General features: G+C 46.8%; 3 protein-coding genes across 3 annotated transcripts; 2 read left to right on the top strand and 1 right to left on the bottom strand.

Moving 5' to 3' along the window:
• Positions 1–24305: 24305 nt before the first annotated feature.
• On the top strand, positions 24306–45686 carry BATF (basic leucine zipper ATF-like transcription factor; the record flags this gene model as incomplete). Its single annotated transcript, XM_084239853.1, has 3 exons — positions 24306–24368; positions 26551–26655; positions 45349–45686. 3 exons carry the CDS (start codon positions 24306–24308, stop codon positions 45556–45558), a joined length of 378 nt encoding a protein of 125 aa, XP_084095979.1. The 3' UTR covers positions 45559–45686.
• Positions 45687–82080: 36394 nt separating this feature from the next.
• FLVCR2 (FLVCR choline and putative heme transporter 2) lies at positions 82081–131172 on the top strand (the record flags this gene model as incomplete). Its single annotated transcript, XM_084240308.1, has 10 exons — positions 82081–82797; positions 109678–109819; positions 112360–112500; positions 121057–121124; positions 122601–122704; positions 125430–125540; positions 126346–126451; positions 126595–126706; positions 127214–127269; positions 131089–131172. 10 exons carry the CDS (start codon positions 82081–82083, stop codon positions 131170–131172), a joined length of 1641 nt encoding a protein of 546 aa, XP_084096434.1.
• A 5391-nt stretch (positions 131173–136563) lies between these two features.
• Positions 136564–142624, bottom strand: ERG28 (ergosterol biosynthesis 28 homolog; the record flags this gene model as incomplete). The annotated part of the gene is made up of 4 exons (XM_084240066.1): positions 136564–136643; positions 136769–136887; positions 139585–139675; positions 142492–142624. 4 exons carry the CDS (start codon positions 142622–142624, stop codon positions 136564–136566), a joined length of 423 nt encoding a protein of 140 aa, XP_084096192.1.
• Positions 142625–142896: the final 272 nt, after the last annotated feature.

Genomic DNA, 142896 nt, shown 5'->3' with positions numbered 1-142896 from the left:
GCCGCCTCTTCCTCTCCTGGTTGAGCAAACTTTTAAACTCGATGAGGACTTTTTCTGGTGTAAGTTGTTTTTTTTTTTTTTTTTTTAAGATTTATTTATTTATGCACACAAGAGCTGGGGTACAGGCCAGAGATGCGGGGGGTGAGAGGATCCACCTGACTGAAACCACTGCTGAGGGGAGCAGCGGGGAGACAGGAGAGGTCTGCGGCGCCACGTGGGTAACTTCCTGGCCGGGGATGGAACTCGTGCTGCAGAGGCTGCGGATTGCTTCACAGTGAGGTGCTAACCCCTTGCGCCCCCAGGGAGGCCCTCTGGTGTAAGTTTTTTTAAACTTCTGTGGAAGTGCTCTTCTCGTGAAAACCAACGCCCCGCAGCCCTGGTTTCCCAGCCAGAGGACCCCGTGGCATCCCTGGAGCCGCCCGGGCCAGCTCGCCGGCTGTTTCCTCCCAGCTGCCCGCAGCAGCGCGGGGTTTTGCTCCTGGTTTTGCTCCTGCCCCGCCGCCAGCCCGGCACACCTGCCGCGGGCCGGTGCTTCTCACAGGGCGGCTGTCCCCGGGGCGCCACGTGTCGGGGCTGCTTCTAGGTCCCCCCAGCGGCCGTGAGACTAGAGAGCTTTAACCCAATCGTCTCACCTCTCTGTTCCCTCACTTGTAACGTGGAAATTTCGCCCCGTCTGCCTGGATTTAGAACCTGGTTCTACCACTGAGCAGCTATAAACCTGGGGCATGTCACATACCATCTCGGTTTCTCCATTTACAAAATTGAGGGGAACTGGTGCCTATCGCATAGGGTTATAAAGATGGAATTAATACATGTGAATAATTAGTACCTGGAACATAATTTGTTCCCACAGAATGTCTATTATTATTAGTTACCAGTTATTAAAATATTATTGGTCAGATGTTATTTTAAGAATGCATGTAATTATAAGGGATATAGTTGTAAGAATGCATGGTTAGTTATAAGGGATTTGTTATTTACTAAGCTTTTTATGTCTTAGGGATGATTCTGGGTACTATTTTTTTTTTAATACCTACTGCCACCTTTCAAGGAAGGTGTATTTCAATGGAGGCAGCTAGGATTCAGAGAGGCTAAGTAACTCACCCAAGACCACACAGCTAGGAAATGGGAATTCAGAATCTGATCCTGTTGGTTTGGCTCTGCAGTGTCTTGTGGGCAGTAAGAGGATTCACCAGAGACAGAGCAGGGAGCAGAACAGGCAGACTGACTGAAATACACTGCTGAGGGGAGCAGCGGGTGAGACAGGAGAGGTCTGGTGCACCACATGGGTAGCTCCCTGGCCAGGGCTGGAACTCGTGCTGCAGTGACTATAGACAGCTTCATAGGTTGCATCTTAACCCCTTGCGCCACCAGGGAGACCCCTCCTTCCATCTTGTACTCCTGCTCTCCCCTGGGCCTTTGGAGTCCTCTGCATTGAGCTATTGAGTGAGCAAAGAATGTGGACCAGGCCTGGAAGTGGGGTTGTTCAATTCTGTCCATATTCCATTTGTCTAAAGCTCAGTCACAAGGTCATGTCTGGGCACAAGGGAGGCTGGGAAATGCAGTCTTGCTCTGTGTCCGGGAAGCAAAGGAAACTTGACCTTTGAAACACACCCTGGTTTATGTCTTATACAGCCTTGAGGTCTTGGTTTAAAGTTTAATTCTGAAATCCTTATCTCTCAGGTCTGAATTGGGCCCTCATCCTCTGTTCTTCCTCTCTTGTGCGTTCAGTGCATAGAATTAGAATTCTTTTTTTGGTAAGATTTCTTTTTTTATGCACACAAGAACTGGGGTATAGGCCAGAGGTGGGGGGGGCAGGGAGGAATCACCAGAGAGAGTGGGGAGCAGAACCGGCAGACTAACTGAAATACACTGCTGAGGGGAGCAGCGGGTGAGACAGGAGAGGTCTCCTGTGCCATGTGGGTAGCTCCCCGGCTGGGGATTAAACTCAGGCCGCAATGGCTGGTGATAGCTTGATAGCCCTGAGACTTCAACTCCTGTGCCACCAGAGAGGCCCCCGGAATTATAATTCTTTATGCATCTGTCCCCCTATTATTCTATGGGTTCCACTGGAGCCACTTCAGTAAAAGCTGAATTTCCAGCTTTTACATGGAACCTGGTGCATAGTAAATGCTGCTTAGCTGTGGACCGGAAGATGTGGGAGGTAAATGGCTAAAGGGAAAGAAGAAGGGTTGGGGGTGCTCCCTTCCCTGCCGTCGCTGAGTTCCAGAAACAGGGCTGGAAAGCCCTTTGAGGTTGAGGTTGAGGTATCTGAGCTTCTAAGAGTGGAACGGAAATGCCGATTGCGGTCACAGGTTGTCCTCTGCACCTGGCCCCGTGGAGGACATCTTTGGTCTGTCCCAGCACATGTACCCAGCGGACTTGGCTTTGAACTTGGGAAACAAATGGCTACAGAAACAATGAAATGATGCCGCACATTTATGTCTTATAATTATATCTGTAATTTATGTCTTATCCACTTCCCCCCAAACTCCAGGAACTTCAAAAGTGAACATTGGGGAAAGCAATTTGAATAACAAGGAAAGACTCTGTTATTAGATATTAGATCGTTGAAAGTCTGGCGGCTCCAGATTTACAAGCCAGTCTTTATTTGGGGGCAATGTTTTGTATTTTTTGGTGTTGATGCTTCTTGTCCTCTCCCCTACCACACTGTCCCTGCAACTGCGCTTCATGAATCCTGGCCTGGAGCTGAGGCTGGGGCTGGGAAGGGGACTGTGATCAAGGTCCCTCTTTTTGGGTTCCAAGCCCCTCCAGGGGAAGCTGAGGGAAGGCTCACAGATTTGCCGCTGCCTTCTCCCTTCAGAAGGCACGTGGGCCAGGGATGTACAGGTGACCTCTGGGCCTGGTCCCTGGAGCAGGGAGGCAGGAAGCAGCTTGGAGCCTGGGTGGAAGCAAGCCAGGGGCCTGCCACTTGAGGGCTGGCCGATGCATCCAGGGAAGAGAGAGAGTGTGGCTGAGGAGCCCTAAGGCCTCAGCAAGATTTGTATTCTAAAAGCTTCTCTGGCCCACACAGGCCTGTTCTGTGCTGACTCATAAAAGGGACGGAAAAAAAGAAAAAAAACAAAACCCTAGGTTCCAGAGGAGCAGATTTGCAGTGAATTTAAAAGAGAACTGAAGCCAATCTGAGCTGGAGAAGGGATTTCCCCCAAACTCTCCCTGCACACACTCAGCAATTGACAAAGTTGCTGAGAAGACACTGGGAGGTGGGCCAGGAGGGAAGGGCGGGCGGCCAGCGGGGGAGGATGCTCTTCTTCCCAGGTGTTTATCACCAGGCCCACATCCACAACCTCTCTGCCCTACTTTGTGGGAAACACCCCTGGGAGGAGGGGCAAGGCGGAGGGGGGCGGAGGGAGGTGTTGAACTCACATTCCCTCTCCTGTGGGGCTGTGCACCACTGCACAAGAACAGCAGGAATGTTCTCCAAGGAGGAAGACATTCCCATCATCTTATCACCTGTCACATCAGCTGTTGTCATTTTTCTGGGCTTTCTTCCACCCCAGTCTTCATAGTTCAATCACAGCCCGCCTGCACTTCAGATATCAGCATTTTTCTTTCTTTCTCAACATTATGTGATGTTGTGGCAGGTGTGGGTTCCCTCACCTGGATGACAGCGTGAGTGGCGCGGGCCTGGCAGCAGAGGGTGATGGGAGGCCGTGTGGCACAAAGTAGGTGCTCCCTAAACAACTGAGTGATGATGTCTAGTGGCATTTCTCTGGTTTTCATAGATGTTCTTTTGCACTGTTCAAATTTTTCATCCATTCAATGAATTATTATGATAAGAAAATCAGCACTACCTTTTTTTTTTAAAGGACAGGCTTATTAGGCAAACACTCCTAATTTTTTTTTAAAGATGTATTTATTTATTTATACAAGCACTGGGTACAGTCAGAAGCGTGGGAGGGTGAGAGAATTCACCAGAGCCAGAGCGGGAAGCAGAACAGGCAGACTGATGATACACTGCTGAGGGGAGCAGCGGGAGCAGCAGGAGAGGTCTGCGCGCCATGTGGGACCCTCCCTGGTGGCCGGGGATGGAACTGACACTGCAGAGGCTGCGGGCAGCTTTGCAACCCAGAGCTCAACCGCTGCGCCACCAGGGAGGCCCAACACTACTGATTAAAAAAATAAGTCTGTCTGGTCCCTGCCCAATCTCTCATTTGATTAGCCTTTAAAGATTCCTGGATGCCCTGGGGCGCCCCCTTTTCTGCAGTCCCTGTTTGCTTGTTCTTTTTGCTGAGGGTGGGGGCTCTGGGGGTCTGAGGACCATGGAGGCCTTCTCTGGCCTGAGTGGATAGTGGCCACCATGCTGATGTCAGGGCCCAAGCTGGTGTGCCCTTTCTCCAAATATGAATTTTCAGACCCCAAGTCCTCAGCCCTGTGCCTCCTTCCCAGAGATTCCCCAGAAATCTCAGGTGCATCAGCCCCTCACTCCATGTTCCCGGAGAAGTGAACTTTAATCCTCAGGAGGTGCAGGCCACTTTCTCTGTCCCAACCCACCGTGAGAGGCTGGGCTGGGCCCTGGCTGCTGGGGCTCCTTGCGGTTCTACCGTGTGGCCTCCGTGAGCCTGTCTCCCAGGACTGATGGCGAGCGCAGCTGCATCTGCAGCCCACCTAAGGGTGCATGGGTAACGGGCATGTTGGGAGGCTAATGGAAAAGAGAAAGTAACACAGACATCCATTCAGTCCCTCTCTTCTTGGGGATTCACTCTCTCATCAGTGAAATAAATGCAGTCTACGAAGTGACCAGCTGTGGAGGGATGTCAGTCCTGGCTCTGGGAGAGTCCAGGGGAACTGTGGAGGCCCCTGGGCATTTCTCTCAAGTCTGCTTGCACACATAGCCCCTTCTTCCCCTTAAGTTCTACGGCGGGGCTCTCTCGGGGACCGGGCTGTCTGGTCCAGGGTGTCCTCAATTCGATTCACGAGAAGGAGGCCATGGGCCTGGACTGACCTGGTGCAGCCGTGGACACGGCAATGGACACAGAGTGGACACAGTGGCACCCCGCCCCACCTCCAGGCGCGACTCCACTTGGGAGAAGAGACAGGACTTGCTAGTGGTCGCCTCAGCAAGGCATTGACTGCTGCAGACCGCGCGATCGGTTCCCGTTCCCTCGTGGGCAGGCTGGTCACATCCTCACTGCTCAGGTGAGAAAACTGAGAAGCTCGGCAGGAAATAAGTTCCCCAAAGTCACATAGTTAACAAGAGGTGGAGCTGTGACTTGGTTTGGTCTGTCTGACTCTAGATGGCTGCAAACACGCACACGCGCACACACACATAGACACACACACACACACACCCCTTTTGGGAGTTGTAGGAAAACTTTCTTGATTTCATTTAACACTATTTTCAATCAAGTCTGTGCACGTGGACACAGGGCTTGCTCAAGTCCCAGTGGAAAAGGGTTTCCTCTCATGCTCTCCCTCTGAGGAGTTTTGAGGTCCCTCCAATTGCTGACACCTGGTATTTCACACCTTGAGATTTTATCTACAGGCTCAGAAAGCAGCAACATCATGAGGACACAAGGACCCTGCAGAAGGTTGAGAAAGACTGTGGCAGAGTCCAGTCCTGAGGGGCTGGCTGTGCTTGGTGCTTTGTCTCGCATGTCAGTACCTCGCCTCGCTTTCCTCCTCCTCCTCCTCCTCCTCCTGTCCCCTCCACACCAGCTGCCTCCCCTCCCCCTCCTCCCACCTCCCCTTCCTCATCTATAACATATCAGGTGTTTAGGCTATAAGGGGTGAGGGTTATGGTAGAAAAAAAAAAGTATATCAGTTTTCGGGCTTTCCCTGGTGGCTCAGGCGGTTGAGCGCCACACTGTGAAGCTGTCTGCAGCCTCTGCGGCGTCGGTTCGATCCCGGCCAGCCGGCGAGGGTCCCACAGGGTGCAGCAGACCTCTCCTGCCTCCCCGCTGCTCCCCTCAGTAGTGTATTTCGTCGGTCTGCCTGTTCTGTTCCCCGCTCTGGCTCTGGTAAATCCTCTCACCCTCCCACGCATCTGGCCTGTACCCCAGTTCTTATATAAATAAATAAACAAACAAATAAATATCAGTTTAAAAAAATACCAGTTTTGTAAAAATAATTAGGGCCTCTCATTTCTCTTCATACCTTGAAGGAATGGAAGCTGGCTGGTTTCTGGTCCCACAGCAGTTCGAACTGTGACATATCGTTGATGGGCTTATTTAATGCCATAATTCCAAGTTTGGCAACTATTGTGGTACCATAGAGACCGCAGGCTTGCATTTTCCAGAGTTGGAAACCTTGTTTTAGAATGCCAGGAAACATTCCAGATGTGGCTAGGAAAACATAAGTGTCACTTGGATCATCCACAGCTGATAGGCTCCCAGGTATGCAAAACCACTGGAAGTAGGAGTCCTTCTGCTTTTGTAAAGCCCATGAGACCACAGGAAACAGCCAACCCAGTCCGTTCCAGATTGTTCTGCAAGGAGAAGAGAATGTGCAACATGGACAGGTTGCATCCTCAGACCCCAGGGTCTAACCGGGGTTCCATGCTGCATGTTTCACCTTCAAACAATTCATTGTAAGGGACCTCCCTGGTGGTGCAAGGAGTTAAGATGCAACCTATGAAGCTATCTGCAACCACTGCAGCATGAGTTCGATCCCCAGCCTGCCAGGGAGCAACCCACATGGCTCAGCAGACCTCTCCGACTCACCATTGCTCCCCTCAGCAGTGTAATTCAATCTGCCTGTTCTGTTGCCCACTCTGTCTCTGGTGAATCCTCTTACCCCCCACACCTCTGGCCTGTACCCCAGCTCTTGTATGCATAAATAAATCTTAAACAATTCACTGTAAGACAATTGCAAAAGGAATTGGGTCAGACAGACTTCACATTCTATAAATGTTCCAAGGAGTTAGAGATTTAAAAAATTGTCGGAGACTCTTAAATGGCATAGATCCTTCAAGTTTCCCTAGGATAGGTCCAGCATCCTCAGCCCAGAGATGAGGCACTTGAGTCTGGACAAATGTCACCCTCAACACAGCCACTTGGTGGTGGGGTAGCCCCAGTCCCTGTGGACAGACTCTCAGTTCTGGGCTCTCACTGCCACGCTTTGCACCAACGTAGTGTGAAGAAAGGTTCACTGAGGCGAGTAACTTACTTGGGTCTTGAGGGATACATAGCATTTGGGAGGGCTCAGAGGGGGCTTCCTGATGCCACTTTAGATTCCTTTATGGTTTTCCTAACTCAACCATTAGCTCCTTAAAGATAGGCATCTGTCTCTTCTGCTTTCTTTTTTCTTTTTCTTTTTTTTAAAAAGATTTATTTATTTATGCATACAAGAACCGGGGGATAGGCCAGAGGTGTGTGGGGGGAGAGGATTCACCAGAGGCAGAGTGGGGAACAGAACAGCCAGATTTGCTGAAATACACTGCTGGGGGGAGCAGCGGGTGAGCCAGGAGAGGTCTGCTGCACCATGTGGGTAGTAGCTCCCTGGCCGGGGATTGAACTCATGCTGTGGTGGCTGTGGTTAGCTTCATAGTGCTGACGCTTGACCCCTTGCACCACCAGGGAGGCCCTCTTCTGCTTTCTGATCCACTTTAGGGTCACGACGTGGGGCTAACATAGTGTAGGATGAAAGTATGTTTCTTGTCACCTTTGAGAGGATGTGTCTTGTCACAATCTCTGAGAACTTGCCAGACCCCCCAGCCCCATAGGAGTGGGCCAGGCAGTCGTGTCTGGGAGAGCAGCCCTGACCCCCTGTGGTGGCTGAGTGGCTCAAGGGTGGACTCCTGACTCTAGTGGGACCATTAGAGCCCCCTCTCTAGGGGGCTCTCCCAAAAGGTTTGAACCGAGGCAGTGATAGGTCAGGAACTGGGAGTTCATCTTCAAATGTGTAGAGGTTCAGAGCAGAGAAGGAGGGAGATGAGGCAGGGCTAAAGGGCAGCAAGACAAGCCCCTGGACCCCGGAGAGAAACCCTCAGAAGCCAACCATGCTGCACCTGGGGAGGCTCCTGCCCCGAGGAGCGCGTCACCAGCTGGGAACGCCCCTCCTCCCCTCACACGAGAAGGACAGTGTGCTGCCTGGAACCCTCACCGTACTTTGATGTTATCGAGTTCTGCAGAAGAAACTCGTTCAGCCAGGTCTCTGACAGGGCTGCCAGGGGAAATCCTGGGTTGTGCTCTGTGCTGGAGCAACCACAGTCCCAAAGGGGTCACGGTAGTGAAGGGGAACTTTCTTCTTCTTGAAAGGACACTCTTGGCCTAGGGGTGGTAATTTAACCCAGTTGCATAGGAATGGGGCTCTGGAGGAGATATTAACTTTTTTTCAAAGGTTTTCAGTTAGTGGTCTTTGTGGCCCCATGTTTGGTAGAGAGACTCTGGTGGTCATTTCAGCAGCATCATTGCACTAGGTACTGGGGAACACAGTCAAAATAAGACCTTCCTGCCTCGCAGTGAGCGAGACCAGCATGTGCATAGAATGTCCCAGCAGTGAGATGTAAATGCCACAAGAAAGAAACATACAAGCAGGGGATGGTCCCTAGGAGTGTCCACCCTCGCAGGATCAGAGAATGTTTCCCAGCAGGGATGACTACTGAGCAGAGGCCTACAAGTTGAGTGGGAGTTGACCAGGCCCTAGAGGGTAAGGGACCATCCAGAGGAAGCAGCAAGAATAGAACAGAGCTGAGAAAGAGCGTGGTAACTGCCGAGAAGTACAGTGGTCAAAGCAGAAGTCTCCAGATTTTGACAAGAAAGTTAACAGGAAAGAGTGACTATACCAGGGAATTGGGACTTTGTCCTGCAGACGTGGTATTTCCAAATTGCTTTGCGTGCTCCATCTTTTCTATTCTTTTAAGCATGCAAAAATTGTTTGCGTCTGTATACTTAAAACGTAAATGCCCAGCATGTGTATAATTGTCTACAAAGCAGGCTGCATGTATTTCTTTACAAAATAGGTATTTGCTGGGGCCTCCCCGGTGGTGCAGCAGTTGAGCGCTGGGTTGCGAAGCTGCCCGCAGCCTCTGCAGCACTGGTTCAATCCCCGGCCAGGCCGCCGGATGAGGGTCCCACATGGCGCACAGACCTCTCCTGCTGCCCGCTGCTCCCCTCAGCAATGTACTTTGATCCTTCTGCCTGTTTTGCTCTCCGCTCTGGCTCTGGTGAGTTCTTTCACCCTCCCGCGCTTCTGACTGTACCCAGTGCAGATTTTAAATAAATCTTTAAAAAAAAAAAAAACCATAGTCTTTAAAAAAAAAAAAAATAGGTATTTGCTCTTGTACTAATATGTTGAATATGATTGTAGCTTAATTTCCTTCTTATATGTTTTTGGATGAAAATAAAACCACATAGAGGTTCTCGAATGTTCTCTCCCTTAGCACATATGGAGAGCTGCTGAGTAGATGGGCAGGAGCCCCGGGGGACTCTGGGACCTCATCTCCCGCCTCAGAGTCAGCCAGATGTGCAAGTGTGGCTTGAGCTCTAGCAGCCACAGCTGATGGTCTCCGTGCTGGGTGATTCAGATCAGGAAACCTCAGTAGTAGGCCCAGACGCTGTGCTTTCTCAGACTTCTAGAAACCCCTATGCCTACTGATTCCCAGTCTGTACTTCTGGATGTGCACACCACCGTGGTGGCATTTTTTTTCTTTTTCTTTTCTGTTAGTTAACTGAAGCCTGGACCTCATGGCTTGAAGACTTTCAACAGAAAAAATATATAATTCACCAGGCTACTATCTTCCTGTTGGCCTTTTTTTGGGGCAGAGTGAGCTGAACTTTTTATCCAGGTAATCTCCTGGTCGGGACACAGAAGAACACAGCAGGAAATCATCAAACTTGTCCAGGACCAGGAAAACTCAGCCAATGAGTGGCTGAGGTGTCATGCTGTTCAGGGTACAGTTCTCAGGGGGGCTTGAGCTCTTAATGCTAAGAGCACAATGACATCAACACAACCAGTGTGTATGGAGTGGTGACTACTCCTTGTGCAAGCTCTTTACAGGTGTCATTTCATGTGACTCCCAACAAACCCACAAGTGGCTGCTCTTACCATTTCCATGCTACAAAGACATGAGGCTTGGTGGAGCTTACTTGCTTCGGAGTCTCTGCCAGTAGAGACATGGGGTGTCGGGATTCCCAACTTCCAGTTATTCTCATTGTAGGAAGTGTAGATGAGTGGGCTAGGGGACCTAATCTTCTTTGCTGTACCTTTCATTTTGCTATTCTTTCTGATTCTGCTAACCACTTTTTTCTTTAACCACTTGTATTTAATTTTGTATAAGACATATTAGCAGAAGCAATCAGAGAACAATAAGAAATAAAAGCACTCCAAACTGAAAGAGAAGTAAGATTTTCATTATTTGTAGATAACATGATAATATATGTAGAAGTCCCTAAGGACTCCACCAAATAACTATTGGAAACAACAAATGAGTAAAATGGCAGGCTAAAAATTAGTACACAAAAATCTGTTGCATTCCTATGTGCAAATAATGAGTGAGAAGAAAAACAAATAAAGAAAAAAATTCTATTTACAATCACATGAAAAAGAATTAAATACCTAGGAATAAATTTAACACCTAATGTATAGAGAATAGAAAAATTTAATGAAACCAAAAGCTGGCCTTTTGGAAAGATCAATAGTCGAAAAAAACTTTAGTATAACCAAGGAAAGAGCGAGAGAGGCAGAGAGAGAGAGAAAGAATTCAAATTACTAAAATCAGGAATGAAAGAAGGGGACATTGCAACTGATCTTAGAGAAATAAAAAAGGATGAACAATTGTATACAACTAAATTCGACAACTTAGATGAAATAGAAAAATCCTAGAAACATACAAACTACTGAAACTTAAACAATAAGAAATAGAAAGTTTGAATAGACTGGGGAAAAAAGAGAGACTGCACTAGTAGTTAAGAGCTTACCCCAAAGCAAAACCCAGGACTAAATGGATTCACTGGTGAAATGTGAAGGAAGAATTAATACCAATCCTCAAACTTGTCAAAAATTAGAAAAGGGAAGAATATTTTTCAACTAATTTTTTGAGACCAGTATTACTCTGATGCTGAAGCTAGAGAAAGAAATTAGCCCCCCAAAAAACCTACAAATCCATATCCCTAATGAATATAGACGCAAAAGTCCTCAACAAAATCCAGAAAATTAAACCCAATAACATATAAAATTGATTATACAGTTTGGCCAAAAGAAACTGATTTCAAGAATGAAAGAGTGGTTCAACATATAAACATTAATTAATATAATTCATCATATTAATAGAATAAAGAACAAAACTCACATGATCTCAATAGATACAGATGAAGCATTTGACAAATTCAACAGCTTTTCATGAAGAACTCAACATTATGGAAGTAAAAGAGAACTTCCCCAACATAAAGATGTTTATGAAAAACTCATTGCCAACATTACGCTTAACAGTGAAAGGCTGATTGAAGCTTTCCCACTAAGATCAGAAACAAGAAAGAATATCCCTTATCACCATTTCATTCAACATTGAACTGGAATTTTCAGCCAGAGAAATTTGGCAAGAGAGGCAAATAAAAAAAAATTCAGATTGGAAAGAAAAAAAGTAAAACTATATCTACAGATGACATAATCCTGTATACAGAAAATCCTAAGAAATACACACATGTGAGTGTGGCATACCCGTTAAAGCTAATAAAAAAATATCAAGCAAGGTTGCAGGATACAAGATTGAGATATAAAACTTAATCATTTTTATATACTAGCAATGAAAGGTCCAAAAATGAAATTAAGAGAAAATTCGATTTATAGCAGCCTCAAAAATAATAAAATACTTAGGAGTAATTTCACACACAAAAAATGCAAATCTTATACACCACAAAACTAGAAAATATCATTGAAAGAAAGTAAAGAAGACCCAGACGCATGGGAAGACATCCCTTTGGCTCATTAAGAGGTCAGAACTTTCTAAATTCATCTATAGATTGGAAGCAATCCACATCGTTTTCCAGCTACCATTTTTGCAAAAATTGACAAGCTGATCCTAAACTTCAGTTGGTAGTAGGATTTTAGAGGTCTAAACACTCTTGAAACAAAAGAATAAAGTCAGAGAACTCATTTCCCAATTTCAAAACTTATTGACATTGGCATAAGGACATAAATTAATAGGAGACATTTTATTTTTTTTACAGATTTATTTATTGATGCATACAAGAACTGGGCTATAGGCCAGAGGAGCGGGGGTGAGAGGACTCACCAGAGACAGAGTGGGGAGCAGAACAGGCAGACTGACTGAAATACACAGCCAAAGGGAGCAGCAGGTGAGACAGGAGAGGTCTGCAGGCCTCTTGTGGGTTAGCTCCCCGACCAGGGATCAAATTCATGTTGCAATGGCTGGTGACCAGGGATCAAATTCATGTTGCAATGGCTGGTGATAGCTTAATAGCTCTGTGTCTTTAACCCTTGCACCACCAGGAAGGTCCCCAATAGAAGACATTTTAAAGGCCAGAAATAAGCCCTCACATTTTTTTTTTTTAAGATTTATTTATTTATACAAGAACTGGGATACAGGCCAGAGGTGCAGGAGGGTGAGAGAATTCACCAGGGACAGAGCAGGGAGCAGAACAGGCAGACGACAGAAAACACTGCTGAAACCCTCACATTTTTAGTTAATTGATTTTCTATGGGGAGAGAATGGATTTGCTTTTTTTTAATTAATTTTTTAATTTGTTACATCATTGTTCATTTTTAAACAATATTTGCTTCCCCCCACCCCCTCAGGTGTGGTCCCCATAGTTTCCTTCCCCAAGAACCTGTGCACCATCACCTCAGTCCCCTGTGCTCCTCCCTCCCTCCCTCTGCTCCCTCTCCCACCTCCTCCCCTGCAGGATGGATTTTCAAAAAATGGTGCTGGGACACGTGGATATCAACATGCAAAAGAATGAATTTAGACCCCTGCCACATGCCATTCAAAAGTTAACACAAAATGGAGCAAATATATAAATCTAAAATCTACAACTAGAAAACTCTTAGAAGGTGTAGGTGTAAATCTTTTGGGCCTTGGGTTAGAAATAGTTCCTTAGATGTGGCGCCAAAAGCACACCAACTTAAGGAGGAAAATTACTTTACTCAGACTTCATTAAAACTAAAAACTTGTACTTTTAAAGGGATACTATCAAAAAAAGGTGAAAGGCATTTCAATAAGAAAAAAATCACCAATATCAAGTCAAAATTTAATTTCAGCAAAAGCATAGTAGTAGTTATATAGTAGTTAATAGAAGTTGGAAGAAGAATTCAATTTATCTTCTTACAGATTTGTGGTTAAACACATTTCAGATTTTTGTAAAATCTTATCCTACCCTTCATAAAATAACTATGCCAAGTTCAACAACCCTCAAAAATCTCACTAGAGGGCTTCCCTGGTGGCGCAAGGGGTTGAGCGCAGCGCTATGAAACTGTCCACAGCCTCTGCAGCGTGAGTTCGAGCCAGCCAGGGAGCCACCCACATGGCACAGCAGACCTCTCCTGACTCGCTCCGCTGCTCCCCTCAGCAGTGTATTTCAGTCAGTCTGCCTGTTCTGCTCCCCACTCTGTCTCTGGTGAGTCCTCTCACCTCCCACACCTCTGGCCTGTACCCCAGTTCTTGCAATCATAAATAAACCTTTTTAAAAAAAAAACCTTGCTAGAAAGCCAGTCTAAAATAGGAGACAACAGGCTGAGGCATCTCTGGCTGAGGTGTTTTTATTTGGTTTTGTTTTTTTAAATCATTCATTTACTTCAAAATATTGTGCTTGTTTCAATGGAAATGATATGAAAAACTGAAAAGGTTTATGTGATATGCATCATAGTTAATAAATCAATCTTATAAAAAATCAATGTAATTCATCATCATAATGAAGTAGAGAAATTATGGAATTATGGAATTATGCCAATAGATTCAGAAAAGGCCTATGACACAATGCCACACAGTCAAGACAAGATTCTCAGCGTGGAAAGAGGACCTCAGAACGTATGTGATGTGATTGCCTCTTCTCAATCACATCACATCCCATCTGGGATGGGATGCTGGGGTAAGCAGTGTGATTTGGAAAGCATGGGAACAAAAGGAGCAGCAGTAACAGCTGTAGGCACTAGAGGCTTCCTGGCTGTAACCCCATTTTGTAAATGAGGAAAATGAGGCACAGAGATTTAAGTGTTCTGCCCGAGATCATGTGGTTACTAAGTGGCAGAATCAGAACATCATTGTTTCCGCTGTCTCACCTTTTTTTTTTTTTAAAGATTTTATTATTTATTTATGCATACAAGAGCTGGGGTACAGGTCAGAGGTGTGGGGCGGGGGGTGGGTGAGAGGACTCACCAGAGACAGAGTGGGGAGCAGAACAGGCAGATCTACTGAAATACGCTGCTGAGGGGAGCAGCGGGTGAGACAGGAGAGGTCTGCTGCACCATGTGGGTAGCTCCCTGGCCGGAGATCAAACTCGTGTTGCAGCGGCTGAGGACAGCTTCAGTGTGGATGCTTAACTCCTTGCACCACCAGGGAGGCCCAACCCCCTTTCTCACCTTCTTCCCTGACCACATCTCTCTCCACATTCTCTCTAAGGTGGGTGGGTGGGGAAGGGGTGCAGAAAGGTGATTTGGTGCAGGTCTCCAGTCTCAAAACCCTTATTTCCAAATGAGGTCACATATCTGCCCAGAGAGACACAGCCGGGCCTGAGAGAAGAGGGGTTCACCCAGAGGCAAGATTGCTTCCCACTGCCTGCAACAGAGCCTCAGGGAGGCCCAAGTTACTATTGAAGAATCCTATTGTAAGGTAAGTGAAAAAGCATCAGGCTTTTCTGCCCCTCCCCCCATTAGGATTGCTGATGATCCCTGTGGTCCTACATGCCTGCCTGATGGAGGACACCTGGAGTGGGTGTGAGCATGCATATTGGGCACACCTGGGCTGAGATGGGCCTCATAAGTGCGGCGTCCCAGGACCAGAGAACAGAAGAACGAGAAGGGAACAAGCAAGAGACGGAAAGAGAGCCAGCAGAGAAGCAGAGGCCATGAGAGAAGGCCAGAGAGCCCAGGAAGAGTGGAGATTCTCTGGGGGCTGGGAGGCCTGCCAGCTTCCTGGCCCCCGGCACCCCTGCCTGCCGCTATCTGGTAAACTCAATAAAAGCCTGAAAAAGCCACCAAGGGCTCTGGGACGCCTCCTTCACCCCGTCTGCTCGAATCATAGAGATCCTGCCCTGTGGCCATCCTGCTGCTGCACTATACTTATCTGCCTGGAGGACAGGCGCAGAGCTCTAAAAATACACCTTCATTTTTGTTACCTCATTTTGATAGATCTGGTGAGAAAGCAGAAGATAGAGTGAGTGGCCTCTGTCTTGCCCTTTGAGAGGCCTCTCCCCTACTGCCCCCCCCCCCGGAGCAGGGACGGGGGAGCCCACAGAAGCCACGCCAACGCCCACACTAAGAGTGCCAGTGGTTCTGCTATTGGCATGGCCACACAGGTAAAGTGGGGGAAAGCCCAGGAGCCCAGGTTGCATGGAGCAAAGCACCTCCATCCAGAAGTTTCCTGAGCTTTGAGGTGGGTTGTGAGGAAACCACCAGGTCCAGATTGATCGGCAGAGCAGTTGTTTATGGGTGCAGACGCTTTTAATTCAATGGTTCTCACCTGGAGCAATTTGAGCCCCCTCCCCAGTGGTTGTCTGGCAGTGTCTAGAAGCATTTTTGATCTTCACCACTGGGAGGTTTTACTGTTTTACTGGCGTCTGGTGGATAGAGCCCGGAGATGTTTCTCAACTTCCTATAATGTGCAACGGTGAAGCATGACCCACCCAAATTGTCCAGAGGGCCGGAGTGGAGAAGCTCTGCTGTAACTGGCTCATGTTATACTGGCGGGGCCCCACCCTCCTAAGAAACTTCCTACAAGTTCTTCTCTGGGCTTGAAGCCAGAGAGGGTTGGACCGTAGGCCAGGCAGGGGGAATTTCCCCACCATCACCTGGCCACCCACTCTGGCCCCTTTGCTGGAGAGCTCCGCCCTCAGGTAAATGTTTTCCTTACTTGTTTGGGAAACTTTGAGAAAAATCCCCTTTCGCCATCTTGAAGCAATAAAGATGTACTATACTATGCTTTTTTTCTACCAAAAATAAATTTAAGATGGCTAGGGGATTTTTATTATTTTAGTTCAAATAACAAAGGTGGCAATCTTTAAGATTTCAAATGTGTAATTACAGCTAGTAATTAGTCCTCAAAAGGGCTGTTCAAATGGACCTGGGAGGAAAAAGACTGGCTTGGTATCAATAAATTAATTTAGTGTCAATGAATTCGTGGTTTAGGTGAAGAGGTGGGGAGCAGCCTACTGGGTGGGGGCAGCCTGGCAGGGTGGGGAGCAGCTGCTGGGAAAGGCCTCTCCCTCTTCCCCACACCTCAAGCCCCAAATGAATTCCTTGGGGAGCTGGGGACATTTGCCTGCATTCTTAGAAGACTTTTTTTTCTTCTCCCTGGGTTTTATCTTCACTAACTAGAGAGTAGACTATTAGAGGATGTTAAGTCTTAACATGCTTGGAAAGTGAAAGTGTCTCTCAGAGGAGAAGGCCCAGGGGCCTAGACTCCGCCAGTCCCCAGACAGCGAGGTCATCACCTGCACTGGGGCCTGCCGGGAGAGCTGACGTTGCAGAGAGCAATTGCCACTAAAAGGGGAGGTTCCATGTTTCCTGCCCATCTAATGGAGGGTGGTGCTGAGGGGGAGGAGAAACTGAGGAACGCTTGGCATGACTTGGAGGAGGCAGGTAGAGCAGGAAGACGTGAAGTCCCCCTTGCTTCTCAGCTTTGGGTTTGCACCAGGGGCTGGGAGACATGGGAGGAAACACGTGGAGTCGAGATGTGTAGGGACACTTGAAGAGACATGGGTGAGAGACCCATGGCGAGGCCCACAATGGCAGTCACTGCTTTGATTTGAACTCTGAATTTGTTCCTTTCATCCCAGACTTTCACGGCTCCTTCTGACCCTTTCCACATGGTGCCCTGCCAGAAGGTGCCTTAGACATGTGGCAAACTTTTGAGCTTCACTGGCCCTGCTTTGTGCCAACCCTGTTTGGCTGGGCATATGCCTGTGAGGGGATGGGTAACTTTGGGTGTTTTACTGGAAAACTATTATTCTTTCCTCTCTGTCTGTGCACACTAATCCTATATTAAAGTTCTTTCACATTAACAATATGCTTTGTTTTTATGTGGCCCACAGCGGTACCCACTTAGAATGTGCAAGCTTGGGGGCCCTGGGGGTGCACCTCCATCCGCATTCTAACAATGTCTTCTAACATGTCCTGACCCTAAGTCCCCCCTCAAGGACCCCACTTTTACTTGTCAGCTTTTGGTGGACTGGCCTCTGGGATTAACTCAAATAGGTCAAGCACCAACTCAAGGCGGATGGTGAGAATAGATTTGGAGGGGTTAACCCCAGGACTTTGGAAATGGGTTGATTTTTACGTGTGTGCCCAGGCAGGTGGGAGAGATGGCACAGAGATGAGACTCTTTCTCCCGGGGCCAGGAAGTTGGTCCCTGAGGTCACAAACTGCCCCCTCCAGCAGAAATGGGCTGATGTCCCTGTGTCAAATGGCTGCATGTTAGAGCACCCCCCAAGGGAGCTTTCAGAAAACACCCGTGCTCAGAGGAATCAAATCAGGATATTTGCGGTGGGTCCCAGGTCAGCATTGTCTTTCTTTTTGGCCTTGGGAGATTTTCACCTCTTTCTAGGGAGGGAAGCCCAACTTCTGAAATGACTCTCCTGAAGGAAAAGTACCGAGTTTTGGGCTGGGGGGAAGCGGTTCCCAAGGGGGTGTGCATCATAGACCCCGGCGAGGTTTCTGCTCTGCTTGGCTCCCCATGTTAACCCATTTCCTCAACAGTTTGATCAGAGCATGCCTGCTTTCCTAAAACACGGCTCAATGAGATCTCAAAATCTTGGAAACGAGCTGACGCTGCAGACCTCTGATGGGGGAGTGTGTGTGTCCTGGCCCTGGGACGGGCACAGGGAGAGGGAACTGCGGTGGTGTGAAAACTGCTGCTTTGTGGACTTGCTTCTATTTCCAATTACCTTGGGAAACCCATTTATATAGAGTGCATCCTTGCTCATTTTATTTTTTATTTATTTTTTTAAAGATTTATTTATTTATTTATACAAGCACTGGGTACAGTCAGAAGCGCGGGAGGGTGAGAGAATTCACCAGAGCCAGAGCGGGGAGCAGAGCAGGCAGAAGGACCGAAGTACACTGCTGAGGGGAGCAGCGGGCGGCAGGAGAGGTCTGCGCGCCATGTGGGACCCTCCTCTGGTGGCCGGGGAGCAGCCGGGGATCGAACCGGCACTGCAGAGGCTGGGGACAGCTTCGCAACCCAGCGCTCAACCACTGCGCCACCGGGGAGGCCCATCCTTGCTAATTTTAAACAAGTCCAATCCAATAGGTCCCGGCATTTTGATACCAGCTATTAAGACTATTTACAATAGGTAAAACCTGGAAACAACCCAAATGCCCAAAAGTAGATGACTGGATCAAGAAGATGTGGTGTATATACACAATGGAATATTATTCAGCAATCAAAAAAGATAAACTCATGCCATTCGCAGCAATGTGGATGGAACCAGAAGGAATTATGGTCCGTGAAATAAGCCAGAAGGAGAAAGAAAAATATCAGATGGTTTCACTTATAGCAGGAATATAGGGGAGCCCAATAAGACATCAGTGTCAAAAAAATAACAATATAAAACACAACAAGGCAAAAATGGACAATTATAAACCAGAGACATCCTGCAGGGGAGGAGGAGGGAGAGGGATTGGAGGGAGGGAGGGAGGAGCACAGGGGACTGAGGTGATGGAGCACGGGTGCCTTGGGGAAGGAAACACTGTGGGGACCACACCTGAGGGGGTGGGGTGAGCAAATATTGTTTAAAAATGAACAATGAAGTAAAAAATAAATAAATTAATCCTGCTTAAAAAAAATTTATGTTCCCAAAGTAGACGCCAGCCCTCCTCCTCTCTATCATTCCCTACCCCACAATTTACACCTCGGGAAACTGAGGCCCAGAGACGGAAAGAAGACATCCAGGGTCAGCTGGAGACAGACCAGAAGCAGAGTGCTGCCTCTGGATTTCACATCGGATCACTGACAAATGTCCACATTCTTTAATACTCTTCCCTTCAAGAGCTGGAGCCCCAGTCGCCTCTCCCCAGGCATGGGCTGGACTGAGAGCTTCATTTAGAGAGGAGAATAAAGTGGAAGTGATAGGAGACTAGGTCAGAAAAGGAAGTGGGGCATCCTCTCTCTCTCTTTCTCTGTCCCTCTCTCTCTCTAATTGCTCTGGAAAAGGTCATCTGCCATATGTGATTTTGAAAAAGTTACCCTCAGTTTTCCACATCCATATAATAGGAGGAAAATAGCACTTGTCTCCAGTGATTATTGTGAGAATTCAATGCGTCAGTTCATGTGCTGGCGCAGAGTAAGTGACATATAACAAGGATGTTGGGTAAAGTAGTGCAGATTTTTCACTGTTCAAGAGCCTAATCTTACAAGTCAAATAGGGGATCACCAATCCCTGCCCTTTGGCCTGGTGTTGCCTACTAAGAGATGGCCCTGTTTTGGGTCTCCTTGCTGGCGCAAGGGGTTAAGCACAGCACTGTGAAGCTGCCCACAGCCTCTGCAGCACAAGTTTGATCCCCGGCCGGCCAGGGAGCAACCCACATGGCGCAGCAGACCTCTCCTGTCTTGCCTGCTGCTCCCCTCAGCAGTGTATTTCAGTCAGTCTGCCTGTTCTGTTCCCCACTCTGTCTCTGGTGAATCCTCTCACCCCTGTACCTCTGGCCTGTACCCCAGTTTTTGTATGCATAAATAATAAAAAATAAATCTTAAAAAAAAGAGATGGTCCTGTTTTATAATTTATACTAAGGCCAGGCATAAGCCAACAACTGTCTTAATATGTGTTAGTTGTCAGATAGGGATTTAAGTCCAGATGCTCCCTTAGCATGGTCCTTAGGCTCTGCGCTGATGTTAGCTGAGTTGATGCTGGCTATGTTACAGCTTTTGGTGGTTTTGTGGAGTTCTCCAGCATAAACTCAGTGGGAGGCCTGTATCCTAAGCCTTGCCATGACCATTCAGGTATAGGTAATAAATGTAAAAGTGAAATGTAAAAAAATTGACAATTTAAAAATGTTTAAAGTTCTGTGTGGCAACACCATGTATTGCTTTAGGTATACACACAGATTTGGTTCAAGTGTAAAGGAATGCATAGGAATGCATGTTCTAGAACGGGGTACGTAGGTGGAGAGGGATGGGATCAGAAAAGGGTATATGGGGGCCTTCAATGTAATTCATAACTAATTTATTAAGCTTAATGGTGGATATACAAGTGCTTATTATTCTTTAATCTTAAGTATTTAAACTCATTTATAATTACTACAATTGCAAACAACCATCTTTCTATGAAGAACTAATTTTTACTTCTCATTAGTCTCTGTGAAATATTAAGTCAATGTATTGATTTGAAACCACCGATTTAAGCAATCATTTATTTACATGTATTTGCTATTGAATAAAAGAATGTTCTAATTGTTAAGAAGTTCATATGGGGTCTCCCCTGGTGGCACAGCGGTTGAGCGCTGGGTTGTGAGGCTGCCCCCAGCCTCTGCAGCGCCAGTTCGATCCCCAGCCACCGGCGAGGGTCCCACCAAAAAAAAAAAAGTTCATATGAACATTATAATATTTATAATAAACTGTTTGGTTATTTGACTACTTAGGAGGGCAGGGTCTCTGTCTTATTCATATTTATTATTTCTGTTATATGTAAATATTAATAAATGTTAAATTAAGTTGAATCAAACATAAATAGGGTGGTTTTATCCTCACAGAGCTTTCATATAATATGGGAGGGAAAGGACACAGGACACAAGACACAGGACATGACAGGTATATCATAACTTATGAGCCAGGTTTTATGGAAACTGAATTCATTCATGTATTTATTCACTTCATGAGTAATTATTAGTCATCTACTAGGCAGGGGCTTATAGTTATAAACAAGAGAGACAAGGTCTTTGGTTTTTACATGGTTCCCCTCACCACCTTTATCACTCCTCACTGATTTATGCCACATACATCTTCTACTTGGATAATTGCAATAATCCAATGTTGTAATCCTAACTCATCCTCCTGCTTGTCTCCCTCACAGTAAAATTGATGAGAAAATATATTGAGCAATGAATATAATAAAGATTCCAGCAGAACTTCCAGCCCAGGTGCAATGAACATTCCCATGCAGGCATCATCAACAAGTTTGCTTTCTTACAGCTCCTTCCCTTTCAAGATTCATGGCCAGAGCCTCAGCACTCTTATCTACAAGGTCGGGCAGCCGGCTAACCTTGTCTCTCTCTCTCCGAGGCCATGCCTGAATGCCTGCATCTTTCCCCCCTTGCCTTGCCTCCCTTGTCTGGGGACTTTGCTGCAAATGGTTGTGCCTGCTGAAAAACAATGTTATCAACGTAACAGATATGGACACGGTTGTGTATAAAAGGAGCCCTTGGTCTTTAAACATGTGCTCAGACCTTACAGGGCTACCCGGACCTCATGCATGAGTAATAAAGCTTCTGACCTCACCATTCCTGCAGTACCGCTTGTTCTTCCTCTGCCTGGGTAAAAGGCTAGAATTTATTTCTGCAACAAAATCTCAGCTGTATCCATTAAGGTTCTGCTAAAATCTAAGTTAGAACTTGTCACTCCTTTGAGCTAAAACCTCCAATGGCTTCTCATCTGAGGGATGTTGTAGAAATGGGCATAGTTCTGCAAAATCCTCCTACCAAGAGGTGAAGACTCTTTCTCAACCCAGTGAGTCTGGGCTATGACTCTTTTTGTCTAATAGGATGTGGCAGAAGAAACACCATATGAATTCCGAGTGAATTTGAATGCTTCTGCTCTTACTCTTGGAATCCTGCAACTACCGTGTTGCAGGATTCTCCCCCACGTGGAGGAGAATCCAGGCAGGACCATCTTAGATGAGCCAATTATCAGCCAACCAACCAGCTGTCTGAGGACATGTGATGGAGCCCAGCTAAGATCAGACTAGCCCAGCCTTTATCAGAAGAAACTTCCAGATGACCCACAACTAAACTCACTCGAAATACGTGGTTGTTGTTTCATGTCATTGAGGTTTTTGGCGGTTTGTTAGGCAGCAAAAGCTAACTGATTCATCATCTCGTTCAGAGAAAAAGTCCCATTGCCAACGGAATCTGCAGTATTAGAACATTGCCGGTACAGGGTAGGTGCTCAATAAACTGCTGAGTGAATGAATACATGCATAAAGGGAGCTAATATTCTAATGAGGGAAACAGAAGCCCCTCAAGTAAATAAACCAGTAAAATACCACAGAATTTGGTAACAAGCAGAGGCTGATGTTGAGAATCAGAGTGGAAGTGGGAGAGTGGGTCCTCCAAGGTCTCCCCATTTCTTCTAGAAGAAAACCCCAAATCCATATAGTGGCCTGTAATGCCCTACATGACTCGCCCCTTGATACCTCGTTGACTTCACTCCCTTCCGCTCAAGCCTCTGCTCCAGTGGCTCTGGTTATTTCTCCAACACACCCCACACAAGCGTACGAGGGCCCTTGCTGATTCCCACGCCTGGAACGTTCTTCCTCAGACACACACATCATTCACTTCCTATCATCCTTCAGGTCTCTGCTTAGATGCCCCCTTTCAGGAAGGCCTTCCAGACCACCTTGTAGAAACAGCAACCCATTGACCCCAAATTCCTAACCCCTACCTGCTGTTATTTTTCTCCATAGCACTTGCCACCACCTATGTCTTACATACTAACTGCTGTGTTTACTGTCTGCCTTCTCCACTCAGATATAGCTTCTGTGAGAGAAAGCATTTTGCTTTGCTCAGTTTACCCTTAGGGCAAAATTGTTGTAGGGCAGAAATTCAGCCAGTGGATATAAAATCCTGTAGGGACCCCAATTCCTTCAATCCTGAGAACGAGCAAGGCAAACATTTGGCTTTGTGCCTGGGAATGGATCAAGGCCTTTTTAGAACGCCAGGGTGCCCAGGTGAGTAGTGTTAGGTTGATTACTGAAAGCTCCACACGTGGGCTCGTGGCAAGGTTAGGGGTGTTACAGCGCAGCACGGCAAGGAGGGCAGCACTGCGAGGAAGGGCCATCTGGGGAGCAGAGTTTAGTCTGCCAGGGACATTCTAATACATTATATGTTTCTTGAAACAGGGCAGAGAGTTAGGCAAGGCGGCAGGTTTTATCGCTCTTGCTCTCTGTCTCTCTCAGTCACACACACACACGCACACACACACACGCACACACACACTCTGACACAGGAGCTACCCAAGGCCACAGACTTGGTAGGAGGTAGAGCAGGAATTCAAGTCCCGGTTGGTTTGACTCCAAGTGTAGAGCTCGTTTCATTCTTCTTTTCTGCTTCTCCCTCTAGACTGTGAGGGAAGCCTTCTTGAATCATTAAGATTCAGGGCCTGTCCTGACCTCCTGAGAGGCCCTCCACATAAGAGGCTTCTTTTCTCCAAAGAGAGCCTCCTGCCAAGAGGCACAGGGGCTGCATAAACATTGAGAGCATCAATTCCAGCACCTCCCCTGAGACCCTCAGATCACCACAGCCTGGTCTGTTTGATAGGAAGGGACTGTGCCCTCCAGCCCCGTGGTCCGCAGCCCACCCCAGGGCCGGCTGCCCGGAGGCCGCGAGGAAGACCCATCGTCAGACAAGACCGGCAGCTGCTTTCAGTTGAAAACCAGAAAGAAATCCCAATCTCATGGCTTTATTTTGGTTTAGAAATCAAGTCGAGTGACAATGGAAACTCTTTCCCTGCTGTCCTCTCCTTTCTGCCCATGTTGACAGAAGGACTTGCTAATTCTGGCTGGGGTTTTTCCCTCCCTGGGCTGTTTTTACTCTTTTATCTCCATCAATTGAAGAGAGCTCTTCAGCCTTTCAAACTGTCGGAAGGTATCTGGGGTTTTGTGTATTTTTTTTCTTTCTTTCACATAATTCTGTGGGTCTTTTCCCAGATATGTATTTTTTCTCAAATTAACTTCAAACTTGTTTAAGTTTCCGCCCATGTGACTTCCAGCGTGAGTTACCAGAAACCACAAGAGAGAGAGCGCCAGCCCCAAAGCGAGCGACATGTCCCTGCGGGGAGCAGTGCCTCTGCACCCCAGAGTGAGGAGGACGCAGGGGTCAGAGGTGGCTGCAGGGCTGGTAGAGGAGGGACCCGCAGAGGGGGGCAAGCCGGAGGCCTGGGAGCCGCCACACAGGAAGGCCAGCTGGTGACCAGCGAGCCCAGAGGCATCTGGGGCTGTGAGCAGAGCCGGAAGACTGCAGCCATGCCTCACAGCTCCGACAGCAGTGACTCCAGCTTCAGCCGCTCTCCTCCCCCGGGCAAGCAGGTAGAGTCCTCCTTTTCCGCCCTCCTACCTCCTGATCCCCTGGGCGGCAGGCAGAGGAGCAGGGTCCTTGTCCTGCCCTGGAAGCCGAGGAGCTGAGGAGCGAGGACCCTGGCGTGCTAGGCTGGAGGCAGGAGCACTCTATTTGACTTAGGATGTGGTATTTGCGTTTAAGCTGTGCACATGGGTGGGAGCCCTCATCCTTCACCCATTCTGCCAAAGCCCCTTTTTCACTGTGCTCCCCAGGGGTGCTGATGGCCTCCACCTCCTCTGGGTTCCCACCCCATGAAGCTTTCTAGGAAGCCAAGAGGAGAACGAACATCAAAGAGGTCCAGGCTCTTGGAGGACAGGGCCTGCCTTCTCCCAGGCAGGAGGGGGCTGCTTAGCCCAAGCCCTTGATAAGCCGTTTCCCAGACATCAACATCAGGGCAAGAGAAGAAAGGGATCAGGGAGAAATAAAGAATAAAACACAAGCAAGTTAGAAGGAGGGAGAGCCTGGTCAACACGGAAAGATCTTTTCTTATCGATGGGGCAGTGCCCAGAGCACTGGCACAGCCAGTGGAGAGCATGCTGGAGCCTCTGTCCTCTGTGGCTTCTGGACAGGAAGAAGGAAATAAATCAGGAGGTGGCTTGGAGACTTGGAGACATGCATTCGTAGCTCTCAGTTCAGCTCTGGAGAAACCAGAGATTATGGTAGGGGTTTCTGGGATGGCTTGGAGTTTAGGTTTAAGTCAAAGGTTTTCACTGTGAAGATTGCCTCAAAAGTGGGGCACCCTGCCTCAGAGCTTCTGGGGCTTTCCTTTCACTGCACCGCTTGACATGGGTCTCCATTGGAGGCTGCTTCTTTCTCATCTATCAATGGGTTAAAATTTCTTCTCCACCTGTGTTGATTAAAAATTGCATTCTTAGCATAGATCACCAAAAGGGCTTTCAAAATGCTTTGCAGCCCAAGTAAAAGTATTTAAACATGTAATAGAGCTGCTGCGCTATATACCAGGGGAGCACAGGTTGTAAGAAATCCTGGTGGAGACCACTAGGGGGCAGACAATCCAGTCCTCTGCTCAAGATGGTGTCAGTGTCTCAGACTGCCTGGAAGTCTGCACTCTTCTTAGGAAGGAAATTACTCATGGCTTCCATGGTAACCTGGTTCCCATCCCCCTTAGAGGAAGAACACTTCCTTCCTTTCTAACCCCATGCCCTCCTGTTGCAATGCCTGGGAGTACTGGGTGTGTTGGTGAGATACATGCATGGTGAGCACCGTCCTGCCCTTTCCTGTGGGGATGTGGCGGGTTAGGGAGGGAACTGCTGAAGGGCTTCATCGCAGCCTCTGGGAAAGGCTGGGACTACCCTAGGCCCAAGCAGAAGATATGCCCATCTATGGGGTTTACTCAGAAAATATCCAAAGGTCTCCTTATCCTCCTACGCACCCACTCACTACCTGCATGGCCAGGTAAACTCCTCCTAAGGTCATCCTGATCATTGGTTTGTACCAGACATTGTGCTCAAAGCCTCAGGGAATGTCAAGGTCACTGAGCATAATGAAGGGAATAGGGGAAGAAAGAGGAAGATCTGGGATGGGGAACTTGGCCCAAGCTGAAGATAGAGACATGTGGGGTATAGGCCAGGCAGGTGGTTGTGGTGGTGGGGACTAGGTATCAGACTTATCGTGAGAACATGTAATTCCCAGACTACCGTGAGCTCTCAGGCAAGCTCTTGGAGCCTCAATTTTCTCATGTTTAAAATGGAAGCCATAATATAACTGTGCAGAATCGGGCAATTAAACAAGAAAACTTTGTAAAAGTATTTGCACAGAAGCAGGCATAAAATAGCAAGAAAGTTCTAGTTCAAAAAGTGAGAGTAAGGGTGGGGCAGCCCTGAAAAGGAGAGGCAGTAAAACGCGTTTAATTGCCTTAACCATTTTTTCCCAAATACGGTCCTCTTGAGACCTCAAGATCTTGTGCCCTCTTCCTGTAGGTTTTACAAGAAAGTGACCGAGATCTCAGGAAGCATAATAGACAGTGGGGAAGAGCTCTCTTTGGGGCCTGGGCTTTTGATAAACAGGTGGATGGATGAATAAATGAAAAGATGAAGAAATGGGAGGCTGGATGGACGAAAACCAACCACCTGAGTGCCTCTTAGAAGAGAAGAGCAGACGTGCCTAATTTATATCATCTCTGCTTCCCAGGACTCATCAGATGATGCGAGAAAAGTTCAGAGAAGGGAGAAAAATCGCATCGCTGCCCAGAAGAGCCGGCAGAGGCAGACACAGAAGGCTGACACCCTGCACCTGGTGAGTGTTCAGGCTTCTGTGTCCTCCTGAGCTGGGGTCCTGCCCCACCACTGTGGAACCTGGGCTATATCTTTGAATCTACCTGTTTGGAGAGAGCAAGTGGAGGGGTGAGGGCTGCAGGGTGAAATGGGGTAGGGAGGCTCTTCTGTGAGTGCATTTTTTTCTAAAGATTTATTTATGCATACAAAACTGGGGTACAGGCCAGAGGTGGGGGGGTGGTGAGAGGATTCACCAGAGACAGAGTGGGGAACAGAACAGGCAGATTGACTGAAATACACTGCTGAGGCAAGCAGCGGGCGAGGCAGGAAAGGTCTGCTGCACCATGTGGGTTGCTCCCTGGCCAGGGATCGGGGATCGAACTCGTGCTGCAGTAGCTGCGGATAGCATCATAGGTTGCGTATTAATCCCTTGAGCCACCAGGGAGGCCCACTGTGAGTGTATTGAGAAGACTCAGCATGAGGACTGAGTCAGGAGGCTGAGAAGAGAAATGAGCCTCTCTTGCCTGAGGTCCAGGGTGCACAAGTGGATAAATTGAATGTGGGAAGCCCAGAGGCTGGTGGAAGCAGAACCACCTGCTCAGAGTTGTTGGGGTGGCCTGAGAGAGAGCCCCTTCCTGTAGGAGCCACAGCAAGAAGAAGGCAGGACCTCCTTTAGGAGGAATTTAGAAGAGCTAAGTGCTTTGGGGGAGCTCATTATCCTGAAATGTTAAGATCACACATAGTTCCACCCTGGGAGGCAACTTGGCCACCATCTTGGGCTGCATTTAGGGCAAGGAGACAAGGATGCTCCACCTTACTCCTCTTTTCAGAAAATCATTAAGATTTAATTTTGAAATTTCAATTTTTAAAAAAGATTTATTTATTTATGCATACAACACCTGGGATACAAGCCAGAGATATGGGGGGTGAGAGGATTCACCAGAGACAAAGTGGGGAAAAGAACAGGCAGACTGACTGAAGTACACTGCTGAGGGGAGCAGCAGGCAGGCAAGTCAGGAGAGGTCTGCTGCGCCGTGTGGGTAGCTCCCAGGCCGGCTGGGGATCGAACTCGTGCTGCAGAGGCTGAAGATTGCTTCATAGTGCAGTGCTTAACCCCTTGAGCCACCAGGGAGGCCCCTCAATTTTTTTTTTGAAGATTTATTTATTTATTTATTTTTTTATTTGTATAAGCACTGGGTACAGTCAGAAGCGTGGGAGGGTGAGAGAATTCACTAGAGCCAGAGCAGGGAGCAGAGCAGGCAGACTGACAAAATACACTGCTGAAGGGAGCAGCGGGCGGGGCAGGAGAAGTCTGCTGCCCCATGTGGGACCTTCGCGGGTGGCCAGGGATCAAACCGGCATTGCACAGGCTATGGGCAGTTTTGCAGCCCAATGCTCAACTGCTGCGCCACCAGGGGAGGCCCGGAAATTTCAGTTTTTAATGATATCCCCCCGGGGTCTGTGACAGGTAAGTTTCAAGTATACTTATCAGGGTAGTCATCCTCCAGGCTGAGTTGCCTCCAATGTCAAACTTTGTAGAGAAGGCCCAGGCCCAGCCTACGCAGGGACCTCCGGGGGTGCTGAAATGCGATGCCCACACCCAAGGCTGCAGCATCCTCTCCTAGGTGTGCTGTGCTCTTTCCAGAGTGACATTTTTTTCCTGGTCTCCCAGCCCTTACTGCCTTCCCTCTCTTATCTGCCCCTTCATTTGGTTCTTATTCAACCAGCTTACTTCACTGGCTCCTTCCTCCTCCAGCCTCCCGTCCCTCCTCTAGCAAGTTCACCCTCCTGCCCTTCCTCCTGATCCATTTCCAAATCTCTAGCATCTTAGAAATTTTAATGGTAAAAAAAGCCACTGGCTTTTTTTTAATGGTTAAAAATGAGCAATTGCCTCAAAATATGAATAGGCTTGTATTTATTTGAAAGATTGGCCTGGCATTCCATCAGATAGAACAGTTGCTTTTGTCCACCAGGTACAGGGATGGTATAGTTGTAGAAAAAAGATGCTTCTTTTGGCTTTGCAAGGGAGCCGAGGGCAGGCAGCGGCAACGTGTCTGATGGAACGCCTGTGTTTTATTTGTAATGTATTCAGCATAGTTCATTGCATACTATGTTGCTTTAAATTTGTAAATATTTGTTGAATTGAAAGAAAAATGAATGAGCGCCGTGCCTGTGCATCCCTTTGGGCCCGTGCTGGGCAGCCTAAACATGTTACCATTTGTATGTTCTCATCGTGATTTTGTTTTTTTAAAGATTTATTTATTTATGCACACAAGACCTGGGGTACAGGCCAGAGGTGTGAGGGGTGAGAGGATTCACCAGAGACAGAGTGGGGATCAAAACAGGCAGACTGACTGAAACACACTGCTGAGGGGAGCAGCAGGCGAGACAGGAGAGGTCTGCTGCACCATGTGAGTTGTTCCCTGGCCGCTGGGGATCAAATTCATGCTTCAGTGGCTGGGACAGCTTCACAGTGCTGTGCTTAACCCCTTGTGCCACCAGGGAGGTTCCATAATGGTTATTATTATATGTTATTCCAAGAAGCAAAATAATAACCCCAACTTAAGACACATATGCATTTTCTGCATTATAATAGATAATAAAATTTATTATGCAATAACAATGTATTTAAAGCCTATGTATTGTGGAAACAAAATATTTACTGCACAATTTCAGAACTGAAAGATTTTTTTTTTTTTGATTAAAGATTTATTTATACAAGCACTGGGTATACAGTCAGACACGTGGGAGGGTGAGAGGATTCACCAGAGCCAGAGTGGGGAATAGAACAGGCAGACTGATGAAATACACTGCTAAGGGGAGCAACGGGCGCGGCAAGAGAGGTCTGTGCACCATGTGGGACCCTTGCCGGCAGCCAGGGATCGAACCAGCGCTGCAGAGGCTGCGGGCAGCTTCGCTGCCCAGTGCTCAACTGCTGTGCCACCAGGGGAGGCCTAAAAGATTTCTTAAAGTCTAGAAATTTCAGATATGCTTTTGATGCTTGTGGTGCCCCTAGGCCACTCCTGGGAAATAATCCCCCCTTATACCTGGGGCACTTCTAGTGACAGAGAGCTCCCCCCTCCTAATGTGACTGAGTCAGCTTCCCTAGCTTGCTCCTTTCTCCCTGTAAGTTCAACTCACCAGTCTTCATTCAAGCCCTTGGGAGACATCTGTGAGGATGACGTCTCTGTCTCTTTGCTGTGTCGAGGTTCTCCACTCTGGCTGTCTCTCTCTGTCCAACAGGCGTTGGAACAGATGATTTAGCCCCTCTGAGTATACACGTCATGACTGCGTTGAAATAACTCTGGGGGCCCATGGAACCCCAGTCATGCAATCACCATGTCAACACCCTCGGCCCCAGCCTATCTCTAGAGCATCCCCATTGCCCTCTCCCCACTCCTTTCTTTGGAGCCCTTAGCATTTGTTTTCACCTTTTTTTTTTTTTTTAAAGATTTATTTATTTATGCATACAAGAGCTGGGGTACAGGCCAGAGATGTGGGGGTGTGAGAGGATTCACCAGGGACAGAGTGGGGAACAGAACAGGCAGACTGAGTGAAATACACTGCTGAGGGGAGCAGCAGGCGAGTCAGGAGAGGTCTGCTGTGCCATGTGGGTAACTTCCTGGCCGGCGGGGATTGAACTCGTGCTGCAGAGGCTGCGGATTGCTTCATAGTGCAGTGCTTAACCACTTGTGCTGCCAGGGAGTCCCTGTTTTCATTTTTTGACAGTGAGTGGATCACATCAGTTTGCATAGCCAACTTAGGGATTGCAGTCAGTGCAACTTATGTATCTTGGCTCTGGGTAGAAGTGTTTGGCAACAGCACATAAATCTGCCATCAAACAGAGGGTTTAGCTGTTGTGTGAAATGTCAGTTTCCTCTCAGACTATAATGGGTGCTTTATCCTCTTAATTATGTTTGTGATTCACGTAGAAAATCTTCTGATTTTCTTTATTTTATTTTACTGTTTTAAAGATTTATTTATTTATGCATACAGGAACTGGGGTGTAAGCCAGAGGTGCGGGGGTGGGAGGTGGTGGTGAGAGGATTCACCAGAGAGAGTGGGGAGCAGAGCAGGCAGATCTACTGAAATACGTTGCTGAAAGGAGTAGCGGGCAAGACAGGAGAGGTCTGCCACGCCGTGTGGGTTTCTCCCTGGCTGCTGGGGATCGAACTCATGCTGTAGTAGCTGCGGATAGGTTCATAGCACTGTCTTTAACCCCTGAGCCACCAGGGAGTTCCGAAAATCTTCTGATTTTCAAGCTGCATTTTCAAGCAGCATTCAAGTGCTTTATTTGCACTTAACTCTTTTTCCATCCACGCTTGGCTCAATATGTTGAGGCTCCAGAACCACCCTCTAGGCCTCAGATATAGCCATAGGACTCCTCTGTCCATACTCTGAACACCAGGGCTTAGCAAGTACTGAGAGAACAGTATCAAAGAAGCATCATGGCTGTATTAGTATTCTAGCCTCAATGATGCAGGAGTAACCTCATTTTCTTGTCACCATTATCTCTCTTAAAATATCAAGAGAATTATCTTGTTTCTCCAGTAACCGTGTGGGATACTTCCTCCTTAACATTTCCAGTGTCTGTCCTATAAGTGGTTCACAGCAAAATACTGTGCATTGATTGCTTTTAAAACAGCAGAGTAGGAAAGGAGCCTCTTTTGAAGACTGTGTTTAATCTGAGGCAACGTTAGAACATCTCCAGCACGACCACCCCTCACATAAGCTGGAGCACGTGCTTCTTTTCCTAAGTGTGATATTGACCAACACAGTCCACATTCTGTTTTAATTCTCCTTTGGTTGGACATTTCATACAAGCACCCATCACACTTCCCTCCCACAGACACTGCAGAGGCCATGGGTGTAGTAAAGGCATCGATGATACAGGAGGAAGAAATATCCTGATAATTTTGTTTCTAAACTATATCAGTAGCTGGTAAGTGAATCCAGAGTCATCAGCTGAAAAACTATTAAAAATAGTAAAAGAATCCACTCTGCTTTCAAAATTAACACAAAAAATAAAAACTTTCTAACATGCAACCCATAACCAACTAGAAAAGTTTAATAGGAGGAAAGAGTCTGTTTATAATAGGACAACAAAAGGAGGATTACATCTAACAGAAAATACATAGGACTTAAGATTTTTGAATTTTAATATTATTGTAAGTGATCTTAAAAACACTCAAATAAATCAAAAGATATACCTTATGTAAAGATAGCAATTTTCCTTAATCTGTAGTTTTTGTTTAAGTTAATGTGATGCAAATAAAAACCCAATAAGACTTTCTAGGAATTGGAAAGGCACTGGACTAGCTCCCAATGAAAAATAACTGTGTGGCTATTGCCAGGAAAATTCTACAGAAAAAATGTATTAGAGAAGATGAACTGAACATGGTATTAAAGTGAATTTCATGGGGCCTCCCTGGTGACGCAGGGGTTAAAGTCTCAATGCTATGAAGCTTTTGGCAGCCACTGTAGCATGAGTTCGATCCTCAGCCAGGGAGCTACTCACATGGCACAGCAGACCTCTCCTGTAGCCCGCTGCTCCCCTCAGCAGTGTATTTCAGTCAATCCGCCTGTTCTGCTCCCCACTCCGTCTCTGGTGAATCCTCTCACCCCCCACACCTCTGGGCTACACTCCAGTTCTTATATGCATAAACAAAATAAAAACTAATCTTAAATAAAATAAAGTGAATCACAAATATAGGTGTCAGAACAATGTAGAAAAGGCAACATGACACAGAATGGAATTCAGAAACCAACCCAAAAACAAACTCAACACATATGTCAATTCCCAAAACAAATACAAATGCAAAATGACTAACATGATGTTTCAAACAGTGAGAGAAAGCTGAGTTAGTCAATAACTCGAGCTGGAACAACTGGCTAGACATTTGAGGGGGAAAAAAAGATAGATTCTTCATTTGTAATACAGCACCCACATATTGAATGTACAAAAAACAAACTAAGGAAATTTGAAAAATATGAGCATTAAAACTTAATCTCAGAATTAAGCATTTTCCAGGTAACACATAAAATCCTGAAACTATAAAGAAAAAGATGAATATGCATTATCTTTACACATTAAAAGTTAACACATTCTGTACAGCTTAAAATACTATGTGCAAAATCAAAGGCAAATGACAGACTATGAGAAATATCTGCAACCCATCTGACCAAAAAAGGGCATAGTTACTTAATATTGAGAGCTCTTAGAATAAGAAAATGATTAACAACTCAAAAGAAGAATGAGGGGCCTCCCTGGTGGCTCAGGGGGTTAAGACGCAGCACTATAAAGCTATCCACAGCCACTGCAGCACAAGTTCAATCCCCTGCCAGGGAGGTGATCCACCGGGTGCGGCAGACCTCGCCTGTCCCACCTGCTGCTCCCCCCAGCAGTGTGTTTCAGTTAGTCTGCATGTTCTGGCCCCCACTCTGTCTCTGGTGAGTCCTTTCACCCCCTACACCTCTGGCCTGTATCCTAGTTCTTGTATGCAGGGATAAATAAATCTAAAAAAAATTAAAGAATAAGTAATGATTATGAATAGGCGACTGAGAGAGAAAGAGAGAGAGAGATGTAGAAAGAGAGAGAGAGAGAGAGAGAGAAAGCAAGGGGAAGATGTTAGATTCCATTTAGTTAGAGAAATGACAAGGCAACAGTGAAATTCCCCTGGCTGACAAAGACAAAATAATGTCTCTGACACGATGTTGCTCAGGCGATGGAGAAGCAGGTGCCGTCACACACTATTGGTAGGAGTATACGTCAGTATATTCCAGTGGTGGACAATATTGAATCTGTCCGTCTAAACTGTAAGTGCATATACCCTGTAATTTGGCATTTTTTTTTATCTTGGTGTCTATTTACTAAGGCATCCACAGATTATACAATTATGTAAGTGTAAAGCTAATCGTTGCTGAATTGTTCGTTATAGACTGGAATCAAGCTATAGATTCATCAGTAAGGGGCTAATTAAATAAATTATAGCTTGTCCATTCAGTGGAATACCATGACATTATTAAAATATTGAATTACATCTTTTTGTTTTTCAAGATTTATTTATTTATTTGTACAAGCACTGGGTACAGTCAGAAGTGTGGGAGGGTGAGAGAATTCACCAGAGCCAGTTAACAGAACAGGCAGACTGACCGAAGTATACTGCTGAGGGGAGCAGCGGGCGAGTCAGGAAAGGTCTGCCTCACCATGTGTGTTGCTCCCTGGCCAGCCGGGGATTGAACACGTGCCACGGAGGCTGCAGATTGCTTCATAGTGCAGTGCTTAACAACCCTTGTGCCACCAGGGAGGCCCAATATTTATTTCTTAAAAGTAGGACTTAAGATCTAAAATAGGAGAGAGATTCTTTGCATTTTTCACCCTTTTGGATGATTTTCTCATATGCTTTTATTTTTAAAGTGTAAACATTTAAATTCTCAACATTGATCATGATTACATGTGATTTTTCCAACTTTAATTTTAAACATGGAATAGTCTTCCATTGTGACATTTTATCCCTTGAACATCCTACAAGAATATCTCAGTCCTTTGGAAGAACCAACTGTCGCTTTGTATTTGAGTAATCCTAAGGTCACAGCCCCTCTGAGGGATGGCATATGCTTTCAATTGTGTGGGCATCCTATTGCTTGTAGTGGCTCACTGGTGCCTTGTAGCAGGAAGAATTTTGAGTCAGTGTCTCAGGTCCATGGGAAAGAGAGTTGAGATGAATTGAGAAGACATATTCATGAAAAAGCTAAAAGTAAAGTACAAACAGTAATATTAGCCCTGGACTGTGCATTGACAGGTAAGAGCTGACCTTGGGTGTGGAACTGGGAGCAAAGGAGAGTAATTACCAAGCTTAAAAGCTAGAAGTTGGGGCCTCCCCGGTGGCGCAGCGGTTGAGCGCTGGGTTGCGAATTTGCCCGCAGCCTCTGCGGCGCCGGTTCGATCCCCGGCTGCTCCCAGGCCACCAGAGGAGGGTCCCACATGGTGCGCAGACCTCTCCTGCCGCCCGCTGCGCCCCTCAGCAGTGTCCTTCGGTCCTTCTGCCTGCTCTGCTCCCTGCTCTGGCTCTGGTGAATTCTCTCACCCTCCCGCGCTTCTGACTGTACCCAGTGCAAGTATAAACAAAACAAACAAACAAACCAGCAAACAAATAAATAAAGCATGCCTCTATAAAAAAAAAAAAAAAGCTAGAAGTTGACATGAGGATGGGGACACGTGCTTGCCTAGAGCTGGCTCCTGAAGGAATGTCACACTAACTTAAAAAAAGAGAAAGACTAACAGGTTCCAGGGTATGTCTTTAATGCCAAATAAAAAGGTCATGAGTGTAAATCATGCAATTAGGCACACATGGAGCTTTAACGGCATGCTGTGTGGAGTAATGTACTTACAAAAGGAATGTTCTGACTAGTTCCTCCTAAACTAAATTGGGTGTAAAGTCAGTGAATGATCCACGGAAAAGAGATCTTTCTCTTGGGCCTCCATTGCTCTCAACTCCATTTTATTTTTTATTTATTTTTTGAAAGATTTATTTATTTATGCATACAAGAACTGGGGTACAGGCCAGACATTTGAGGGGTGAGAGGATTTACTAGAGACAGAGTGGGGAGCAGAACAGGCAGATCTACTGAAATACACTGCTGAGGGGAGCAGCAGGAGAGTCAGGAGAGGTCTGCTGTGCCATGTGGGTAGCTCCCTGGCCTGCCGGGGATCAAACTTGTGCTGCAGAGGCTGCATATAGCTTCACAGTGCTGTGCTTAACCCCTTGTGCCACCAGGGGGGCCCTCAACTTCATTTTATTAAAAATGTACTCAATAATCCCAGACTATGAAGCAGGCATTGTGTTAAGTGCTCAACCTGCAGTATTTCATTTAATCTGCACAAAAATCTTATTTTATATAATGTCTGTCTGAGGCTAAGTGGCTTGTCCACAGTCACACAGCTTGTAACTGTTTGACTTTAGAGCTCATCTTCCTAACCACCAACAATGCTAAGAGCCTTTTCCTTTGGACTCTCATGAAAATGAATTCCTCTTTCCGAACTGATATCTCCCTTGACTCTCTTCGTGAATTTGTTCTTCTTATTCTTTAAGAAACACCCTCCAAAATTTACATTTATTTCCTCCATCGTTAACCCTAGTCAAGAAAGTAAAGACATCTCTGTGCAACATAACAATATATCCACTGGGATCATTTTTTGACAAAGCCTTGTAGCAATAAATATTAATGTCCCATATGAGATACACTGTGGCAGCACTACCACTTATAAGAACTTAAAGAAAAAATGATGCACAAAGGTGCTCAATTCATCATTATTTGTGAACAGTAAACATTTTATCAAAACTATAAAATCGGGGAAATGTTCAACAGGGAATTAAGTTTATTATGATACGTTCCTACCATAGAATGTTATATTGGTACTAAAAAGGACTATGGAGATTTGCATTTATCAAAATATAGAGTGATGTCCATGATACAGCATTGCATTGGGGAAAAAAGCAAGTTACAAAAAGTATATAGAATATAATCCTGTTAATATAAAATATGTGGGTTTGGGCCATGTTTGCATGCCTGTCTGAAAGGATCCTCTGTAAAATGCTAATGTTTATTATTTCTGAGTGGTTAAATTTTGAGAAGTTTACTGTCCTCCTAGTATGTTTTTGATATTTTTTTTTCTAACTTAATCATTTTTTTAAGATTTCATTTTATTTATGCATACAAGAACTGGGGTACAGACCAGAGTTGCGGGGGGTGAGAAGATTCACCAGAGACAGAGTGGGGAACAGAACAGGCAGATTAACCAAAATACACTCCTGAGGGGAGCAGCAGGCAAGTCAGGAGAGGTCTGCTGCACCATGTGGGTCACCTCCCTGGACGGGGATTGAACTCATGCTGCAGTGGCTGCGGAAGCCTCATAGGTTGCATCTTAACCCCTTGCACCACCAGGGAGGCCCCTGTTTTTGGTATTTTTTTAAGGACAACTATGTACCATTTTGTAAATCAGAATAAAAAATTAGACAATTTTCAATAGGAAGGAAAAACATATTAAGGCCATCCACCCCTCCTAGCTGCTTGTCCTGAATGGATCAGGGTGGTTAAGTTTGGAGGTATAAAAGGGGTCTGTTCCACACTGGCTTTGACATTATAAAGAATTTCTGTCCAAACTTAATACAGATCACAGGTCACAAGTTGACAGCTGCCCACTCCGAAGACATCTTCATGATCAAATTTGAAAAATGCAGATTTACATTTATACTGTAGGAAGAACATCCTTTTAAAGAAAAACATCAGAATACCTGGAGATAAGTGGGCAGAGACTATGAGTAGAAAGTTTATGCAATATTTTTCCTACCCAAATGAAAATAACCCATTTTCTATTCTGATTGTGAAAATGATACAGAGTAAGGTTTTCTCAACCTTGGTGTTATTGACATTTTGACTTGGATAATTCTTACTGGTGTGTGTTGGGGGGAACGGTGTCTTACTATGTTGTAAAATGTAAATGTTACCCATGAGATAACAGCTACACCACCTCACTGCCCAGTTGTGACAACCAAAAATATCTCCCAACCTTGCTCATCTCCTGGGGGGCAAAATGGCTAACTGAGAATGTTGTAATGGGGAACACAAGCAAAAAATTGTATACTTTCTCCTTAGTAATCAATAACTCATAAAATTAAAATGGAGTTAAGAAAACTTATGTAAGTCCCAGAGCAGTTATATATTTTAGAGCCAAGCAGAGGAATTAAATTCCTAGAATCAAATGCAATTTCTGCAATGGAGCTCTTTGTAACTAAAGTATATTCTGGTTCTTTTCTTTTTTTTTTTTTTTTAAAGAATTTGTTTATTTATACAAGCACTGGGTACAGTCAGAAGTGCAGGAGGGTGAGAGAATTCACCAGAGCCAGAGTGGGGAACAGAACAGGCAGTCAGACGAAGTACACTGCTGAGGGGAGCAGCGGGCGGCAGGAGAGGTCTGCGCGCCATGGGACCCTCGCCCGGAGGCCGGGGATCAAACAGGCGCTGCAGACCAGCACTCAACTGCTGCGCCACCAGGGGAGGCCCATATTCTGGTTCTTAACACATAGAGGAATCTGCCTCATTGCTAAGAGGGTGAGGTGGTACAGAAAATTATAAAAGCCTAGGCCACATTGCCAGTGCAAGAGTAAATGTCAGCAGAAATGATTCTTTCACTGGACAAGTATGTATTAGTCTCCTTGGTGTCAAGTATGGTTTGTTCTAGGCACTGAGAATACAACAGAGATAAGACAGATGAGTCCTTGTTTTCATGGATCTTACATTTAATTGGAGACAGATTGGGGAATAAACAATGTCTAATGGCATGAAGGTGAAGCGTGCTTTTGAAGAGAATCAAAGAAGGCCTTTGTGAGGCCTGACATTTGAGATGAAATCTGAGTCAAAGAGAAAGACTGGGAAGATCTGGGGAAAGGTGCTCTCTGCAGAGCCTTGGGGCCCAGCTGAGTGCTGCAGGTTAAATGGCTGGTTAGTGAGGAGTGAGGAGGGCACGGAATGAAGGTCACTGTGTTACAGAACAGGATTCAGACTGCGGCAGGGTGAAGGGGTCGGGGTGTCAACAAAATGAATTCAAATCCTACCTCGGGAAACTCTATCTGAACCTAAGCTGTAATCTACAAGGTGGGAAGGAATAGCACCTCACTGGACTGTTTGAGGGTTAAATGAGACAGCAAATATAAAAACAGCAACATTACTTTTTTGTTCGTTTTACATTGGGGAGAGGTTGTATGAATTAATTTGTTTAGTGCAGGGAGCCTGACCTTTTTCTAGAAATCAACCAGATGAAGATATCAGATACATGAGCACATGTGAAAACACATACCCTTATTTGCATTTGTTCATAAAAACGCTAAGAACTCACTGGCGTAGCTTTTCACTACAGCTGGTCAAGTTCCCTTTGCTTGGTTTGGATGGGGAAGGTCAAGTCCAAGGTAGAGAAATTACCTGCAGAGCAGAGCTCTTTAAGTGGTATAATCTGCTACCTCACTCCAGAGCTTTAATTCGGGAAACAAATGATTTGCTAAGTAGGGGATGGACCTGGACTTTTTTTTTTTTTTAATTAATCTCTTGCATTCATTTGTAGCTATCTCAGAGTTATAAAGTGGGAGCAGGAAAGTACTTAAATGCTTGCTAAAATACCCACCCTGAATTATCATGGATATCACCTAGTAACTTAGCAGACTCTTCAGGTGCACATCAGATTTTGATAAACAATGGTAGATTCAGTTGACAGTCAAGCAACATGATTTTATTGAACACTTACTACCTGCTGGACAGGGTCTTAGTCATTGAGGACAAAACTGAGGACCATGATAAGCCCTTGCCTCAGGGAGCCCAGAAATCTAAAGAGTAACTAGTTTGACAGTTACCATTACTGAAATTCAAATAGATGCCCTGCCTCTTGCCTTCCCATCATAAGAATGAACTGTTCTGGGCTACTTGAAATTGTTTTCACCAAATATAAAAATAATATAATAGTAAGTCACTCTGCCTTAAACAGGCATTTACTTTTAGAAAAGTTTTTTGACTTTCAAATGTTCTCCCACCTTCCTAAAGTTCTTTATATCACTTATTCTACATAATGTAAAATAAATTTAATAAAACAAAAATATGAAGTTAAATATATAAATAGGTAATAAATTAATGATGTGAAATGTGCTATATTATTATATTATTTTGAAGAGGAACCAGAAATGAACATGAAAAGCTCACCTGAGAAGTATTTTTTAAAATCTTGATGGCTGAGACCCACCCCAGAAGAATTAAATTGGAATTAACTAGAAGTCCAGGAATTAAGATTCTTTTCAAAGCTCTTCAGATGATTTCAGTGTGAAACTAGGGTTGAGAGTTCAGGGAGCTGCCTTCAAGGTCACTCACTGTCAGGTACATGCAGTAGAATATGTGGAGTGAATTTGGAGCAATTATATTGGGTATATAAGCAGACATTCTGTCCAAGGCACCCCACAATTTGAAGAACAAAGAACAAAGTGAACAATTCAAATCTTTGTATTGATGGTAATTATTAGTTGTCTGTTTTTCAGAATTGAACTTGCTATTGATGACCTTTCTAAATTGAAATATCAGTCAGGATTACATTCAGCTACCAGTCACAGAAAAATCATCAGAGGCATCAATACATCAAGGTTTACTTTTCTAAAATACAAGAAATTCAATAGTGGAAACAAATCAGGATGTCATTAAACAGCCAAACTCCTCTTCTTTCTCTGTATGGCCAGGCCTGGTTTGTGACTTTCATCCTCAAGGCTGCAAGATGGCTGCTGAACCTCCAGGCATTAATCTGTGTTAAGGGAGGGTGGCCTTTGTCCTGGTGAGCCTTTGCTTTTTCTGTTGGGAAGGATAATTCTGCATATGCACCCCTGCCCACCAGTACTTCTGCTTACCTCTCATTGGTCAGAATCCATCACATGTTCACCCCTAGCTGCAAGGGAAGCTGGGCATTTAAGGGTATTCTTTTCCCAGCCTCTCTAGAGGAAAGCAAGGGGAAAGTTTGGAATAGAGGCCTGGTGAGTCGATCTTTAGTGTTTGTCACATACAAAGTCAAGGAAATCATAGTCCTGAAGCCAAGGAAAAGACTGTGGGACCCTAGACAGGATCGTGAAGGCATGACTGAGGTGACTAATCATCTGTTGATAATGAGGCCCCTATCCTAGAGCTTCAGCTTTAAGACATGACAGTGATAATTTCTCCAGATTCAGACAAATTATTCATTGCAAAGACATGTGATCTAGTGATTCCTCTTCTGTGGCTAGAAGCTGCAGGGCTGAGAATGGGGCAGCCTCGAGGCAAGACCTGTTCTGCCCCTCATAGGGGGAGGAGTAGGAGTCAGGGTTGATTTCCCCAGGATTGGTGAGAGAGGTAGGCATGGATGTGCTAGAAATTCACATAGTCAACTACCAGACTAGCTTAGGAAGGGTCCTACCTCTCAGTCTCAGACTTCTCCAGGATGGTGGGCTCTACTCTAAGGCAGTATTCGGTGGATAGGGGGTAGAAACTGCTGGAGACTGAGCATATAGCTGGTGTGAGGGGTGAACTTCACATACTACTCTCTTATTTCAATGTGGATGGGAACTAAAAGGTCATCCTCCCAATAAATGATAAGATGTTCTGTTCAGAAGAAAACACACAGGGACTCTTTTTACCCTCTGGAATTTGTGGTTAGAAAATCAAGGAGAAGTTTAAGGCACTAAACAGAAGTGGGAGGGAGGAGGACCAAGCTCTGCTCAGATATCTGGAGAGTCCCTGTCAGAGCTCTGGGCCAGTGCTAGTCCTTGGTCTTGGTCCCAGTTGGCTTCCCTGAGGGTAAGGGACCTGCCTGGGGATTCCCCATCATTCAAGAGTTCTGTGAGTGACCCCCTCCTTGGCCCTCCAGGAGGGAGTTTCCCAGAATGTTCCCACACCCCCATGAAGCCTCCTTAGCTACCCCGAAGTTGCTTGTGGTTCGTGATGGGGTGGTATCAGGTGACCCCACAGGTGAGGGAGAATTGTGAATATTGGCATCTGGATTTGCATGAGGTGGGAAAAGAAGGAAGATGAAATTGGAAAGTCAACAGGGTGGAGGCCTCACAGGAGATAATTACCAAATATCGTAAGATTGAAACAGACTTCAAAGGGAAGAGGGGTTGGTGGGCACAGCCTCTGAAGCCAGACTGCCCCAATTTAAGTACTAGGGCTGCAGTTTACAAGCTGCATGATCTTGAGCAAATGGCTTAACTTCACTGTACCTTAGGTTTTCCTCTTCTGTAAAATGTGAATACTATTATCTATCACATAGCGTTGCTACAAAGATTAAACGTAATGATAACTATAAAATACTTAAAAGAGTGATAGTATGGTAAAATCGTAGCATTTAATGAATGTTATTTGTTAAGTTGAACTAGACTCGTCTCTTAAAAATTTGGTTCCTACTAATCTTTCTTACATAAATTGCATGTACATCTTTCTATCCCCAATACGCACACACCTTCCTTCCAACAGTTAGGGGTTAGAGGCTTTGGTTTGCTAATATACTCAGGTAGCCCATTTGGAATCTGAAATATCTGAGAATTGGAAAGGGCTTAGAGACCATCTAATCCTGTGGCTTTCCACATTCACTCACTGCACATTAGAATCCCCTGGAATTCAGCAACAACCCAGTGCCCAGGCTGCTCCCCCTAATTTATAAATCAGAGCTGGGCCTCCATATTGTTAAGTCTCATGTGTGATCATGGTTGACAATCACTGTCTTGGTCCATGCTTCCTGCTTTAAAGTGAGGCCGCTAGGACTCAGAGAGGAAGTAACAATCCAGCAAGACAGGACCCAGGACCTCAGTCCCCAGTGACTGCAGGTGGGTTCTCCCTTTGTCATATATGCTGACCCACTGTGCACCTAGAGGGGGGCTGGCCTTGAGTTAGCCCCTCACAGAACAGTCAGACAGAAGGTGCCTCCCACCTTTTACTTCCTCCCCCCTCCCACCTCAGTCAGGAGGCAGATGATGGGCTCTGTGACAGGCACAGAGTGACTGGATTGGGAGTCTTGTGTTATTTTGTATCAGACCCCCCCTAGCAAGACCCAGTTTTCTCTTGGGAGCCTAGAGGGCAGCTCAGGGCTTCTCAGCAGCTCTGGGGACCTTTGGTCACTTGAGTGGCTGGTCTTTCAGGGAGAGTAGCTGGGCGTGCTAGAAGCTGCAGGGCTGAGAAAGGGGCAGCCTGGAGGCAAGGCCTGTTCTGCCCCTACATGCTATGGGGTTTTGGCACAATTAACTCAAAGTTTCTGGACCTCTGAGAAAATCAGTGTCTTGAGGTGAGTTCTAAAGCCCTTTCTCCCAGCAGCTGCTGCCCCTCTCTCTCCCTCCCAGAGTCATCTTGGGGGATAGTTTGTCCTAGGGTCTCCGTTGGCCTTATCTGTGAAGTGGGAGTAATGGTAACAGCTGGCCTCCACGCCAACCTGGGAGATTTACTGTGAGGTGCCTGAAGCACTTACATGAATTCCAAAAAGTAGAAAGCAGGTTCTGTGGAAACCGAAATGCAGACCTACCCCTCCCCCTCCCCCACCAGAGCAGAAGCCCTGCATGTTAGAAGCCAAAATTTACTTCCCAAATGTTCCTCCTCCCCCTCACTGAGTTCTAGGCTCAGTGAGGAAGTCAGGGGATATGTCCAATTTTGCCCATTCTACATTCGGGCAAACAACCGTCCCTGTGCCCCAGTGGCCATTGTCTTGTGTGAGCCCTTTCCAAGGCAGGATGTCCCCAGGAGGGCTGGGGTGGACCGGGCAGCGGCAGGTGGGGACTGGAGGGATGAGGCCCCAGATCAGCCATTTCCTCTGCAAGGGAAGTCAAACTCTTCCTCTTGTAAGTGGCTGGCTGGCGGCAGGGCCTCTGGTTTCTCTGGGGCCCTAGCAGGAAGCAGTCTTGCTTCCCAAGGTAAAGATGTTTCTTGTCACAGGTGGTTGCTTTCTGGTTAGAGGTGGCAACAGTTATCACCCCCACTAGAACTCTGGGATCTGCCAGTCAAGGGGGACTGTGAGGGTGGGGGTGGGGCAGGGAGCGGCAAATGAGAAAGCCAGAGAGAGCTCAGCAGAGCTTGCTTAGGGAGGAAGAAGCTGCTGTCACTTCCCGAAAGCTGGGCCTGCCTCTAGGCGGGGAGAAGGTCAGGGCGGTTGGTCCCTGTGGCCCGCCTACCCCACCCCTCCCTTCTGCTTGGGGTTTGCCCAGACTCTCTGGAGCACAGAATTTACAGTAAATGTTGTCACCAGTGGAAACTCTCAGAGGGGGCGAGGAAAGGGCTAGAGAAAGGGGCAGGACTCACAGCCCCCAGTTCCCGTCTTAAAAACATCCCCCAGTCTCATGTGTTGCTTTATCTTATCTTTCGGTAAAGAGGGGATGCCCTCCTGGGATGTGCCTGAAAACAACCAAATGGTAAGCTGAGGGAGCCAGCCGCACCTTGCAGAAGAAGCCCGTACCTCTGACTCCACCACTGGCTCTTGGTATCCCACACCCACCCCATCTTAGAGATGGGGGTTTCCTTTGTACTGACCTAGGCGCATTTTCTAGCTCAGAGCCACATACAGGAAATGCCAGGCTGAAGCTGAGCATGCTCTCCTCTGGCCTTCACAGACGGATGGAAGCGGGCTAGATGGGTAAGGCCAGAGTTGAATCGTATGCTCTTCTACCAAAGAACCCCCAGGTATGTGGGTTAGGGCAACTGGCGGTGTAACAAGCTCTCTCAGAAGCTCTTACTCCTGTTGGGATTTTTTAAGACAAATTTTAAATGTCAAATGATCTTACATCTGCTAACTGTCACCATAGTTTTTGAATTCACTCCTGGTTCAGCAGTTGGATGTTATCAGCCAGCCCATCAGCAAACATTTGAGCTCATTTTATGTGCCAGACAGTCAAATAGGAAAGTGTTGACTAATTGAAACAAATCCGATATCATATTTAGCCTGTGTTTTCAAACCTGACTGATCATTAGAATGACCTAGGGTGTTTAGTAAAAATTCAGATCCCCAGAATTCATGCCAAATTCCAAACCTACTGAGTTCACATCGTTAGACTTCAGGAAGCCTAACACTATATTTTTGATAATATAGAGGCTACCTTGAATTAATTCTAGTGAGATAGCCAAGTTTGGGATATGGTGACATAAATCAAACAGAACTAGAAAAATAAGACCTGGAGTTTAAATATTAAGTCACTTTTTAAAAAACAGAAATATTTATTTGTGTCTCCAGTGATGTTTTCCCTCCTCCTGTGGGCGCCAGTGACTAGCACAGGTGGTATGTTAGTGTTTGATCCAGTCAAGGAATGTGAACCTGAAAGTCACACTGGAAATATGATTCCCTGGGCTTTCTGATGGTGGAACTGTTTCCCAATGATGCTAATTACCAGAGTGTACGTGTTGATTACGTGATGTGATCAGTAATCAAATCTTTTTACGTGGAGTTTTCCTGATCAACATGTATCTAAACAATGGGGGAAAGATGTTTCTGGAAAAAAGAAGGAACACATGTTTGGAACATACCCAAAGTACTGTGAAACAGACCCAGGGGTGAGCAGAATGGAGTGGAATAGAAGACTGTCGTGGATTTTGACTATTTCATATTTAGAAAGACCCTAAATATTTGAGAAACTGGGTGAAGCAGGTAACTCCTGATGGATTCTTACAACAAAGACTTCATGCCAACCCTAGGACCCCTTGAAGAAAACGTGGTGTCATGTAGAGTGGAATAGGGTGAAATTAGTAATTACAAACTGTTCTCATTTTTAAAGCCAACCTAAACGTGCCACTCTTACCCACAAGCATAGTCACAGAGATCCATGTGCCGGTGCACAGGGAGCACACACAAATTCACACACACATTTGCACAGACACGTCTCTTAGGTGGGATTGTATGAAACGGTCTTACAGGTCAAAACAGACAAATAGCAGCAATTACATGTGGTTCAACCTGATATGTAGACATACATGCACATAGATCCATGTGTTTATATAGAGGCTCCTGGGCATGCGTACAACACAGGCAAATATATGTGCACACCGGCATGCACTTGTGTGCAGAAAAATTCTCCAGTGTCCTTCTCTATGGCTGGGCTGATGGAAAGCTAATCAGATGCCTCTTGCTGCCCCCTCATCTTGCTACCTTCCCCAGTATTAATTTCCAATGCCAATCTCTCCCCCATAGGAGAGTGAAGACCTGGAGAAACAGAATGCAGCTCTGCGCAAGGAGATCAAGCAGCTCACAGAGGAGGTGAAGTACTTCTCGTCAGTGCTAAGCAGCCATGAGCCCCTGTGCTCAGTGCTGGCCACCAGCACACCCTCGCCCCCCGAGGTGGTGTACAGTGCCCATGCCTTCCACCAGCCTCACGTCAGCTCCCCGCGCTTCCAGCCCTGAGCTTCCAGAGGTGGACAGAACAGAGCCCCTCCCAGCTGCTCCGGGAGGTTTCGGTGGAGGCACACAGACTGGCGTCAGGCAGCCCTCACCCCTCAGAGCCCTCTCGCCATCTGGAGCCCCGAGGCCGAGGCCTGGACAGGACTGAGCACAGGACTGCAGCAGTTGGAAGTGTGGGTGGCCTTCCAGGAGCGTTTACTCCCTTATACTTGACCGCTTATACTTGACCCCCATGTGGGTAGAGACCCGATCTAGATTGTATGAAATAAAATGCCCACATCCCATAGCACAAAGGGATGAGGGCAGGGGAGGGTTATTTTTCTAAATAAATGTCTAAAAAGAAACCAAGTTGGCCAGGCAGTTTCCTTCTATTACACTGTCCCTTGAAACCCAAATTCTGAGGGGTTGGGACCATCTTTTGTCCTTGGCCCCAAGAGCCCTTTGAACTCTGCAGGCTCTGCTTATTGGAGTTCTTCTTGCACTTGGACTGTTAATCTACTTGGGAAGCGGAGATTTTTCAAGGCATTTTCAGAGCTCCATCGAGCCCCTTGACCTCCCCCCTTCTCTTCCTCATTGCCTTGGTGCTTTCTAAATTGTCACCCAGTGATTCTCTAGTCAGGAAGAAGCACCAGATGCCATTCCGTGTAGTGGTCATTCATGTCAGTCCTCTCACCGCCCATTCCCACAACCACACTTACCCAGCTCCCTCTAGATGGCTGGCCCAGGGCGATGGTGGGTCAGGGCCATGCAAGGCATTCTAGTAAGACACGGGCACCCCTCCTGTGGAAGCCAGTGCTTTCTTCATGTTCTCCTGGGGCAACATGTGGCTTAGGGACACAGGGATTTTCCTGCCAATGGATGCACATGTCCTTCTGAAGAGTCCACTTCCCTTGGAAAGCTGTGATACAGCTGTGCTAACTTTGCCTGTCCCTGGGAAGCTCTGCAGGCCGCCATCTTGAGCAGGGTTTGAGGACAGAAGTGGTTCAGGTGATACAAGGTTGTGCTCAAGTTCACCCATTTGGGCAGAGCCTGCAACCAGAGATCTCTGATCCCCTGCTTCCAGGTGCACCTGCCCTGCAGAGACCCCCAGGCTGAGGGCCCCTAGATGGCATGCTCCAGCCTTGTCCCCATCACTGCTTGGGAGCAGTGGCAGCACCTGCCCACACACATGGCCTCCGCTGAGTGATGAGGACCACCACATGTGAGGAGGACCACCATGCCAGGCATCTACTTCAGCCCCTCAGCAGCCACCCTTAGTGTCACCTTCAGTCACTCCAAGGGATTGCTGCTGCCCACTGCCTCCTACTGGTAGCCTCTTGGGGTGTAGTGACCACAGGGGAAAGAGAGAGCAGGCCTGTTTCTCTACGTCCGCTCCTCTTCGACCTGCCACTGACAGCTCTGGTTGGTTTGAAGTAAGATTTCAACCCTGTGTCTCTCCTCACCTCACCAGGATTAAGCCAGTGTTGGGCTAGAGAGATTACTAAACCCCACAGAAGCCTGGAAAAGCATGTCCTAGCACATGGTCACCTGGCCACAAGGAGGTGACTGTCAGTGGGAGGAGCCCAACTCCACAGCTTCTGAGGGCATCTTGTGACCACTGGGCACCTCACACCCAAAGTCAATGTACGTGGATGCCTGAATGTGGGCACTGGGCTTAGGGCCTGCTCCACTGCCCAGGAGACCCCCCCTCCATGTCAGCATTGCTTCTGATGTAGGACCCTATTTGTGAACCTTAGCTCTCCCAATAGCAGTTGGTCAATAAGACTGCTCTTTCAGTGCTTGGGCTCTGGAAATGGGCGAGAACTTGCTCATCAGCTTCATTCAGGCCAGGCTTTTGGTAGCTCATGCTCTGCGTAGCTCTTTCCCGCTCCTGTGTGAACAGGCAAAGAAGCCAGTGGTCACTTTGTATGTTGGGGGCACTGAATAGGATTTGTTTTTCATTCATGAAGAAGCAGAGTTTGGGGTTCTTCTTCCTCTACAGCCAACTCTGCCAGGACCTGACCTGAGACAGAGGCTGGGACAGGTTTCCCTCCAATCAGAGGTTTCTCTCCCCACCCCTGCCCTAGTGCTATGATTTTCCCCTAGAAACCCCGCAGAAGGCACATGACCTGTGTCGGGCATCTTCTGAGCAGGTTGCAGGGTCAGAACTAGCAATGCAGCGCTCACGTGTCCTGTTCCCATCTCACAGCAAGGACGCCTCTTCCCCTTTCATGCTCCACTTTCTAGTGACCCCCCCCCAGCAGTTTTACTTCTCCTTTCTGATCAGTTTGGTAGAGATCTATCAGAAGGCTGAGCCCAAAGTGAGTGCCAGTGTTGACCTCATCTCCACCAGGGACATTGGAGGGGCAACGATGAATAGAGACTTGAGCTTCCAGAGCTTTGACCCCGGATGTCTCAACTGCCAGGTTGTGTCCCAGCCTCCTACGGATGACAGTGGCTCTGTCATGCTGGTGGGTCATTGAGCACATTCAGATGTCTCAGGCAGACACTGTAAATACAGGAAACTCACTGGATGGAGGACAACTGGGAATGGTGGCGAGTGTGGCAAACTGGGAAGGTGAACTTACCTCCTGAAGCTGGCAGCTGCCCCCAGGTTCAATCTCATGCTGCCATTGTGGGAATTCCAGTCCAGTGCCGCCACGTCTTCTAATCAGTCAAAAGCAGACCAAATCAGAATTTCTACAAGAAATCTCCCAATGCTTAAAGCACTGCAGCTTTAAGGTTGTGGATGTTTGTGGATCAGGTTTGCCTCTAACATTTATAGAGCCTAGGGAAAGAGTACAAACTGGGACCACATACCATCTGTCCATGTGCACATTATAACTCAGGCTGACAAAATATGTTAACTATATTAAACAAAATACGTTCTTTTCTCCTACCTGGATAAATATATCTTCCCAACAACCTGGAAGACAAGGTGTGAATTTAGAATTCTTAGATGCTTCCAAATGTTGCATCAGCACAAAGTCACCCAGGGAGAAACTCCCCCCAATCTGCAGCTAGTCTTCTTGGCATCTCTTCCCTCTGGTCCCTCCTGTAGCACAGCGATATCCTGTTCACGGTGGTGGGCATAGCAGCCTGGGAGACAGAGTTCCAGCCATCCCCTCCTCAACAGCCACTCTCACCCCCAGGGGTGCACATACCAGTATTTTGTCTCTTTGAGAATACATGTCACCTTGAGGGCTGCAGCTCGTGGAAGCCCGTACAGGGCCACTCAGGCGGGGGTTGTATGTCCCAGGTGAGTGAAGGGTCTAGAATGGGGATGAAGGCTCTGGCTAGGTGAGTGCCCTTGGTCCTGAAGACTCTTTGCCCTATGGGAAGGGAGTGTAACAGGAAAGGGCCAGGGCCAGACCCCATAATGCAGGGAATCCAGAGCAGGATCTTCTTTTTTTTTTTTTTTTTTTTTTTTTTTTAATAGAGGCATGCTTTATTTATTTGTTTGCTGGTTTGTTTGTTTGTTTTGTTTATACATGCACTGGGTACAGTCAGAAGCGCGGGAGGGTGAGAGAACTCACCAGAGCCAGAGCGGGGAGCAGAGCAGGCAGAAGGACCGAAGTACACTGCTGAGGGGAGCAGCGGGCGGCAGGAGAGGTCTGCACGCCATGTGGGACCCTCCTCTGGTGGCCGGGGAGCAGCCGGGGATCGAACCGGCGCCGCAGAGGCCGCGCGCAGTTTCGCAACCCACAGAGCAGGATCTTCTTTTGTCCAGCCTCAGGGGTGGCACCCCGGAGCCTGCTAGTTTGTAACTCTCCTCTAGGACAACAGTGTCCTCCTAAAAAGCCCAGGCCGCAGGAAGTCTGCACAAAGCGAGAAATGGGCACTCGATAGTGTCATCATTTTCAATCACTTTGAAGCGACGGTTCCTGGGGAATATTCGTTTCCCCACTTGCCATCGTCAGTGTTTAGCTCTTACCAGCAAAGTCATTCCCTGAGCTGGTGTCAAAGCAAATTACGGGAAAGCCAGAATCGTAGTCTTTGGGCTGAGAAGTGTGGGTGGGGAGAGAGAGGGAGGCATAGTCAGCTTAAAGGTCACAGGGTTGCCAGCTACTGGACCCAAACTTACCAGCAGTGTTTATTAATACCTCCAGCCAATGCCCCAGCTGTGGCGGTGGCTTTACAGTAAAGGAGGTGAGCTGCCACGGTGCCCCACTTCTTTTTGGGACAAGCAAGCCATGTCTCTGCAATATCTGGCTTCCTCCTGCCCCACAGGTTTCAGAGTTCCCAGGCTGCTCAGGAATTCCAGGAAGGAAAAGGGCCAGTGAACTAAGATCAACACTCAGATGGTAAAGATTTAATCACCTTTCATCTCTGTCAGAGGGGATTGGCATTTTATTTTATTTATTTATTTTTTAAAAGATTCATTTATTTATGCATACAAGAACTGGGGTACAGGCCAGAGGTGCGGGAGGTGAGAGGATTCACCAGAGACAAAGTGGGGAGCAGAACAGGCAGATCTACCGAAACACACTGCTGAGGGGAGCAGTGGGCGAGGCAGGAGAGATCTGCTGCGCCATGTGGGTAACTCCCTGGCTGAGGATGGAACTCGTGCTGCAGTGGCTGCAGGTAGCTTCATAGTGCTGCGCCTTAACCCCTTGTGCCACCAGGGAGGCCCCAGATTGGCATTTTAAATGGCACCAAGGAAGGATGATTTTTGACCCAAAGGGATGGACGCCTACTGGTGGCATTTTAGACTGCAGCAAGCGTGTAGAGGAGATATTTAATGGAATTCTTGCCATGTGATGCCTGGTTACTGCAGTGGCCTTGTGTGGGGGGAGTGGGAGATAGTGGTGGGAAGGCAACAGAGATACAGACCTCTTAAACTTTTTTTATTTTATTTCTTGCTATGTGATTTGAGTTAACCTATTTTCAGGAAAATAGAATAAAAATTTATCCTGGTTTGAACAATCTACCAGCAGGCAGAGATAAGGAGTCTCCTCTTAGAGAAACTTGCTTGGGAAATTTGTATACATTCCATTGCTGCCAGGGAAGTGTGTCTGGCTTCTTCTGAGAGATTCTGAGATTCTGTAGTGATTGAGAGATTCTATAGAGAGACTGCTTACCTTGTAATTGTGCCCAGAAACCAAGATTGGGAGAAGTGGCAGAGATGGACAAATGCCCTCTGGGAGAATTCTCCCCCTTTGCCTTACTGCACAGCACTCATTTTATCTCGGATGGCGCTGTGTCCAGCTAAAGAGAGCACATTTCCCATACTCCCTTGAAGCTAAAAAATGGCTTTGTGACACACTCTCGCCAATGAGATATGAGGGAAAATTCCTGGGTAGGGCTGATGGGGAAGTTCTTTAAAAGGTGGCTCCATCTCAGAGGCCTTGGTCCTTTTTCCTTCTTTCCATGTGGAAGCCAGATGCAATGCAGGAGGTAGGGCCACCATTTTAGGACCATGACATTTTAGGACCATGTCTTTGTACAAAGAAGGAAACGAGATTCTAGGTCCTGGTAAAGTGCAGAAATGTGATGATACAGCTCCTGGAAGGCCTACTTCTGGATTTCTTTTAAGTGAAAATGAAAAAGAGTTTACTTGGTTAACCACTGTTAGTCATACTATTAAGGGCAGGTTACCTCATTCTATCTAATACAGGAGCCAAGAGAACAACAACCAAACAAGGCATTTAACCCATTCCCCTAACTTAGTGGTTCTCAACTGGGAGTGACTTTGATCCTCAAGGGACACTGGCGGAGTCTAGAGACATTTTTGATTGTTACAACTTGCGAGGCGTACCATTGATATTTAGTAGATAGAAGCCAGGGATGCTGCTAAACATTCTACAATGCACAAGATAACTCCCACAATAAACAACTATAAAGCCCACAGATGGGCCTCCCTGGTGAGGCAGGGGTTAAAGACAGCTCTATCAAGCTATTGCCAGCCACTGCAGCACTAGTTTCATCCCTGGCCAGGGAAGTGACCCACATGGCACAGCAGACATCTCCTGCCTCGCCCGCTGCTCTCCTCAGCAGTGTATTTCAGTAGATTTGCCTGTTCTGCTTCCCACTCACATTGGTGAATCCTCTCACCCCCTGCACCTCTGGTCTACACCCCAGTTCTTGTATGCATAAATAAATAAATCTTAAAAAGAAAAAAAAAGAGCACAGGTTAAGAAACCCTGCATCTTGCCCCAGTGTTTCCAGAGCACTAATCTTTAGCCCACTAACCTACCCTGGCACCCTTGTCTATCTCTCCTGTACTGGAAATAAACCCTGTGACTAACCAAGCAGAAATTCATGCTCTTAGCCATATCTTACTCTTTCCTTTCACTAAACCTTTGCTCAGGTACTCTTTACTCTGCCTAGAATCACTTTATCATCTTCCAGTGTCTCTTTAGGTGATGCCCAGGAATCTTCATTTTTAGTGAGTCCCTGGTTATTCTCACAAAATAGCATGAAGTGAGTCTGATCTAAGTGTGAAATTAATGATATTATTATAACATATTTGCTTTTTGAAATCTACCCTGTTTTCAAAATCTGACTCGATAGCCACAGTGACTGGAATTCAGAATGATTTTAGATGACACTTTGGATAAAACATTCACTTTAGTTGGTATGTATGTGTTGTAATGGGTTTTGTGGGTTTCCATTTATTATAATGAAAACACACACACATATTCATTTACAAATACATTTTGTATATATACAATCTTTCTTTACAAAAATATATTCCTTTATAGGGCCTCTCTGGTGGCACAAGGGGTTAAGACGCAACCTATGAAGGTAGCCGCAGCCACTGCAGCACGAGTTCGATCCCCAGACAGGAAGCTACACACATGGTGCAGCAGACCTCTCCTGTCTTGCTCGCTGTTCCCCTCAGCAGTGTATTTCAGTAGATCTGCCTGTTCTGTTCCCCACTCTGTCTCTGGTGAATTCTCTCACCCCCCCCCAACAACTCTGGCCTGTACCCCAGTTCTTGTATGCATAAATAAATAAATCTTTAAAAAATGTAAGGGAAATTTTAAAAAATATATATATTCCTTTATAAAGATATATATATATATACATATTTATTTTTTCATGTATATGTATATATACATGTTCTTTTAAAAATAATTTTCATAATAAAAGGAAATTGAAGCTGAAACTTATGATGCCATTTTTTTAAAGATTTTATTTATTTATGCATACAAGAGCTGGGGTGCAGGCCAGAGATATGGGGGCTGGAGGGCAGTGAAAGGATTCACCAGAGACAGAGTGGGGAGTAAAACAGGCAGATTGACTGAAATACACTGCTGAGGGGAGCAGCAGGTGAGTCAGGAGAGGTCTGCTGTGCCATGTGGGTCAGCTCCCTGGCTGGGGATTGAACTTGTGCTGCAGTACCGGGCTGAGGACAGCTTCATAGTGCTGTGTCTTTTTTTATTTTTTAAAGATTTATTTATTTATGCATACAAGAACTGGGGTACAGGCCAGAGGTGGGGGGGGGGGGTTGTGAAAGGATTCACCAAACAGGATGAGGAGCAGAACAGGCAGATTGACTGAAACACACTGCTGGGGGGAGGAGCGGGTGAGTCAGAAGAGGTCTGCTGTGCCATGTGGGTCACCTCCCTGGCTAGGGATCCAACTTGTGCTGCAGTGGCTGCGGATAGCTTCGCAGTGCTGCGTCTTACTGCCTTGCGCCACCAGGGAGGCCCGATGCCATGTTATTTTAATTTAAAAATAAAATGTTAAAAAAAAAAAACTATAGTTGGTAAAAAAACCACAATTTTTTTTTTAAGATTTATTTATTTATGCATACAAGAGCTGGGGTACAGGCCAGAGATGCGGGGGGGTGGGCGGTGAGAGGATTCACCAGAGACAGAGTGGGGAACAGAACAGGCAGACTGAAATACACTGCTGAGGGGAGCAGCAGGTGAGGCAGGAGAGGTCTGCTGCACCATGTGGGTAGCTCCCTGGCTGGCCGGGGATCAAACTCATGCTTCAGTGGCTATGGATAGCTTCATAGTGCAGTGCTTAACCCCTTGCGCCACCAGGGAGACCCAAGAAAACACAACTCTTGTTTATGTACACAGTAGTTAATATTTGCTTATTTTCTATGTTGGAACTTTTTAATGTACATAGAGGACAAGGCAGAAGGGGGTAAGAGAGAGATAAACCCTCTGTGTTGGCCAAAACCAAGTTATTTGTCTTTTGTTTAAAAATAACCTTTTTTTGATTTATAAATCCTGGCAAAATAGGGCATAGAAACACTAAACATTAAAGACTGGAACAATAAACAATAAACAATAAACACTAAAGACTGGAAGTCCAGGAACATCTCTGAAATTTTCGCTTGTGGTTATTGCTAGAGAACATCCATCCAAGTTTTGAAAGGTAAAAAGCATATTTCATTTCCCTACCTTGTGGCATTTTAAGATATTGACACTAAGCTGTCTCGCCTTCACAGTGGCACCCACTTCCGGGAGATCAGTTCTTCAGATTTTCTGCCATTGGGGTGTGAAATTGGGTGGAGAGTCAGGTCAGTACCAGCTCTGCCCCCACACCCATGGCCATATCTCTAAGAGAAGAGAGCGTTGTTCACATAAAACTGTCTGCTGGCACATGGCAAGATTGGGATTTTAAGAGTTACTCAAGAGGACTGTGGAGGTGAAGACCCAAATCCTTGCAGGGACCCCTGAGACCATATACCTTCCCCTCCTCAGCTCATGACATCACTCTCACCTCCTCAGTGCTGCCTGTGTGCCTTTCTCCAATTGTCCACACTCCCTCCTGCTTCCATCTTGCTCGTGCTGCTCAGCCTTAGCGGAACCTCTCTTTACCCCATACTTTCCCTCCGTTCATTAGCACCAACCTCATCTTCAAAGATCCGTTTAGGGAAGTTTTGCCTGATTCCCAGACTAGATCAGATCCCCACCATCACATGGTTTCTAGCACAAACCACACACTTTTCCTTTGTAACTATGAACAGACTAAAATTTCACGTTTTTCTGTGTCATTATTTGGTTAACATTTGTCTCCACTAATAGACCATAAAGTTCAGTGGTTGCAAAGGATTTGCTTACCTTCGTATTCTCAACCCTATGCACAGTAGCAAAGAGACTGCTACACAGGAGGAACCTGATAAATATTTGTTGACTGAATAAGTGAAAGAATGGGTGGATGGATGGATGGATGGATGAGTGGATGGATGGATGGATGGATGGAGCACAGCGCTTGCTTTCTAGGAATAGATAATCCAGATCAATTCTTATTAATGGAATAAAAATAACAAAATAAAAAAATTTTGACCAATATATGGACAGTAAACATTCTGCAGACCTTCCAAGGAAAGGCACTCATGAAGAAGGCAGAGATTGGGAACAAGAAATTCCCCTCTGTCTACCCTTAGCTGTCTCTTTTCTATTTCTTAAAGTCCCTCTTCCATGAGAATATACAATGGAAGTTGGCCTTTTGGACTAGCTGGCCCTCCATGTCCCAGCCCCTTCCACACCCCTACAAACCAATCCTCTGACCCAGTGAGAAAAAGGACACATCCCTAAGCAGTCTCTCCAACCAGAACCTCAACTATGATGGACGTGTTGATGTCTTCTGAGACCACTGAGCAACGATGATAAAGAGGAAGTGTCTACCTATACCATGGTCAAAGCTACCTGTAGTGACTAATGTAGACTGTCAAGTGGCTGTCTGAATGGGTTACTCACTAGCCCATAAGTGAAGGTAGACACTGGCAGTTTTGGTTACTTCTGAATCCCTAATGCCCAGCACAGCCAGAACTTAATATTGTTGGTTTGATGAATGAGTGAATGAGTAAATGAAGTGACTCATATTCTCAAGGGTTTTCTACTTCAGCTTAAAGTTATCTACATTTCTCTTAGGGAGTTATATTTCATCATTTATACCCAAGAGGGAGGGACAAGGCCATAGGAACCCCAAATGCTGAGGGACCAGGGCTGACTGGGTTGATCTGGTGGCCTCCAAGAAGTTTGTAGTACTACCAGGAGGGGGATTCAGTTCTGTCTGGGTGACACTGCTGGGGCTAAAGGGTGTGCCATTGAACTTAGAACCGAGTTCCAGGTATTTAAAGCTGTCCTTTTTTTTTTTTTTTCCCCCACCCAGAATCCAGTCCTCATTCTTTTGCTAAAGCACCTTCACTTCCTTTTATGAATTGCCTCAGGCCCATGGGTGGAGCTGTCAATCCGGCAGCTTGCCTTATCTGGTCAAGGTGCAGTCGCATCAACAGGGCTGACCAATCAGACTTTCCTGGAAATCTGACTCCTGGGTAGAGCAAAGGAAAGACCCAAGAGATGGTGGTACCCCCCACCCCCCAACCAGAGAATTGCTGTGTTAGAGAACGGTCCTGATCCTTGCTTTACTCAGACTTTTCTCCAACCTTCCTTTGGATTCTGAGAGCCACACAATATCTTTCCACCAGATTCACTTCCTGCTTAAGTCAGCCAGAGTAAGCTCCTATTAAGAAACCCAAACCTCAGGAAAGAAAAATAAGACCAGGGTTTCCCAGGAGCAGGGGGAGAACACGGGATCCTAATTCTCAGGGGCCAACAGAAATAGACTGCTTTTTGAGAAGACTCTGGGATGCCGGGTGCTCAATCAGACACCAGGCGTTCAGCCAGCCCTGCACCAGCCTCTTGCAAGTCTGACCTGAGAGGACCGATTGCTGCTTCTGGCAAGAACCCCAGGCTCTAATTTGAAAACCATCACTGGGAGCGACAAATGAGCCTCCAGGATGCACTCCCCAATTCCCTCCAGTCCATGCAGCACAGGCAACCTGCTCAGAGGCCGTACTCCACATTCAGGCCAGGCGATGGCCAATCAGCAAGGATGATGAAACTGGGGCCCGGTTAAGGCTTGCATTGCAGCATGGAGGGGTCCTGAGGTGGGGGCTGTTGAACAGCCAGTATGTAAATATTTAACAGTCATTTCAGCTGCATTAGGAGACACCTGGGTATCAGCTCAGTGCCCCTGAGGGAGAGACGCCCTCCAGTATGTATAAATCTTCTCCTTGCCCTTTGCACCTCCACCTGTCCCTGCCTAGCCAAGGACTTTGCACAGAGCAGGTGGCTAATATGCATTTACAATAAAAAATAAAAATTCTAAGGAAGGGGAAAAGTTGGGTTTGTTCTAGAAAAGTCACACAATACACCGTCTTCTTACCTTTCCACTCCCCATCCTGAAATGTTTCTGCACCCATTGTAAATAAGGGCACCTTGGAAAGAACAAAGGTGGAAATTAAGGCATAGGAAAAACTATGCCGGGAATAGGGGTTGGCAGTTGTCTTTCCTCAAACGTTCACCTCATGTGCTGTTCACTCTATTATTTTAGGAGCTGTTATCCTCACTTGACAGATAAAGAAACAGACTCAAAAGAAGTTAAATGGTTTGCCAAGGTCGTGTGCAGAGGTGGGATCCAAACTTGTTTCTTCCAAATCTGGTGCTATATACCAAGCTTGAGGCACTTGGGGGGATCTGAAGACCCACGTCAGAGCCTGGGCTGTGGGACAGCAACCCTGAGTTGGTGCTGCCACCTAGTGCAAGGTGGAGTACCGTGGCGACAAACCTTCCGATTCCTTTCTCCGTCCTGCTGTACCCTCACTTCCCAGCTTAAAGGAGACCAGGACACTCTGAGGTCTACTGCCAGCACCTAGCAATCAACTTGTGACAGGAGAAGCTTAAATACTGGGAACTGACATCCAGATATAAACTGGCACGTCATCAGACTTCCTTCCTTAGTTTAGCTCTGAAGAAATATGTACTGAATAAATGAATGAACAGAGACCCAAAAGTAAACAGCACTGGGATAAGCCTGACCTCTCTCTATAGGCTGCCTCTGAAGATATTTGATTGTGAAGGTCAGGTTTGATCACATCTGCTCTGGCCGGATCCAAGACTTCTGCCTCAGAGCAGGTTGGGCACAGTCCCAAGCGTTAGGCACCTGGTACCATGTTCAGCATCTGATCTTGCATTATCTAACAAAGAGCTGGTCCAGAGAGACCATGTGGCATGCCCAAGTTCACACAGCAGAGACTTGAGCCATGATCCTCACACTCCAAGGACAGTGTTCATCTTGCCATTCTGCCCCACTACCTCTCCTTCCAATTTGACTCACCCCATGAAACTTTGTTTTTGTCAGCTCTGTCTTGCAGATGTGATGACTCAAGAGTCAGTGTGGGCCGGTGTCAGCACGGCAGCTTTCCTGACCTTTAAGACAGCAAGGGGTTACCTGGACCTGAACCACGTGACTGCCAACTGATTTCAGTCTCAACAGTGGGGCAGATGAGCAGAGGCAATTCCCACTCTCTGGCTTGCCATGGCTCTTCCTGGGTCCTCTTCCAAATTCAAGGTCACCTTGGGTGACCCAAGGAAACCCCAGCCAGAGCTCAGTTTTCCTTTAAGACCTGGTTCTTGAAGTCTTGTTGCCAATGGAGAGAGGATAGTCTTCCCCTGGAAGGAAAGGCAGTCGCACCAAACCTGTGCATCGCTCTGCCCTAAATTAGTCTAGTAACTTCTCTGTTTAGCCTCAAAGGTCATCTCCAAGTATATCGTTTATATCAGGAAAGTCGTTTGAGATTGGGTGCTACATAGACCAGTTGCCCATAGTGAAAAAATAAACAGAACAAAACAGTCTACTCTGCCCCTAAAACACCATTTACCTAGCTAGTGAGGACAGATACTAGGTGACTCACTCCAAGGTAGATTTTGTCACACGATATCTGCAGATTACCCAACTGAACTATCGGTTTCTTACTTTGGGGAATCATCAGATTATTTTGAAGATCTGATGACACTATGGGTCGGGGAATCATCAGATTGTTTTGATGATTATGGGTCCCTCTTCTCCCCTTATAAAATATAGAGGTACTTATCAAATTTGGATGATATGATTTCAGGGGTTCATAGTTTACTGAAACCCAGTCATAGACTCCCAAGATAAAACTCTTTTAATGATGAACACAGCAGGCAAGGAAGACTCAAGAATCACAATTGCTACAGACAGTGTGGTCAAAGGCATGCAGCATTGAATTGGGGGGCACAACCTGCCATCAGTTGTCACATTTTAGTGAACCAGGGGGTCCTCCTGTGGGCAGGAAGTAAGCCTACTGGACACAAAATGGAATGCTTGATCTTCAAGAGCCCTTTTGAGCTGGTAACTGCTGCTAAATGTCATTGATAGCAAAAAAAGAAGGGGGGATGAGACTGGGATGGGGTTCAGGGATAGCATGAGGACATAGCTATGTTATGGCATCATTTTTTAAAAAGTTATAAATTTAATGGTTTTTAAAGGTAACGTATTAAAATGCCCCTTTGACAAAGTGCTCTTGTGCCCAAACAGCCAAATCAAGTACATTCAGAGTACAGTGAATTCGAATTTAGGGCAACCTTTGGGAGACAGCTGGCTGCCTCTGGAACACGATCACAAGGGCATAGGAACCCCAAACTTTATCCTGGTATTTTTTATATAGATTATAATAAATATAGATTTTTATATAGATTTAAATATATATTATATATAATATTATATATAATATATATACTATAAATATGTATAATATATAATATATAAATATAGATTTTTTATATAGATTATAATAAATCTATATTTTATATAGATTTATTACAAATGAAATACAAATGTTCCTCAAGAGTGATCTTTGTTGTTTCAGCAAGTTACTCTGTAGGGAGAGTTTTTGCCTGCTCTTTCTCTGAAGGTCACTGTGCATCACTTTTTTTTTTTTTTTTTTGATTCACAGGCAATTAGAGAAGGCTTAAGGATGCTAGATATTAAAGGAAGGGAAATGGTAGAAGACGTGGGGAATGGGAGCTGGAGGCATTGAAACCAATCTAAACACATTACGTTTTCAATCAAGAATGACCCTGGTTTCAACTGGGGCTTGTCCACTGAGTTGGTTGGGTCATTGCCTCAAGCACAAATTCTGGTCATTAGTTCCTGTCTTGCTCCAACTTCACTGAGTGTCCTAAGGAAAGATATTATGCTCTTAACCTACCTTATTCTTTGTAGCTGGAGCTGCTGTTCTGATCCCTGTCCACCTGTCTGATCTCCTACCCCTCCCCAATGCTGTCTCTATCGCAGTCCTCTTGACCTCCCTGCTGTGCCTTGAACAGAACAAGTGTATTTCTACCTCACATCCTCTGTACCTGCTGTTCCTTGTGCCTGGAGCCTTCCAGCTCCAGAAACAGATGACATGAACTTTTTCTTCACTTTTGCTCAAATAGCATCTCCCCAGAGAAGACTTCGCCAATCACCTCCCTGCTATTTAACTTGCTACTTCACTGGAGATTATGTTCATTATTTATCCACTGTCTTCTCCACAGGATTGTAAAATTCCTCAATTTCAGGGCCTTCCATGTGGTCACCATTATACTCCCTGGGCTGAGAACAGTGCTGGACGCAAAGGGCACAAAATGTGTTTGTTGAGTGAATAACCATCCATCTACCCAGTGTCACCCTCCATTTCTGGCTCCTTTCTACCTCTCACTATCTTTAGCAAAGGGGACAAAGGGACTGCTTGATTAGCCACACACCACAGTTTCCTTCTGATGCCCAAACTTTCTGACATGGCATTGGGACCAGGAGCAGGTTTTGATTGCCAGATGGGTTGTGAGGACGGCTTGGATTCTAGAATGATTATCTGGGACACAGAGGCAAACAACATCCCTGATGCTGCTGGGCCCAGACACAGAGGAGAGACTGAGTCATGGTCTATGGGCCACAGAGGCTGCAGGGAGAGGGAAACAGATTGTGTGCATAGTTTCATGCTGTGGTTACCTGATTAGCAGGCTCAGTGGGGCCAAACCAAGAGAAGAAATTCCCTGACACGTTCCCCTCTAGAGACATAGAAGGGAAGCAGAGGGAGATAGAGGTGGGGCTGACTGTAAGGAACTGGCAGATGGGGATTTGAGTGAGGTGAGGACGGAGTACTGAGACTCAGGACAGAGCCTATGGGGTGGTTAGGAGAGGACACCCTAGAGGGGCCTGGAGGAGGCTTAAGTTGAGACAAAAGCAGAGTGTGAGGGCCTCTCTGGTGGTGCAGGGGTTAAAGACAGGCTGGTCAGGGAGAAACCCACATGGCGCAGCAGACCTCTCCTGTCTCACCGGCTGCTCCCATCAGCAGTGTACTTCAGTGGATCTACCTGTTCTGCTCCCCACTCTCTTTGGTGGATCCTCTCCTCCCCTCCCCCGTACCTCTCTGGATTACACCCCAGTTCTTGTATGCATAAATAAATACATCTTTTTTTTAAAAGCAGGGTGTGGCTCAGTAAAGGAAGTGCTAAGGAGTTGGGCACCAGGTGAACAGGCCCCAAATTGTTAAGGGGAGGAAGGCTGGATGATATAGAGGAGAAACAGATAGGGGGGCGGGAGGTGTCAAAGAGGAACCACAGTGGTGTGAGCAGGAAATGGGTTTGGAGGGAAGACGAGAGAACGGGTGTTGGGTGTGTGCTCCACCGCCTGACAAGGGCCAGTCCTGGGACTGCACAGCGAATGTCGGGTTGACCTCAGTTGAGCAACAGTCCTTGTGTGGCCCATGTTCCATCTGAAATGATCATATGCACGGACCATGAGTCCACGCACCCCTGGGCTAAGCCAGGTTGACTGCCTGTGACTTTACAGACCGGAAAGTCAGAAATGTGCCCTCCTATTGGGCAGATAAAAAGTTCCTGAGGACTGAGCAGGGTGTGAAGGAACAAGAAATAAGGTGGAAAGACCGGGATGGTGAGCTGTCACAGAGAGACCCTCACGAGCAGGAAATACCATGTGTAAAGACACAAAGCTGTGCCTGTATTCTAGAATCAGCTCCAGAATCACAGACATTATTATGCATGAGAAACTGAAGGGACACAGGCAGCCCTTGAATGCCCTGGAATCACTACTCTGGAAAATGGGATGTTCCTTATTAAGAAATGGGGGTGTTTCCAAGCACCTATCTACCAAGATAGGGAACAGATAGCTCATTTATTTTGGGGGGGACATAATGTTGGTTTACAACATGGCGTGGGTTTTAAGTGTAGTTTCTCATACCCCGGCAACCCGGTGTATTATACCCTGCCCAACACCCAATGTCCAATCACCTCTCGCCATCAACCCATAGGCCTTTCCGACCTGTTCCACATCTCCTTGTCCTCTGGGAACCACTTTTCTGTTGTCAGAATCCGAGGGTTTGTTTTCATTTTGTTTTTTGACTTTCTTTTTATATTTCACAAAATGAGTGAAATCATATTCATCTTTCTCCTTCTGACTTATTCTATTTAGCATCACCCCCTGCGACTCCATCCATGTTGTCACAAATGGCAAGAGTTCGTCTATTTTGATAGCTGAGTAGTAGTCTGTTGGGTGTGTGCACATCTTCATCTGCTGATCTGTCTTAGGTTGTTAGGGCCTTAGGTTGTTTCCATTAGATATCTCATTTCTAAAGTTATGTCATTCTTTATGTGATTCTTCTTCATTATCTGAGTTAATGATGTGGAAGGCACCTATCAATCATCTGCCCGGTTTATTGCCCCTCTCTTTCTGGGAACTCTTCCTCCCCTGCTGGGTGCAGGGGTGGGCTCTGTATTTAGGACAGACGGTCAGGGCAGTCTCTCCCAGGATGGTGCTAAGAGATGAAATCCCAGGGTTGTTGGCTGCCGAGCATTCTGTCACGTGAAGAAAACTAATCTTTAGGAAGAGAGAAAAAGAAAGTAGACACACAGAGTACTATGGACTGTTTCCGTCCCTCCCAAACTCACATGTTGAAATCTAAGCTGTAGGTGATGGCGTGGAGGGGGCCCTCTGGGCAGGGATTGGATCATAAGGGTGGAGCTCTCGCGAATGGGATTAGTGTTCTAATAGAAGATTCCAGAGAGTAACTTTACTTCTCCCACCATAGGACATGGCAAGAGGATACCATCTGTGAACCAGCACAGGGACCTCACCAGACACTGAAATTTCAGACACCTACACCATAAAAAGCTCCCAGTTTCTAGAACTGTGACAAAGAATTTGCTGTTGTTTATAATATATTTTGGTTGTCGAACCCCAAATGGACTGAGACTGGGAGATGCAGGGAAGAGAACTGAGCAGGTTCCAGAAGGTTCTGGTGTTAGGGGGAAGTGATGTCCTGAGTTAATCCCATACAGGCTTTGTGGACTCCACCCCCACTCCAGACTAAAACCATCAGGACATTGGGGAAGACAAATCCCATCACCACCAAGGGGAGGGTGGCTGGGACCTGAGGGTGGAGTTGGGCAGCCAGGTTGGATATAAAAAACCAAACACGTGGGCCTAGGGCTCTCTCTGGCTCGCGATCGCTCGCCTCCCGGCTTCACCGCTCCTGGCTGGCGGCCAGCTCTCAGAGCGCCATTTTGGGGTTCCAGATCGGCGGATCGGGTAGGACTCATTTAAAACTTTGTCTCCCGCTTTTCTCCCAGAGCTGTATATTTCCTCATTTCCCCTTCCCTTGTAAATAAACCTTTTATTAACCTTTCACGTGTGCCTGCAGTAGAGCATTGATAAGTCCTTTTAAGCGCGCGGGTGAGGACCCACAGTCAGGCACCCCGTTTTGTATCGGGGTTGCTCTACAACAGTTTGGCGCCCAGCGTGGTTTCCAAGTTACACCCGCGGTTGACCAGCCCAAAGTAACATTCCTTGCGTTGGTCACCATAAGCGCACTAGTTCTGCAGGACTAGCAGTATAATATTTGTCTCTAGTCCTGAAAAGTCTGTTTTTTTTTTTTTCCCTGTGCGTACAGCCCTTGTGGGTGTGTTTTGACTCAAATATGGCCTCAACCATGAGCCTATACAGTTTCATCCCTAGCCTGAGTTCTTTCAGTTTCCTTCCGGCCTTGAATTTGAGCAGCCTTCTTCCATTAAATATCACCACCAGTTTCATTAATATAAATAATTTGATGAAGCCTGGTGTATGGCACGTGATTTTACTATTGTATACATACATGGGTGGTTTACAAGCCATCCCTTTACAGACTGTGCTTCTGGGTGGTTTTTTGGTAATATGTGTAAGCGCAGTTTGCTACATTCTTGTTTCTGTGAGAGGTAGAAGTTCTACTTCACATACTGAGAATGTGCAACAACAAATTCAGGCTTTTAACGTGGCCATACAACAACTAAATCAGGTTTTTGATTTAACTATTAAGAGTATAAGGGATGAAAATCGTAACGTTTTTGAGTCAGCTTATCAAAGCATGCTGTCTCAAGTGCAACAACAAAATCGGACTTTTGAGTCAGCTTTTAAAGGTATGCAGGACCAGATGCAGGCCGCCCTCCATAAATTAGATATGGCGGAGGCGAAGGCTAGGCTAATGGTGCAGAGAAAGGATAGACCTTCCCCTTTCCATGAGGACAGCCAGCGAGCAGAGTTAGAAGAGGAGGAGCATCATATTTTAAATACTTTAAATACACGAGGACAAAATCCTCTTCCACGTGACAAAGCCCCTCCCGTACAGACCCCTGAGGCTGCACAGCCTCCACTGCCCTCTGGGGAGGACACTAAAATGGCGTCCCCTCCCCACACTAGACTCGGCACCCATTTTGGCAGGAAGGATCAACCTGAGGCAGGGCAGTTTCCCCTTCGCCAGATGCCAATGGGTGGCTTAAATGAACATGGGAGACCTGCTGGGTACTTTTGGTCGCACCATCCGTTCAGTACTGCGGACCTCCTAAATTGGAGGAGCTCTGTTCCCTCGTACCGGCAGGCTCCTCAGAGGATGGCGAACTTGTTTGCCTCTATCTTTGTCTCCCACCGCCCTAACTGGGCAGATATACAGTCCATGCTGCATACTTTATTAACGCTGGATGAGCAGAGGATGGTATTCAGGAAAGCCAGGGAGGAGGCTGACCGTCTCCACCAACAGGATAGGCAGTCCCCAGAGCCGGAGATTGTTGTCCCAGAGAGAGATCCTGGATGGGACCCTAACAATGGAGGAACGGCGATGTTGGATCTCTATAAAAAATGCTTATTGGTAGGACTGAAGCAGGGGATCCCCAAACAAAAAAACTTTAACAAAATATTGGAACTCGAGCAAGGAGCTAATGAGGATCCGTCAGAGTTCCTTGAGAGGATTATTCAAACTTACACTAACCACACGGACATAAACCCAGATGCCCCAGAAAATGCTCGTCTGATCACTACGGCTTTCATTACCCATAGTGCCCCAGACATAAAGAAAAAGTTAGCTAAGGTGGACGGCGTCACTGAGATGAGTCCGTCCCAGGTAGTGGACCTGGCATTCAGGGTTTATAATAATAGAGAGCACAGGAGACCGAAACCTGCGACTGTTTTTTTACAAAGAGAACACAGAACAGGGTTTCAGGGAAACAATAATGGACAGAGACGTGAACCCCTAGGAAGAAATCAGTGTGCTTTCTGTAGGGAAGAGGGACATTGGAAGTACAGTTGTCCCAGGTTACAGGGAAGCGGCAGACGCAATAATTATAGAAGGCAGGATAGAAGACAGAGAACCCCAAGACATGATGATTCACGTAGGGGTTACAGGAGGGAATATAGAAGGAGCACACAGAACCAGGAACCAAGGAGAGAGGAAAGAAGACAAATGTTAGCACAGAGTGGAGGCTCAGATGATGACAGGGAATACAGACAGAGAAGGAATCGAGAGCCCAGTACAGAGGACAGGAGACAAATGACAGCACAGGGTAGAGCCTCAGGTGAAGATAGGAGGGAATACAGACAGAGTAGAAGGAATCTAGAGTCGAGTGCAGAGGAAAGGAGACAAATGATAGTTCATGGAGAAAGTTCAGATGCAGAATAGGGGTGCCCGGGGGCTCCACTAGATCTAGAGAAGCCCATTAGAATAACCCCCTCAGAGCCCCGGGTAACCCTCGCTGTGGGGGATCGTCTGATTGATTTCTTGGTGGACACTGGAGCAACATACTCAGTTTTGAATTCGAAATTAACTAAAATGAGCAAAAAGACTGCAGCAGTCATTGGGGTTACAGGGAAGTCACAACAGACACCCTTCCTGCAACCTTTGGAGTGCCGGCTAGGCACCACACAGCTCCAGCACAGCTTCCTATACATGGAAGAGTGTCCAATCCCTCTCCTTGGTCGTGACCTTTTAAGTAAGCTCAACGCACGAATTATATTCTCACCAAAACATCAGAGGCTTCACCTACAGGTGCCTCCAGAGCATGCTCTGCGGTTCCAGATGTTGCTTACTCAAGATGTTCCACCGAAAGGTGAAATTTTACCTCCAGAAATTGTTGAAAGAGTAAGTAAATGGGTATGGGCTGATGGAACCCCAGGACGTGCGAAAAATGCTGAACCTGTAAAGATAGAAGTGATAGAGGGGAGTAGAACCCCGAGGAGGAAGCAATACCCCTTAAAGGAGGAAGCCTTGAGGGGAATTGAGCCAGTATTGAAAAGGTTCCTTCAATCTGGACTCATTCGGCCCTGTCGCTCACCGTATAACACTCCGATTCTGCCAGTGAAGAAACCCCATACAGGCGAGTACCGTTTTGTCCAAGACTTAAGGGCCATTAATGACATTGTTCGGGATTTACATCCCACTGTGCCTAATCCCTACACCTTATTAACTGCCATACCTGGTGATTTTGGGTGGTTTTCGGTATTAGACCTGAAGGATGCCTTTTTCTGTATCCCAATAGATGTCCAGGATCAACCGCTTTTTGCCTTCGAGTGGCAAGACCCTAAGTCCAAGAGCACTCTCCAGTATTGCTGGACTGTGCTTCCACAGGGGTTTAAGAACTCCCCAACTATTTTTGGGGAAATACTGGCCAGGGATCTCAGGAAGGTTCAATTAAACCAGGGCGTCTTGTTGCAATACGTAGATGATTTATTGATTGCAAGTCCAGACTACAAATCTTGTCTGGAAAATACCATAGTGGTACTGAACCACCTGGCAGAATGTGGCTATAAGGTGTCACCCCAAAAGGCACAGATCTGTAAACAAACGGTGACGTATTTGGGGTTTGAAATTAGGAAAGGCAGACGGAGCTTGATGACAGAAAGGAAACAAGTAATTTCAGCCCTTAAAGTCCCCAGCAACCGGCGACAGTTGCGTGGATTTTTGGGTATGGCTGGGTTTTGCAGGATTTGGATTCCTAACTTTGGATTAATAGCAAAACCCTTGTACGATGCTCTCAAAGGCCTGGACTCTGAACCTTTGTCTTGGACCTCAGAATGTCAAAAGGCCTTTGAAGAAATAAAAGTAAAGTTGATTTCAGCACCAGCATTAGGGCTTCCAGATCTTAGGAAGCCATTCAAACTTTATGTACATGAGAGACAGGGTGTTGGCCTTGGAGTACTAATCCAATTGTTGGGACCAGAAATGCAGCCCGTTGCATATCTGTCCAAACAATTGGACCACACCACCAAGGGATGGCCTCCATGTTTGCGTGCTGTGGCTGCCACTTGTGACCTCCTACATGAGGCAGAGAAGTTTACATTGGGTCAGCCCATCACTGTGTGTGTGCCACATCAGGTCTTGACATTGCTGGAGCAGAAGGGTGGACTTTGGTTGACTGCCGGGCGAATGGGAAAATATCAAGCAGCTCTGTTAGACAATCCTAATGTGAAGCTGCAGGTTTCTAACTCCCTGAATCCCGCCACACTGCTTCCAAGCAATGCAGATGGACCTGAGGATGACACTTTAATCCACAATTGTTTAGAAACCATAGACACAGTGTATGCCAGCCGACCAGATCTAACTGACCAGCCTCTGCCAGACCCAGAGTGGGAGCTATTTACAGATGGCAGCAGCTTCATGGACCAAGGCCGTCGATGTGCTGGATATGCAGTGGTGACGCTCCAGAACACCGTGGAGGCCAAGGCTCTTCCGGCAGGTACATCAGCGCAAAAAGCTGAATTAATAGCCCTGACCCGTGCATTGGAACTCTCGAAAGGTAAAAGAGTCAATATATTTACCGACTCCAAGTACTCTTTTATGATTCTCCACATGCATGGGGCCATTTGGAAGGAGCGGGGACTTCTTACTGCCAGTAACAAGGATGTCAAACATCCATTAGAAATCCTGGCCCTGTTAAAGGCAGTAGCTTTACCATCAGCTGTTGCCGTGATGCATTGTCCTGGCCACCAAAAGGGTGGGTCTGACATGGCAAAGGGCAACAGGGAAGCCGATCGGGTGGCTAAGGCCGCTGCCCGTTCTGCCCATTCTGCCCTCCAGGGTGCACTCATCCCTCTTGTGGACCTGACTCAGTATGCTCCTGAATACACCGAGCGGGATGAGGAGAGAGCTCGTGCATGGGGATTTACTGAGTTTGATCCCAGCTCTACTTGGAGAGTAAACTCTCATGGGATGATACTCCTCCCGGAGGCCCTGGTATATCCGGTGCTAAAACATCTTCACGAGGGATCTCACTATGGGAGAGATGCCTTATTAGAAACAGTGCGCCCATATTTGAAGGGCCCATATTTACACAAAATAGCACAACGGATCAGCAGAGGTTGTGAATTATGTGCCAGGAATAACCCCAAGACTAACTCCCACCCTAAAGCCATTGGGGTTCAATATCGGGGCAAGTGTCCTTTTGAGGACTGGCAGGTGGACTTCACACAAATGCCTAGAACAACAGGCAATTTCAAATATCTCTTGGTTTTTGTCGACACGTTCTCGGGATGGGTGGAAGCATTTCCCACAAAGACGGAAAAAGCTTCCGAGGTTGCCAAACAGCTACTGAAAGAGATAATTCCTCGCTTTGGGTTGCCGGACTCTATCCAGAGTGATAATGGGCCGGCATTTGTCTCTGACGTCACCCATGCAGTAAGCAGTGCGTTACAGATAAACTGGAAATTGCATGCTGCTTGGAGACCGCAGTCTTCCGGGCAAACAGAAAAGATGAACCACACCTTGAAGAAAACCTTGGCAAAACTGTGCCAAGAAACACAACTTCGTTGGGACCAGGTACTATCCCTTGCCCTCCTCCGCATAAGAGTGGCACCTAGAAGTGGGCTACAATTAAGCCCCTTTGAGATTGTGTTTGGAAGACCTTTTCAGGCCTCAGTTCTGAAAGCCAGTCCGGAAATAACACAAGATTGCCGGATCACGCAATATGTGAAACACATCCAGGAGGTTCTGGCAGTGATTCATAACTTTGCAACCTCAAGGATCTCTATGCCTCCTGATCAACCATTGCATCCCTTCAAACCTGGAGATCAGGTCTTACTGAAGACTTGGCAGAGCGGGGATGCTCAAAACCAGCTGTCAGAAAAATGGACTGGTCCCTATGATGTCTTGTTGAGCACACATACTTCTCTGAAACTTGCAGGCATAAAACCCTGGGTACATCATTCCAGAGTTAAGAAAGCCCCAGGAGGAACTGACCCAGAGACGAAGTCCCACTGGTCTTGTGAACCCATTGAGGACTTGAGGTATTTGTTTAAGAAACAGACAAAAACTTGAATGTTACTGACTTCTTTTCCAGTTATTGTTACAGGATACCCAAGGACTCATTTTTTTTTCCTGAAGAAACCCTGAGAAAACTAACATGCTCTAACCAATCTTCTTCTTTTCAAAGTTTAGGAGACGTGAAATAACATCTAGGATCATGCATATGGTGCCACTATTTTTTTTTACACAGAAAGGTTTTCAATCTTGATTTTGATTTTGTTATTTTTTTAACTTTCTGCTTTTTTTTTTACCTTTGAGATTTTTTTCTCTGCTTTCTTTTTGTTACTTTGGCCAATGAGTGAAACTGCAGTTGCATGAGATATCCCACGCGTGATAAATGGTAACTAATGAGCTCTTTGTGTCTATATGTTGTATGTCTGTATGTCCTTTCCTTGTGTCCTTGTCTTGACCTCAAGTGATTGACTAATTGGTATACATGGTGCCCATAGACGTTGAAAAAAAAAAAAAAAAAAAAAAGAGAGTCTCCAGTTATGAGAAAAAAACTAAAGGTTATGGTTTGATTGTCAACATTGTGCTACTGAACTAAGCCGGTGCCTTCATAGAGATTGAACATTGTTGTTTCTGTTATTTTTCTGATATTTATGGCAAAGCTTCCCAGAAATCTAAATTCAAGTACAAATTTGGTAGCCTGTCATTTGGCTGATGCAAGGAAATTTTGTGGAACCTCAGTAGAGCTCCTGAGACACTCCACAAAGTTTCTCCCTTTCCTCCTGGGAAAGGCATTAGATGAATTTTTTTCTATTTGGATTTTACCTAATGAAGTAAAACTGGAAGGGAAGCATTGTCACTTGGGAAAATGGTAAAACTTTGGTATGTACAAAATGTTAACAGCAGTATCTGGTATGTATGTAAATTGTCAATGGTGATTGTCACCTTGTAATATTATATAATTCAATTGTTTCACATCTACAGAAATTGTTTCTGAAAATATAGGGAGAAAAGGTCTCAACAGATTCCTATTGATGGAACTGTTGAGAGTAAAACTTTTCTACTAAGGACTGAATAGACTTGGACATACGCCTCATATTTACTAAGTTTTCCTTGACATAATAATACTGATGATTTTTTTTGCATTTTGCTCTAAATCCACAAAGTTTTCTTGTTTTGGTGACCAGGATCTGCAGCAAGGTTGTAATTTTTTTTTTTCCAACAAAGCTAACTTGTATTTGCATTTTCTCTCCCCTTGATACCAACACAGCATAAAAATAGTGGTAGTAATCTTTTACTACTTATCTCAGAGTCTGTTTTTGTATAACTTCCATAGGGATTTTGTTTAAACTGAAAAAAATTGGACATAAGTTTCATTGTGTGGCTTTGTGTGGAGTTCTTCCAGAAAGTTGAAACAGAGCTGAACCAAGAAGAGGAGAACCTGTTTGCCTTGTTTGTAGGGTTCCAGAGACCTCCAAAGAAGGTGAGGAAGCTTGCCTCCATTGGCAGGACTGGACAACCCGGCCAACGAAAATGCCCTGGTACCCTCGAGAAGAGGAAAGCCCAGGTGGAGTCTGATGAGACTAACTTTGTACCTGAAGCCTACATTGACCGGATGCCAATGGTTCGCTCTGATCCTATATGGAGTATTTCAACAAAGCCAGCTAAAATTGCTGCTTAGTTATTCTGCCCTGTGATTTTATGCAAAAATAGGCAAAATGGTTTAAAAGTAGACTTAATTGCAAACTTTTGCTATGCTGTTAAAGTTTGGGATCAAGGTTGAGAGAATTCATTTTTGCATAAGTTGAACCATTTTAACATTTTTTTTCCTGTGATCTTGACATATCTGCTGTCTTGTTCTGGCTAATGCCTCCAGATGTTTTCTTTCGGCTGGGACTGATGAACTGTTTTTCCAGGAATGGAGGACTTTTGCTTTCCACAATGGACAATACCTGGAGGGATTCGTTTTCTTTCAGACTGGAACCCTGGAAAACTTTCATCTGAGACTGTATCCCAGCATCCATATGTTTGATCTTCATCACCATGGAAATGGTGGCAAAAAGTGAAAGGGGAGAATTGTTAGGGGGAAGTGATGTCCTGAGTTAATCCCATACAGGCTTTGTGGACTCCACCCCCACTCCAGACTAAAACCATCAGGACATTGGGGAAGACAAATCCCATCACCACCAAGGGGAGGGTGGCTGGGACCTGAGGGTGGAGTTGGGCAGCCAGGTTGGATATAAAAAACCAAACACGTGGGCCTAGGGCTCTCTCTGGCTCGCGATCGCTCGCCTCCCGGCTTCACCGCTCCTGGCTGGCGGCCAGCTCTCAGAGCGCCATTTTGGGGTTCCAGATCGGCGGATCGGGTAGGACTCATTTAAAACTTTGTCTCCCGCTTTTCTCCCAGAGCTGTATATTTCCTCATTTCCCCTTCCCTTGTAAATAAACCTTTTATTAACCTTTCACGTGTGCCTGCAGTAGAGCATTGATAAGTCCTTTTAAGCGCGCGGGTGAGGACCCACAGTCAGGCACCCCGTTTTGTATCGGGGTTGCTCTACAACACTGGTAGTCCTCCAGGCTCCAGCCACACTCAGTCCCTTCTGCCACTTGACTGGTCAACTCCTCCCTGAAGTGTGGGAGCCCTTAACCCCACCTGTGTTCTCAAAACACTTTCTTTTTCACCTTAAGCAGGTTCAAGTTAGGCATCTGTCAGTTGCTATTCAACAGTGAAAAGAAAAGGCTATTGATAAGGCGGGGCATAGTCAGCACTGCTGATTTCCTTGTTTATATCTCCAGGAAGCACTTTGAGAGGCTCCTCAGACCTCAGGGCATCCGATGGCATCAGCAGCAGGGACTTCACCCAGTTAATAACTTGGAAAAACTTAAAGGCAATCTATAAATACTTGGGCTTCATTTTGGATTTGTTTGTTTCTTTCTGATTATCCTATTTGTTAGCAAAATTAGATGAACATGAGCCAAGTGTCCTGCCCCACATCCTGCAGCGGGCATGATGCCAAGGAGTGAAAGACGAGATGACAAATGCAGGACTCGCTACTTTCCATAAAATTTGATTACTGGATTTTCATGGGAATTCACACTCTGAATTTAAAGCAGGCTGGTGGACCTCCTGCTCCTCCAGTGACTGAAGTCTCTGTAGGGCAGATAGAAGGAGAGAGGAACTTGAGGCCTTTACCACTTTGCTTATCTCTGTAAGATTTAAAGGCAGAAGTGGTTTTTCTTCATCCACCCAGCTGTTCTTGTCAGAAACTCAGGAGGAGCACTGTCCTGACGCCTCCCTCTGCCCCTGCTCGGCCCTGCCCAGCCAGGCACCATTACCTCTCGCCTGCCTGTCCCTCCCCAGCCTCTGGCTGCTGCCTATGTTCAATTCTTAAACTCCATTCACACCCCGGGGACCACATCAGCCTCCTAAGAGGTCTCTGTCCCCACACTCACCCCTCACCTCAACTGGGTTCTCCCTGAGTAGTCAGAGTAGCCTCTCAAGGTGACAAATCTGACAAAGTTCCTCATCTGCTGTTAGAATAAGATCAGGGTGCAGGGAGGACCAGGATCCCCAATACCTGCCATGTGGCCTGGCTGAGTCTTACCTGCCCCTCAAGATCCTGTTCAAACATCTCTCAGAGACGCCCCCTCTGGCTCCTGGTTTTGTCCATCCATGAGCCAGCATGGGCCTCTCGCCCCCATTTATTGCTCTACCCCGCAATTTGCTCAATATTGGTCCCCCCACTAATGTGTGGGTTCCTGGAGGTCAGCGTTTGTGTATTTCCCAGGCTCCCAGCACCGAGCTTGGCTTGCAGGAGGTCAGTGAGTGAGCAAATGAGTGGCCTTGAAGACAGTTTCTGATGTGGGGTTCTTCCCCATAAACCGAGGGACCGAGCCAGGTGACTCTCGTCCTTTCAATAACACGATGGCCCCATCCATCACCATCCAACCCTGCTGTTGGCGTCTCTCTGCTTTGTTGCTCTGTCTGTTGCCCTGACAATTGACAAACCTGGCTGCTACCAGTGTCTCTATTTCATTATGCAAAGAAAGCCTCATGCCCTGGGCTTTCTATAGATTATGCAAAAGTAAATTCATTTTAATATCTCCTTCCTCTTTTGCTCATATTTCTTAGTCTCGCTCATGTTTATGGAGCGACTTTTTGGTTTTCTAATTATTAACAAGTATTGAAATAAATGAAAAGGCATGCAGAAGAACAGAGTGAACACCCAGGAACACACCCAAGTATCTATAGCAGAGGGAATAAAACCTGACCCTTGTACTTGGGCCTTTTCTTTACAGATGAGCTAATACCATCATCAGCTGCAAACCATGAATTTACAGGGAACTGAAAAGTCAATTGCAAACCATGTTTCCAGGAAGGAGTCTGGTGTCTCCCTGTCCAGGCGGGAGGCTATCACGTAGCGCTGTCTTCTAGGGAGTATGGGTCTCCCTCCGCCCTTGGGCCTCAGCAGGCCTTGACCACCTTCCTTTTGAGACTTGGAGAATCTCTGAACAGAGAGGATGCTGGAGGAGAAGGAATTTGGGGCCCACTCAGCACAGGAATGCCCTCCCAACCGCCCCATCCGATGGGCTCTGTGAGATGTGGAAGTGGGCCCCTAATCCCATGGGGGAGGTACCTCAGAAAAGAAAAAGGCAAAGTATACAAAGAAGACATAATAAGCATTCATAACAAATGGAATTGGTTTGCATTCATGTTGAGGCCATCCGGAAGTGGACTCACCCGGGAATAACATTCCAGAAGTTAAGCCAATCACTCCTTCCTTTCCCTTCTATGGACAAAATGGAGCTAGAGGTTGGGGCTTGAAGAAGTACAGGACATGCTACCACATTTGGAGGAACACACAGTGAGTGGATGACTTAAAGTGAATAAGCATTTGTGATATAGCGGGATAGGCGCTCCCACAAATTTGGAAATGGGGAGAGGGTAGAGGCCCAGTGGAACATGGTGAAGGGTTCTTGGGGCACTCATGGTGGGCATGGTGAGAAAGCATCCATTTGTAGAGGTTTGAACCTGTAACCTCCGAAGCAGAGGCTTTGTTCATCCATGAACCAACATGGGCCTCTTGCCCCCATTTATTGCTCCATCCTGCAATAATTTGCTCACATATCTCTAACACAGCCAGGCCACACAGCAAGTGTTGGGAATCCTGGTCCTCCCTGCACCATGATCTTGTTCTACCAGCAAAGGGAGCCACAGAGATGCTATTAGCATGAAGAACTTTGTGAGATTTGTCTCTTGGAAAAGCTACTCTGACGACTCGTGGAGAACCCAGTTGAGGTGAGGGGTGAATGTGGAGACAGTGACCTTTTTGGAGGCTGATATGGTCCCTGGGGTGTGAATGAAGTTGAAGAAAAGACAGAGAGAGTCACCTGGCTCAGTCCCTTGGTTCATGGGGAAGAACACCCAGGTTGGGAACGGTCGCCAAATATTTTTTAAAAATGTGGCCATGTAGGGTGTGAAGGAAGCCTCTTGGTCATACTTACAGAGCTGGGGAAGGCTTCCTGGAAGAGGCAATACCTGGTCTGCATTTGAAGTGTGGCACGTGCAAGACTGGATGTGCTCATAATGCTTGCAGGGATTGCAGGTGGTTCCACCTGCCTGTAGCAAAAAGTGGGAGTGGGTGGTGATGGGACCTGTGGCCAGGGCGACATCACAGAGGTCTTGTGTGCTGAGTTGAGGGTGTGAACCTTCTGCAAGCTCCAGGCAGCCACTGGAGGAGCTGGGGCAGGGGAGGGGCCTGAAGAGGACAGGGAAGCCCGCGAGCAGCATGGTGGTGAGCTAGAGGGGTAAGAGCAATGAGGAGGGGGCCGTGGGATCAGGGTGGAATCCAGGGGAGGCTGAACCTGGAGCTATCAAAGGAAAAGGAGAGGAGGGAAAGATGGGAAGGGGATGGGCATCCAGTGGACGCTGAGTGTGAGGGAGGGAGGGTTCTGGGTAATCCTTGAAGTTCGGGTTCTGACGGCTGGTGACTGGTAGTGTGGCCATCGAATTTCAGAGGAGAAATAGATCTTGGCATGGGTTTTTGAAGATGAGACAGAGTTGAGTCATAAGAGGAGGGACAGGATCCCCCCAGAATCTGTAATCATGAAAGTCACTAGAAACAGAAAGAAGGTCACAGGGCCAAGCAACACTAGCATGCGGGTGATAGGGCCTCTCACTGCACACCTCGCCTGCTCAGGTGACACCCTGGGACTACTTTGGAGGAAGTTTTCCCCTGGTTTTAACTGTTTTTATTGTGAAATATATTAAATATACAGAAAGGGCATAGGACAGATTATATAATGAGGAGAATAAATAACGATGCTGTGAAAGAAGTGCATCCAGCGCTCAGGTCAAAGAATAGAACCTTGCAAACACCCCACTATCACTTCCTTCACAAGTCCTTTTTTTGATGGTATTTTAAGTGACTTCTATTTTTCAACAAACAGTATAGATTTTTCTACAAATGCCTCAAGGTGCTCCTTAGCTATAAATTCCAAGTAGTAACAATCTTCTGTAAATTCATATGAACATTACCAAATTATAATTCAAATCATACACAAGAACACAAATGGTGTCATCATGATGTTTCTCTTCCCACCAACTGGAAAAGGATGATCTGAGATTTTTTTTGCTTGTTTTTTTTTAAAGATTTATTTGTTTATGCATATAAGAAAACTGGGATATAAGCCAGAGGTGTGGGGGTGAGAGGAACTGTAAGCCAGAGAGAGGGGGGATCAGAACAGGCAGATCTACTGAAATGCACTGCTGAGGGGAGCAGCGGGCCAGGCAGGAGAGGTCTGCTGTGCCAAGTGGGTCAGCTCCCTGGCTAGGGATTGAACTCCTGCTGCAGCAGCTGGCGATAGCTTGATAGTGCTGTCTCTAACCCCTGTGCCACCAGGGAGGCCCCCATCTAATATGAGATTTTTTTTTAAAGATTTATTTATTTATGCATACAAGAACTAGGGTACAGACCAAAGGCGAAGGGGGTGAGAGGATTCACCAGAGACAGAGTGGGGAACAGAACAGGCAGACTGACTGAAATACACTGCTGAGGGGAGCAGCGGGTGAGACAGGAGAGGTCTGCTGCACCATGTGGGTCAGCTCCCAGGCCCGGGATCGAACTGGTGCTGCAGTGGCTGGTAATAGCTTCATAGTGTTGAGACTTAACCCCTTGCGCCACCAGGGAGGCCCCTGATCTGAGATTATTTTAATGGCAGTTATATGATGTTGATATAGTCATTCAGAATTAATTGCCATTTTTTACAATAGTGAGTTTCCTCAGAGTTGGACATAGAATTTGTCCAGTCTTCTTTCGCCATATTTCTTGACACCGAAGGGAAAATATTATGCAATCTTTTATCTACCATTAATAAGGAAAACATTACCCATGAAACTGTGTGATGTTAGAAGACACCCTGAAGTCTCCAGGTTTAGATTCTTGGGATTCCATTTTAGTACCAACATTATAAAATCCAGACTGGAATTGACAACAACCCTAACATCATCAGTGGGCCTCATGGAAGCAATTTCACCTCCATTTAATTTGCTTGTATTTTTAAATGTTAGGGATTTTGAAAAGCTATAGATAAATAAGAGATCAAGGAGCCAGATCTCAGAAATATCAGTTGTTCACTTTGTTTTCCTGCTCCTCTGAGGCAACTGCTTTCAACTTTTATTAGATGGGTCTCTTGGTGTTTACCTCCATGGCTTTAAATGACACAGTTATCTCGACACTTCCGGATTTTGTCTACACTAGGAATTTTCTATTGACTTTCCAGTATGACACAGAGATTTAGGTCTGTTTACTCCTCTCTCCTCTCCACCCCCATTCACAATCCAGTTAATGTCACACTCCCTTAGAGCAGGCAGGGCTCACGCTGTCGGACTGCCTGCCCGCTACTCACCACTGAGTCACTCAAGATAAGCATGATCCCCAATCCTTTCTTCACAGCTTATTTCAATGGCGTTGATAATTGCCTCCCTCCCCCCATCTGTTTTCTTAAATTTGTGGTTCTCCCCACCAGCCCAACCCTAATTCTCACCCAATTGTGTGAATTCCTTCTTGATGGTTTCAAACAATTCTATCAGCTTCACCTTTCTGAATAAATCTTTCCTAGAGTCTTTTGAGCAGCTTTAATCTAAACAAGCTGCTTCCCTCCCCCCCACCCCCCACTTTGGCACACAGCTATTTACCTGGGAGTCTCAGTTCCCCTGATCTCAGGGATTCCCACCACCTGCCTCTGGTGTCCTAGCTCTTGCTTCCTGATGCCTGATTCTCTGTAAGCGTCCTGCTTTGTTTTGGTGGAGCATATCTCCAGCAGCTTCCTGGGGAAAAAAGGACAAGGTAGTACCTTTGTTTGAAACTTGAAATGTGTGAAAATGTTTGATTCTTTTCTGGTACATTTTTGTTGGTGGTGTCATTCTGGGAAGAGAATTCCAGGTAGGAAGTGATTTGCCTCCAGAGGCATCGTTCCATTGACTTCTAGTGCCAGGCTTAATGACAACACTGTTGACACTCTGTCCCTGTTTTTTGTTTGTTTGTGTTTTTTAGTTGTTTTGTTTTGTCTTGCTTTGTTTTTGCTTAGAAGTGGGATGTAGGCCAAAAGTGCAGGGGTGGGGGGGGGTGAGAGGATTCCCCAGAGACAGAGTGGGGAGCAGAGCAGGCAGATCGACTGAAACACACTGCTGAGGGGAGCAGCGGGTGAGACAGGAGAGGTCTGCTGTGCCATGTGGGTAGCTCTCTGGCTGGGGATCGAACTCAGACTGTAGTGGTAATAGCACTGAGACTTAACCACTAGGCCGCCAGGGAGGCCCTTGCTTTTTAATTTTAGGGAACCTGATTTTCTTTCTCTGAAAACCTGCTGGACTACCTCTTTGTCCCAGTTCTCTGAAATTCCACGGTGTTGTATAATTCAACTCAATTCTATAGACAGGAGTTAGGAGCAGGGGCTGGATTGTTTATTTCACTAAATGCTCCAGGATGTACAAAGACAGACACAAGTCTGGAAGTGTGGAAGATTGGCAGACAGAATACTGGTGACTATTCAGTATTACATGTATAAATTACACATGTAAGATTTACACAGGGTGACATTTTACAGATTCCACGTGCCTATTTTTAAGAGGGACTAATCCAATGTTTCAACTTGATTCATTTCATTAGCTATTTAACCTCCCCACGTGCTCAACAAACTCCGTGACTTCTACGTGGAAGCCCCTGTTTGGATGGTGGTAAACCATCAATAATGTGTCAGTCAATTTGACTGCAATTTCGGTTCTTACTGCTAGGAGGATCTGTGGGCCTGTGTAAATCTCTTAGCCTGAATAATCATTTTACAAAGGGCCAGGAAAATTTGAGTTCTGTGCCACAGTTTCCCTTAAATTCCCTGGGGAATCAGCTGGGCTAGAACCAGGACCCCCTTTTCAGGAAGCAATCCTTAAAATGCATTTCTTCCTATACAAGGCATACCGGTAAATACTTAAAGAGGCAAAAACATTGATATAACATATAGTAGACTGCTCAATAAATACTTTTCCCCCTGCCAATGGATACTACAGAATAATTCTCTCTATATAATATCTTCCTAATATTCACATAACTGTGTGGAAATCAGCCAATGACAGCAATCGCCTGTTGTTGGTTGCCAGCATATTGCTCTTGAAAACAACTCATGTTATCTTGTTTAACTCTCACAACAACCCTCTGAGGCAGATATTTTTGATGCTCATTTTTATAGACAGGTTAAATGACTTGCTGTGATCCCAAGCTAATAATGGCAGAACAAAACTTGTAATCTTAAGTAGACTGAATCCAGAAATCCCAACAGATCCCACTTGCCCATCCACCAAGGCAACCCCAAGGAGCATTAGGATCCCAGGTTAGATTCCTTAGGAGCTGTCACAAAACTGAAGCATTGATGCAGATGAGAGCGTGGGAGAAGCTTCTAGGAAGAGAACTGGAAACTTGTCTATTGTTTCTTGTTCTGATGCTAATTAGCTGTGGGCCTAAGTAAGGCACAGCAACTCCCTGGGCCTCCACTGCCTCATCTTTAAATGAAGTTAAGAATGTATTCTCACCAGTGACACCACAATTTAAAACAAAAACTATCTTCTGAAGAGCTTTGGCTCGAGATGACTTAGGGACAAGAAACAGTGAAAAGTTCCAGACAATCTTATAAAAGACGGGAGGTTCTGTGCTGCCTGGCGGATAATGGGGGACATTACTGGAATGTTGAGAATAGGGAGTATTACATTAGTGTAGAAATTCTTAGTTGGTATGAGTTCCTGGTTCAAACATTTCATTATAACCCACCCACAATGCCATAATTTTCACCAAAACCAGAGAGTGCCTCCAAGCACCACTCCCTCTCCTGGGGCCCAGTCATTCTAACCCCCTAAGGAGGTCATCCCCAGGCCCTCCAGGCCCCAGTCTGCAATCCCAGGTGCATGTGCATGGCTGTGAGGCACTAATGGACTTTAAATTTGCAGATGCTGGGGAGGCGGGGGCAGTGATCCTGTGTGGTGTGTGATGGTGGCATTGAGAGTGTTCAAAGTGCCCCTTTTTGGTTCTAATATGCCATTCACATTGAGAACCACTACCCCAGATTTTTAAATTCTTTATTTTGGGTCTAAAGGTTAAAATAGAAAGCAAAAAGGAATCAGTGGCACCCAGTTGTTCTCAAATTGAATGTAGAGACAAATGAATCACGTGGATATCTTTTACAAAGCAGCTTCTAATTCAGAAGGTCTGGAGTGGGCCTGGGATTCTGTTCTCCTCCCAGGGGTCTCCCACAGGGCTGTTGGCAGACTGCGCTTGAGTCTCTAGGCTGGAGCTTTAATGGGTACAGACTTGCATGACAATGATGACTCCTAAAGGCAGCTGGGAGTAAGAAGTTACTTCTGTGAGATTAGTTTTCTGATCTCTAAAATGTAGGCAAGCAGCAGTAACAATATCACAGATTTCTTGTGATGCTTAAAAGAGACAGTGCAGGAAGCAAGTGTAGCACAATATAACCAAATGCTAGCTTCCGAACTACTAGGATGACCAACACTCATGGACTCTTCACCATCTGCCAGGCATTTCCCAAGTCCATCCATGTATTAACTTGCTCAAGCCTCAGCATATCACTGTGGTACTATAACTGTCTAAGCCCTATAGAAAGGGAAGGTTCCAGGTTCCCTGCCCCACCCATGGGTTGAGCTAAGCTGGAGGAGAAGCAAAGACTGGAAGAAGGCTGGGGAGAGTTCTTAGGAAGAAGACTAAGGAGGAGATTTTTGAGGAGGCATGTAGATGGGCATACTTGTCTACCTTGGACTTGTACCAGGGACTTGGGGTACATGGGAGGAGACTCTTGAAAGAGACAGGTGAGGTTGAGAGACCTGTGGGGAGGCTGGCAATGGCAGCCTTTATCTTGACTTGTGTTGTGATTTTGCTTTTTTTTTTTGTCCTGGACTTGCCTGTCCCTTTCTGCGCTTTCCTATGCTCCCCCCCAACCCATGATGCCTTAGACTTGTGGCAGGCTTGTGGGCTTCTGTGGCCCTGCTTTGGGCCAACCCTGTTTGGCTGGGCATTTACTCACAAGGGAATGGGTAACTCTGGGTGTTTCATAGGGATACTATTTTAAGTATATATATATGTTTCTCTTTTCTCAATTGCACACTAATTGTATTAAAGTTCTTTTCTATTAAATGTCTTTTTTTTTTTTGTGGGACCCTCGCCCGTGGCCGGGGATGGAACTGGCGCTGCAGAAGCTGCGGGCAGCCCCGCAACCCAGTGCAACCGCTGTGCCACCAGGGGAGTCCCCTCTATTAAATGTCTTACACACTAAGTATATTTCATCTTCATTCAGCAGATGACAGAACCCATTTAGAGGAGGCAGGTTTGGGGGTCCTGGGGTGCCCCTCATTCTGCCTGCTAACAGTATGATTTCATCATCCTTATCTTACAGATGAACAAATCTCTTTCTGAAGAAACAGATTAGAAGAAGCTGAGCCTATGTTTGAACCCAGGGAGAACCCGTGCTTCTGCAGGGGTGAAATGGATCAGGGGACACCAGCACTTCTGCCCTGCAAGCTCAACCTCCCTGAGCAGACAGTTGACGCCTCGCCCTTGGTAAGGGGCTGTGCCCGGCAGGTGGCAGCCTCGCGCTAAATAGGTGCAAACACAAGCTGCAGCCCGAGCTAGTGCTGTGCTGGGCAATTTACCAGAAAACCGCCAGCTTCCTAAGGGTGTCTTCATTCTCCTCCACGCTGCGGTCCCTACCTAGGAGCCGCGGGCGGATCCCTCGGGAAATACCAGCCCCGCCTCACAGCTTCAAACCTGCGTTCCTTAAGACAAGCCCAAGAGCGCGTGGAAAGCAAGGAGCAAAGCCAGTTGTCTGCCTTCCTCTTTGCCCCAAGAGCGCAACTCGACCTGGAAATCTAAGTATCTCTTTGTACGGAAAGCTCAGCAAAGTTTTGGGAGCCCTACCAAGCGGGGGAAAGTCGGGAATTTCTCTTGGATGCCCCAGGGCACTTTGGAGGTGCCTGACACCGATGCGCCCCGGCCTGGGATGCAGAAAGGCACCGAGGACTCTTGGGGAGGGTCACCTGAGCAGGCAGCGGAGATTTGCTTACGGGTTCTCTGGGGAGGGAGCTAATGCATTGGAGGACAGTGCAGGGGGTGTGGGTTAACCGGGTGGTTTCCATGGCGCCCGGGGCGTGAGGGAAGACTGTACCCCGCAAACTGTGGCGAAACAACTGGCATGGCCAGGCCAGTCCAGCCAGAGAAGGCAGGGGGAGGGGGTGCAGTGGGGGGGGGGCAGCTGGGCCGGACGGGGGCGGGGCGGTCACGTGCCCCGAAGGGGGCGAGGCCCCAAGCCCGTCCCGGAGCGGACAGAGTCCGGCGAAGTGGCTTCACAAGGAGCGAAATCTTTCCAGGACGCAGGGGCTGAAAGCAGCCAGAACGCCTTGGGGAACCCAAGGCACCAGCGGCCAGGACCGGGCTGAGGCGTCTGCTGCCGACCTGGGGGACAGAGACCTTAAGGAGAAGTGGTCACCAAGCTTGGGGGTGAGCGCAGGAGCAACACCCGCGGCTTTTACGCAGACTCGGGGCTGTATATTCTGGGCCGGTGGTTGCAAGTGCCCTGTCAGCTCTGAGGGACCGGCCGAGGCTACTGTCCTTTAAGACGACCGCAGTCCTCAGCACCTGTCCAGGGCTCCAGGACGGGCTGTGGTCATGGTGATTGAAGATTCCAACCAGCAGGAACATGATGGCAGCCCCGCGCAGGAGTCCCCACTCGCGCGCGACCCCAGCCTCTCGACCCACGCCAGCGTGTCGACCCACCCCAGCGTGTCCATCCAACCCAGCGTGTCCACCCACCCCGTCGTGTCCATCCACCCCATCGTGTCCATCCACCCCAGTGTCTCTGCGCATCCCAGCAGTTCCGCCCAACCGAGTGCTTTGGCTGAGCAGATTGACCTGCCCCCCCAGTGCAGTACCGACGACCTCAGCGTGATCAAGGTGAGCAAGCGCAGGTGGGTGATCGTCCTGGTGTTTAGCTGTTACTCCCTGTGCAATGCCTTCCAGTGGATCCAGTACAGCTCCATCAGCAACATCTTCATGCACTTCTATGGAGTCCAAGCCTTCGACATCGACTGGCTGTCCATGTGCTACATGCTGACCTACATCCCTCTGCTCCTGCCGGTGGCCTGGCTGCTGGAGAAGTTTGGCCTGCGCACCATTGCCCTCACCGGGTCTGCTCTCAACTGCCTGGGGGCCTGGGTGAAGTTGGGCAGCCTGAAGCCACATCTCTTTCCAGTCACTATGCTGGGCCAGGTCATCTGCTCCGTGGCCCAGGTCTTCATCCTGGGCATGCCCTCCCGCATCGCTTCTGTCTGGTTCGGGGCCAATGAAGTTTCCACTGCTTGCTCTGTGGCTGTGTTTGGCAATCAGGTGGGTAGAAGTCTTTGTGGATGTTCAGAGGAAACTGCATCTTATCTCTGTGGGCCTGAGTGTGTTTAGCGTGTATCTAACGGTACCTGACTGTGTGGGCTGCTGTGATTTTCTGACTTCAACACTGTTTGTGACTGTGAGTGACTGTGTCAGAGTGTGGCTGACAGTGGTGAGTGATTGTGACTAGGTGACACTGTGTAAGAGACAGGCAGGCAGAGAAACAAAATGTCCCCCCCTCCCCCAATTTTTCCTCCCCCAACAGAAAGCATGCTTCTGGAATATCTGCTGGTTTTTAGTCATCTCATTCCTGAAATTTATCAGTCCACCGGCTTCTAGGAGACTATTCTTTCTTAGGGAGAAATTCCTGGGCTGGGCTATGCTGTGTCATCAGAATTTGGCAGGTGTTTTTAGCCAGACCGAACTGCATTTCCTAGAATGCAGTCTCTCCTGCTCCATGGAAGGGCAGAGCTGTGCCCTGGTAGTATCTGGCACTCCGCTTACCTTCTTTTATACATAGAAGCCAGGATGTAGTGGAAATGCTTAGTGCCAAATTCCTTCTCTGGGGTTTATAGCCAAGTCCTGCCCAATAGAGTAGAAATCTTGCTCTAGACTTTCAAGGTCTAGAAACCTTGGGAAGACCCAGAAAGCTCATGTCTTAATCCTGCCTTTTATGTCTTCTTGGGAAGTGAATTTCAAAGTCTTTACATCTCAAAGTGATTATGACTAGCAACTTGGAAGTGTTAGGAATCTGATTGACTTCTCCAAATATTTAAAGCAAGTATTTATGGGCTCCTTCTTTATCTGGACTACCTGCAATGTCTCTTCTTCCCAAGCACCTGTTTTAACAAATGACCAGTAACCCTTAGTTCTTGTAGGTCTTTTTTCTATTACCTCCTCATTGCATTTAGAAAATTGAACATTTCATTTATGGATTTCTCATTTGGGCCAGCAATTTTGAAAAACTCTGTAAAGGCAGATTTCCATTTTGTTCATCTTCACCACCAGTAAGTTAACTTGAGCTAAATTTTCCCAGACCAGTAAATTCTGCCAGTTGGGTAATGGTGTAAAGAAAAGCAAAGAGGCCTTCTTTAGCATATAAATGAGCAGGCCACATAAAATTCTACACCTAGTTTTCTTTCACCTGTGGATGAATTATTCAGGGCATTTGTCAAGCTGTCTCCTCTAAGGTGATGTGACTGTGGCTGTGGATTTTAATATCCCATTGCTGCCCTGTTGGTCTGCTTGGCATTATTGGAGTGTTCCTTTTTAGATGCTTAAAAATGGCAGGGGAGGTGGGGGTGTGGCAGGGGGCCGAAAGTGTGAAAGACAGTAGCTGCCAAGCATCCAAAGGGCTAAATCTTTCTATTAGTAGCAGAATAGGATGAGGACACAGTCACCCATTCTTTGGGGCAGGCTGGAGAGCCAACTGGGAAAAGCCCTCAGGTGATCTGTTGATCAGACAATGCAATGTTTTTTTTTTGTTTGTTTGCTTTTTTTTTGTAAGTGATTAGTGAAGCCAACATTTTTTTTGGTCAACCAGGAAGCTTAAATCAATAGGGTTTTAGACACTCCAACACACACACCCATGAGGGAACTTAACCAGAAATAGCTTTAAATTTTGATTAGAATAGTTATTCATTTCTCAACTCTCAACTCTGCTCCCCAAGTCTCCACTAAGGTCAGAAACTACTAAGAATTTTACATTTGAAAACACTTACACAGTGCACATACTTTTATCAGCTATTTAGTCCGATCTTTTAGGCTTAATATGCCATGCTGTTAAACAAAAATGTTATGAAAAACTGAATTATTTTTGTTTCCTCCCATAGAGGTGACTGTGTTGGTTTTTTTTTAAAGATTTATTTTTTTAATTAATTTTAATTTAATGCCTGAAATACACTGCTGAGGGGAGCAGCAGGAGAGACAGGAGAGGTCTGCTACACCATGTGGGTAGCTCCCTGGCTGGCTGGTGATTGAGCTTCTGCAGATCCCTTCATTGGGATGAGACTTAACCTCTTGTGCCACCAGGAAGGCCTGACTGTGGTTGTTTTAACCTATCTTTCTAACTAAAGCATGGCTTGAATGAAGGAGAAATATTAACAAAACACCTTGAGCTTTGCTGCTTAGAAAAAAAAGGAAAAAAAAACTGTCAAAAATAGGTTTTAAATATCACTCTGTAGAATAATTCTCCATGGGCTACAAATTTCACATCAGCATAATCCTGTACTCTGGTCATCTTACATCTAATACTTCTTGTATGCTCTTTGCAAACAACAGCCCCTGCTTCCATTAAATCCAAAATTTATTCATTCATTTGATGTCATTTTTGGAGTTGTCGGGTATGGAAGGTGGAGGGTCCTTGGGGTCACTCTGGGAAAGATTTCACCAGAGCTTCCCTTATACCAACACTGGCGAGTTTCCCAGGCGAGTTTCTCCACAACAGAGACATTAGTTACATCCAAAAGGGCAGGTTTATTATAACAGGAAGAGAAGAATAAAGAACACTTGCATAGACACAAACAGGCAGAAAGGGCTGCCCTAAAAGGGACAGATTTGCTAAGAGAGGCCTGCATGATCACAGGCAGGAGAGCTGCCTCTACTGAGGGAGGTCAGTGAAGAGAAGCACCGGCACAGGGCACAGGGCACGGGCAGGCAGAGAGGCTGCTGCCCTGCAGAGGGACAGAGAGTTGGCAAAAAGGAACACCTGCATAGGCACAGGTGGGCAGAAGGAGGCAGAAAGACTGCTGCTCCCTGCCAGTGTAGAGGTTGTACTGATTTAGCCTCCTCTTTGGGAGGGGCTCACTCCTTCCTGGAGTAGTTTGTTTGTTGTTGACTTTGAATAAACTATGTAGAATTTGAAAGGGCCAGATTTCTGCTGTGACCCTCAATCTCCATATCTTTACCTTCAGGTCTGCTCTCTTGACACCCCCTATAGCAGTGCTTTGTGATCTAAGCATTGGCCCTGAGGATCTTAGGTTTCTATAGCTGGGTTAGTGGCTATGTTAATCCCTTCTACCTGCACCTGCAGCTCTTGGCATTGTGTGAGCCAGGTTTCTGGTCCCGTGGCGCCTCCTTCCTAGTTTTTCTATCCTTATCCTCCATCACATTCAATGATTTACCTTTAACCAGACACTGTCCAGGGCTGCAAAAGTAGTCCCTGCCTTTGTAGAGTTCCCATGCCAGAGTCTGAAATTGTACCAGGCACTAAGGTTCAGATTAAAAAAAAAAAAATCAGTCTAGAAAATTTATTTTCAATTCTCCATGAGATTTTTAGTAGCTTCTTTGCCTAATTGCTATGGGGAAGAGTGAGGAGAAGGAGTCTGATCTCTATTAAATACCTACTAAGGGGCCTCCCTGGTGTCGCACGGGGTTAAGCACAGCACTGTGAAGCTATCCGCAGCCTCTGCAGCACGAGTTCAATCCCAGAGGGCCAGGGAACAACCCACCTGGCGCAGCAGACCTCTCCTGTCTCTCCCGCTGCTCCCCTCAGCAGTGTATTTCAGTCAGTCTGCCTGTTCTGCTTTCCACTCTGTCTCTGGTGTATCCTCGCAGCCTCCTGTACCTCTGGCCTGTACCCCAGCTCTTGTATGCATAAATAAATAAATCTTAAAAAGAAAAAAAATCTATTATGTACAGGGCACTTTTTAAAAATCCATTATTTAATTTAATCCTTTCAACTGCTCTGTGAGGTAGATGGCATTGTTCCCATTGTTCCTGGTGAGAAAATTGAGACCCAGATCAATGGAGCAAACTTATCCAGGGCCCTGCCTGCAGCCAGTGAGTGGAAGTGTTGTAGAGCAACCCCGATACAAAACGGGGTGCCTGACTGTGGGTCCCCACCCGCGCGCTTAAAAGGACTTATCAATGCTCTACTGCAGGCACACGTGAAAGGTTAATAAAAGGTTTATTTACAAGGGAAGGGGAAATGAGGAAATGTACAGCTCTGGGAGAAAAGCGGGAGACAAAGTTTTAAATGAGTCCTACCCGATCCGCCGATCAGGAATCCCAAAATGGCGCTCTCAGAGTTGGCCGCCAGCCAGGAGCGGTGAAGCCAGGAGGCGAGGGATCGCGAGCCAGAGAGAGCCCAAGGCCCACGTGTTTGGTTTTTTATATCCAACCTGGCTGCCCAACTCCACCCTCAGGTCCCAGCCACCCTCCCTTGGTGGTGATGGGATTTGTCTTTCCCAGAGTCTTGATGGCTTTAGTCTGGAGTGGGGGTGGAGTCCACAAAGCCTGTATGGGATTAACTCAGGACATCACTTCCCCCTAACAGAAGGAGGCCACAGGGACACACACAGCTCCACCTCCAGAGCCTCTAGGACTGGGTCAGTGTTGAGGCTTCATGTGGCCTCAGCATAGCATTTATTTGTTTAAAAATAAATGTATATTTTTCAAAAAGACAGGGTGCTGAGCTTCTAATTTGCCCTTTGTGTCTTGAGGGTCACAGACATTATTGTTTGGTAACTTTCTCCAGAATTTGAGGTCTTCTCTTTTGAAGTTTCTGGTATCAGCTTTACCTCCCCATCCCCTGAGTGTAAACTGCTAAAGTTCTGATTCTGCCCCTTGGAGCCCATCATAGAATGTGGAGCTGGAGTCCTGGAAAGAGAAAAACATGGACCCTGGGGAGGGATGAAAGGAAATGTGGGAAATGTGAGGAAGGGAAGGATTGGGGGGAGCGGGGTGGGCAGCAGCTAAGCTCCTTGGGGCAACACTGTGGCCATTTGTACTGGTAGCAACAGGTTGGCAGTTTTTAGCTACACTTGTTCCATAGTTTCAAGGGCAAGTGATCTGTGTAGGGGGTTGGTGATGTGGACACAACTTTATTGAGTCTGGGGGCCTAGCTCAGTGGCCCAGACTAGATAGATGAGGGAGCTGGCAGAGATTTGCAGGTGGGCCCCAGCCAGGATGAGGCATCTTCAGCACAGAGATGGGACGGGGCTTCCTAAGGGCAGAAACAGAGGAGTAAACCTTTTTATTTTCCCAGCTAAAGAAAATACAGTTACCTTACAGAATCCCTTCAGCAGAAGCCACAGCTGGCTAGGCTGTCTAAAATGGCACTGTCTAATGGAAATATAATGTAAGCCAGCTACATAACTTAATTTCCTAGTAGCCACATTAAAAATATGTCACATGTAAAAGAAAGTCAAAGGAAGAGATGGAATTACTTTCAGTACTCTATTTTATTTGGCCCAGTGGATCCACACACTATTTCAGTGAGTCACCAATATAGTAAACAACTGTTTTACATTCCCTTTCCATAGAGTCTTTGGAAATCGTCATGTACTTTCCACATAGACTAGTTGCGTTTCCCAGACGGCCATAGGGTGTGTTCTGAAGCCTGGTCGAATGATGCGGGTGGAGAACAATGATGCTGTTTGTAGGAGAGGACTGGCCTAAGTTGTCGTGGACTGTCTTAAGTTCCCTGGCTGGGTCTAAAAATTCAACTGACAAGGACAGATTAATAGAAGAAGATCCTCTACATTTACGTAATATAAGTTTTAGGTGGTACGTCGCCTGCATAAAGAAATGAAGAAACAGCTGGGCCTGTGTATTTTTATGTTAGGTTTGATACAGAGTGGCTTAGTGGGAAGGAACGTGGACCAGGTGACTCTAGCCAGGGGGAAATTGAGCAAGGGCTATTAAAACCCTGCTCGGGGAATCTAGAAAACTTAAATAAGGGACCAGGAAAATGAATAACTATAAGAAAGTGAAAATCAAAATCAACAAAAAACTATGAACCAGAGACACTTTTTGGGGGGTGGGGGGTGGGAGGGGAGGGATTGGGGTCAGAATGGGGAGTTGCAATTGTATGGGGAATATAAAAATAAAATTTATTATTTAAAAAAAATAAAAAATAAAAAAATAAAACCCTGCTAGGTGCTGTCCCTTTGTCTTCAGGAATAAGGTTGTTCCTGTCCTGCACAAATAGGAAAGACTCTTCTCACTTGAGGCCTTTAAGGCTAGTTTCAGGGAGAAGGGTGAGGAACAGGGAGAGATCAGAGTGACCTTCCTGCTTCTACCGTTTTCTCAAACTCCTTCAGCTTAAAATATTCAGTATGCCTAGTTCTGGGTGCTGGACTCAGTCCCTGGATACTGGACTCAGTCCCTTGTGAGTTTGTTGGTGTGAACCTTCTTTAGTGTCTCTATCCCTAGGATACAGACAGTTCTTATGCCCTTCTAATGTAGAGCCAATATCTCATGGTGACTCTTAACCCTAAGAGGGAGGATAGATATTATTTGTCCCCATTTTAGTGATGAAGAAACAGAAGTTTGGGCATCCCTGGTGGCGCAAGGGGTTAAGACACAACCTACGAAGCTATCTGCAGCCATAGCAGCACAAGTTCGATCCCCGGCCAGGGAGCTACCCACATGGCGCAGCAGACCTCTCCTGTCTCCCCGCTGCTCCCCTCAGCAGTGTGTTTCAGTCTGTCTGCCTGTTCTGTTCCCCACTCTGTCTCTGGTGAATCCTCCCACCTCTAGCACCTCTGGCCTGTACCCACCAGTTCTTGTATGCATAAATAAATAAATCTTAAAAAAAAAAAAAAAAGAAACAGAAGTTCAGTCAGGTTAGGGGACTGGGCCTGAGGATCCAGGGTCAGTAAGTAGTGTCTGGTCTTCTGTACTCTCTGCTCAGTTTTTACCGACTTCCCCATAGATCATGTTTTGAAGGTTTCTTGAGTAAAATCGTAAAGGGCTTTTGAGGGCTTTCATTTCAGATCTTGGTGGATTGAGAAAGGAGGTATTTGATGTTATGAAAATGAAACAAAACATTCCCTACTCCATGCACACACTCGACTCCTGCTGAAAAGTGGCAGTTTCTAAATCCTTGTAAACTTTTCCCAGAGGCCCCAGGTAGAGCTTTCTAAGTGGTTCATGTTTTGGTAGTGGCTTTGGGATGCAGGTGAGGGTGAGTGAGGGTTGTGGAAGTGCCATATTTTGCTGCCATGTTTGGGGTAGCATGTCCTGAACCTTGTCATATTTCAAGCAGTCAGCAATCAGATTCCAGCAGTTAGACTTGGGCTTAGTAAACTGAGTCTGGCCCTGAGGGGGTTGTGTTCGTGGGGGCTGGCTCATCATGTGGGACCAGCAGAGAGACGGGGTGTTTTGAGGTGGGCTTGGGAGTCAGGGTTTTAAGGTGGGTTGTTTGGCTTCATTTTCCCAAATCACGGCCACGCCGGTGTGTTAAAGTCCAGGCTTCTCATTCTGGGTCTTCTATAGTCAGAGGCTTTCAAGATCAGAGTGATTGGGAAGTAAAGACAAAGTCTTGTCCTTGTCCATTGATTGTTGTTGCTGCTTACAGTGGTGCACATAGTGCTGTCTCCCCCACCCCCTGCGCCTACCCTCGCCCTTCGTTGCCCACACTCAGGCCTCCCCTGGTGGTTCAGAAGAGAGGAACTGGCAGGGACTGAGGGAGCAGAACAAGGCAGGGGGTACTGAAATAAGATGGGGGTTGGGACAGATCTATACCCTCAAAAGTTCTTGGGGGCAAGTCAGGTTGTATAAATGTGACATAGTGACAGTGACCTTGGAGGGTGATAGGAAGTGACCTTGGAGGGTGATAGGAAGTGACCTTGGAGGGTGGTAGGAGCACAGCAAAGCTGAGCACACGTCCCACCTGAAGACATTAGCTTCAACACCTGCTAGTTACACTGACAAAGCACGACCCTGTGTTGCCAGATGGTGTCATTTTTTATCTTTAAAGAGAAAACAGAAACCCAGATTTTCATGTATAAACTATTTTATTTTTGATAAAATAAAACATAACAAAACATTCTCATTTTAACCATTCATAGTGTACAATTCAGTGACCTCAAATATGTTCACTATGTGGTGCTGCAATATCTACCCTGGAACTTGGTCACCACCCCACTCATTAACAGTAACTCTTCCCTTCCCTGCCCCCCTCCAGCCCTTGCTAACCCTAACCTTTGTTCTACTGTCTATGAATTTGCTACATTTAGGCACCTCATGTGAGTGCAGTCATACAATATTTGTCGTTCTGTGTCTGACTTGTGAGATGTTTTTCAGTAGGTGATAACTAACTACAACATTAAAAATAATTATATTCTGTATTTTGAAGCTGTGGAGTTAAAGCTGTCAGTTTGAGACACTGAGACTCTGGGGAAGGGAACGTGAGTCTGAGATCCAGTTCTGCTTTCTCTTTCATAAAAAGTCCCCCTGCACGATGCAGCAGGGGTGATGAGTGCAAAGGCTGGGCAGGAAACTAGGCCAGTGCCTCCCCAAAATAAATAATCCCCTTTACTCCTGGGCCCCTTATCGACTTCCTTTACCTGGCACTCCAGGACTCTAAGAGTCCAGGCGGCTGTTTTTTCAACTGGCCTCCCAGTGTTTGAAATCTCTAGGAGGGAGGACCAGCAGATCACAGGAAGGCCCCCTCCTGCCTGAGCCACATTCTTGTCAGGGCCATGTGTGGGATGTCTGGGGCTTGGCTGGGGGCTTGGCCTTCATCCTTCAGGTTGAGGGGAGAGGCTGAGCTTGGGCTGGGACTGATACTCTGATCGCTTAAGGTGCTGAAAATATTCTCCAAGCTTTGTAGAGGTGGGTGGAGCCATGGCAGATGCTATAAACCTTTTTTCGTTTCTTGCATGTTCAACTCAGTGCCCAGGAGGAGCCTGAGGCAGGCCTGGCTTCTGCCTTGGCCTTGTTGCCTTCCAGGCATCCTTCAGGTACCCGACAATTCCCTGGAATCCAATCTCAACTTCCAGTTTGGCAAGCCAGAATTCCTGTTCCCTCTCCATTCCCATCCCACCTGTCTCTTGTTCCCGCCCAGCTGTGTCTGTCCAGTCTGACCAGTCTGGCTCCTTCATTATCTCCTGCAGTTATACTATCTGAGGAATATGCTTTATAGGCCATGGAGAGTGACATCAGCAAGATGGCAAGTCAGGAAGCTCCACACCCTCACTCCCCCACAGAGACTTGAAATTGGTAAAAAGAACTTCTTTATAGGAGCTGTGGAAAACACTCAAAGATCTACAGCAACCAAGCAAACACTCAACCAAAAAAAAGCCAAAAGTTCAAAATGGTAGGAGATTCCATGGCTCTTTTACCCACCCTTCTCTGCCCCCTCCTCAAGGCTGTGCCTCCCCTATGTCTGCAACTCCTGTCAGGGCAGCTCCCCAGCAGGTGACAGTAATCACCATTGACTCAATAATTCTTAATGAGTCAAGTCAAGTGACTGTGAGTTGGGTGACCAGGGCAGAATGGGCCATTCCAGGAAGTTTCCAGTCATATCCTCATGGGGACTGTCCTTCTTGAGAGTTACTCAAACTGAAAGCAGAGCAGGTGCTGGAGACGGTGTTATTGGGGTCTCTAGGATGACACTAATGCTGGGCCGACCCCCACCCCTACTTGAGACCTCAGTCTCACAAACCTGAGACCACGCCGAAGGAAGTGGGGCGTCCTGGCTTATCAGATGGACACAGCTGTTCTCCACTGCCTGGCTTTGATCTCTTTCCAGAAATGCTGTTAACAGGATGTCCTTCCCTTGGCTTCAACTTCCTCCCCAAGCCCCAACATCAAACAGTCCCGTGTGGATTGCTGGATAAGGCCTGGAGGGATGATGAAGAAGTATCAGGTTCTTTCTCTCCCTTCTCTGTCTCCTCAGCTCTATCCAGTCCCACCCCCAAACTTAGCCCAAGGGAGCAACTCCCTTGGATGATATGGGCAGGGGCCTTTTTCTTTGCTGCGTCAGTCATTCAGAAGTGGGAGTGTATCAAACACTGCACCGTGGTGAGGTTCTGAGACGCCCTGTCTAACCTCAAGACATTGTTAAGTGAAATCCAGCGCCATCCCCCCTCCTGGCCTTCCGCAAACACGGATGGTGCCACCGCTCTCTGCCCTCACACCAAGGCCAGGTCTCATCTTGAGGTGTGGTGGGAGTGGGTATTGGGGCACCGGGGGAGGTATCAGGGGCCACCAAGACTCTTCTGCCTTCTGACCTTATTGTAGGCATCTTTCTTTTCTGATTCTGTGTAAAAACTTGAGCTCAATCTCTCCCCCGCCGCCCCAATACCCACTCCCACCACACCTCAAGATGAGACCTGGCCTTGGTGTGAGGGCAGAGAGCGGTGGCACCATCCGTGTTTGCGGAAGGCCAGGAGGGGGGATGGCGCTGGATTTCACTTAACACCGTCTTGAGGTTAGACAGGGCGTCTCAGAACCTCACCACGGTGCAGTGTTTGCTTAGGCGCCTCTCAGATTCCCTCTCCAGAGCGGGAAACAGCCTCTCTTAGTTCCTCGAGGCCACTTTTGAATGGATGACTCTGCCGGCTCCATTCTATCTCTCCCCTTCTCTCCCTCCCTCCTCTCCCCTCTCTCCTCTCTCCCCTGGAAATTCCCGATTTCTGCCCATGACGACTGAGTTGCTGTGGCTGGGGGTTAGACTCTTTGCTGGTCCATCTACTCTGAGAAATGCATTGTGCAGGTGAGCAGCCCTGAGTCATCCTGTTAAAAAGGGACCTATCCCATTGTGGTTTTGGGGTGGCAGCTGCCCTCTGAGCATCCCGCACCTTTGCTTTCACAGATCTTTGTCCTGGGCTTCCTGTTTAGAGCCCAGTGTGGTTGTGGGGCTGTGCTGGGGCTCTTGGCACTGCTGTGAGGGGCTGGGCAGGCATGCATGGGACCTCCCACACCCCTGCCTGGACAGCTCAGCTGGGCCTTCTCTCTTGACTCTTCTTGGGGCCATGGAGATGGCTTTTCAGTGTGATTCATGAACCTCCAGTACCACCTGGGTATTTGTGGAAGGTGCAGATTCCTGGGCACCAGGGCAGACCCAGGAATTAGTCTCTTCAGGGTGAGGTTTGGGAATTCTGATGCCTGCTCAGACTGAGGACTCTACTGGCAGCTGCCTCACAGGCCAATCACTTTCCTGCCTCAAGGGACCAGTGAAAGTACCTAGACGAAATCTGGGCTCTGCAAGTGCTGAATTCAAATAGATCTACTCCCCTCCGCCATCCCCGCCCAGCCAACCCACTGTTCTGTGGCATTCTTTCTGGAGTGTCCCCTGAACCCAGCTACTACGTTGTTTTTTTTTTTAAGATTTATTTATTTATGCATACAAGAGCTGAAGTGCAGGCCAGAGGTGCAGGGGTGGGAGGATTCACCAGAGACAGAGTGGGGAACAGAACAGGCAGATCTACTGAAATACATTGCTGAGGGGAGCAGCGGGGAGACAGGAGAGGTCTGCTGCACCATGTGAGTAGCTCCCTGGCTGGGGATCAAACTCATGCTGCAGAGGCTGCGGATTGCTTCATAGTGCTGCATCTTAACCCCTTGTGCCACCAGGGAGGCCCCTCCCCCAACCCCCAGCTCCTACTTTGACCTCAGCTGGTCTCCCTGGCATTTTCACTGACAGGGCCTCCTCCCCATCAGATCTTCTTTTGTTAAGAAGATCCTTGAGGAACTCCCTAAATTTTAGGGCCAGGTCTGATGGTGCTGCTTTCTTGGGGTAGTGTCAGGTATGGGTAATTTCAGGTTTTCCTAGTGTAAAATTCCTTAGATTGGGAAGTTAAGCTGGCTCCCCTGTCGATTCTCTCTGCTGGTGTGTTAGTTTGGGGGGTCTGTGTCACCCCCTCTTCTAGATAGAGGTCAGATAGAGGTCATACCCCCTCCCACCCCCATGCCCTTGCTCATAATAGAACACAGTAGGGACCCAGGACATTTGGAAAGAAAGGTGGGTGACTGCTGGTCTGCAACTCGGAGGCTCTGCTTTTAGACTTTATGTCTGGGGATTGTCTTGTGGAGGGAAGTTCCAGAGCATTTTCTGTGATTGCCATTGAATAACATACCAGTAATGGCTCAGGATGGTAGGGGTGGGGTGGAGGAAGAAGCAGCTTGACCCAATTTCTTAACAATCTTATCTTTTCTATGTAACTGTGTCCTCTGAAAAAATCCTCTCCTCCTACCTCTTCACGTCTAGAGTCCTTGAAGGGGGTCTTCAGGGAGACTGCCAGGTGGTAGTGCCCTCCCTGGAGGGTGGAGCCAGGTTTTCTGGAACCGCTTACCTGCCCCTCACCTGTCCCTGGTGCCCTAAGTGTCACTGTCTCCTCATTAAGAGATGGTCTTGGCCTCAGGCCTGCTGTGTGGCCTTGGGGCAGGCATCTCAACAGCACTTTGATTATGGGGTAAGGAAGTTCTCAGAGCAGTGTTTGGTTCTGTCAGGGCTACCATGGGGGAAAGGATGTCCTTAGGGCTAGAGGTTTGCTTGGGGACTAAAGTTGACATTGACATTCTCTCCCCTCATTCCCTCTGACTCACTGTCCAGAGGGAACTTTGAAAAGAGGTGCAGAGTAAATATTTCATCCATTTTATGATGACCCAAACACATTCCTCAGTTACATAACAAACCCCTTGCAAATGATCCTATCAGACCCTGACTCATCTTGGGCCTCAGGCCACGTCTTACTGGGCTGTGTGGCCCCATGGAGCCGTGTTGTGGCTCAGCAAGGTTTTATGGGAAGGGGGCAGGTTGGGAGTGGGAACATCAGCAGTTCTGGTGTTTAGCTCGCCACAATGAACCCTGCCTGCAGGAGTTGTTTAAACTCAGTTATGAATGGCAATGACAGCCTGCCTCTCATAGGCCTGTTGCCTCATCTGTGCTTCAGGGATCCTGCTCTCCACCTCACTGCGTTGTTTCAGCTCAGATTATATACTGGACGTTCAGGTGCCTTGAACACTGAAATATTGTGCAAATGTGGGCTTCTCAGTGCTCTGGAAAGCAAAAAGATTCTGGACTTGCCCCTGGTAAGGCGAGTACAGGGCTCCCCTGTGTGTAAATCATGTCCTGTCTATCTCTTGAAGAGCAACTTTGGACTAGGGATTGCACCCTCCATTCCTCGGGCTTGGCATTCTTGCCTTAGAATCAGCTCTTGGCTTCAGAATAAACTTGGTCATCATGGCTTTAGGAACCTCCTCCAGAGTGCCTCAGTTCCGAAGCAAGCCAGCTGAGTCCATTTGAGCTGAGCCACTTACGGAGTGACCAGTGATGGAAATACCAGGTCAAGTAGGAGGAGATGTGACTTCAGGGCAGGGTATTGGGAGGTGATTTTGTGTAAGAGGGTCCCTGAGGAATTCCCTAAAGTGTAGCACCAGATCTGATGGTGCTGCTTTCCTGAGGCAGTGTCAGATATGGGTGATTTCAAGTTTTCCTAGTGCAAAGTCTCCATTTCCTTTTCTCTCCAGATTTCTCTTTGGGGTCATGAGGTTAGCTGACTTATGAAGTTGAATTCTTAGGAAAAAACCACATGGGGCCCACCCAATCTATTTCTGAGGTTTACCATTTAGGAATAGGAACTGGGTCTTGCTTATGGCAGCCTAAAAAGCAACACTCTTTCCTGGCCTGCAAGTCATGACCTGGACAGTTTCACCCCTGAAAATGGGAAGGGGAGGGTGGTTACCAAGAAAGTCCAACTAGACTTAAAAGTCGGGAGATTTAGGAACATTTATTGTCACATAAACTACTTTTAAGAAGGACAGTGTGTAACATCTCAGACAAGGGAGAGACAGTTCTGCTTTGAGCTGTTTCCCCACCATCTGTGCAAGGCAGAGAGTGGTCAGGTCGAGCACAGCAGCAGCCCGCGGTGGGCCCATTGTGGTCTGCAGAGTGCCGGCCTCTGGGGCAGAGTTGGCAGAAAGTGTCATCTTTGAATGGAGCTTTGCATGCAGCCTAATTCCGATGTGAAGAACTTGGAGAAAGTGAATCTGCATTCTGCCACCTTGGCTGACTTGGTGGTATGAAAGAAATCTTAGTTTTCCCTTTCTCAGCTGAGTCACTGGGGAAGTCCTGGGAGCCTGGGGCCACTGAATGTCTGCACCTCTGTGAGGGTGAAGCCAGCAGCGATGGGCTCTCGGTGAAAGGGGAGACAGGGGCCTCCCTGGTGGCTCAAGGGGTTAAGACACAACCTATGAAGCAATCCACAGTCACTGCAGCACGAGTTTGATCCCTGGCCAGGGAGCTATGCACATGGCACAGCAGACCTGTCCTGTCTCGCCTGCTGTTCCCCTCAGCAGTGTATTTCAGTCCGTCTGCCTGTTCTGTTCCCCACTCTGTCTCTGGTGAGTCCTCTCACCCCCCGCATCTCTGGCCTATACCCCAGGTCTTGTATGCATAAATAAATAAATCTTAAAAAAAAGGAAAAGGGAGACAGGAGGCCCCATGTCTGCTCTCAACGTAAACAGCATAGTTTCAAGAGGAATCTCTTAAAGGGAGGGTCATTGAGGACTGAAAGCAGAGACAAATAAGAGGCTCAGCTAAAGAAAAACAAAGCGCTTTGCTAGCATCCCTTTATATCCACATCAAAAAGATTTCCCTGTAGAAGTTAGATCCCTCTCCCAAACTGAGCAACTTCTCTCTTTACAGCCCAGGCTACCTTTGCTCTTCAGCTGCCTTGCACCCCACCCCCACCACACACTTGCCCCTACAAGACGAGGGAAAAAGTCTGCACCAAGACTGTAGGTCAAGATCAAGGTATATAGGATAGCTGATAAGCTTGGTGGTATGAGCTCTTTGACTTGCGTCTGTTGCCTTCTCCCTTTTTTGGCATGGTGCTTTTTATCAGTAGGTGTTGAATAAATACTGAGTATAGGTTTGAGAGCGGGAAATTGATTAGTCTACAATCCAATGGTCTCCTTATTTCTTGGGAAGCCCTGCATTCGAGATCTTTCTTTTGTAATTTCACTTCACTTCTGCTTGCTGTGGCAGTAAACTCTTAGAATACAGAAAATACTTACTTTGCCCAACTTGTTTGCTGTAGAAGAGACTGGAAATACTTGAGTTAGGTTTGACCTGTGCAACTTTTTTTTTTTTTTTTGCATAGAGATACTGGGGTGTAGGCCAGAGGGTGTGGGGGGTTGTGAGAGGATTCACCAGAGACAGAGTGGGGAGCAGAACTGGTGGATTTACTGAAATATACTACTAAGGGGAGCAGCAGGCAAGACGGAGAGGTCTGCTGTGTCATGTGGGTAGCTCCCTGGCCAGGGACTGAAATCAGGCTGTAGCAGTGATAGTGCTGAGACTTAACCCCTAGGCCACCAAGGAGGCCCTGAACTGTGCAATTTTAAGAGTTTTCTCTTTATTCAGAGGGTATTTCCTGAGCACGGTCTTTGTTCTTGGGGTGGGGTTACATAGGAAATGTTATTCAGCAGCCCTGTTAGCCCTGCTAGCTAACAGTCTAGTTGGGAAGACAGCATCCTACATGGAAAAAGGCCCAAACTAAGCATAAAACCAAGACATCCCTTTGGGTGTAAGGGGCTAAACAAAACAGACTGTGCCTGGAGAAACCTCGCCATTGCTTCCTCCTACAACTAGACACCAGGCAGTGCTTCCATGATAGAATCCGCATTTAGGACTGAGGAATTGCCACAATTTTTGAGGGTAATCACTTGTGTGGCATTTACCCTGCTCATCAAGGAGGCACAGTCAGGATAGCTTCAGTTCTGGATCTCAGTTCTGCCGTTAAAAGCTGGGTGATCTTGGGGAAATTAAAGGTGTTTTCTCACCTGTGAAAACCTAATCAGAAGTAATGATGCCAACTTCAGAGGATTGTCGTGAGAGGTTAAATGAAATAACGGGAGGAATCATTTAGCCCACAGCCTGGCACATAGTAGGTCCTCAGTATGTGTTCCTTTCCTTTCTTCTAGTTTGAAAAACAGCCAAGACCTGGGTATTCAACCTTCTGGCTAAGAGTGCAGACTCTGGTACAGACCCTAGAATAGAAGGCCTGAGCTCCACACCCAGGTTTCTTGTTTGCTGTTACATGACCTTGGGCAAGCTGCTTAAATGCTAGTTTCCTCCATGTTAAAATAGGAATCAAAAGGGAATATCTGGTGCTTAATAGTGTTTAGGAGGACTGAGTCCCATGTATCAGCTATTATTGTTATTCTTATCTTCCCCAGGAATCCTTGACTGTGGCCAGCCTAGCAACAGAAGCCGCTGCTTCTTGCATTTTCCTAACCTCCTCCCCAAGCCCCATAGGACTGAGGAAACCCAAGAGTGTGGAAGTGATAGAAGCCACCAGTTTCATCTCAGATTTGAAGACCCTGTGATTGGGGAGGGAGTTCTAAGGAAATCTAGAATTGACCGATTGTGGCTCTGCTTCCTAAATTCTTAGAGACCTAAGCTTAGCGTTTTAAATCCATAAACCCCTTTCATGAGTAATTTTCCCTCAAATCAATGGTGTTGGTTTTGCTCCTGAAGGTCTGCCACCTTCTTAATCCTGAGTTGGCCTTTTCAAAAGAATCCAAAGGCTCAGATTTGGGGATTTCAAAAAACGTCACATGAGCAAGCTTTGCAAGCACATGAGCACTTACCGAGGCATTTTCCTGGTAGCTGCCTGGCGTTCTGGGACAGCTCATTCTCCAAGCAAACTATTGTTTTACTTAGTGTTTCAGTTCCTCAATGGCCATCTCATTCTACTTGTTTCTTTTTGGGCCACCCACACCCAGCGCCCATCCTGAGCCACCTCTGGGGCCCCAAGGTGGCTTTCTGCAGGAGCCTTCACTCTAACCTGGCCCCATACCTATGGGACCCTGGAGCCCCTATTTGCATCTTTTTGCTTAGATTACTCTCTTGCAGATCAACAACTGTCTGGCCCTCACCAAGGGGAAAGCAAGGCATTTCTAGTATCAGAATGATGTGCTACAGGTGTGAACCTTCCTCCATGGTACCGCCTCTGGTTTGCACGCGCACACCAGCTCGCGGTCCCTTCTGACCGTTGCTGTGGTTCTCTATGTGGACGTGCTCCTGGGAGATGGAAGCTTTGTTGGTGACCTCCCTGCCAGTGGTCATATTGTCCACCCAAGACACCAACATGGAACCCTGCAGCCCCCAGGAGTGGATGGGCATATTTTTGTATGAAGTGAAAGAGGGCATACAGATTTGTAGCATATTTTAGTGCCCATCAATGCTGCATGGGATTCAATAATGTCCTTTTATAGAGGACATTTCCCTATATTTGTCCACGGAACATACATTTTCCTCAACTGTGCTGCTCCATGAAACTTAGTGTTTGATTCATCTTTAGAGATGAATAGAGCTGTGTGGATACACACATGTAGCCAGTCACCCATCTTCTAAGAATACCCTTCTGGGTGGGGGGTGGCCTCCTGCTGTGTGCTTAACGTTGGGTTGATCCACCTGAAGCAAACCTAATGTGTGGAAATCAAGACTGAACCCCGATTTAACTATCAAATGGCTCTGGTTTGAAAGGGCCCTCAACCAGGTTTTTTTTTTTTTTTTTAAAGATTTATTTATTTATTTATACAAGCACTGGGGACAGTCAGAAGCGCGGGAGGGTGAGAGAATTCACCAGAGCCAGAGCAGGGAACAGAACAGGCAGACTGACGAAGTACACTGTTGAGGGGAGCAGCGGACACAGCAGGAGAGGTCTGTGCGCCATGTGGGAACTTTGCCTGGCAGCCGGGATCGAACCGGCGCTGCATAGGCTGTGGGCAGCTTCGCAGCCCAGTGCTCAACCACTTTGCCACCGGGGAGGCCCATCAGCCAGGTTTGTTTTTCAACAGCAAGCATTTTCTAAGAACCTTGTCCAGATTCTTGATTTAAATTTCCAACGAGTTCTTTCTCCGGCTTGGGTCAGGGCTGTAGCTAAACCGGAGTGGAAGTGGTGTTTCCCAACATGCCGGTCAACTGCAGCCCGCCCACCCCACCCCACACCCATCTCTTCAGCGAGTCCCTGTTCCACTTACGAGGCTCCAGATTAGTGTCAGAACAATGGCGGGAGCCAAAGAGTAAGAGGATTGTAGAGCAAGGTGCTCAGGCCTTGCTAGGATGATCAAGGAAAACCCAGTGAAGGAACTGATGGTGAATGCACCCTGAGAGGTGAAATAAAAAAAGGAGAGTTGACCAAGCAACAAAACTATTTGGGTAAAAGTGAAGACCAGGCGATGAAAAGGTTGGAATTGTATGAAGTACCCATGCCCATCCACTCGTGGGGCTGCGGGGCTCGATGCTGGTGTCTTGGGTGGACAACATGACCACCTGGCAGGGAGGTCACCAACAAAGCTTCCGTCTCCCAGGAGCACGTCCACATGGAGAACCACAGCCAGCAATGGTCAGAAGGGACCGCGAGCTGGTGTGTGTGTGCAAACCAGAGGTGGTACCATGGGGGCAGGTTCACACCTGCAGCACATTATTCTGATACTAGAAATGCCTTGCATTCCCCTTGGTGAGGGCCAGACAGTTGTGGTGGGTGCAATGGGGGCCAGAGAAGGAAATAGGTGGGAATGGCAAGGAAGAGTGGGCCTATGGGCTTGGATGCCCTCCCTGCCCTTGGGAGGGCTGACTCCTTGAGCAGGCATGTTGTGGTCAGTGCAGTGCTGAGGGCTGTGTACCTGCATACCTTGGGCAGGTGAGGGGAGGGAGAGACCCCAGTCACCTGCAGGGTAGGGGACAGATTCAAAGTAGACTTTTTAGGAGGGTCTGGGGCAGAGTGGATGTAAGAGAGCTGAGTCAGGGGACCTGAGAGAGCAGAAAAAGCAAAGAGGAGCCAGAGCTGGGAGAGGAGAACCCGAGGAGGGGAGTTTGTATGACTTCCACACACAAAGCAAGAATCTTGTGAGTCCTGGCTGGCAGCCTCTTCTCTCCTGCCTGTCGCCTCTGCCATGAGAGTGTCTGGGGGAAGGCTTGCAGGTGGGGGGCCAGCAACCCCCAGGTGAAGCATTTAGTTCAATAGCCCATCTGAGGGAGCTCATTTAGTCCTTGGAACAACTCCTGAGCTAGACAGTATGAACTAGTATCTTCCTTTTGTGGATTAAGAAATAGACCCAGGAGGCCAGACTCAGACATGTAATAAGTAACTGGTAGAGCTGGGACTTGAACTCACCTCTTTTGGGGTCTTTAACCAGCCACTGTATGAAAGTGATGATGTCTCTAAGGAACGTTGGGCTGGAAAGGAAGAGAGGGATTCATTTGACATTGAACAACATGGCTGTGAGTCCTTTAGGAGCAAGGTGAGCCCCCCCGTTAAGTCATCAGGAGACCAAATTTGGTGTAAGCCTTTAAGGTCAGAGACTCCGTGCAGGGACATTTTTGTGCCGCAGCACCAGGTAGTCAGCTTCTGGGGACTCTGAGATCTAAGAGACATGGCCAGCTCTGATGTGGTGACTTGTGCCCCAGGGAAAGGAATAGGGCAGTTGGCTCAAGTGGATGGGGGCTCAGCCCTGGTGCCGAGAATGGACTCACATTTCTGAAAAGCTGGTTTGCCTGGGGGAGGAATGGCACAAGGAGGAATGAGGTTGGGTAGGTGAGAACCTGTTTGCTGAGGTAGTTGTCTCCGCCAAGAAGAGCAGACTCTACCGTCCCAATGGCCGGGGGTTGGGACACGGAAATGCCTGGGATCCTAGCAGAGGGCCTGGTGGAAACCAGTGGTTCTCTCCTCTTCTGTCAGGAAGGAAAGCCCTCACCATTGTGTTCATTCAGAGTTCCCAGCCTTTGGTGGTAGTCCAGGATCGTGCCTCGATGGTCTGGGTATATTCACAAGCAGGCAGGATTGGGCGGCTTTATTGAGTGCCTGTAGTGGATGGTGATGGGCACTGTGGTTTTGCTTCTGTCAGAACCAGCACAACACGCTCTGTTGTGTCATGTATGGGGTAGGTATTACCCCCGATGCAGATTTTCTGGGTTTATTCTTGATCCACCACATGCATGAGCCAGAATGCCAGGACATGCATTGCACAAGCCCAGCTTTTCCTGGTACCCAGAACCTTCGGCTGCCCAGATGTTCTTTTTTTTTTTTTTTTTAAGATTTATTTATTTATACAAGCACTGGGTACAGTCAGAAGTGCAGGTGAAAGACTGTAGGGGGAGGGTGAGAGGTGAGAGAATTCACCAGAGCCAGAGCAGGGATCAGAACAGGCAGATGGAGGAAGTACACTGCTGAGGGGAGCAGTGGGCACGGCAGGAGAGGTCTGAGAGCCATGTGGGACCCTCGCAGGCGGCCGGGGATCGAACTGGCACTGCAGAGGCTGCAGGCAGCTTCGCAGCCCAGTGCTTAACTGCTGCGCCACCAGGGAGGCTCTGCCCAGATGTTCTTAACTGTGGTATTTGCTGTGAAAGTGTGTATGACTGATATTGCTGCCATGTTTATATATCACCCTTGAGTTGGCAGGGAGGAAACAATTAAATAGAAAATGAATATTGAGTATCCCAGGTTGCCTCTCCATCTTTTCATTGACCACATTATTCCTTTTTTAAAAAAGATTTATTTTATATATTTATGCATACAAGAGCTGGGATGTAGGCCAAAGATGAGGGTGTGTGTGTGTGTGTGTGTGTGTGTGAGAGAGAGAGAGAGAGAGAGAGAGAGAAAGAGAGAGAGAGAGAGAAAGGGAGGGAGGGAGGATTCACCAGAGACAGAGTGGGGAGCAGAACAGACAGACTGACTGAAATACACTGCTGAGGGGAGCCGCAGGTGACACAAGAGAGGTCTGCTGTGCCATGTGGATCAGCTCCCTGGCCAGGCATCAAATTCATCCTCATGCTGCAGTGGCTGCGGATAGCTTCATAGTGCTGACTTAACCCCTTGCGCCAGCAGGGAGGCCCAACCACATTATTGTTAAACACCTTCTTTGGGTGTGACATGAACCATAGTGGTGAGGCTTCTGGGCTCTGGACTCAGAATTGCGGGGTGTTAGGACTCCAGCTCTGTGGCCTGTAGCTGTGTGACCTTGGCAAATTGCTTCTCCTCCCTGACTCAGTTTCATCACCTGTAAAACTGGACAGTGTTAGACAACCTCCCTGCCCCTTTTTGGGGTTGTTGTGAGGACTGAGATACTCCAGGTGAAGCTCCATACATTTTGCTATGTTTGGTATTGTTGCGTGCTGGGCTCCAGAGACAAATATAAGCCCTGGTCTCATGGAGTTTATAGTCTGGTTGGGGAGACAGATGGTAATTGACTAATCATACAAATATAAGTTGACTTTTGTGGGCACCTGACCTTGACTGAGGTACCAGAGGAAGCTGCCCTGAGGAAGTGACTTTGTCTCAGTCCTGAGGGTATATATCTGTGTTTACTAAGTAAAACAGGGCAGTGAGGATGTTATAATGTAGGCAGAGGAACTGGTGCAAAGGCCCTGGGGATTCTGGGCATTTGAAAGACCAATGTAGGAGGGCCCAGGGAACAAATAGTTGACCTGGGATGGATGACTTCAAATGTAGAACATGTTTAGTATGATTCAACTCAGTTCTGACACTGTCTACCTAAATTCTGCAGAGCAAGGGCCCAGTCATCCAAGTTCAGGCAGATGAAAAGCCCCAACCAAGCCTCTGGGTTCCTGACCATGGAGGTGCTTGTGACCCGTCTCTTCAGACTTCAGATGCCCATTGTCAACCCAGATTATCTATGCACCTGACCAACTCGCTATCAATTAGGTTCCTCATGACTTCCTTCCTCGGGTTTGATTAATTTTCAAGAAAGTCACACAGAACTCAGGAACCCTGTTTGCTCACTAGATCACCCCTTCTTACAAAGGCTATTAAAGGATACAAATCAGCAGCATCATGAAGAGAAACCTGGGGTGAGGTGTGGAGAAAAGCTATGGCTCTTCCATATTCTGTCTAGGAGTGCCATTCTCCCCCAAGTCTTCACAAGTTCACCCACCCAGAAGCTCCCTGAAGCCCCCTTCTTTTGGGCTTTTATAGAGGCTTCAAGACATAACCATAACATCTGAATCCATTGGCCATTGGTAGTTGAACTCAACTTCTTGGCCTTTCTCTCCTCCCCAGAGGTCAGGGGGTGGGACTGGAAGTTCCAACCCTCCATGCCTTTTGGTTTCCCTGGCAACTGGCCCCCACCCTCAGGTGTTTTCTAGAAGTTACCTTCATTTAACGTTTAATTCTCTCAACATTTAGGAAATTCCTAAGCTTTAGCGGAGCTGTGAGACAGAAACTGTGGAAAAAGACCAAATAAGTATGACCAAAAGGGTATTTCTTGTAAACCATATTACCACAAAAGGGGAGTCACTGCAGGGTTTTAAGCAGGGGAAGGTGATGACTGGATGGTGTTAGATTTCCACTAGCAGCTCAGTGGAGGGTGATGGGTGCAGAGCCACAGAAGCCAGGAGGAGTCCCTGCCATGCTTTTTCTGAGTACAGGTTCTCTGCTTCCTGGAGAGTGGTAAAAGTTGTGTGCACAGAAAAATTACAGGAACTCAGGACCCACTCTAGACCTGAGGCTGGAACTGGTGACCTTTGTTTTCAGGCAGGATTGGGAAACACTGCTGAGGGCTGTGTAAAAGTGAAGAGAACCTAACTCCATTTTAAAAGCAATTTGTAAGAAGTTCCCCGGGAACTGAGACTGTGACTTGGCTTGACTGTGTTTTGTGTCTTTTGCCCATGATTTTGTTTTTTACTGAGGGTGATAAAACTAGAACAAATGCTGGGACATAGCCAAGACTAAGCCACTTAGTGGTGATTTCCAATCATTTGCATTCAGGCCTGAGTCTCTGGCTTTTTGTGAGTGCAGGAAAGATGCCAGGGCGGCTTCCTTCGTCTCTCAGAATTAATCTTATGCTGACTTGGGCTGCAGGCCTCTGATTTTGACCCTCTGAGGTGTCCTGTCAAATGCGTGACAGAACACAAATGGGTAAAATTATAGGCTTAGTTGAATAACATCACACCAGCATTTTTTTAAATGTTTTATTTTATATAATTAAAAAAAAGATTTATTTATTTATACAAGCACTGGGTACAGTCAGAAGCGCAGGAGGGTGAGAGGATTCACTAGAGCCAGAGCAGGGAACAGAACAGGCAGACTGATGAAGTACACTGCTGAGGGGAGCAGCGGGCACAGCAGGAGAGGTCTGCGCGCCATGTGGGACCCTCACCCACAGTGGGAGATCAAACCTGTGCTGCAGAGGCTGCAGGCAGCTTCGCAGCCCAGGGCTCAACTGCTGCACCATCAGGGGAGGCCCTATTTTATATAATTCTTACATCATTTTTCATTTTTGCACAATGTATGCATTTTCATTTTGGTTATATTCCCCATACAATTGCACCCCTCCTTATTTTGACCCTAATCCTTCCTCTCCCCGCTGCCCCCCGTAGTGTGTCTCTGGTTTACAGTTGCTTTTGATTTTGATTTTTACTTTGTATTAATTAGTCTTTTTCCTGGTCCCTTATTTAGGTTTTTTTTTTTTTTTCTTTTTAAAGATTTATTTATTTATTTATACCAGCACTGGGTATAGTCAGAAGCGCAGGAGGGTGAGAGAACTCACCAGAGCCAGAACAGGGAACAGAACAGGCAGATGGACTGAAATATACTGCCGAGGGGAGCAGCAGGCAGCAGGAGAGGTCTGTGTGCCATGTGGGACACTCGCCGGTGGCCGGGTATCAAACTGGCGCTGCAGAGGCTGCGGGCAGCTTTGCAGCCCAGCTCTCAACAACTGCGCCACCAGGGGAGGCCCATTATTTAGGTTTTCTAAATTTCTGCTATGAGTGAGACCATCCGGTATTTTCCTTTTTCTTTCTGACTTATTTCGCTTAGCATGATCCCTTCCAGCTCCATCCATGTCACTGCAAACTGCATGTGTTTATCTTTTTTGACTGCTGAGTAATATTCCATTGTGTATATGTACCACATTTTCTTGATCCAGTCATCTATTTTTTGGGCATTTGGGTTGTTTCCATAGCTTAGCTATTGTAAATAGTGCTGCTATAAACATAGGGGTGCAGGTGCCCTTTGGAATTAATGTTTCTGTGTCATTTGGGTAAATACTGAGGAGAGGAATTGCTCACACCAGCATTTTTAAGGGAGGTGGTAAGGTGAGCACAGGATCTGGTACCCACATGGGCCTGCTACCCAAAGGCACAGAAGCCAAAGCCTGCCACCAGCTTTTGAAAAAAGAGCCAGTTTAATTTGAGGTCACCTGGCAGGAAACTGGAAACAAAGCTCTCAGAATGAGTCTCCCCTAGGATGAAGCTTTTGGCAGTGTTGGGTTGAAAAGCAGATATAGAAAATGGTAGTTGGTAGAGTCTGATGGGCTGCTTTCTGCTAAATTATGATGCACTTGGAATTTAGATGCAAATGAGCACCCCTTGCTTCTGAACGTTGTTCATCTAACCACGAGTCAGGCATCTTTGTTATGTTGTCATGACTATTTTCTCTCCAGATGATGAGATGTCACCTCAAGGATAGTCCATGCTCTCTGAGCCTGACACTGAAACACAACTTGGTGACTTGTGAAAAATCAACTTAGTTTTTCTTCTTTCTTTAAAATGCGTAGGAGTATTTTTGTCCTGCCCTGCTATTCTTGTGAGATAAGCAGAGATAAGAAATGACCATCATGTTTTCAGATCTGGAGTCAAACAAACTGGTGTAGGATCCCAGCTCTTGTGTTAGCTGCACGTGACCTGGGCGGGCTCCTCTCAATTTTTCCTCATTTTTTTCTTTGTTGCAAAGTTGCTGCATTAAATGAAAAGGAGAAAAGATATGTTGCAGATCCAGCACACAGTAGATCCTCACGAGATGGTCAGGCACTGGACTCCCTCCCTATGCGCCCTTATACATTGTTTTTTACATGCTATTTAATTTTTTTATTGTACTGTGATCTGTAGAAAGAACCTGAACCTAATGGGCAGACCTCTGTGATATTGTGATGAGATTTCCCACTAATGTTCAATTGTCCATCTGTCCTGCCAGCAGGTATGACAGAGGATCTACTATGAGAAAGACACAGGATCCAGAAACAGGGAGTCAAGCCCAGGATCCCACTGAACACTGTCCTCAAGAAGCAGGAAAAAATATGTCTTAAAGAAACAAAAGAGGCAGCAATTTACGGTTCTGTTCTATGTTGTAGTTGTCCACTCTGGGCATGAAAGTACCTTCAAAGCCAGAGTCTCCTTGGAGAAAGGTTACTGTGCAACAGGGCTGCTATTTAGGGGGGTGGCTGATCACCCTACAGCTGGCTGCTGCATCATGCTGACTGTAGAAGGCTTCAGTGCTGGAGTCAGGGAGGGAAAGCACTCACTTAGTGTGTAGACAGAGAATAGCCAGGCCTCTGAGGAGTCAGGAGGGTAGTGTAGACCAGGTGATCTTTTTCAAGGCAGCTTACTGGGGTTGGGGTTCAGGGTCTTGGGTTTTATGTTCCTTTTAGGAATGAAAGATTCACAGAGCTTGGCGAGTGTCCCATGTCTACCCTAATTCTTACAAAAGGTACCCTCTGGGATTCTATTTAACATCCAGATCTGCAACTCCAAAGAGGCCAGGTATGACCTGATGTGGGCCCAGGTCTCCAGCTAGGAAGGTTGGTTGGCTTTTCTGTATGTGGCTAATTTGTACCCTCAATCAAAGTCTTCGAGATCAGCATTTGAGAAGCTAGACTCAACTGATAAATGAGTGTGACTAAGCATCAGGTATCTGAGGATGTGAAATATCTTCTCTTACTGCTCACTTGGACCTTTCTCCCAGGCCCTTAGCCTTGGAGGGCATGGACAGGCCAGTGGAGGAAGCACTCACTGTCTGAAAACCAATAATCTTTACTTATCTCAACTGGATGTCTTCGTGATGCTGAATAAAACTCTAGAACTTAACCTCACCTAGCTTCCGTTCAGCCCTCTACTAATCAGGATGTCATAGAGGATGACAAAGGAACTTTCTAACTATAATCCATAATTGCAACCCACAGATTTTCCATCGGTGTTATGCTTTGTGGTTTTTGTTTTAAATTCTCTTTATCCCCCCCTTAGATTATAAAGCTCCTTGAAAGCGGGAAACCTGTAATACATCTTGATACTTCTTAAAAATCTGGTGGAATGCTTTGTATATATAGAAGCACTAAAAAACTGTTTAATTTATTGATTATACCCTGGCACAGATTGGAAAAACCCAACACTGAATCGATAGTTAATGACCTTTGTGAATATTTCAGAGCTGAGAACCACTAGCAAACATCTTGAATGGCTAAAATTGACAGACTGAAAAACCAATGAGGACAGCAGACTGGCAGCTGAGAAATTGGGTGGGGGGTGGTGGTGAAAGCAAATGGCTTTTCTACCTGCAGTTCCTCTCAAGTTCAGAAGAGGAAAAGTGGAACAGGAAGACAAAGAACGTACCCACTTTCTCTCATACTTGGCATTTGAACTTGCCTGACTTCTCCAATTCCTACTTGGTATATTAGGTGGAGAGAGTAGCTCCCAGGAGTTGTATCATGCCCTGTTAGTACTAAATCAAGGCGTTTATGACCTTGGAAACACCCAGGTCATGTTATGTGCTATGTCACTGGAGTTTGAACTCCACTGCAGATATGAGATGTTTTAATTTGTTGGGGTGTGTGTGTGTGTGTGTGTGTTTATACTCAGTTTGCATGTGCCTATGTCCTGTATGTATAAGTTTATGCAGCTGCATGTGACTTACACAATGAATGTAAGCATTCATGTTTGTGAATATGTTAACAACTCCTTGCTGCCATCTCTTACTGAATTCAAGTTTTGGGATTGTTGCCAGTAGAACTTTCCCCCTGGCTGGTCTTTTAGCTCCAGGTTAATAAGATTCAACGAAATCAAGACTATAAATGACACAAGAAAAAAAATCAACACTGGTTTATTCTACCATAGAAATGGGAATATAGAAACCATTTTTCATTAATATGCAGCAAGAGAAGAGTCAGCCTACACTGAGAACCCCAACACTAATTTTTTTTGGTGGGTATTGATGGTGAAGAATGTGTACCTAGGTTGAATTGTCAATGAAAAGAAATTGCTCTCTGCTATCCTGAGGGAAGTAGTAAACCCAGTAAGGGTTTTAAGAAGGTGTGGAAGTTGGGGATTATGTTTCTTGTTAGGAATCTCTTAATTTTGTGCTGCCACCTCTTGGCCACTGGTAACTGTGATCAATTGTCTGTCTTCTGTAGCTTGGAATTGCGATTGGGTTCTTGGTCCCTCCTGTTTTGGTACCCAATATCAGTGACCGCGACAAGCTCGCCTACCACATCAGCGTCATGTTCTACATAATAGGAGGTGTGGCAACTCTGCTTTTCATCCTTGTCATCATCGGTAAGGTCACTAGTGGATTGATGGGTGCTGGGTTGGGGTGGGATCAGGTTGGTGGGGAGGTTCTGCTGACTTTGACTTTGGTGGGGCCCTTGTACATGGCCCTCGAATACCATAGACAGTTACAGAAACTAGATACCAGACTTCTAATGGCCTTCAGATGTTTTAGCCTGAACAGTTGCCACCAGTATTGTGCTCGCTGGGTCTGTGCACGTTGTTAGAGGCTCAGCAAAGGTTTAGTCGTAGTTAACCAGATCCTCAATACAATGTACAGACTGTTATCTCCTTGTGTAAACCCCAGTGAGCACTTAGGATATCAGGGGCATGCCTAATCCTCAACACCTCTAGGAGTGAAGATATCATTATCAGTCTCATTTAAAAAAGAGAAAAGTGAGCCAAAAGGGTGTTAAATAAATTATTCAAGATTAGATAGCTAGTAAGTGGCAGAGCTTGGATTTGAGTTTAAGGTTGTCTAACACCATGCTGTAAATTTATGAAAACCAAACAAAACATTTAAAAATGACCTGCACACACAATAATAATCTCATTGATTTACCCAAGCATACTTGTGATCACCTTTTTAAAATGTTTCTTTTTTCTTTAAAGTTATAAGTATTATATACTCAGTATGGAAACATCTAGAAAATACAAAAGATCATAAAGAAAAGAATGGCCATTAGTTTAGTCTTGTACAAGTTAATCCCAGCTATCAACCTCAGAGACCTACTTTTAATATTTCATCTGCATGCACATTTAATCCTTGAAATATTTGATTAAGGTAATTTTGTGTCCACTTTTTGTAAGTGATCTGAGTGATAGTACATGGGACTATAATAAACAGCATAGTTGTGGCTTTCATTTTTAGTTAGTCACCTGTCTAAAGGTTAACCAGTTTTTTTTCAAACGTCCGAATGTTCTACCTTATGTGTTAAAGATTTCATTCCTGCCTGCTGACCTCAATCCCAGAGTCAAATAGTTTTATAATCATGAACCTCACTCAACTGCTCCTGGGTCCAAACTGAGGAAGGGCTGCCTGGTGGCTTCTAGAAGCTGGCAGGATATTTTGGGCAGAGGACTTGATGTTCCTGGAGAGATGAGGAGCTGTGAAGCTGTGGAGGAGAGTAGGAAGGAACAATACAATCAGGATTCTCATGCTCGGCCTGTCTCCTGAGGCTCAGATAGTGATGTGTCCAGCTCCAAATTCTTGTTTGGAGCAGCATATGAGGGCTTGGTTCTTTGATGTTGAAATTCTGCAAGCATAGGACATGTCTACATTTTGGCATTTTACTATCAAGCACAGATAGTAGCTAATTAAAGAACTGAAAAATCCTATCTGAATACTGGTTTGCGGTTGCCATTGCCTCGTCCTTAAGCAAACACCTGCTGTTGCAGAGACAAGTGGCCTCCTGCCTTGCTTTCTTTCCCCTGATGAAAGGGGAGAACAGGCAAGACAATGGATGTGAGTTTTCCAACTGTGTGGAGTCATCCAGGACTATTTCCTGAGAAGGAAGAAGCAAGGTTCTGTAGTCAAGGCTGGAGGGTTTTCTGGGTGGGGAACCCCTTTGATCTTCCAAGAGTGTAAACCTTGTTTCCAGAGCTTCCTCTAACTGGAGACAATCTACTGACCTGCAGAGTGTTCTCCTGGGGTGTGGGGGGTGGGAGGGCATGTGGTGCTTCTTGGACCCAAAAGGGGGATCACGATGGTCAAAAAGCTGGCTAAACTGATCTGCCTCCCAGAGAACTGAATGGCAATCAAAATGATCATGCCAGTTGTACTGAAAATACACTATAAAATGGGGCCTCCCCTGTTGGCGCAGTGGTTGAGCGCTGGGCTGCGAGGCTGCCCGCAGCCTCTGCAGCGCCGGTTCATTCCCCGGCTGCCGGCGAGGGTCCCACCAAAAAAAAAAAAAAAAAAACCTATAAAATGAGCGGCTTTCCCAGTGTCCCCCGGTCCTTCCTGCAGAGTGTCTGCTCTTGCAGGGATGCGTGTTACTCCTTATGAAGCAGATGCCTGGATCACATGTGGAGAAACTAGGAACAGATTGTATACTTTTTTTTTTTTAACAGAAGAGGATCCTTTTTACTTGTTCAGGGAATATTTGCTGTGTGCTGTTTGTCTGACTTTGCTAAGCACAGGCAGCAGGGTGCCTTGCCCCTTGAGAAGAATTCGGTTGCTAAGCCATTAACTGGGCTCACTCATCCCAGAGTTTCAGCTCTCGCTTCCTTTCTGAGTTCCTCTGAATTTTTTTCAGTGCTCTGTAGTACTTATTTGCTGGTTATTATGGGACTCCTTGATCCTTGAATATGCCTGGGAGGTCCAGTGATTGCAAAGCCATTTAAAAAAAGTAGTTAAAGGACCACTTGCTTAGCCACAAGGAGAAGCAGATTCAGAGAGGAGACTAAAGAATTTAATTGAAGAATTAGTATTTCCTTTTGGAGCCTTAACTCCTTCTCTGATAGGAGAGTCAGCTCTTATCCATGTGTCAGCTCTGGGGAGGCAGTGCCATGGGATTTGCTATGATCTCTCTGCTTCTTCCTTTCAGTCTTCAAGGAGAAGCCTAAACATCCTCCCAGCCGAGCCCAGTCTCTGAGCTATGCCTTGGCGACCACTGATTCTTCATACTTAAGTTCCTTTGTCCGGCTCTTCAAAAACCTGAACTTCGTGCTGCTTGTCATCAGCTATGGTAAGGTACAGGTGTGTGCAGGAGTAAACTTGAACATGGATGTGTGGGACAAGGGGGGCCTGATAGGTCTGTGCATCTTACTCTTTCCAGATCCCAAATGTGCATGTGAAGTTGTTGCTTAGAGTCAGAGAGCCAGATGTGCCTTAAGGCCTTTGCATGTTCTGTACAGTTCACCTAGGAAACCTTTCTGCCCATGTCAAGCCCCCTTGTTGGGTGTCCTTCCCTCTCTTATTGGGCTGTCCCAGGTGTATCTCAACACTCACACTGTTTCCACCTCTGTCTTTCCACTACACTATGACCTCTCCAAGCCGGGGATTTGTGTCTTTAATCTGTGTAGTTTTTCAGCTGTGGCAGCCTGGAGTGGTTGCTCACTCTGATGGCTGTGAAATGAATGAATGAATGAATGAATGAATGAAAGAATGCAGACACGGGCCTTGCTGACGAAGCTCCACTGACTCCTTGTCCTGAATGCAGGACAATAGCCTTGTTTCATTTTCATGTCTTTTTTTTATTTAAAGATTTATTTATGTATGTATGTATGTATGTATGTATATAAGAATCAGGGTACAGGCCAGATGTGCGGGAGGGTGAGAAGATTCACAAGAGACAGAGCAGGGAACAGAACAGGCCGACTGATGATATACACTGCTGAGGGGAGCAGCAGGTGCGACAGGAGAGGTCTGCTGCACCATGTGGGATCCTCGCCGGCCGACCGGGATCAAATTGGCGCCGTAGAGGCTGCGGACAGCTTCATAGCACTGCGCTCAACCACCTGCGCCACCAGGGGAGGCCCTCATTTTCATGCCTTTTGACAAATAAGATAAATTTGAATCTTCATGCTGGCCTGTGAGCTTGCCCTCTAGCATGGTGCTTTCTGCATCTTCTTTCCACCCTTTAATAAGGATGTTGGAGCAGCACAGGGCAGGAACAGCATCCCATGGCATTCCACTGAAGAGTGTCTTCACAGCCCACCAGGCTGGGCCTCTGTCCAGCCTGCAGTTGGCCATTTAATTCACCTATTAATTTGGTTAAAAATCTAGAGTCAACAAGTGTATAAAGTGACCGATTAACATATGGAAAGAATGAGATTAGAGGGTTTTATTTAATTTCTTCCTGTGTGAGGTAGGTCCTGTAATTATTATGTTTAATGGATGAGGAAACTGAAGCTCAGAGCGTTTAAGCAACTGGCTTATAATCACACAGCTTTTCAGCAGCAAAGCCAGGGTTTAAATACAAGTTTATCTAACTCTGATGCCTATACCCTTTAATGCTGTCCCATAATTGCCTGTTTCCCTTCCTTGAATTGTGCAAATTGTGCTAGGGTTTCATTTTATCTGTGCCCTTTACCTCCTTTATTGCAGTTAAAATGTTTATCTGCTGAGGCACTAAATAAGCGATGGTTTCCTCCAGTGTAGAGGTCTGCCTGTTTCTCGGGCAGTCAGGAGTTAGGGGACCCGTCATCTGCAGTGATTATTGGTGACCAGGTTAGTCTTCATGTTCTCTTTCATTCTCCCCTTTTCTCAGTTCTCTCTGAGTAGGTCTGCGCATTCACCCACATAGTTTCTCATACTTAAGGTGTCCAACTAAAGAAAGTATGAATTGCCTGCTAGTGGGAGGTTGAGGGGACTGTCCCTTGGTGGGGATTTTGTGGGGAATATCAAGCTACAGATGGAGAGTGAACCCCGACTTTAGGGGTTCCCTCTAGACTCAGAATTTCATGGGTTCAAGAACTTTCACTTTTCCCTAAGTTTAAGCAACTGGAGTGCATTGACCTTTTACCACCATAAAATGGTATTGCATTTGATAAAAGGGTAACCTGAGGTCAACCTGGGGATTCCAGGGCAGATGAGCCCTTAATGATTTTTTTCCTATGGCCGAGAATGGTGATGGTGGAAATACAGGCAGTGGTCCCATTGCACCGGCCGTGGCCTTCAGTCCTGGAGGTTTTTGACTGCAGGGTCAGGTGACCGATGAAAGCAAGAAACAAAAATAAGATGTAACAGGAACAGTGTTGCCTCTTGTCTGTGAGGAGCTCTGGGCCATGCTGCAGGGCAGGGCAACTTCTGTTTCGTTAAGTGATAATGCTGGCAGTAAATCCGGAAGGACTTTTGGAATGGTGAAGACCTTAGATAATCGCTTCCTCCATAAAGCAATAAGAACACATTGTCAAAGCAAACATTGTTAAAATCAGTTTTTCAGAACTCATAACCAAAGGCTTGCACCAATTCAAGGGACTTTTTAAAGAAATATGGCTAAATATTGGGAAGAATGGTGAGCTTTGTATTGTAACTCTGATTCCAACTCCCCTCCAGGCTCTGTGTTAGGCTTGACAAGCTGCAGTCTCGTAGATGTGGTGGCAGTGAAAACCAGCAGCTTCAGTCATGGTAGCAATGAAACTAGCCACCTCAAAGCCCCTGGAGTGCCACCCCAAAAATGCTATTTGTCCTTTTTGGCAGGTCCCTGGAAAAACCCCATTCACAAAATTTCAAATAAAGGACTTGACTTTATTTGACCTGAATTGGAACATACTCAGTGGGAAAAGTCCTATTCCCAGGGCATTCATTGAAAATAATCATAGGCACTGTTTACCATCACAGATGTCCATGGGCAGTGATACCAGCTGGGGTAAACAAGAGACTGGTCAAAAAATCAAAAGGAAAATCAGGAGAAGAAGGTGGTCATAGGGGACTTTGAAAAGCTCTGATACCTTCTTAGGGATCTGCATGCAGAACTGTGCATGTGCCCTAAGAAAGTTCAAAGCACTCACCATTGGCCTACCTGGAGGCTCTGTGCAAACAGGAAGTGAAAGCCAAGGCAGAGCTGTCATTTGCTTGCTAGAGAGTTGAAGGTGAGACATGACAAAAACACACACCCTTGGCAAAGGGAGAAACCTATTGAGTTAGGAACTGTCTATCTAATCACTACCACCATGCCAATGGACCAGAACTTTAGTGGCTACACGAGACAAAGGGAAAATACTTCACAAAATTAATCTGGGAAAGCCACTGAACAAATAGCAGAAATAGCAACAAAGCCTGGGGGCTTTAAATAGCAACAAAGTCTCATTTCTAGAGTTGCCATGTTTTTTTTAAATGTCTAGTTTTCAATAAAAAATTATGAGACATGGAAAAAAACAAGAAGTCATGGCCCATCCACAGTTAATGGAAACTGTCTTTGAAGAAGCCCAGATGTTGGACATAATAGACAATGATCATAAATCCACTATCATATATTTCAAAGAATGAAAGAAAACCACATTTGAAGAATAAAAGAAATGTAGAAAATGATGTCTCACCAAATAGAGAATATCAATAAAGACAGAAATAAGGACAGAACCAAATGGAAGTTCTGGAGTTGAAAAGTACAATAACAAATGAAAATTCACCAGAGGTTCAACCTGAGATTTGAGGTCACAGAAGAATGAGTCAGTCGACTTCAAGATAGGTCAAATGAAATTATCCCATCTGAGGAACAGAAAGAAGAATGAGGAAAAATTAACAGAGCCCCAGAGGCCTGTGGGACACCATAATCATAATAATATATGCATAATGGAAGCCTGGGAAGGAGAGGAGAGGGAGAAAGTGCAGGCAGTAAATTGTTATTTAAATTGAGATAATGCTAAACTAGAAAAGCAATTCACTTCTGAGCTTCTGGAAACATTTGACTTTGTTGTGTGTAGACAGAATTAGTAACATTTTCCTCAAAAGTCTGGGATTATCTCAGTGAGAAGGAATTAAACTAATGTGGATGTTTGTAGACAGTTCATTCTGGTCAGGGAATTACAAGTCTTATTTTCACAGTAGAGAATTGGACTTGGCAACCGGGTTCTCTGCCAAGGAGGAAATGATTCTTCAGCTTATTCACCGATTTGAAGAAAAGTTGCATTGAGTCATTACTGCATGTCAGACACCATGTAATGTGTTTTATGTTCATCATCTCTTTCAATCTTCAAAGCACCCCTTGACATAAGTTTTTTAACTCTATTCCATTCTAGTCATGAGAAATCAAAGCTCTGAGAGATTTAGTTTCTTGCCCATAATTGAATAGCTAGCAAGGAATAGAGCTTAAATTTAAACCTCTCTCTGTCCATGCCAAAGACGTCCTCCTAACCATGGCACCATTTTGCCTCCATGTGCAGAAAGGAACCTTTTAGAGACAGAGCCAGGGCTCTTTTCTTAGTCCAGCTTACCTGAGTGGGTTTTGAATGTACCTGGGGTAGTACGGCACTCTCTCAGATTCAATCCTTCAGACCAATTGCTGGGCTTGTTTTCTTATGGGTCTAAAGTTCCAGGGTTTTAGAAGCAGGTCCAACCTACATTGACCAGGCATCTTTGGGATCTGGGGATGATGAGGTCTGAAACTTAGTGTGTCTCAAATGTTTATAAAGGTCCCTAAAGGCATATATGGCTTGAGGCCTATAAAGGTAGTGTTTGGCCCCTAGTTCACCTGGGAATATTTGTTTTCTTCGCCCACTCCAAATTAGAAAAATGAAAACAAAGGTCTCCTGTAAATTCAGCTGGATGTTTTGAAACATTCTAGAATTCCCTTCATTCTTGGGTTGGGCTTTGAAGAGGACAGTGATTCATAGTTTATACATGCGATATTGGTATTTTCCCTCAGTTATGTGCACTTAACAGCATGTAAATCAGTAGATAGCATTTCATGAGCATGTTTGCAGGATTGTGGGTGACTCTATCTTGGAGAAAAGGCCTTGAATGCTGGGACCATAAGGGATGGGAGATCTGAGTTTTGGTGTCAGCTCTGGCAGTTATTGAGTGTATCACCTTTCCCCTTCCTGTGCCCATCATTTGTCTCTAATTACCCACTTCAGAAAATAATATAATTTACCTCCCACTGGAGTGCTCTGAATGGAAATGAGTATTACAGATATACCTCTGTGAAGGGGAAGTGCCCACTTACATTGGATTACATGTCCCAGTATGTCATGAGCTGAATTTCCTGAGCAAAGGAAATACTGGGAACTAGGGGGGGGGGGTGCTGAGCTGAGTGACCAGATGGCCCTATACAACATGGAAGGCAAGCAGGCCCACTTCTCTTGCTTCTCCAGCTGGGACTTGCACCTGGGGACTTGAAGGAGACATGCAGAGACACTTGGAAGAGACATGTGGGTGAGACACCTGGGGACCTGGCGACAAAGGAGCAAAAGAGACTCAGGGATGCCAAGTCTTTCTGCCCTCCCAAATCTTTTTTTGTTTTAAGATTTATTTACTTATGCATACAAGAACTGGGGTACAGGCCAGACATGTGGGGGCAAGAGGATTCACCAGACAGAGTGGGGAACAGAACAGGCAGACTGACTGAAATACACTGTGGAGGGGAGCAATGGGGAGACAGGAGAGGTCTGCTGCGCCATGTGGGTTGCTCCCTGGCCGGCCAGGGATCAAACTCATGCTGCAGTGGCTGTGGATAGATTCATAGGTTGCGTCTTAACCCCTTGAGCCACCAGGTCTGCCCTCCAAAATCTTGCCTCTTCAGTGACTGGCTCTTCTCCAGGTGACTGATAGTCAAGAATGTCTAGGTATTTCAGGGAAGATGACATTGTCTCACACAACTATGACCCTGACAGGACAGACTTGCTGGGGTAGTTGTACTTGAATATAGCATGGGAACTTCGTTCCTGTAAGAGGTACTCACAGCCAGGGCAGAACTCACATTTCATTCTTGGAATCCACTGGTTTGGGCAGTGGCATGGACTTGTGCTATTTAACCATGTGTGGCAAACTTGGACAATATGGAGAGGGATGTCTGGACTTCGGATGGATTCAGAAACCATACTGAAGGTCCTAATTCCAATAGGTTTGGACTGTAAAAACAACTGGACAGATTGGCAGCCTTCTGGGGAGAGCTCCTGCTTCCCCCACTTCCTGCGCTAGCCCTGATTCACTGTCCTGGCTGACTGGGTGGCTGGGAGAGGCTATTGGTAAGCCACACTCGTCTGCCGGGGCTTGAGTTCTGACCCCAGCATTACTAGAATTTCTTGGTGGGCTTTTTCACACACTGAAGGCAACCCCACTCCCAGAGTGTCTGCTGTCCCTGGTCAGGGATGGAGTCAGGAATATGCATTTCTAACAAACTCCCAGGTAGTGCTGACAGATCACAGACCTTAATCTGGACCCATTTCATTAAACCATTGAACCCCAGAGAAATTGCTCTATTTCAGGACTGTTTCCCCCCAGACTTTCATTTTCCAGAGTCACAAAAATGGCTCCACTTTTTCAGGTGTTTGAGGTGGAGTTGTTTTTTTCTTCCCAATCTCTTGGATCACTTCCCTCTGCTCCCCATGATCCTGCCCTCCTGTTCATCCCACTTGGGGCTCCCGGCTGAGGTAACCATACCACCTGATCTGAGGTCACTGGCCTGGTCCCTTGCCCTTTACAGTGTTAGGCAAGGACTGGAGGCTGAGAGAGGCATGAGGAGCATAAAGGGGGCATATTTTCATCTTCCCTGTCCCTACTCCATACCATCACCCTTTTCAGGAATGTGTCTCCTGATGCGCCCTCTTGACTCAGAAAGGGAATTTCCAGGTGACTGGGTGAGTGGTATGAGGGTTATGAGAGTTTGGCAGGTATGCTGGTTGATGAGAAGGTGCTGAGAGCCTTGGAACCCTAATCAGCCTGGCGTGTCTAGTGGCTTTTGGTGACACTAGGTTGTTTACCAGCCCACTGCTGTCCTGTCCCACCGCAGGAGTTGAGCCGGCCTTGTTGCATCCCTGAGGTGACCTGTGGGAGCCCCCTGGGAGACAAGAAAACTGTCAGTAATCTGAGCTGGGAAATCTTAGAGAACCTGCTTTGTGAGGATGTGAAATAGAGTGGTTAAGAGCAAGGGCTTTGGTACCTGTAGCCTGGGTTTGAATCCAGCCTCAACACGTGCCACCTGTGTGGTTATGGGAACAGCACAAAAACCTCCTGGCCCATTTTGTGTGAGAATATGACCTTCATGTAACTTTGTACCTCATTCCTCTGAACACCTGGTCAAGGGAGTAAGTCAACTGCTTTCAGAGAACATTGCTTATGATAAAAATGACCATTACAGGACTGGGCAGCTATTCTACCTGGTAGGAAGCCATTTTTTATGCTTCTCTCAAGAGGATAACTCTTTTTCACTGGCCTGTTCTCTTCAGGGTCCCTGGATACTATCCCCGTTGGAAGCCTTACGAGCAGGAGAGGCTTCCATAAGGGCCACACAAGGTTGCCTTCTTTCCCTGCCCCTCAGCCATCACCTGGGGCCAAAGAGAGTATTTTCTGGATGGCCCAGTGACTGGGGTCCTGTGGACTGGTTCCTTTGAACAGGAACTCCTCAGGCCACCCAGCCAGTGAGCTGCGTGTCCTCTTCTAAGTGGGCCTAATGGCAAGTGTGGCTGCAATAATCTTGTGAATTCTCATGTTTAACTAAAGCATAAAAGACTCTCAGGGGTTGAGCGCTGGGTTGCGAAGCTGCCCGCAGCCTCTGTAGCACTGGTTTGATTCCTGGCTACTCCCCGCCACCGGAGGAGGGTCCCACATGGCGCGCAGACCTCTCCTGCCGCCCGCTGCTGCCCTCAGCAGTGTATTTCGGTCCTTCTGCCTGCTCTGCTCCCCGCTCTGGCTCTGGTGAATTCTCTCACCCTCCCACGCTTCTGACTGTACCCAATGCTTGTATAAATAAATAAATAAATCTTAAAAAAAAAAAAGACTCTGGTGGGCATTACAGAGTGACCTCTGTATTTGTTTTTAAACTCTGTGTGTATTTTTCTCTTCTATAATACTAGGGTAACATTACCTTCTAGAGTCGTTATGGGAATTGGAAGGTGCTTAAGAATAGTATCCAGTACTTAGGTGGGTGCTGCCATCATCAGCATCATCATCACCATGACCACATCATGAGCACAGGGAGCACAGGGGCTGTTTCTCTTCTGTCAGTTCCAGTCTTAGTTACTAACTCACTGTTTGGGCAAATGGCCTCATTCTCTAAGGACACAGATTCTAACAGCACTTTCTTCATGCTTCATTTACTTGCCAGATAAATTGAGGAATTAGGAGAGTCAAATAATGCTCTTTAGGGTCCTTTCCAGTTTCAAATATAAGATTTCATGTGACATTGAGTCAAAGAAGAAGGTTGAAGGAGGGATGGAGAGAGAGAGACAGGAAGCCACCTGCAGAGGGGTTGGTGTCCGGTGTCAGAGGTGAGGGGCAGTCTGTGCATGGAAGAGAAGGCAGGTGGCTAGGAGTCTGACAACCCCATGGGTCTAGCCAGCACTGAAGAGGAATGTAGACCTGGGAGCAGTACTTTGCAGAGTCTGTGTTTCTAGAGCAGGGCTAAAAGGGATCAGAGGGCTGTTTGACTAAGAAAAGGTCAGAATGGTTACTTTTGGTTGTTTTGGAGTCTTTCTTTGAATAGCTTCTTACTACTGGAATTTTCTTCTCTGAGTCACCACTCGCAGTGACAACAGGGATGAAGACTTCTGACTTCTGAACTGCTGGGAAGTGGGGGGAGGAAATTTCACAATGGCCCCAGCAGAAGCCTAATCCTGATGCTGATTCTCCCTCCCTCCTTCAGGTCTGAACGCCGGTGCTTTTTATGCCTTGTCTACTCTGCTGAATCGCATGGTGATCTTGCACTACCCGGTAAGGGAGTTCCCCACACTTGCTGGGCCCAGAGAGGATGAGATTTCTGATTCTGTCTTGGCAGAAGCTGGGGCAGCAGCTAACTCTTGGCTCCCCCCATTTCTGGCCAGCGTGGTATGGTGGTATGCTTAGGGGACTTGGAGGGGAGACAGGCTTGGGTTTCAGCTCCCCTCCTTGTGGTACTCAGCTATGTGACAAACTAGTTAGCATCTCTGAGGCCTCATTCTCTTTTCTGCAAATGAAACATAATTACTTATTGAAAGATTCTTTTTAGCATTAGAAAGTAAATAATGTCAGATATATACAGTACAGAGGATGGTTCCTGGCAACACGAGAATACATATAGAATCACATATGAAATATTTAATTTGTAAAATATGGGTAAGCTTTCATTTTGAATTCTTAGTTGCTCAACTGAAAACATTTTTCAAATCTTTCCAAAAACAATCAGGGGCTAGATGCTGAGAACAGGGTAGTGAGTGTGTGTAGGAGTCAAGACCAGGTCCAGCCCCCTTTTGAAAAAAAGAAGCTCTTACACTTGCAGAGGTGGAGATCACGGTGGCTAAGTGTTTTAGTTTTATAGTTTCACAGGTATGAGTTCAAATCCCAGCTCTGCACTTAACATATGCCTAATGAACTTGGGCTAGCAGGCTGATCTAACTGGGCCTCGGTTTCTTTTTTTTTAAAAAGATTTATTTATTTATGCATACAAGAACTGGGGTACAGGCCAGAGGTGGGGGGAGGATGAGAGGATTCACCAAAAACAGAGTGGGGAGCAGAAAAGGCAGACTGACTGAAATACACTGCTGAGGGGAGCCACAGGTGAGACAGGAGAGGTCTGCTGCTCCATGTGGGTTACCTCCCTGGTCGGGGATCAAACTCATGCTGCAGTGGCTGCAGAAAGCTTCATAGTGCTGCAACTTAACCCCTTGTGCCACCAGTGAAGCCCTGGAGCTCAGTTTCTTGATCTGTAAATTGGGGAATTGATGCCTAACCTTATAATAGAGAATTATAAGAATGAAGTGAGATGATTATGCAAAATCTTTAGCTGCTTAGCTCACAATAAGCACTCAAAAATATGTTATTGTTGTCTTCCTATCCCTTTTGGTACTGATAACTCAAAAACCTAAATATGGAATATTTGAATATATATAGTACCAGTTTCCTCATCTGTGAAATGAGGATAATAATAAACAAGACAAAAGAAAGGGTTGCCATAGGATTAAATTAAAAAAGAAGTCTAAAAGTGGCCCTAAGGACAGGATTTGCTCACCCAGCATCTGGGATTATATGGTGTGGGGAGAAGCTGCTGTTCTAGGACTCTCCTCCTGCTGGCGGCTTCCCAACAGGCCTTCCTGTCCGATACCTTCTGAGTGTGGGCTCATTACTTGCCTTTGTCCCTTGGCCTTGTGGTGACTGTGTCGTCTGAGGTTTTGTTGCATCCTTGGGGCATCACTGGGACTGTGGTTTTCCCAGGGGGAGGAAGTCAATGCTGGAAGAATTGGCCTGACCATCATCATCGCTGGAATGCTTGGGGCCATGATCTCGGGCATCTGGCTGGACAGGTCCAAAACCTACAAGTAAGTGGTGTTTCCTCTCCAGCTGACCGTCGGGGACTCATGATTTGAAATGACATATTCATTCTCAGTAAGGCTCCACAAGCTTGGGCACAGCAGGTAGGAGGTCTTAAGTTCTTAACTTCTCTGAGTCTCCTTTTCCTCTTTTTTTTTTTTTTTAAATGAGGGAAACCATACCTGTCTCATGAGTGTCTTAGAAAACAGAGAGCTACACAGAGGCCTGGTGCCATACCCCCTCTACCCCCCCCAGGTGGCCTGTGCAAGGGTAGATGAGAGTGAAATGAAAATGAATGTGGAAAAATGCTAGCAGTTGGAAAGTTTGTGGAAACCTCAAAGTGTGGAGAAATGAGGTGATGCCTTGCTCTGTCCCCCAGCTCATCTTGGATCCCCATAGCACCCAGTGTTTATTCCAGTTTGCAGAGCCTTAACTTGCAATTGCTTCTATCTTATTAATCAATAAGGTGTGCTTTGGGTCTGAATGCTTAATGTGGTTCTGAGAGCCCAGAGCAGTCTTTCTGAGATTTTAGTGTATGCCTGGCTAATCCAGGATGCATATTAAATACATAGATAACTGGACACCCTCATGGATGCAACTTCTCTAGGGGGACCGCATTTGTCAAAAGCAACCTGGGTGCCTCTTTTCAGTAGGCAGCCTTGGCAAAAAGTACTCAGAAGTACTCCTTCCCTTGTTGCATCTTTCAGTGTTCTGCATGCCCTGGGTGCTCAATTAGTGCTACCTGGTGGGGCAGCTGCCAGGACTGTCCTGTGCTGGGGTTGGGTGGCATTCTGGGTTGTTTTGTCAAGGCCTCCAATGTTTCCAGTGTCCGGAGACAGTGGCAGAGCTGTTCTTTGCCACACAAGCCCGCTTCTGTGTGGCTCCAGCCAGACCAGGACCACTCTGGCCACCCTCGTCAAAGGCCAATTGAGGCCACGCCTGGAACAGCACAGAGAGTCCGGTCGACTTCATTACTGCTGGTGGGGCTTGGCCGCTGCCTTGCCTCTGCCGTCTGTTGATTACTTGCTTTGACCATAATAGACGAGCGCAGTGTGGACTGGTTGCCCCCGAACCGGTAAACGGCAGTGTCCCTTTCCCCCCGGGCTTCCTCCGTGGCAGGGGAAGGGAGGGATTGGAATGTCAGCTGCACTTGGGTGTGGGCAGCAGATGTTTCGGATGAATTGAAAAATACAGTGAAAGTTCTGGGAAGGATACTTCCTCAGCCCTCTTCACCAGAAATCATCAGTTCCTTGAATCACTGGAGGCCAAGATCTAGCGGTCAGCACTAGGCATCCCCTCCCAGTGCCACAGCCCAGGCCGAGACAGGACAAGCCCCGGGAGAGCTTGTGAGAGCTCTGTGACCTGGTCATTTCAGTGCAGTTCTCCTTGAGGCTCCCGGATTTGTCGGGTCTGGTTGGAGGCTGGGAGTTGGGTGGTCTGGTCCCTTGTCTCAAGCTGGGATTACAGATGCTTTTCCTACCTAAATGGTCAGTAGTTTTATATGAGGCAGTGGTTAAAGAAAGATAGTAAAAGAAAGTTCCTGTATCTTATGAGTTCGTGGGATCAGGGAGAAACTGGTGTCCAAGAAATCGCTTTCTCCAGAGTGGATGGGGCTAGAATGAGAAGAGCAGAGCGCAGGAGGGACCTCCTTTGTGCTTTATCCTCACAGCTGTTTGAGGCAAAGCATCCTGCAGAGTCGGGTGACTCTGATTCTGGCCTTGAACTTTTGCAAAGGTGCCACCACATAGTATGTTATCATTCCTGTACGCAGTGGTAGAAAGAACACACGTTTCAAATCCTAGCTCTGCATTTCACTCAACAGGTGACTTTGGACAACTAACTGAATGAGTCGAGTCTCAGATTCCTCATTTGTAAAATCAGGGATTATCATACATTTCTTGCAGGGCTTTGGCAAGGTTGAGTGAAATAACCAATGCATGTAAAGTGCTTTACAGAAGGTCTGGCCCCAGTGATGAAATTATTTGATGTAACTATCGTGTGTCATGTTTCTGGCTTCTGAGGAGACATGGAAAGACTTTCAGCTTTCCTTGTCTGCGCGGCAGGAGGGCAGAGGATGTCAGACCCCGTGTCCCGTGCCAGGTTGTGCAGGAGAAGAAGGCAGAGTCCTCGGTGGGCGACATGTGGGGAGACACAGGAGAGGGGCCCCAGCCGAGGGAGCCCGGAACAGAACGGGCACATTGCCATGGTCTTTCGGAGAGAACCCGTGCAGGGAACTATAATTGAGCAGATGGAGGTTTTGCTGGCCCTTAGGCTGGAGAATTCCTGCTGTCTAGAGCGAGCAGTTCCCATTCAGCAGGGCAAGCTGTGCTTGTGCAAGTGGCCACAGAGGGAGGTTGCAGATGATAGAGAACCCACAAGTCAGTTTACAGCTTCCAGCAGAGTCAAGGGGACTGTGATCAGAGCTGGTGTTTGTGCTATTTGTGTTTTGGTTGAGGACTAGGGAAGGCGAGGGCTGTGTCCCACCTGCCTGTGTCGCATCCTCCCTGGTCTGACCCTGTAGCACTGACCACGGTGCCATCAATTACTTGTGGATCATGGTTCTCTTCCCATCAGCTGCTTGGACTGAAAGTCCTGTGAGGGTGGATGTCCCAGTGCACAGGAGAGGGCTTGTCACCCTGCAGGGGCCTGATAGATACTTGTGGAATGAATGCATGCCTCGGGAATCCTGCTAAAGACCAGAGCGTGCCTCAGCTTTCTTGCCTCTGCTTGTAGGGAGACGACCCTGGTGGTCTACATCATGACTCTGGTGGGCATGGTGGTGTACACGTTTACCTTGCAGCTGGGACATCTATGGGTGGTGTTCATCACTGCTGGCACAATGGGGTAAGTTTCATCTCTAAGCTGTTAACTAGAAAACACCACTTCAGCCTGCTGATATGCTCGGAATATTATAGCTCTTTCTGCTGCCTTCTTACTGACCTCTGAGATATAGCAATAGTGTCCAGAGGTCTTGTTCACTTAGCACTTCAAAAGGCAGTTGGGGCTTCCAGGCCCACCCTTGCTGTTGGGAATGAAGTATGCCCTTCACAGACCTCTGAGAGGCACACAATTGTTGAGAGTCCTTTTCAGCTCTGTCTGGGACAACCTGGAGTCACTGAAAGTACTTAGGCTTGGAATCAGAACTCTGAGTCCCGGTTTTAGTTCTGCTGCTGATCGTCTGTTGGACCTTTACAAGCATGTCACTCAAACATGCTAAGCCTCAGTTTCCTCACTTGTAATCAAAGAGTAGCCTGCTTCTTGTTGGAAGGATTGAGAGATAGTAGATGTGAAGGCAGCAAGATGCGTTGCACAAGAAATTATATTGGAACATTCTAGGCCTGTTGTATGAGAAAGCGTAGGAAGCAGTAAGCCTTCCATGGAGGTCTCAATTCCATCTCCCAGTTATTTTTCTGTGGGCAGTATGTGTGTGTGTGTGTGTGTGTGTGAGAGTGTGTGTGTGTGTGTGTCTGTGTGAAAGGGTGGGAGAGAGAGAGAGAGAGAGAGAGAGAGAGAGAGAGAGAGAAACTGGCACATAGATAGATAGATACATAGTCTTTCTCTGGAAGGAAATAAGGGGAAGCTTGGGGTAGGAACCCACCCTTCCTGTCCTACGAGCTCTCCTTCACCTTGTCTTTGCTCTGCTCTTTAGTTTCTTCATGACCGGCTATCTTCCCCTGGGATTTGAGTTTGCTGTGGAACTGACATACCCAGAATCGGAAGGCATGTCTTCTGGTCTCCTCAACGTGTCTGCCCAGGTAGAGTAGCCCCAAAGCAGTGGTTCTTTGTCCCCTGCCTGGCCTGGCCGCTGCAGACACTGCATTATTGCCGTGAATAACCCCCCTCCCCTGCCCCGGGCTAGTGGGCTGGATCCTTGTTTCCAGTCTTTGTGCCTTTCCAGGTATTCGGGATCATCTTCACCATCTCCCAGGGCCAGATCATTGACCACTATGGAACCATGTTTGGGAATATCTTCCTGTGTGTTTTCCTTACCCTTGGAACGTGCCTCACTGGTGAGTTGGGGCCTGAGGACAAGGAGAGGCTGAGGCTGCTTATGGGCTTAGGCTGCAGGTAATTTGGTACCCCAGTGTACCCCAGTGTCTAAAATGATTGTACAGATTGGGAGTACCCATGCAGGGTACAGAGGGGAGGGCTTGTTTACTAATAAGCAAAGGCTTTGGAGCCAGAAGACCCTTGTCTGAATCCCAGAGTGTGACACCGTGGGCCAACCTCTGGGGGCCTGTTTTCTAATCTGTAAAATGGGATTGTTGTGAGGCTTAGATCTGTGTGCAAGCGCCCTGGCAAACGTAAGCAATCTATAAATGAAGGCTGTCCTCGTTGACTTTTGCCTGTTAGGGACATCACAGATCCCTGGGCTTTATCAAGTTTATCAGCTCCCTAGATCTGAAGTTGGTCTGGAATACATATCTATGACCCTTAGGAAAATAAGGGCTCCTTCTCTTGGATGAACTTGATCATTGATCTGTTTCATAACAGTCTCTGTTGCTCTTTCTTCTCAGCATTCATTAGGGCAGATCTCCGGAGGCAGAAAGCAAACAATGAAATGCCTGAGAATGTGAGTAGGAGGGAGCTAACTTGGCTGAGATCTGGGGCTCGGGCTCTGCTGAGGGTGTGGCAGCCGGGGTGAGGAGAGTGGGAGCTCTCAGAGTGGGCTGGTTGGGTGGTGACCAGCTCAGCGCTCACAAACATGGCACCCAGTTTTCTCAGGGGGTACATGGCTGTGGCACTGCTTTTCCCTGCTCTTCTCCTGCTTCCTTCCCACCTCCCGGACTCCCTGCTTTGGTTTCCAGGGTCACTGCTGTCAGTCCTAAGCAGTACCCACCGCTTGAAACATGAGCCAAGTCCTGAGGCCCTGGCTCTTGGACTTTCAACCTGGGGTCAAAGACAGGGGAGGTAAGGGTGAGCGCCTGTCCCAGTGGTGGTGGCCCAAGGCAGTGACTCTCCTGGCACGTGACAGCCCTGAGGCAGTGCCGCGAGGATGGAGGGGCTGAAGCCAACAGCTTGCCAGCGAGACACTAAGAGGACAAGTCAGGAAGCAGGAGAGACAGTGGTAGAAGGGCAGGGCCCAGAGTATGATCTAGAACAGAAAAGTGTTTCCCATATGCTTTAATCAGCTGGGAACCATTTTAACTGAATTATTTGCTATCAACCCTGAGTGAGGATGAAAGAAAATTCAAATCTCGGGAGTAAAAGTGGGCTATTTTGTTAGAGAAAAAAAATTTTATTCAGAGGTAATATGTATTCTTTGTAGAAAACCTGAAAAAAATATAGAAGTGTGTGAAATTTAAAAATCACCCTGTAATACCATCATCTAAAGGGTGAGATGCAATTTTTTTGCATTCACTTTTTTATGTCTATGTCTACATGTGTGTGTACATATAGAGAAATATATGCATGGATACGTCCATACATATGTATACACAGACACATATGTATTTTTCAAACAAAAAGGGAGTCCTATTGTATCTGCTTTTCTACAAATACTATCAGGTCCTTCGTCTTTTACAATATATGTTTCATGACTGCTGTTCCGCTATATGGATGAACCATGATTTCACATTTTTCCTGTCTGTAGACATTAAGGTTATTTCTAATTGTTGTTACAGCCAATGCTATGATTTGTGTCCTGAAAGCTGAATCTCTGTGCCTGTTCTTTCTTTTTTTTTTTTTTGAAGATTTATTTATTCATGCATACAAGAACTGGGGTACAGGCCGGAGGTGTGGGGGGTGAGAGGATTCACCAGAGACAGAGTGGGAAACAGAACAGGTGGATTGACTGAAGTACACTGCTGAGGGGGGCAGTGGGCGAGACAGGAGAGGTCCGCTGAGCCATGTGGGCAGCCCCCGGGCTGGGGATCGAACTTGTGCTGATATGGCTGCTGATAGCTTCATAGGTTGTGTCTTAACCCCTGTGGCACCAGGGAGGCCCTCTGTGCTTGTTCTTAAGCACAGAATTCCCATGAGAAATGGTTCAGTGTCTGTGCACATTTCTAAGACATTGATATGTACTGTTGCTGCACTGTTGTCTAGAAAGGTACTGCCCGTACTACCCATTTACACGGCTCCTTAGGAATAGCAGTGCATGCGTGCCAACCCTGAGTGCCTATCATTCTGAAGACTACCAATTTTCTATGGCAAAAAATGGTATCCAAAAAAGGTTAACTTAGCCCTGTGAGGATACGTGTTGGCAGATAGACAAGAATGGTAAATTCTTTACTACTTGTCCTCAGGTATCATACTCTGGAGCTGGCGGGCAGTAGCAGGTGGCTGGTAGAGTAGGGAACCTTGCACTGGAAATTCACTGGGGCACAGGGTAGCCGTGGAGTGGGAGTCCCTAGCCTGGTGGGAGGCGCGTGCCGTCACCGCTGTGGACATGGGCTGTCACTGTGCCACATGCATGGGAACATCGTGTCTTGGAACACGTTGGTGAAAATATAGTGAGCCTGGGAAAAGTACCTCTTGTGCAAAAGGATAGAGATGTTTCAACTTGGAATGTGATGTACTGTGTCATATGGCATGAAATTTTCTGTGTTTACAGCTGTTTATGTTGGTAGATATAGGCAAATTAGAAGTAAAGGCGACCTATAACCTATAACCTATATCATGCTAGGTTAACTCGAGTGAACTTAGTAACATTTTAATCCATTTTGCATTTCTCTCTGGGGTGTCTATGCACATTGGGTTTTTGCTTAATGCAATCCGACAGCCTTTCCGTTCCATCCCATTCTACAACCTTATGGCTTATGTATGTATTTTTCCATCTCCTCGTTTAGTTTGAGGTTGTTTCAATATTTCACTCTTCCTGCATCCAGGTCTTTATGCACATGGACCAGGTTTATGGATCACGGTAGGAGTTAGCATGAGGGATAATAGAAGTAATAGTAATCTAGTCCAGGGATTGTGCTGAATAACTCACTCTGCATCTCTGGAGCTCACCTGCATCTGGGGTGACTGCTGTTATGGGGAGGATGGGGTCATAATGGGCTGACACCAGGGAAGCCACAAAGCATCCCTGGGTGGCAGTGACTGTGATTCCCTGGAACACGCATTGTCAGAGCCAGGTGAAGACAGGACACATGCAGCAGATCTGGCCAGAGCTGCTCATTCTCATCATGGCAGTGCATAGTTTCAGTAAAAAGAGCCAGAATGGGAATGGACGTAATGACTGACCTTGACTGTAAAAATCTTGGCTTGTACTTTCACATTCCTTCCAGTTGGTAGTTCTTGGCCTCAGAAGGGGGCTGTGCATCCATGCCCACTAACCTGTGTTTCTGATTTCAAGGTGATGGTTTTGGAGGAGGCAGGTGTGTGCACATGTGCTTGTGTGTCTGGGAGAGAAGAGAGACTGATGATTGACTTAAGTAGGCTGCTCATTGTCTGGACAAAGTCTTCTCATGGTTGAGGCTGGCTTGGTGCCAAAATGTTAGCAAGCTTAAGGATGGGAAGGTTGGATTTCTGCAGCTGTTGCCATTGCAATGGACTGACCTTGAGATACTCCCTGGGGAAGAAAGCGCCATTTGTCTGGTTGACTCCAGGCTGTAGCTTGGCCCTGCACACGGTCCTCCAGCCCTCACAGAGTAGGCTGTGCCGTGCTTTGCCTGTGCAGGCCTCCTTGCTAACGAGATGAACTAGATGAAGCAAAGTGCTCCTTAAAATAGCAGACACGCCCAAGGTGGCATCATCACCTCGGGGCCCCACAGGCAATTTTCATTCCAAACCCATCTCACAAGTATGGCCCAGAGGACTCTTCCCTGTTAACTAAGCCTGTGCCATCCATGCTCCCCAAGAATGAAAATGACCAAAAATCGTGGGTGGGGCTGTGTCATGTAGCCTTTGAGTTTGCAGATGCAATTATGCATCTCACCTTCGTAAAATCTTTGTTACCTCCGCCCCATCTACTTTATAATAATATTCTTCATTCTGAGGGCTGCCTCCAAATGTGGGTAGTTGGAAATTCTGAGCAGCAGCACACTTGGCACTTTGGCAGCTGCACTGGTCAGTCCGGGGGAGTTTCAGGCTGTCTGATTGGGGAAGGAGAGTGGGGTTTGCCTCTGTTTGGGTCCTGAAAATGAAACAGTGGTACTGTGGGACTCAGTGACGGTTGTAGTGGCTGTGGCACCAGAGGGGTCTGCTGTTTTTTGTTCTTTGGTATTCGTGTGTGTGTGTGTGTGTGTGTGTGTGTGTGTGTAGGGTGGGGGGGGAGGGAGTGGGGCAGTGGTGGCTATTCTCCTTCATACCTTTGTTCTGGGGATGCCCCGTGGCCCCTGGCTCTTGCCTCCCTGCTGATCATGCAGTTACTGACAGGCAGCTGCCCCTGCCTGGACAGAATCCTGTGCCTCTTCACCTAATGGCGCCTGCTTATTTTGCCTTGTAGAAGCTCCAGGAGGAAGAGGAGGAAGAGGAGGTAATTAGCAACAACAGCAAGGTGCCCACTATTGTTTCTGAGGAGCATGTCTGAGGGAAGAAGCTGGTGGCCACTCAGGAACAGCATGCCCACCTCCTCAGGCAGCACCACTAGCACTGCCAGCCAAAGCTCTTCACCGGAGCAGCTTTTGGAGGGAACCAGCTGGGATATCTGGGGCCTGGAAGGCAGCGCCCATGCCTCCTAGAACCCGCTGCGGAGCCTGCATGGCTGTTTTGGGGAAACGGCACCTCTCACCAAATCTGGGCCTGTTCCCGCCTCCCCTTCTAGGTTCCTGGAACTGGTGTTGGGAGAGGCGGGTGGAGGGGCGTGGAGCCCCTCCTGTTTGGTGCCTTCCTTCCCTCTGCTCCTCGGCCCCTCATGGAGAAACCTGCAACATTATCAAGGAAAGAACGCTTTTTCAGGATCTTAACTTCTTCTAGTGCCTTCGGATCCTTAGATGCCCCTATTCTAAGGAGCAGCAGCTGCTCTGGGGAGGGTCACTCTCGTCAGACTCACCACTCAACTTCTGGTGAAGAGAAAGCGACATCTGAACAAGCTCCATCAGAACAAACCTGTGGGGACCCTGGGCCTCGATTCTCCTGGCCCGATGTTGGGGTCTGTTCCCAAACCCTCTTTCCTAAGAGCTGACCAAACCAAACACCAATAAACTTGACAAAATCTTTGTTGTGGCCGTGAAGGAGAAACTGATTCTGGAGCGTCAGCCACCTAGGCGTGCGAGGGGCTGGGGACCCCCTTCTGAGTGAAGGCCTATATTTGGGGACTGGGGTAGCTTGATTGGAAACAGGAAGGTTCTTCTCTACAAAAGGAGACTTGCCCAGGCACTTCTGTGTGTGCCATAGTCCCCCGTGGCACCTTCCTCCGGGCAGTCCTCCAGGATCTCAGTCATTGGTCTCAGTGCCTCTGGATGGAGGGGAATCCCAGCCAACTCCTGTAATCTTTCCTGAAAATTAATGTTGTTTCATTCCACCCTGGCACATCCAAAGCTGCTTCTGAGAGATGAGAGGGAAATGGGCAGAAGGAAGGGTGACCTCTGGATTAGAAATTACTTGAATTAAGAGCCTCCCACCCCTGGTGGAGACAGTGTTTGCACTGGATCCTCCTGCCTTCTAGTGATTATCTGCCAGATGTCCCTTTCACCACCTGAAGCTGACCTCCCCCTGCCTAGCCTGCTGCCTGGCTCTCCTTGGAGGCGTTTGTAGTGTCTCCTCAGAAGAAGACATTTGGGTGACTTGTGTTGAGCGGCTGTGACCACCGCTCTGGTCTTGGCACATCAGAGCAGCTGGCGCTGGCAACAATGTTGGGGTGCTGGGTCATGGCCCCTGAGGGGAGCGTGGTGGGGTGTGTGTCTGTGTGTAATACCAGTTCACACTTCTGGAGAGGGGAGTGTAAGGGTGGAAGAGAAGTGGAGAGAGAATCGGCCTCACTTCTTAATAAGGAGAAAGGTGTTCACTCTTATCCCCTTCAAATATATTACCGTTCACTGAATCCATTGCTGTATTTTAAAAACATAATTTGTGTTTTCTATTTGTGATACCAGATGTTTTAAAGCAATAAGAGAGTCTCCATGTGGTTGGCCTGGTCTTGGGTGGGGCAGGGATGGTTTTTGGTAGGCCCTGAGGCTGACGTCTGGGAAGAGGACTGGGTGTTTCTCCGGCCTCCTGTTGACATGTTACCACCCTAGTGGGTGATGATTAAAGACAAGGCTGTACATTTGCTGTTGGTCTATGTGGCAACTCAGGGCCAACACTTGACCCTGACCATTTTTGGACTGTGTACACATGAACAGTCCATCCGTGTGACTACGGGTGACTGCAGCCACTGTTTTATCTGGCTCTGTCCCCAAGGGTGGCTCAAGTTTGTTCTGCCAGTGTTCTAGCACACACCCGTTGCACTGGCAGTGTCCACAGGCTTGGCATCTTCAATTCTGTTACCGTTTTTCTTCTGTTGTACTTACGGTTGACCCTTGAACAAGAAAGATTTGAATGGTGTGGGTCCACTTATAAACGGATTTATTTTCAATACAGCTGGCCCTCAGTATCCCAAGGCTCTGCATTTACCCAATCAACTGACAACCGCAATTGTCTGGATCCTCACATGCAGGATCAACTATAAAGGACTTGAGTATCTGCAAATCTGGGTGCTGGCTGGGGGTTCAGACCAATCCTCCATGGATGTAAGTGACGACTAGAGTTAAGTTTGGGGGACCCAAAATGTGTACATGAATTTTTGACAGTGCTGGGTTTGGTGTCGCTAACTCTATGTTATTCAAGGATCAGTTGTTTGGTGATTCTCCCTTCTCAGCTGTGTTCACCTTATGTCTGTTACTTGGATATGCTGCTGCTATCAGTTTTCTGTACATTTCCTTGCTAGAGTAGGGTGCCTTTCTGGCACTGCATCTGACAGCAATTCTTGGCTGGAGAGAGAGAGAGCGCATTTTTTTTTTTTTAAGATTTATTTATTTATTTATACAAGCACTGGGTACAGTCAGAAGTGCGGGAGGGTGAGAGAATTCACCAGAGCCAGAACGGGGAACAGAACAGGCAGACTGACGAAGTACACTGCTGAGGGGAGCAGAGGGCACGGCAGGAGAGGTCTGCGCGCCATGTGGGACACTCGCCGCCGGCAGCTGGGGATCAAACCGGTACTGCAGAGGCTACGGGCAGCTTCACAGCCCAGTGCTCAACCGCTGTGCCACCCGGGAGGCCCGAGAGATAGCATTTCCATTCTACTTTAAATCAACTGGGAAGGTGGCCAAGCCTGGGCTGTTAAATCCAGTATTCATACTTTGATTCTTCTTCTGAAATCACATTTCTATGATGCCTGCTTGAAGGGTGCAGAACATCTTTCCTAAGAGGTCTACACACAAATATTAACTCATTACTTAACAAATAGTTGGTGGGTAAGGGAGAGATAGTTCATACTGCCAAGCTATCTTTCTAGATTGTGGGGCTGGGACATCTAGAATTGCGCAACGGCTTTTGGCACCATACAGTTGAGTCCTAAAGCCCCTAATGCTCTTAACTTCAATTTGTGGGTCAATGTTTGATTAAACTAAAGGTTTTATTCCTTTCAACCTGAAAGCCTTACGTGATAAAGAATTCCCAATGCAGTAAAGCCTTTTATCTGCCTCACAAGTTCCCTGCCTCCTTTTCTGACCTTTCGCTTCCTAACATACTCATACTTTAGTCACACTGGTCTTACTCCTTGAACAAGACCTGTTTCCACCTTCCAGATGGTGCTGTTCCTTCTGCCCTAAATGCCTCCTATCTGAAGACATCAGATGGCTGGGCATACCATTCTTTGCCCAAAACCTATCTCAGAGAGGCCTTTGTGATGATCTAAGTTATGCACACGCCCCTCCCCCCTCTGGATCTTACAACACCTGTTTTCTGATCTGAGGGCTTCTTTTTCCCCTATTGGCTTGTAGGTTGTTTCCTTGAATACAAGGTTAGAGAGCAGGGCCTTTGCCTGCGTCATCGTTTCTCTTACTTACGTGTCTGGCATGGTGTAAGAGCCCAATCAGTTTTTGTTGAAATAATGGACTCTGGTATCTACACGCCCTGTGTGAAGGCTGGACCAGCATGAGCCCTCGGGCTTGTGTCTGGAGGGCAACTGTCCATCTAGTGAATGCACTGGGGTTTAGGTTTCTTCCTCTCATGGCCAAGCAGCTGTTTCTTTGATGCTGCCTGATTTTGTTTCCTGCCAGTTTTTTTTCCTCAAGAATCTGTTTCTTTCTTGGGAAGAAAACAAGGCTTTTGACTTTTCAGTGGTGAACTGAGGAGTCTTGAAGATGGGGAAGGAGAGGAAGAAGTTTGGCTTCACGAGAAATGAGCTAGCAACAGGAGCTGGAGTACCACATGTACCTGGGTCAAGAGAGGCCCTACTTACTGACGGCCCTGGCCAGTTTGAAGGCTGCGACATGCCCACGCCAGAGCTTGGCAGAGGCAGGTGTGCTCTCGGCTTAGCGGAGGTCAAAGAATAAGGATGGACCAGAGTAGAGGTTTTCCCCTTTATTGCAAAATTCACTATGCAAATACAGAAGTGTAAAAAGAGTCCAGACTTCCATCCCGGACCCATCTGTACACAGAAGGGGACCAGCCATGGCCACTCTCAGGGGGCCCTTGCTGGAAGAACTGCCTGGTCTTGGATGGCTCAGCTCCAGGTCCAGAAGCAGCAAGCTGGCCTGGATGGACCAGCCCTGGAAGCAGCCCTTGGTGGCAGCTGCCCTCGGTGAGGCAACTTCATAGTTCTGGGCTTCCCACCACACATGTCAAAGCAAGATGAAAATAAAAGGAAGACAGTGAAGACCAGAAACGGGGCCTTAGAAGAGGCTGCAGGTGGGGGAGCAGCACAGAGTGGTGATGTTGGTCTGGAGAGGTGTTCAGAGAGCGGGGTGCCTGGGTTAACTCAGAAAGTTTCACCGGAGCTCCCCGTTCAGTGGCACATGGGGAGTTCCTCCACAAGACAGAGACGTTTAGATATATTTAAAACAAAAAACAAAACAAAACAAAACCTAGGTTTATTTGTAGAAAAGGAGAGAAGAGTCAAGGACACTTGCGTAGTGTCCTAGGCATTTGGAGCTGCATTTGGAGGGGGCAGCCATGTGTTTTTATCATCCTCTTTCAGTGGGGAGGGGCTCATGTCTGTGCAGTAGTTCACTTTTGTTTAACTAGGCAGAATCTGAAAGGACGATTCTCTAATGGTCCTCAACCTCTGTATGGTTTACAGCAGTTTGATACCTGCTGTCAGTTGGTGCTTTAAGGAGTTTATCAGTTGGTGCTTAGGTGGATGGCTTTGGGATTTCAGAAGCTTGTTATCAGTTGGCAATTAAGGCATTTCTTTACTTGGTTCTACTCGGTGGATTTCAAAGGACAAAGACTTTCAATTTCCATATCCCTTTTCCCCATCTGTGCTCCCGACTTCACACTTGAGGAATTTGTGTATTTGGTTTGGCCAGGTAGAACGGAAAGGACCTGAGATTTTTACAAAGGTCCTTAATTTCCACCTTCCTCTCCCAATCTGTGGTCTGGATCTTTTTATACCTGGTTTACCAACTATAGTCATCGCTTTTATCCCCACCTCCAACTTTTGGCCAGTTTCTGCTCTGTGCTGCCTCCTTTCCCAGTTTTCTACTCTTGGCCTCCATCAGGGGGTTTCTGAGGTGCTGGCAATATCCTGATCTGGATAGAGGTGCACAGTTTCCATTTTAAGATGATTCTTTATATTGTACAGACGTATTACATGCTTTTCTGTATGCAAGTATCCTAAAAAATTTTTTAATGTAAAAAAACCCAAAATGTTAAAGGCTCGAAGGGAATAAAGGGGCTGATGATGGGACAGAAAAGAAGACATTTAAGAGGAGAGAGGATGAGAGAAGAGGACAGCGAGGGTGGAGATGAAGTCTTGGAGGTGGTAATGCTGATCTCAGTTCCTCTTCTTTGGTCTGGATACTGGGTCCTCCTCGAGGTATCTGAGCCCAGCTAGCATAGCCAGGATCGAGAGACCTTGAATAGAGACAAAAGATTAGCGGCTGGCATGAACACAGTACTCTCTCCCACATGCCTGCTCTCCCGTGCTGGCTGGAGGGTTGGGCATTTCATGCGGGAGGTCCAGGTGGTTAGATGCTTACTTGCCACAAACATGGGTGTCAGGACACTAATCGTGAGAGCCGCCGTCCTATATATGAACACCTCAGAAAGGAAATGTCCCAGGGCGATGAGGAAGGTCCAGAGTGTAATGTGGTAGAGCCTAGAAGGGAGCAGACAGAAATAAGAACTGAAGGCACTATTTGTTCAGTGCTGAGGAAAAGTGGTGGCTAAATGTGATATATACAATAAAACTCCAGGAAGGGACTTTGACTAAAGAAAAAGGAGGCTTGGTCTTGAGAAAGAGCTGGTTATTTGATCACACTCACTTATTCCCTGCTAGGGCAAAAATGAAAGTTTCAACTGCTAACTTGAGCCGAGAATGGCACAGGCATCCCAGGTGGCTCTCCAAGTCTTAGCAAGGTAGTGGAATAAGCTAGAGCAGCTCAGAGTCTTGATGATGGCAACTTTAGGCAGTGTAGGCTGCAAATTCTACCTATTTTGGCTTGGTCCTACAATCCCAGTCTGCCGTGCAGGGGGGTCGTGGACCACGCTCACAGGGTGGCTGCCACAAGTGACGGGTCTGAACAGGGATGGAGCAGCAAGCGCTTCTCTGTGGCTTTCAAATTTCTTGCAATATGGGCTGACTCTTGTGTTTTAGCCTAGAAAAACATCACACAGGGTCCTCATGGAAAGAGAAAGTCCTCTGTTTTGACAATGAGGCAGAGGGAAAAAAAACAAGTTACAGGATGACAGGTCACTTGGATTGCTGATATCTTTGTGCATTTTTTTTACTATGAATTTTTTTTAAATTATGCAATGTTTCACACATACACAAAATTATAAATAGAAGACTATCATTAACCTCTCTGAAACTAATACCCTGCTTCATCAGATCTGAACATTTTCACATTTTGTTTATTTATTTATTTATTTATTTATTTATTTATTTATTTATTTATTTTTTATAGAGGCATGTTTTATTTATTTGTTTTGTTTATACATGCACTGGGTACAGTCAGAAGCGCGGGAGGGTGAGAGAATTCACCAGAGCCAGAGCGGGGAGCAGAGCAGGCAGAAGGACCGAAGGACACTGCTGAGGGGAGCAGCTGGCGGCAGGAGAGGTCTGCGCGCCATGTGGGACCCTCCTCAGTTGGCCGGGGAGCAGCCGGGGATAGAACCGGCGCCGCAAAGGCCGCGGGCAGCTTCGCAACCCTGCGCTCAACCGCTGCGCCACCAGGGAGGCCCCATTTTCACATTTTGGCTACCGATATTTTTATTCTAAGAAAGAAAACGTTTACAGATGTCAGTGAAAGCATCCTGGATAGCCTTATCCCATGCCATTCCCATTCTCCTGCTTCCCCCTCTCCAGAAGGAATCGTTACCTTAAATCTGATTTTCCTCATTCCTGTACATGTTTTTATGCACTTAATACATACGTAGAGGAGTGGATTCTGAGCGTCCAGCTGGGAAGGGACTAGAATCAGATGCACATTCTAAGTGCATGGACCAAAGTCCCGGGCTACAAAAAGGCTGGAAACAGCAGTCAGCGTGGGTCACTGTGGTGTGTCAGGAGGAGGGGAAGTCAATGGGCAGCACAGGTGGAGACAAGTCTGAGCTGTTCACTCCAGAAGCACAGCAAGCAAGACATGCCATACCTCTGATACCCAGCGGCAATTCTCCATCATGGGCAAGGTCTATACAATGATGATTCAATCCCTCCTCCCTCAGTCCTCCTGAGGGAGAACAGACACACTGCTCTCTTTTGACAGATGAAGAACAGATATATAATAAACTTGTTGCTACGAAGCTAGTTACCCAATGAACTGAGACCGGAGCCCCTTTTCTTGTTTTCATTCTCGGCCCCAGGCTGTTTTCATTAAACCACACTGCTTCCAAAAATACTTGTCAATCTAGAACAAGTAACTTAAAACTGTAAAAAAAAACCAAAACCTTTAAAAAAATAATGAAAAGTTGGAGAGGGGCTGCAGGGAAGGTAGCCCTGCTTCAAATCCCATTTTCCCACTTGAGTAAGTTTAAATTAATTGGGTCTTTAATATGTAGATCTAAAAATCAGGAATGAAAGTCACCATCCCCCAGGGCTGCTAAGAGACTTAATCAAGGTCATATAGATGAAGGCTTCTGGCATAAGAGAGGCTCGATAAATATCACAACCTCCTCTTTTCCCCAAATACTGAAAACTTGGATAAGATGGAGAAATATTTTAGAGTGAAGCTGGCATTTTGGTGGCCTCATCCACGGACTTAAGCTAATGCTGCACCTCTTGAACAGATTGTGGTGATGACTATCGTTAGAAAGAGGGCGCCCCCCAGTGGCAAGAATCAGTTACTCAGTTACAACACCATCTACACTAGAGACTGCTGGCGTACCCTGGAGAGGCAGACCACAGTGCAGCCCCGGGTTCTCTTCCACCCTCACCTAAGGACTCTGTATAAGCATATGGCAGTTTACTTGTGGGTTCCTTTTTTTCCATTGATTGTAATTTTTGTTCATTCCTGTTTCTGAAGGAGGAATGTGAGGATAAGGTAAGTGTGGGTGGTTGCTCTAAAAAGAGCACACTATTTCTTGAGTAGGAGAAAGGGTGATGCTTTAGTAAAGATGGAGGCATCTGGACAATGTCACTGCCAACCAGCTATCCAGTTTCAAAGGATTTTGACACTTTAAAGGTCAGGACTATCATGTTTTTTAGGCCTGGAAGAAATGGAACCTATTAACCTGTAATCATCTATAGTCTAGGCTGATATATCAAAATTAACAGGTGTCTAAGGAGAGGACAACAGCAGGTATGCCTAACACCCGATTTCCAACAAAAGGAGGCTAAAGCTCTCCCTTGACGTACGGCTTGTTGTGGATGTACATGGCACAGAGGCAGCGAACCACTGATGAGAGCAGCGTCCAGATCCCGAAGGTCCGAGCGTGGAGGTCATTCACTGTGAGCAGAAAAGAGCATGCGTGTTTGTAAGGAAAATGGAATTCCTCAGGCTCTTTGCCGCCTTCTGCCTCTGGGGCTGGCACCGGCAGCCTTCCTTTCCTCCCAGGTTTCATTGCCTACATGTGATATCATGTTGGTGCAAAAAGCACTTGAGAACGTGACCAGGGGGCCTGCAGACACCAGGGGTTGAGAAGTGTGAGCAGAGGGCATGTGCACCTATGATTATGGACACCTTGGGTGAGAGGCTGGGAAGCCTGGGGTGCATTTACCTAAAAGTAGGGAGAGATTATTACGAGATTGAGAGAGAGAGAGAGAGAGACCAAGAGAACACTAGAGAGAAGTAAGAGGGAGAGCACACTAGTGCTTGTGGAAATTGGAGAGAGGTATGGGGGGGTTCACTTGCTGCCTGCCTGCCTGCCTCCCTACCTGCCAGTTTGCCTGCATACCTGGTTCCCTGCTTCAGCATTAAAGGCCTGTCATATCTACTGAGGGCCCAAGATTCCTTTATATGTCTTCCCGAATCAATTCCTTTAGTTATCTGCCTGGCCTGGGATGGTGGCACTACAGTGTTGACAAGGCCAGGGCTGGGGTTCCCTTCAAGCCGCCCCTACCTCCCTGGTGGTTCATGAGAGGCAGGACTGAGTTGAACTCCCTTAGGCTGGGCAGAGTGGAAGTTCTGGTACTGCATCTGGGAACTAGAAGGAATGGAAGGAATTCCTGAATGAGAACGGCTCAGCTGCTCTTCAAATATCTATAGTTTGATGGGGGAGTTCCAAGATTTGAAATCCAACAAAGAGCCCACTTAGGCGGTACTACAAGTAGTAGTTTACACCTTTGCCTCTGGAAGCCACTCTGGTTCTGGGGAAGCCCATGAGCCTGGATCAGGACAGATTTGGGAGGATGTTGGGGAATCTTGCAGAGGGATCTGTCACAACCAGATGCCTAGGAGGTCAGTAGACTTTCAAGGTTGAGGCAGGAGAGAACTCAAATTCTGGGAGACCTGAGTGCTTGAGTCTTGCCCTGAATCCAGGTCTGTAGTGAACAAAGCTGGAAACAGGCTGGTTTCCTGTGCACATGGTAGTGGAACAAAGCACTGGTATTTGGTATTTACCAGGACCACTCTGCTTGTGGTTACTTCGTTCTCACACTGCTGTATTAACTATGTTGCCTGAGCGCCTGGATCATATTTTGTCATGGCTGTGGTCCTTACCTTGGCATCTATTAAAATCAATTGAAGAAGTTTAATACAATTCCCAAGATCTGGGTACCAGACCAATGAAATCAGGCTCTTTGGAGGTTATTTTCTAAAAACTTCTTCTCTAGGTGATTTTAATGTATAGTCATTGATCAAGGCAACCAGTGGCTGGAACTGAGAAAACAGTGAGAGCAGAGATGCTGGTCTATTAAGCACGAGAAATTTCAGGAGACAATACAGACAGGCTTTCACCTATTTTAATATTTTCTTGGACTTTAAGGATTTTCCAGCTCATGGAAACCAATCACTGATACCTGAATATCTTTCCAAGGCAGTGAGAAGAAATTCCATATGTCAAACTGATATCTAGCTGGGTTTCACTCTTTACAAACCAATTTGATAGTGCTTCTGATGAAAAACCTGAGGCAATTTCTCAGGTCAGTGAGATATGAAAGTGGACTATTTCACCTACCCTAACCAGAACAGGTACAACAGTACAGGATGCTCCGATGCTCCAGGGCACCCCAGATCCTGTGGGAGGAGCCTGGCTCTAGTTCTGAGCTAGAGACTGACTAAGAGACACGCACAGACAGACACACATACAGTTCTTCTGACAACTCAATGCCCTTCACCAAGTCTTATGACCCCTGGGGGTCTTGGTCTCAACTTTAAATTCAAAAGGGCCACAGCAGGTAACCTCTAAAAACCTGTGAATCTATAGAGGGTTCCTGAACCCTCTGAGGGCAGCATTTGAAGGTGAAAAAGTAGAACGACCTGCCAGTTTTCCCAGGTTCTTTACTCTGCTTATTTGAACTTTGCTCAAAATGAGTCTTAGCCTACTTAGTTATATTTTATACACATATATTGCAGAAAAATGAGCTAGGTCAGAGCCTGAATCTGGGTCAGCTATAAATGTGACAGAATTGTCGGTGGCTGTGAAATGGTGCTGCAGCTCAGTGGAGCTGTGCATCAAGGCAGGGAGGCACAGGCTGGGACGTGAACACTATCAGCAGAGAGGCTCGGGGAAGTTGGGAAAAGACTCTGGGCCTTCTGAAATTTCATTTTGAGAGCTAACTTGGAGGAAATTTTGGATAATTTTCAGGAACTCTGTCATGGTTTGAGAAGACCTTGGGTTAGTAACTTTCCATTGGCAACATGGACTATAAACCATGAGTGCCATGGCCTGATTTCTGAAGAGGGTGGAGATAATCGGAAAGCTTCTTTCTGGCTTTCTAGTAGAGCACCACAGAATCACCAAGTCATTCTATTTCTTACTTGACCTGGTAATGCCTCTTCTATAGTCTAACTGCCTATGGCAGTGTAAGATGAATGAGGTATTCAGAGGAACTTGGTGGGGAGAAAGGGGCCAGTGTTATCCATGAAGTCTGTTACTCCAGGGGCTGCCAAAAGGTAGATGGGGCAGTAGTAGAATCACCTAGAAAGTTCAAAAAAATGTCCCGGCCCAATCCTGAAGTGAAGTTTCAATAAATTGGCTTGGAAAGGGAGATGGCACTGTTTTTTGATTGCTGAAGATTTGTAGGTTATTCTGATGTACAGCTGGGTCTGGAAACCACAACTCAGGCCACTCCCACCAAGGATGCAGTTACTAGGTTTCTTACCAAGGTCCGGCTTGCCAGTGTAGAGTTTTTTATAGAGGAAGGTGTGGTCTTGGAAGCACTGCAGCGAGGCCCCCATGGCCACGATGGACGTCATAAACAGCCAGCTTCGTAACGCATTCTGGAAACAGCCCATGGCTTCCCTTAAACTGGGAAGGATTTTGCCTTGGAAAGGAAAACAAAGGACATGAGACAACAGACTAGTCTGTGTCAGCCATAAACTTTCACCTCTATGCTTGATCTGTACCCTACTCATGAGAGAGGTACTAAGTGTCTTTTGTCAATCATATCATCAATTCCTGTCCAAGTTCCCTATGTTCCTCTACCCCTGGTTATTGCAACACTTCTCTGAATTCACAGGGTTGGCATACCGAGTGTTTGCTCTACCTAAAGTGATCTGACCTTTAC

Source organism: Talpa europaea (assembly GCF_964194135.1).
Source record: "Talpa europaea genome assembly, chromosome: 8".
In the NCBI taxonomy this organism is placed as follows: domain Eukaryota; kingdom Metazoa; phylum Chordata; class Mammalia; order Eulipotyphla; family Talpidae; genus Talpa; species Talpa europaea.
Note: the sequence above shows the minus strand (reverse complement) of the source record. Positions and strands in the feature narration are given on the sequence as shown.